The sequence below is a fragment of the Harpia harpyja genome, chromosome Z (genome assembly GCF_026419915.1).
Source record: "Harpia harpyja isolate bHarHar1 chromosome Z, bHarHar1 primary haplotype, whole genome shotgun sequence".
Classification (NCBI taxonomy): Eukaryota; Metazoa; Chordata; class Aves; order Accipitriformes; family Accipitridae; genus Harpia; species Harpia harpyja.
Window position 1 is genome coordinate 56,700,672 of NC_068969.1, and position 144,179 is coordinate 56,844,850.

At 39.9% G+C, this 144,179-nt stretch overlaps 2 protein-coding genes across 9 annotated transcripts; one reads left to right on the plus strand and one right to left on the minus strand.

Moving 5' to 3' along the window:
• Nucleotides 1–21,986: 21,986 nt before the first annotated feature.
• On the plus strand, nucleotides 21,987–78,134 carry CHD1 (chromodomain helicase DNA binding protein 1). 4 transcript variants are annotated; one of them, XM_052778751.1, is made up of 37 exons: nucleotides 21,987–22,364; nucleotides 24,292–24,496; nucleotides 41,948–42,152; nucleotides 43,184–43,288; nucleotides 44,547–44,614; nucleotides 46,717–46,866; nucleotides 47,158–47,435; nucleotides 48,921–49,146; nucleotides 49,964–50,064; nucleotides 50,316–50,494; nucleotides 51,538–51,665; nucleotides 52,241–52,457; nucleotides 53,058–53,147; nucleotides 54,022–54,212; nucleotides 55,339–55,527; nucleotides 55,844–56,006; nucleotides 58,654–58,806; nucleotides 59,299–59,370; nucleotides 60,196–60,345; nucleotides 60,944–61,092; nucleotides 61,377–61,473; nucleotides 61,559–61,654; nucleotides 62,603–62,779; nucleotides 62,976–63,136; nucleotides 64,492–64,533; nucleotides 65,260–65,390; nucleotides 65,830–65,968; nucleotides 66,717–66,867; nucleotides 67,792–67,914; nucleotides 68,232–68,369; nucleotides 70,276–70,539; nucleotides 70,968–71,108; nucleotides 73,276–73,454; nucleotides 75,271–75,367; nucleotides 75,578–75,635; nucleotides 76,562–76,772; nucleotides 76,977–78,134. In XM_052778751.1, exons 2-37 carry the CDS (start codon nucleotides 24,444–24,446, stop codon nucleotides 77,338–77,340), a joined length of 5,436 nt encoding a protein of 1,811 aa, XP_052634711.1. In that variant the 5' UTR covers nucleotides 21,987–22,364; nucleotides 24,292–24,443; the 3' UTR covers nucleotides 77,341–78,134. The 4 variants fall into 4 exon arrangements, with proteins under 4 accessions (XP_052634711.1, XP_052634714.1, XP_052634712.1 ...); XM_052778754.1 differs by lacking the exon at nucleotides 21,987–22,364 and adding an exon at nucleotides 22,491–22,506; XM_052778752.1 differs by lacking the exon at nucleotides 21,987–22,364 and adding an exon at nucleotides 23,354–23,369.
• A 7,323-nt stretch (nucleotides 78,135–85,457) lies between these two features.
• Nucleotides 85,458–124,173, minus strand: RGMB (repulsive guidance molecule BMP co-receptor b). Of its 5 annotated transcripts, none has more exons than XM_052778757.1 (5): nucleotides 123,962–124,173; nucleotides 120,886–121,397; nucleotides 102,095–102,689; nucleotides 96,261–96,329; nucleotides 85,458–87,309 (listed from the first exon to the last, which is right to left on the minus strand). In XM_052778757.1, exons 1-5 carry the CDS (start codon nucleotides 124,080–124,082, stop codon nucleotides 87,302–87,304), a joined length of 1,305 nt encoding a protein of 434 aa, XP_052634717.1. In that variant the 5' UTR covers nucleotides 124,083–124,173; the 3' UTR covers nucleotides 85,458–87,301. The 5 variants fall into 5 exon arrangements, with proteins under 5 accessions (XP_052634717.1, XP_052634718.1, XP_052634715.1 ...); XM_052778758.1 differs by having other exon boundaries at nucleotides 86,822–86,906; XM_052778755.1 differs by lacking the exon at nucleotides 85,458–87,309 and adding an exon at nucleotides 88,776–89,869.
• Between the last annotated feature and the right edge of the window lie 20,006 nt (nucleotides 124,174–144,179).

A 144,179-nucleotide genomic window follows, 5' to 3' on the forward strand; every position in this document is an offset into this window, starting at 1 on the left:
CCCATTCTCTAATTTTTGCAATGTTTAAGATGATTTTTCTCTACATAACCACAACCTAAGAAAACCAAAACAGGAATTCCCTTATGACTACAACTACTGTGATAGGGTCAAATGGGTTGGAAAACTTGGGAGTGACATGAGATTACCACAGCATGTGAAACGAACATTTGTTCTCCTGTTTGTAGATTGTTACTGTCATAAATCAGACCAAATATATTCTTACACTGATGAAATAATAATAAAATAAAAAATATGAATAGCAAGTAATAGAGAAACACTTACACAGGTATGGTGTTTTCACCTCCAAACTAACTCCAGAGCACTTGGTAATAAATAATAAAAACCAATTTATATTATATTTATATTACCATAAATAGCATCTCTAACTGTGGGAACAGACTCAGGTGCTTCTGTACACACTCCCTGCTCCATCCAAGCACCACTATACAGAAGAAAACAGTCAGAAGAATTAATTATGTGATCTTCAAAATGGATGACAGCAATCAGCTCATCATGACAAGCAAGGGAAGGCAAACTATACGTAGCCACTGGAGGAAATCCCTTTTTGAGCAATAATGAAGCAGAAAGAGCAAAGGAGAAAATAGTGAAATGAGTTAAATTCTCCTTTAGAGTCAAACTTTGGCACCCATAAATAATAAGCCATACAGAAACCCACCTACCTTGAAGGTGATAAAATACTGAAACACAAATATTTAAGATCAATAAGGAACCATTTTGAGAATCTAGTCTGAAATTTTATGCCATACAGACCAAAACTCTGTAACCAACAGTTTCTGCATCAAGTTTGTCATGTGTCTGAACCTAGGACATTTGCAAGTAAGGCACCTCGCACATATATAGGTACTTCTGCATCAGGATCCTTTATACTATGATCCCTTTATACTATGTTCCAATTGCTGTCAAAAAGCTACCCTATTTCTAGTTTGAGCATCTAATTTCAGCCCCCCAAAAATGGTTTTCAAAATGCCTTTTTACCTCCAAGTGAATCTAAAGCTGGCTATTATCAGAAATCCTTTCCTTAAGTATATATAGACCATAATTAAGTTGCTTCTTAACCTTTTCTTTGAAGAAAATATACAGGTGGCTATTCCTAAACATTCCTTCTAAATCCAGCTATCAAACTTCCAGTCCTTGTAACTTCATTTTGAATCCTCACCTTGTATCATTCTCTTGCTAGGACACAAGCAGGGAAGGTTCACCTCAAAAAACACTCTCCTGGATGACAGCTGAAGAGAGTGCTGCTTTCCTGCCTGCCAAAAACCTTTCTGGCTGTTGCAGAGGTCACTGGGCACACGTACACTATGAGAGGACTGATGTAAATGCACTGACTCAGGAAAGTCAATCCCACTCTGACACTGGCAAGAAATGAGTCAACACTGGCACACTTCAACCTTTGACCCTCTATCTGTTGGCCACCTAATAAAATGTCTACCTTCAAAGTATCTTTTAGCAAGACAAGCTGTCATAGCTAAAAACCCATCCAAACCACAATTAATGTCATATTTAGTACTCCTCCACTTAAAAGGATATATATTAAGAACTATTTATTAAAGACAATCTCCCTGAAGGTTTGAATCACTTTCTCCCTTTCTAACAGATCAACATTATACAGCAATATTGTATATGTTAGTGAAAATACCAATACATGACATTTAGAAGGATATTAGCAAATAACTTAGGCACAGCAAGATTTTTCATTATCCTGGACACATCATATGAATGCATCAGAAACAATCCCCTGTTCCCTTTCAGACATGGAACTACACTCCACGTGAAATTCTGTGACCTGTCATAACACCCTAACTCATTGATTGCCTTTATTAAAACTTCAGGAAGAATGTACCTCAATATTTATAATTTGGCCTTAAGTAGCTCCTTTTGCTTAAAGCGTGAAATGGGACAATTGTTTCAATTATTAAATTAAAATTGTTTCAATTATTAAATTAACAGTTAGAGACTGCTGATCACTTCTAGGTTTTCAATCAATTCATAAGTGTCTCCTTAAAAAAAAATTTCCTTTGATCATATATTTAAAGAAAGTTGTCTTTAACAACTTAGCTTTCACTTAAATTAAGCAAAATTGAAGTGCAACATTATAAACTTACTGAAAAATATTACAACTGTGTTATTTCTAACAGCTGTATAAAATAACAGGCCATTTTGATAAATCCATATTTTGAACCTCATTCATAGCTCATCATGTATTCCCATGTACAAAGAACTACAAACTTTGGCATAAGACTTGAAGTAAAAAAAAAAAAGAAGTGTTGAATTTCTTATACAATTCTTAGAATTGTATCTAGAATTGCATCTTAGAAAGTCTAAGACTTTGCAAGTATGACGTAAAGTAATAAGGAGTAAGGAAACAAAGGTCCTCTACCACATTAGTAACTATGTACTTTCATTCAGCAGTAAACTTTGCCCATAAATAATTTTAATAAAGGTAAAGCACTTGTTCATGTCTATTACCTTGCATCTGGGAAGATATCTCTTCCCTGAACCTGTAGTAAGTATTCACAGGTCAGAACCATGCACTCTGCCAAGTAAATTTATGTGTAGGAAATTACTCAAAGATCATGCAAGAGTCTGTTTGATGTAGTTCACACAAGCCTACTGAAGACAGTTAAATTTCTACCTTGGCATAAACAGTACATGCAATGATGCTAAAACATTCACCAAGGCTTATGCCTGCCCTGTACCTTGCACCTGCTACACACAGTAAATACTGGGCTACCTGATTAAAAATTGCCTTTAAAAAGGTACATAGGGAAGTTGCTGATGACATACAATAAAGAAGTTGTAAGACAATTGAGCTGGTTTTGCGTAATAGAAGGCTGCATTATCTCAAAACTAAATCTATTCTGAAGGTCACATTATTCCCATACTAAACTGTAAAGAGATATTTGCAAGCTTTTATATTTTTATAGCATCATTTTGATTTGCAATTAAAATGACACCAGTTTCTGCACAGCTGATATTTAATACAAGGTTTCTAATATGGTGAAAACCAGCTGCTCTCATTAAAATGTCTTAGTAGAAAAGCTTTTTTACTCAAATTTGCTTTCATTCCTCCTAACTTGGGGCAGAGGGGGGAGAGAGAGAGAGTTTACTAAGGCAATGGAATCATATCAACTCAAGTGGCAGGGACTACAGAATTACATGCTCAGGAAGTAAAAATTTATTATTGTACCAGGGGGTGTAGGATGGTGTATTTATTTTTTAGATTAAATTAATATGAAACCTCTTCACGCTTTCTTGGAAGAAATAAATTAATTATTCAGAAAAGTATTTTTCCCATCTTTTACTCTATTAAAAAAGATTGTTAACTAACAAATTCAGTATGGGTAAGCCAGCAGCAATTTTATAGGTGTTAGTAGCCAGTAAATATGAAAATTCTTGTTGAGCCTGACCTTGTTTTCCAATATTTCTTAGAACTGCACCTGTTTTAATCTAGGATTTTAAATGTTACAAAATTATTTTGTTTCCTCGGGTAGATACAGAAAAGTTCAGATTTGCAAGGTGTTTCAACAATTTTTGATAGCTCTGCTGAATTTATACATACCAAGTTGCTTATCCTCCAGAACCACATTTACTACTTCACCTGTACTCATAGTTTATTATTACAGAAGTGTGCTTTATAAAAGCCTTTATACTTCAGTTACAGCAGCAAAAGAAGAATTTTAAGCTGAACTTTTTACTGAAATTTGGTTTATTTTACAGATTTTAGGCAATATCCTTGCTCTAAGATTTTCTCACCTGACCTACCAGTGTTGGATCCTATGTTTCACCATAAGTAAGGCCTTTCACTATCACTGGTTTTAAATTTATAATGGAAAAAAACAGTGAGGTATTTTACATGCTGGTAGAATGATTGATGACTACTTCTACCAAAATCCTTAAACCTTTGTTTTGGCATGGGTTTATGTAACAAATGATGTTCAAAACATTACAATGAAACTCCTCCCTCTACTGCAGAACTTATAAAGAACATAAAACATACTGATATTCTCCATAGATAACTAATGATTATTTAATTTATAGTCTTAATGCCACCTGCATTTTAACATATGATGTTCTTTTCTATCATCAGTTCACCTGCTGAAGCAGTAATTGTCCAGAGCTCTACATTCATTCAAGAAAGAGCATGATGACACTCTGAAGGAGACAGTGTTACTAAAACACTTATGCCAAAATAAATCTACCATGAATCCTCAATGATTAGGTGAGCATTTGCATTTTTTTAAATAAAATTATTTTTTCCAGTTAGTGATCAATCTACCCATTTCTCTGTCCCTTTCTAGCATCTGCTTTATTGTAATAAGTATCAGAAAGATCAACAATGAAAGATATAAGGTGATGGTCTTGATTTTTAGTTTAGTTATTATGCTTTAATGACAATATTTCTCAATTATCTGGAGAGTTCATCCTTCTGGAAGAGAATAAGACCTTCCAGTTTTTGAGTTAATGTAATAGTTAACCGAAACAATCTAGGAAAAAAACCCCAAGCCAACTGAAACCAAAAAACTAAAACGCAAGTCATTAGCAGTGGTTTAGAATTAGTGGACCCACATACCGGTTTAATATAGCAAGTACCCTCTATAGAATAGCAACTGTGGGTTCTTACAAGCCCATTATGACTACTTCAGGACTATAAAGATTAAAGAACTATAAAGACACGTAAAACTAACTTTTACACTTTAAAAGAACACTGAGGATTCAATTAAATAATTGTATTGAGTCTAGTTGGGATTGTCACTGGTGCTCTATCTACTGCACACTGATGAATCGGACAAAAATCAAGTTTCGGAATACAAACATAAGAACATGTTAGAACATTATTTTCTCCAATTACTACATTTAGTTTGAATAAAGGTTCAAGTACCAATAGTGTCTTACCTTGTAACTTATCAATGTTGAAAACACCAGGTGTAAAAATTATTACAAAAAAATATTCCCGTTCTGTGAAAGTAATGGTTTGATGACAACATGCCACTTTTCAATTCTTCTGTTCAGAAAGATGTTATTTGGTCCCTGAGCATTAACTGTTCCAACAATGTTATAAATTTAGTTTTATTTTAATATGGGTGATAATTTGATGTGTCAGATATTATTAAACCCCTCACACATGTTTAATAGGTCAAACCCATATTCTTAGCATGAAATTTTTAAGTTGTTCCAACACAGTAAGAACAGTGCATAGCTCAGAGGAAAGAATGCAGATGAAAAGTGAGGCTCAAAGAAAAAAGTATATTATATACACTAAAGAGGACCACCATCACAGTACTATAGTTATAAACTATTAGCTATTATCAAATAAAATAGTGCACTTTGCTATTGTAAACTGTTCCAAGTTTACAGAACTATATCAATTTAATAGTTAATAAAAGTTACACTGTCACTGCAGAACATCCATGGTTATAGTTTTGACAAATACTGATTGTTCCACCTATGGTTTTCTAGAGTTTGTTTCATAACAGTTGTAAATTACATGATTTTTTTCCCCAAATTTTACTAGTTTTTCATAACACATACTATTTCAGAAAAAATTAAACCTTTATACTACTTTACAAATCAAAACTCAGTAGTTACATACTTGAAAAAGTTTTAAAACATGGAGAAGCTGCCTACATGGAATTAGTTTCCAAGTAGAATTTCCAAGAAGTGAGAAGGAAAGCTACTAATTAAATAAAACTTTGTGTATTAAAGCAGTTTTGAGTTTTCATTTCAAATATTACTTATTACTAATATTTACTAATGCAATGAATTCACACTTTCACATTTTATAGATTAACAACTGCATCTCATATTGCACGCACACAGAAGTACTAGAATGCACTGAATACAGACTTTTGCACATCAAGAATCCCTAAGTAAAGAAGTATTATTTTTAATTTACTGACCGCTTTCCAGAGTGGAACTGCTGCACAATGGATTTATTTTTTTTAATGTTGGGTAATGTTAGCCACTATAATAGTCCTATTTTCTTCTTAAGAATGACCAGCAGGATAGTACAAACCAAAGAACTCAGTATTATAGTACAAAGAGAGACACAATACAGCCACTAATCCACCTTGTTGGAGGCAATTTAAATTGGAAATAAAAATTTGGGAAGTCATGATAGCATGCTTACTTAGAGCTCCCATATAAGCATGAAATAGACAATTCCCTATGATTTTAAATGATAGCACCGCTTTTATTAACATGTCAGAGAACAACTATTCAATTATTTAAAGTGATCCTTAAAGCCATGGAAATGATCATCTTTGTTTCTTATACAAAAATTCACTCCAGCTGAGAGTTGAAGTCTCACAAGTTTCAGTTTGCCCATTTTTTTATACCATCCTTCCTCAAATCTTTAACCATTCTTGGAAGGCTGCAGTGTTCACTAGCTAGAAAATACAACCCTGCTATTTTTCATGTCTCATTTTCTCTCATGTGCTGATTCTGACTCATTGGAAAAGAATTTTCTTGGAAAAAAATAACCTTTTAGGATTTCCTTCTTTACCCCAAAATGAAGTTAAAATCTGAGTTCATAATGAAAAGGTTAAATCTTACAAGAAAAGTTTATCAGAACTTAGATTTAACAGTTTAATATCTAGGTTCCCACACAAGAAAAATGCATGTGCAAATCCTACTTCTTAATTAGAGACCAAAGATATCAACTGATCAACTGATATTTTAAGTGTCAATCAAGGACCCAAACAATGGGTTTACTACCTTTTCTGATTACTCTTACTTCTCTTTTCCTTATCCAAACTTTTTTTGCCCCTCCTCCAGCTGACTTCCTAAAGTGCATTCTTCCAAAAGAAAGAAACTATAGCATATTCTGGTTCATTTCTGGTGGAGATATGCTTTGTAAATACAAAGGAGAACCAGTGTTAATATCATCCTTTGCAAGCAACTTTCCACAATACTCCCTTTTGCATTGCACAGTTACTTCAGAATCCTAGATCCTTTAAAGATGTGAAAGAAGTAATGTATATTGAAGGAAGCAACATGTATCCATATTATAATCCAGGCTTCTCTAACAAAGGTAGAGACATACATACAGTTACTCTCATTTACAAGCTGTACATGGGCCCCTAAGCTTTTTTTGAATTGCTGATTGTCAAAAAAATTTTAAAAATCCAAATAAACAAACAAGCAAACAAAACCCCCCAAATCACAGCACTACAACAGCAAATAATTCTTACCTAGTGGAATAATTACTTTAAGACATATTTAATTATTTATACATAACGATTTATGACAAGCTGGTTCAATTCATTGGCTTGCTTGTTATAAAACAGTATCTTCATTTTCCAACAGGAGAATTCATGTTTTGGAATCATCAGTCATAAGAAGCTTTTTTCAGGTTTGACTTATATCTCAGCTGACTGTGATATAGCAAGTAAAAAAAAGTTTTAAAATAGACATTATTTTAAAAATTGGTATGAGAAATCCTCAATTACATCATTTTGAAGGTAAATCACTGGTGTCCACCATAGGATATCTCATCAAGCATAATACATCTCTATCCTGTATCCAAGAAAATTTTGCTTAATTGCCAGATCTGTCTCACACACAGCTGTGTGATCTCAAGCAATTCACAATCACTGTTTATCTTCCCACTTTCATAAATACAAGTCTGGAATTTTTTCATAGCAACAGAGTGTACCAAAGCAAGCCACATGCACATACTTCTCTTTATATCTTGAGGTACTCTGTCTTCCTCACTAGTCTTAACATTTATCTCATTTATGGAGCTCAGGAATAAAATTTAGTAATATACAGAATAAGTAAATAGTTTTATCCCTTTGAATATGTATGCATGTGCTTCCTTAATGTCAGCATGTATTTTAAGTTATTTATCAAACTGCTTAGTATACCATATGAAATTAAAATAAACTGAAGGTAGCACTCAGTCCTATTCTACACAACTATGATATTTAATATTGGGAAAATATTTTGCTGTCTGGTATTTATAGCCAACGTCAAAGTTGAATGTTAAGAGCGCTAGTGGACTTACATTTCCTGGACTTTTAAAACAGAAATTGCCATTTTATCCTGATCTAAGACTTTCTTTTTCTTCAGTTAAAATTCAGTACTTTGTCTATTCCAAATTCAATAATCCCATTTATTTTTTTAAACAAACTTTTGATGTCTATAAGATGGACAGAGGGGAGAGCAAAGTCCCTGTATGTGAAGTCTGTGTGTATAGAAAGATGTGGTAGAATTTCCTGTGTATGAAAGTATTTTCAATCGCAAAAAAAAACTTCAAAGCAGCATTTTGCATGAACAGCTAAACTAAGATGTGTCATTTAATGTGAACATTTTTTTTTTATATTGTAATAATAGTGAGAATCATCATGATACCATATACTGCAGCTAAAGATCAGGTGAATTAACTAATTGAGCACTAATGGTTTATTTTAAATGAAGACACCTGGTATAATTCACTAATTTGGTCATATTATTTTATTCCCCATGTCTTCAATGAAAAAAAAAAAAAAAGAAATACAGTTACTTCAATAGCAAAGTTTTGAGGTCGGGGTTTTTTTTCTTTTTAAAATGGATATTCCAAAAATTGTAGATGTATTTTTGCAGTAGGATTTCTAATTCATGTATTTGTATATGTATTTCCCACCTAAAAGATTGGATTAAAGCTGTCCATGCATACTTGATCTGACACTTTCTAAATTGTAAGTTGTCAGTTTCTTTAAATGATTAAGGGCCTCTTAAAGACAGTCACACATTGAAATTATGCAACACTGCTGCTTTACCCAGTATGCAGAGGAATGTTTGGTATCCATATCACTGAATGCTCTCCATTGAAAAACACGGAATGGCCAAATGCACTCCTGCCATGAACATAAAGGTATTAATTTCCCCTAAGCCCTTTCTTTAACAAACAGTATTATTGCATCTTCTTGTTTCACAGCAATTTACTAAGCTTGATGAAATCTCTCTGAGGTACAGCAATGCTTTTACTTCCATTCCGCACCTGGAGAGCCATACTGCAGAAACTTAGACAAGATGTCCAGTAATTTTGCATGTCTAGTTTGAAAAATCCAGGATCTGATCTGCCACCATCCCAAAACATAAGTTTACTCATGTTGGTGTCTTGAACATCATGCTAAAGACAAGCACATGCCCAACCTTACAAACATATATATAAAACAATACATGGTTCCTGGTTCCTTCCTTGCCACCCCTTTTGGGACACAGTTTTAAGTTTCAAACACTGAATCTTATTCACGTTTGAAACAGGTTGAAACATTGTGCCAGTTCCCCCCAGATCTTGTATGCCTTAAAGAAGGATGGGAAGTTCCGTTAATTGTGGAGGGGGCAGTTGTTCCCAGCCTCCTCTGATGGAAAGACAGGCAGGGCACATCTTGCATTCACAGCCAGCTCCATACCTCCTGTTTTCTGCTGCTATACACAGCTTTTTACATTTTACACATGTAAATGCAAGGACATAAGTGCACAGCTTCCTGCAATACAATACAGTGTTCTTATTTCCAGTCATCAGATCCCTCAAAGTCTTGCCACACAGTTAGCAATTTAGTAGGACTTCCTCAGGAAATGGAGGAGCATCTCAGCAAATTACTTTGTTAGGGCCATCAAAAGGAAGAGATAATTGCTAAATATCTGTTGCATAATCCACATATTGCTGCACACATAATTCATGGCCCTCCACGGGACAAAAATCAGTCCTGAGTTGTGTCTCCTGAGCTGTGCTTGGAAGGACTATCCAGTCCTAGAACAAATACTACACACTCCCTTCGAGGGTCAGGAGTGCTGCTATTACCTGGATGTGTATCCAGCTACTGTCAGCCACCAGAAAAAACTTCTTACTCTCAGAATTTTGAAGTACCAGCTCTCAAGCAGCCTAAGCAGCTCAAGTAGGGGTACAATATGAAACCTTTTGGAGGTACTGGAGTTCTGGTTTCTGTGAAAGTGACCCAATATCTTAGTGTATTGGGTCTACAAGGCAACATTCTGGTAGCTGGGCTGGACTACAAGGGTGGCCTCCGTGAGGAGAGGCTGGGGTTGCCCTGTGCCAGACACAGACAGTCCCAGAGGGCTCTAGTGGACCCACCACAGAGCACAGCTGAGCTCCTCAGCCAAGGTGGTGCTGCCTCTAGGAAAATTTATTTAAGAAATGGTAAAAACCCCTGCAGAACAGTTGAGAGAGAGGAGTGAGAAATATGTCAAACAGCCCTGCAGACACCAGGGTCAGTGAAGGAGGGGAGGAGGTGCTCCAAGCACTGGAGCAGAGATTCCCCTGTACCCTGTGGGAGAGATCTCAGTGGAAGTGTTATTCCCCTGCAGCCGATGGACAGGCCATGCTGGAGCAAGTTTATCATGAAGGAACCATGGCCCATGAACAACCCATTTTAGAGCAGTTTATGATGGACTGTATCCCATGGGGGGGACCCAGGGGGGGACCCACCCTGGCTTAGGGGAAGAGTGTGAGTAGGAAGGAGTGGCAGAGAGGAACTGTTATGTACTGATCCCAGCTCCTATTCCCCATACCCCTCCACCACTCAGGTGGAAGATGTAGAGGAGCCAGGAATCAAGGAGTCAAGTTGAGCCTGTGAAAAAGCAGGAGAGTGAAGGGAAGGTGGTTTAGGTATTTTGTCTTTGTTTCTCACCATCCAACTCTATTTTAATTGGCAATAAATTGAATTAATTTTTCCCAAGTCTAGTCTGTTTCCCCTGTGATGGTAATTAGTAAGTGATCTCTCTGTCTTTATCTTGACTCATGAACTTTTCATCTTATTTTCTTCCCATCCTGCTGACAAGGGGGAGTGAGAGAGTGGCTCCATGGGCATCTGGCAGCCAGCTAAGGTCAACCTACCACATGCAGTGGACAAATTCCATGAAGAAACAGAAAAGTCAGTTAAAAGGATTCAGTTTTATTGACAGACAGGTCATAAGGACAAAATAACTGGTTTACTTAAAATTGCAGATTGTAGCAGAAACAAACAAACAAAAAAGAAAATGTTAAAATTCACATCACAATTTCTCCTTAGCTACATCACCTTCTAAGCAAGTCCATGAGACTTTCTAATTTGCCTCTGCAGTTCACACAACTTTATCTTTTCTGCTCCTGCTCTCACATACAGCTTGATATTTTCTAGCACATGATGTAAACCCTCTCTCCCTATTTCTTTGCCTCTTGTAACTGGACAGTGGAGTCTTAAATGATAGCCTGACAGGAAAGTTATTTCTCTTACCTTTCTTTGGGTTATAGGGTTGACTTAGCCCTCTTCTACCTCGGTTAACAGATTCCTGGCTCTAAGGTGTTTCTTCCTGCTAGAGTGAGTTCTCACCTTTACAGTCATTAACTTCTATAATCTTTTGGTAGAAGAATTAAAACTTGGTATCGGTAACTTCAGAAAGAACTTTTATCCCAGCTTGTAGGTAAAACCCTAAGACGGAGATCTACATTTCAGTATGTTAATGAACTGTCTCAGACAAGGCCTCAAAAATTTGAGAAGGTCCCATTGCCCTTTTTTTATTTACATTAGCAGTAAATGAATTATGTAATTAGTGTCTTGAGAAAATACATGCAGTCAGAGACACTGTTGTCTTTAGTGTCTTGCTGTAAAGTCCATGATGATTAGCCTTCTGTAGACTTTTTTCTTCTGCTGCTATTGTATCATTTTAATTCTCATTTATTGTGCAAGTTCTTTTAGTCTTCAGTTTCTTACTATAACCTGGGGTAATACTGCCTCACAGGAATATTTTGAGGATCAAACTCTTAATGACAGTAAAAATGTTTTGAAGGAATGAATATATTTCACATTTGTTGTGGCTCTTCTCAGCTTCAAAATCATTGCTTTTCACCACTCTCTACATCAAAGGGCAAGTTATGGCTCTAACCCCAATTGTTACTATTGTATACAGCAACATAGTGCAGGCCTTTTCAATAGACCTCTGAACGTTTTGTATGTTACATGGTTAAGTACAGAAGGATGATTCCTCTTTCAGACAGAGCTCCTATTTACCCTCCCTTTAATAACTTGAAGAAACAGTTCACATATGATTCCTTTGATTTCTTTGGTCTATTTTCCCATCAGCAGTAGGGTTAGTAACAAACCTTAGCTTTGAGCTGAACTTCTGCATGTTCAAATTATAGTCAGTGTCCACTCTTCTCAGAGCTAGTCTAAACTGAAGACTCAAACACTGAAAACAGTTACTTTTTATGAACTTATTTACACCTAAAAGTACTGAATTACTAAAAGACTACTTGTTAGTATAACTGCTAGCATGACCTACCTACCCATTATACTGTTACAATTGAAAGGGCAAAAAACACTGTCTTATACAACTTGGACCAAGTCTGAGGCAATGCATGATTTCAGTTACTCCGGTGAGAAAATTGCATTACTCCAGTATGCAAGAGGCACAGTGTTCAAGCTTTTGGCCAAGTATAATAGTTATACTAGTGTAACAAATTGGGTTGTTAAAATTAATGGGTAAGACTAGACTTCTTGTAGCTGAGAGGAAGCTCCAAACAACTGCATTTGTAAATGTTTGTAGTGTGAACTATGTCAGATTGGGATATGACTAGGGTAGGCTTGTGACAGAAATAGCAGTGCAGACAAAAGCTCCAGGTGTAGATATAGTGTTAGATGTAGTGGCACATAGTTATGCCACTTTATCACTCTTAACTTCCAATGAATTATAAAATCTAAGGCTACAGTGACATGTTACAAAGAATGGGCATTTTATGCATAAGGTCACATAACAATAACGCTTATCAAATGAAAGGCAGGTTCCCAGTAATACATGGTCACAGAGGAGGGCCTACAGCATGGAAAATGCCTTATGATTGGGAGTGATTAAGCAAAGGTGCATATTCCCTGACGGCTGCCCAGTACCATGCCTTTTGCTGTGGCACTCCACCTGCCATGTGTACCTGGCCAACACTCTACCAACCAGGCCAGCTGGCCAGCCAGCTGAATTTGGGAGGACTGGTCAGGAAGGAGACTACTGGAAGTTCATGGTACATCAGCATGCAAACAGGAAAAGCAAGAAAGGGGCCAGGTGAACAAGACCTGTATGATATTACTGTTGCAAACCCTGAAAAAGGCAATCTACCCTAGAAACAGTGTAACAGCTCTCTAAAACAGACTTATGATAGCTTAAGTCTACATGTAGGAGCTGATATTTTTTGATTATTCAAGAGGTGTTTTAGGTAACTTTAAACTTAGATTTTTAGAGATGTTTTGCAAGTGGACAGTAGAGAGAGTCTTTGAAAGACTGGCTAGTTTCTTTCCCACACATTATCGTCACTCTTCTACTAGTAGAACTTCCTAATTAAAAAACCATATGGTTGCATTGACTCTATTTACTTTTTCATTCCCTATCATCTTCTGCAATAACTTTTGAAATCAGATAGCAAGTTCAACCAAGTCTATCAAAAGTGCTGGGGCTCTGAAAATACAGTCTGTGGTTGTAAGCAGAGTTCTAAATGAATGCCTCTGGTCTCTGATATCAGCTGGTATCTGACAAAGCCAAATCAGCCTCCTCCTGCCTTCCCTCTCCCTCCCCCTGCAGCACAGCACAGTTAGTGGACATGAAAAAGAACTTGAGGTGTTGAAGAGTGGGAAAGGTCAGGGAACATAACAAAGATTCAGGTGGTGGTATATAGGATACAAGTTTGCAGAAATAAAGATCTTAGTTAGCTGTTCCCAGAATACTTATTTGTTTTTCTTCTTTCAAGGACTTGGAGACTGCCAGGTACAGCGTGAACCTGCAACAAAGGTAACTAGTCTCACTCTGTAAACAAAAAGGTATCTACTAGCTGGTGTACTTATGGCTGGGTCTGCTCATGTCATCATCTTTTCTTTTCTAAAAATAGCCAGCTCCCTTTTTACATTCAAAGCCTGAGTGATTTTAAAACCAAAGTGCTCTTTCAAATTAAGATACTGATTTTCAAAGCTATAGGTGAGAATCAAAATAAACTGTATCCTTTCTTGGATGCTGCTACTGAACCCATATACTTTTCCAGGCAATTGAAGCATTCAAGAAACATTGCAGGAAAGCAGAACGTGTCCTAAAGGAAAAATGGTGGCAAGTGGAAACATAGTTCGAAGATGCTGCTATTGCTCAACAATGACTTGCCACGCACATTGGAACTGGTCTGTTGTACAGAACCAGAAAACACAATCACAGCATCAACCATTTGTACAGCTACAGATGAGGTATTACTAGACTGCTTACAGTAATGATTATCACATTATCACATTGAAACAGAGTAGCCTCAGTAAGGCTTGGAGATTACAATATTCTGAAATGAGTTTTATTTATTTAGTTGCTCCCCACCTTTCTTCAGCTTCTCTTGATCCTTTTGATCTTGGCCAAAACTTAGATATGCCAATGGCTTGTTTTTTAATTTATGAGCTAATTTTCAACTAAAATTGGAACTAGAAAGCAAATTTAGAACACTTAACAAAATCAGGTGATTATGAATATAATCACTTCAAAAAGTGAGACCATTTGAAAACAAATAATATCAGAGCCTCAAAGTGAGAGTTAATATACTAGAAAGATATTGATCTATTTATAAAAGCTTCTCTAATTCTACCTGCCTATCTAGAATCAGGCTTTACTGTATTTAGCACCAGCCCCAAGCAGTGCACCGAAAAGCCTGCTAGTTGAAATATAGGCTATTATTTCAAACATACAACTTTACAGGGACTTGTTAATTTCACTTGGGCATTTACAGTATTAATTGTGGCTTTAAAAAGTTTTCTTTAAGGTACCTTTTAGACTAATTGAATGCACATGTATGATACACAGCTAGAAACCAGTGCTTAGTAGAGGTCATTGTTAGTACAGTTACCACTTCTTACCATCAGCAACAAAGAAGGCTTTACTAGATTCCCAAATTAAAATAGCAAGAACTCTGTCTTTGGTACGTCTAGTCTCCTGGCTTTTGTACATACTAAGTGTGTTCCATCCCCCCCCCCCCCCCAAAAAAAAAGAACAAAACCCCACAAAAACAAACAATCCACAGACCTAAAACTATCAGGTTCCTAATGTGGACATAGGCTAAGGCTACAACTTTTAATAATTACTGTAACAGCTGTAATTGCACCTTCATGAGCAGAACAATCAGAGGCTGGACACACCAAAACTGTAGGAAACTAAAGACTTGCAATATCATCACAGAATGAAGATATCAAAGGCATTTAAGAGAAAACAGTCTTCTTTCCTGATCAGATTCCAAATCACAACTAAACAAATGAAAAATCTGTAACTGACTGAATGACAAGCTCCTCTTCTTCTCAACAGAAAAGTTCCTTATTTATTTTAAAAATCCTCTGAAAGAGTTACTATTTATATGATCTTTCTGACTTGAAAGAAAAAAGGCTATAGAAACGGTATGCTAACAAGAAAATAGCCATGTTTAAAACTATCATCTGACAACTCTTTATACAAAGACTACTTGTGGCTTGAAGGATCATTACTGTAAGTTTCTTCTTTAACTCTGGATGCTACATTTATTATTTTTATCGGCAAACACATAAGTGCTTACCGTGATTAAGTCTCCAGGAATTAACTTCTTTCTCCTACTCCGGAACATAGTCTAAAGCAGTCTACTGTTATCTATGCAAGAAATAGTCACAGGTTTGTCTTTATCTTGAAAATACCAAGGGTTATTGCCTAAGAGGGAGAAATAAGAAAAAGTTCACTTTAACCTCAGTTTATACTTTCTCTAGCTAAACATTCACAAGATAACACTAACAGACACCATGCTTGTAAGGCAGGCAAGGTCTACACCCTGCAGCTGCTTTTGGAAAGAATTAATGCCTCCAACAAATCAATGGTAATTTAGACAGACAAAACAAAACAGTAGTCTAAAGAAACGTGTCAACATTTCTCAGCCCTCCTGTTGGACTCTAATTTTAAAGCCTCATTATAACCATTCAAATGCCAGTGTTTTAATTACTTCTTTGATCTTTTCAGCAAAACATTCAGCCAATGCACTGATCCAATGTTTCTGTTCAGATGTTCCAATCACATACAGACACTCTGTCCAGACAAGGCAGAAATTTGTAAAAAGTTTATTTAATTGTACTCTATAGGAGGCATAAGTAAAGCCTTGAATCATACTTGCCCAATTATCAGTTTGTTGTTCAATTCAATTAAACTTATATAGTTATGAAAATTTATGTATACACTTGTACCAGTTGAAGTTATTATATTTTGTTTTAACTTGAAAATCGTTTACTTGAAGCTGATATACTTACATATTTTTAAGGGATTGCATAAATGATTTAAGAACTTTATAAATAAGTTATTAAAAAACCCTATGCTTAGTTGGTCAAATTTACCCAATTTATTTGACTAGCCACTAGGGTTTTTTTTTTTCTTCCAGAATTCTAGTTTCCATGCACTCCAGTTAACAAATCTACCTGCATTTTAAGTATCTACAGATTGATGACATTTAAAGTTAATAAAACTTTGTAACTTACTATAATGTAAGTATCTACACTCAAAATTGTTTTGAAAGAACTACTTCTGGCCAGGCGTACGTGAAGACAAGACCTAAGCAAGTAGTAGATTTAAACTAAACTGATTTCTAATAGGAGTACTCTGAAAGTGGCCCACAGGTTAACCAGATAAAAAATTTAGACTAGCTTTTTCCTCCTAGAACTGAAGCTTTTTCTTTTATTTTTCTTCTAGCAATTTCTATAAAAGAAGTGATTTTTTGTCACCTTTGTTTTCTTCTAAATCTTAATCTCCCCAATCTTTAGCATTGTGCAGCTGGCTGTTTGATGAGGCCCAAGTGAAGGGGGGAGGTAAATGAGAAGGGATTTTGGGGTGTGCTAAATAAAAGAGCCAGGAGGAGTGAAGAAGGCGGCAAGAAAGATGTCGTATTTAAGTGATAGGGTAATGATTGGTTTACCTCCAGGAATTGTTATTGATGTTTTCTTAGTAGGAGGGAGAATGCAAAATGAAACTGAATAAGAGTAGGGGTACAAAATGAATGAAAAACAGGCAAACTAGGCTATGCCTGCTGCATGTAACATCAGCTGAGGAGAAAGAAAATTTTTGATGTTGTATTATAACTAGTATTGTGGTCTGTGAGCTCTTCAGGACATGTTTAGAATTAATTGAAGAATAGGAGAAAAATCAAAGTAGTAAGTATGGTGGGGAGTAGGAAGAGCATAAGAAAAAGGGAAGAAACCAGTACATAACTTAGTGCGTCATTAAACATTATTTCTTGTGTCTATCTTGGCTCACTAAAGACTGCTAGATCCTGTATTTAAGGCTTCACTAGTTTAAAAAGGAAAAACTTCTTTGTCCGGAAAAGCTTCTAAATGTTAAGAATAGAGCAGTGATAAATCTTTTCTTTAACGTAAGATACTGTGATAAACATGAACCACTACCACTATTAAAGATACGTTAAGGTAAATAACCTGAAAACATAGACGTTGAAATGGATTGTGCTAATTGCATAACTGCACCTAACTCTGATTGTGTATTGATTATGTTTTGTCTACAAGCACAAATCCAACCCAAGAACAGCCAGGGTGATAGGAGTGGGGTAAATCAGTGACACCTTAGGCACAATAAATATTCTCACCCACATCCTGGAGGCACGCTGAGATGCCAGGAACCTGTAATACAGTTTCAGAAAGACAGCTTATTCCCGTGGGTGATAGCTTTTCTGTAATAACAAAAATCTTTGTCCAGCTATCCTTAAAATGTTGTGCTTTACATTCATTTGTCTCTTGATACAGACTAAAATCGATGTGTAACAGAAGTCAGTATTACTTATGTTGTGAAATGCTGCTAAGATAGGAATGTCATGCATACTTTGCTATGCCATCTGAGAAGGAAGGAATTGATTAAAGATGCAATACAAACAAGTTCCGATGTGGAAGAAAAATCCTTCTCTCACAAGGATGTGGAGAAAGATCTCCAGATACTGTTGAGGCAATTTCTACCACTCCAAGTAACAATTGCTGCTACTATATTACTGCATAAGGATCACTGCATGTGCAGCTGTGTGGTGACCTAGTTCAGAAAGTTGAAGTGGCCAAAAAGCAATCATTTTTGAGTGGGGCTACTTTTTGGCTGGTACGGCAAACAACAGGATGGGATCACAGCAGCTGTAACTCCAGTTAATTTAAACCATCGTGAAACCATACCTTCAAAGGGGATTTCCAAGACAGCTGGGAAACTCTACCAAAAAAAAAAAAAAAATCTAGGTGAAGGAAACTGAAGAAGGCAAGAAGGCTATTAAGTAAAATATAACTGAAAATGTAGACTTCTTCCAAGTTTTGTAATTAGGAGTTCAATTCGTATCCTGCTGAAACAGAAATTTATTCTGCTTGAATCTTAAGCCTGTGTCGTATTGCAGTGACTCCAAGTACGGTGACCAAATGTGAGGCATCTTCATTTCTCAAACAAAAAAGAAAGGGTGTGTGCAGGTACATCCTGGGGAACAGCACTTTGGGACATACTTAGAAGACTTAGGGAATGGAGGTTATTTCCTGGGTTGCAAAGTGCAGGCTAGTATTTTTGACTGCTGTGTTCAGGAAACAATTCATATTAGTGAGCACACAGGCTAGCATGTCTGCTACAGACAGGAAGCAGAAAGATACCTCACACCTCTAACTAAATCATGCAGCTGTAAAAAAAGCTAAGGATTGATCCTCATTGGAAAGGAGGTAGGTTTAACGTTATTAATTTGGATATGAAAACTACTTGTGTTGAAGTCCTGGGGAAAAAAACCCAACAAAACCCAACCCTGTTTAGAGCAGACTACCCAATAGTAGCAAATTATGGTAAAGTTTACACATAAATGCCTTGCCGGCAAGAGGGCACTCATAGCAGGTGCAAGTATATGTGTATCAATTAATCTAAAACAGCATTGCCCACACCAGAACCTTCTAGCAATCACAATGCAGCTCTCCAAGGACATCTGACATGCTTGGCTGCATGTAACTGTGAAGAGGATAGAAGTGCTGTGCATCTGCAAATGGAACCATATGTGACAAAAATTTTTTAATCTTGATAGTCCTGTTGGTAAAATTCTCTAGCACTGACTCTGATTATTAATTTATGCTAATGTTCATTCTGTCGCATGTTCACAGTTAGTGACTTTTGATAGCTAAAATAAGCTATTACAAATATACTTACTATAAGTACGATCATACCTTCCTACCATGCAGACAATCTCACAGAATATAACCATCTTCTTATTGAAGCAGAGGCCCTAAACACTCAGAGAAATGCCAGGAAATTGTGCTCATATTTAAAATGTTTGAAGATTTGGGGGCCTTAACCTGAAAAAACCCTCTGTATGTGCAGTGTGATCAATATTTAAATGTAGAAACGCTCATAACAGTAACTTTAACCATGCAAAAGACAAAGTAGCAGTTGCCCTGTGAAATGGAAAACCTGGACTTTCTCACTGAATTCTTTTCCTGTAAGAACAGGTAGTTTTTGTTAATTCCTGTACTAGTGGCTAAACCAACTTATTATGGGAATACTACTTTACTTTCATTTGTTAATAGAAGTTGATTACTATTGTTGAAGTTACTATGGATTAAAAATCAACATGTAGCAAAATGAAATTATGCACATGACTCGAAGCAGCAGCCTGGAAAGATATTTTCTAGCAGAATAAAACTATTTTCTCTACATGATTTCTTACAGAGGGGTGGGAAGGAGGAGAAACAAAGAAAAGAGAAGGATGAAAGTAATTTTATCTCTGTGAATAATTAGGAGCTTGAAGAGAGGAAGTTGGATAGCAAAAATAGAGGAATTTGACTAACACCTGCCCTCTTTATAGTCGTTTAGCTTTTTGGATGGTTAACAAAAATTGAGTGCATTCTGCAGCTAAGCAACTGGAATTGCTGGAATTTATTTAGTTTTCTCTCTTTTCTTTTTTTTGTTTTGTTCCCTGACTCCTTTCTTCTCTGAGCATTTTTCATGTATCTCCAAATAGATGAAGTGTAGCAGTTTGCAAGAGGGATTCTGTAAACAGAAAAGGATGCTAAATTCATGTATTTCCTTTTATTTGTACTTAGGTGTGGTTGCATTATTAAAGGTTTTACTGATTCTGTGGATCATATTTATATTAAATGTATCTACATATCTATATTGACCTATGGGTGTTGTGCAATCAGCTCTAAATCCCAGTGAAAACTGCTTTGTTATTTATCTATGTAACTCTAAGTATTCATGTATGTAAGTCACATCATTTGTACACCTAAGACCTAGCATGTATCAGAATTCTTATCAACTTGGTCTTATCTCCTGGTTGCTACAGGTAACTGCTTTAGTCCACAATTTCTGCATAAGGCCTGTCCCTTCCGGTTGAACAAGGCAGTGGCTTTCTACTGTTTCTTTCCTTAAAATTAACAAATCCCTAACAGTAATAAAAATCCTTCCATTAGGGTCTAACCTATCCTTGGTAAAGTGTTGTGTTATTAATTACCTTAATTTAAAACCGTTACTTTCATTTTGACACTCTTGAATTTAAACTTCAGTCCATTGATCTTGCAGCACTCTTGTCTATCACAAGAAAATATTCTCCCATAAACTGACTTTGGCAAACTTAAGTGTCTCAATAAGGAGCATAGTGCAATATAGCCTTCTTGCAAACTTTGAAGCTGTTTTCTTGTCTGAGCAATTCCTGGTGGTTTTTAACTTGGGGGGGGAATTATTCTCTGCCATCAACCACTGAGATTTTGGGGTACTTTCCTACATGGTGCTTGAGAGCTGGGCTAGTATATATGCCTCATCTAGCCTCTTGGGGCTCCTCAGACAGCGAGCTGCTGTGCCTGGCAGCCAATCCTACAACCTGCTTGGGGGCTGAAGGCACAGCTCCAGGAAACCTCAGCAACCTAGCTGAAGCATGGTAGGTACATTGGCTGCCCACCCCCCACTGAGCGCTGAGGCAACCAGCTTTGCTTACGCTGGAAGAGCAACCACGAGGTAAGCTATAGGCCTGAGAAGTCTCCAGCTGACTGACCGTGGCTCAGACCTTGGCTCCTGGCCAAAAAAACTCTCAAGCTTGAATTGATTTGACAGCTACTGTAACCACCTTCCTCTAGTATACCCACACAGTGACTCCCTTCCTTCAAGCTTCGCTTTGTTGATGAGCAAACCGTGTTTTCTTGACCTCTTTCACTGTTGCGGGGTGCTAAACAAATAAATGTCCAAAGGCCTGGTGCCAGCTGTCAGTCAGCAATGACCCCACAATCCTCCTTTAGAGTGACAGAGTGTAACTGCGTACATGTGCTTCCGAAGGGGAGGAGGCAGGTAAGTTGATTCCTCTTTCCAACACAGTTTGGCTGCAGCGTTGTGTTGTTTACAGCACTCTTTCACTCAACTATCACTACTTTCCTTTGCCACTCTGGGCAAAACTTACATGACTTTTTTCTTGTGTGTTTGATTTTGGGTTTTTGGTGGGGTTTTTTTCCGATAACGAATGTGAGGCACGTCGAACAAATGGCTCACGTCAACCGCTTTGAAAAGAACGGGCGTTAGGTTCTGGAATGGAAGGAGGAAGACCAGCCCCCCTCAGCCAGGGGCTAGACCCTCACAGAGGCAAGCGTCCTCTCACCAGCAGCACGCCAAGCCTTCCTGAATATGCCCCGGTACCACTTGTAACTGCATAGACTAAGACATGCGGTCGTGTTTGTCGCCGGGCTGTGATTTTACACCGAAAACCCCAAAGCAAACACAAAAACCACGCTAGGCAGCACGCTAACGGGTGGCCCGTGCCGGACTTGCGGCCGCGCCGCTCGGGTCATGGCGCCCCTCCGGGCCGGGCCGGGCCGGGCCGCGCCCTGCGCCTTCACACGGGGACGGGAGCAGGCAGAGAGGGCGGGCACTGCCGCCGGCGCCCGGCGCGGCGAGCGACCCATCCCGCCTCCGTCGCCCGCCTCTGAGCGGCCCGGCAGCGCTGCCCCTCGCCTCCGGCCGTGGCTCCTCCTCCTCCTGCCGGTCGGTCCCAGGGCTGACATCACGCCCGGGGTTTCCATCCGACCGAGGGAGGGGGAGCTTGAGCGGAGCGGCAGCGTGATGGCGGCGGTCGGGAGGACTTGAAAAGCGGTGGCGGAGCAGAGCGGCGCAGCGCCTATTCTGGTTTTCCCTGCGCTCCTGCCTGCCCAGTTCGGGGCCCCATTGTTCGAGCCGCAGAGGGAGGCCACCGCACGGGGCTGCGAGGAGCCGGTGGGCAGCGGGAGGAGCGGCGGCCCAGGCCCCGCCGCGGGAGTAGCCCCCGACCCTGGGCTGCGGCACGAACCTCCCCGTGGGGCGTAGGGCAGTCTCGGGCCGGGGCGGCCCTGGGAAGGCCTGGCCGGGCCGGGCGCACGCAGGTAGGCAGAGGCCCGCCATGGCTCCTCTCTCTTTCGCCGGCCGGGAGTTGTGCGGCTTCCGACGATGGAGGCGGGAGGGACGGGCGGTGCTGAGGAGACGGGGCCTGGGGCCCGCTGTCGGCCGGGAGGGGCTGGATGCCCGGTGAGGGGCTGGGTTCTTGGGCCCGCTCGTTGTTTTCCGCGGAGGGGGGGAGCTGCGAGGGCCGAGGCGGGCAGCCGGGATCGAGCCGCTCTCGCTGGCTCCTGCGGGGGGAGCCAGTGTCGAGCCGCCCGGGAGGCAGGAGAGCGGCCGTGGCTCTCCTCTGGCCATGGGGGGCGCCGGGAGAAGCGAGCATGGAGGGCGGCAGCGGTCTTGGAGTCGCTGCCAGGGAGCCTTGGCCGGGAGCGGCGCCTGTGCAGGCCGCGCCGCTAGCGGAGAGGCGTCTCCGGGGGCGGGAGGCAGCCCTGGCCTGGGCTCCTGCGGGAGCGCCCTGGGGGCGAGCAGAGGGACAGTGGCCGTGGGAGGCCGCGGGAGAGCGGTGCGGGCGGCTGGGGCTCGGGGGAAGACAGCCGCGGAGCAGGAAGCAGGCGGCAGGGACAAAGTTTCGCCGCTGCTCACGGTGTTTCCCCGGGGTCCAGCGGGTGCCGGGCCCGGAGGCGAGGGGGTTTTGTTCACGCGGGAGGGCAGGCTGCGGGGAGCCTGCTGCCGGGCGGCGCAGAGCGCGGCCGGGCCGCGGGGAGCCGCCCGGCTCGCCTCCGCCGCCACCGGGTCCCCGACCTTTTTTCGAGGCCTCTCCGACGTTGCAGGGCTCCTTTCTATCACTTTCTCCTCCTTCATCGCCTTTGTTTGCTGGACGCAGTGGCCCGGGTGTCTGTTACGGTGCCTGAGCGCAGGACATTTCCCGCCCCGGGGGGAGGCTTCCCCAGCACCACCCGATGAGCTCTGGATGTTGGGTATTATAGGAGAGCACCTCGGGGCAGGCAGCCAGGAGGCGAGCCCCTAATTGCTTTCACACCACTAAATCTGTAAGAGGCACTGCTCTTTATCTGATTATCTGTGAGTTTATACTTACAGTCCGTTTACCATGAACCTAAACTTTTTCTAGCTGCATTGGATGCTGCAGTGAACTGATTTAAGATGCTCTTGTATGTGAAATATTGATCTGTGGGATCTTGCTGGTTTGATTTAGTGGAGACACTTGTTTTAAACAGGACAACTGCAGCTGGATGTAAGCAATATGTGTGTATCTGGAAATGTTTCCACTATGTTTTGTGCATGAAATACACTAAGCAGATCTTAGCAGAACATTAATATCAATGGTTTTCACCTGTGTGTTCAGGTAGGCAGTTTTTCTTTAAAATTTAGATCTACTTTGTCCTGAAGTCAGTACTATGGCACAGATTAAGCCACAAGGTATAGTGCAGACATGCAGTAAACTGTTCTTCTCGCCCTGTGATGCTAAAGAGAATGTAATTTCTGTAACATTTCCTATTCTGCAGCTAGTTGTTCAGCAGAAATTGCCACCTTTATAGCACCATCAGTGAAAAGTTACATAAAGAAGCGTAATGGCCTGTATGCTGGCACCCAACTGCAGTCGAACAAAAAGCTAGACAGGTCTTTCCTTTCATGTGCTTTGTGTATTTCATTTAGTTCTTTCAATTTTTTTTAAGTGTAACTAATAAAAAGACCACTTATTCTCTTGAGAAGAATGTTTTCTGGCTTTCACAAACATCAGGAAAGATTTAATATTTTTTTTCAGACAAGAAAACAGTGATAAAATGATCAACCATGAACAGGTAACACACAAAAAGTTATTTTTCGGTTAAAAACATGACATCAAACATGATGCCCCCTTTCAGTGTTAGTGAAGGACCAAGTTATTTTTGCTATCTTTTTAGTTGCAAACATGTTATCAAATTGTGTCAACGTTTTCCTTTACTATTTTAGGTATTTGGGGAGAAATCTTGAATATCTGCAGGGAACACTAGAGCAACCACATCAGCTGGAAAACATACAGAGTACCAAGAAGTGGATTCTTGATATCCACCTTGTAATCTGAGTGGACTTCTATTTATCTTTTCAACTTCTTAATATTTACAATGAATGGGCACAGTGATGAAGACAGCATAAGAAACAGCAGTGGAGAGTCAAGGTAAGCACTTGCTCATTTCAGTTATCCTTGGCTATGTATTCTCCTACATTTTGTTTACTAAAACTGATTTATATTTGAACTTGGTGCCAAAGCTTCCTAGTTAGCAAGCAGACCATAGTTAGGAGGACTGGGTGTGCTTTCTTAGAGGTGCTTTATCTCTTTATGTTCACATTGCTTCAGCTGAGAATTATAATGGTCTTGTATATACCTTACATAATAAAGCTTAAATTGTATTAAAACTGCGTCAGCATCCAACCGGATAGCATTACTCTTTTGAGGAAGAAAAATTCCTGAAGTGTCAAAAGCTGAAACATTGGATTAGAATGTTAAGATAAAGCTACTGTCTATAAAGTGCAAGGCACACATGCATAGTATGTATTGTATAAAACCCTAACTAGACTATCTCTAAAAATGGAGCAATGGGCTGTTCATTTTAGTTTTTGATACAGAGTACTTCATGATTCTTCCTTCTTTAGAGCTGTTAGAGCAGTATAACTGAAAGTGTTAACTTTGTTTGCTGAAGTTAAAGTACAATTTTCTGGTTGTTTTTTAATTAAAAAAAAAAAAATCAGTCCTCTAATGCTAAATGCTAGTCTTCTGGCATATGTAGAGTGTTCTTGTGTTTGGAAGACCCTGATTAGAACTTCCCTGCATCCATGCAGGATGACAACCAGTTTGTAGGGGTGGAATTAAGTTCTCTTTCTACAACAGTGCTAAGTTCGAAAAGTCCCTCCTGCGCTAGAAAGTTTGGATTTCTAAAACTGGAAGTTTGAAGAATGCTGAAGGTTTAAGAAGTCAAAGTACACTTGCAAATAAAAAGTGGTTTTAGACTTCTCTTCTAAGAGGTGGTTGTGACCGTGCTGTTAGTCCACCCATCTGTCTTTCTACCACTCTTTCTGATCACAGCCTGTTGAATCAGTTAGCTGATTCTGTCGGTCAGAGAGTCATAAAGAAAACCATGTTCTGCAGATTTCATGGAAACTTCCAGTTGGGTCAAGAGAGATCTAAACTATTGCCTCAAGTGAAGAAATGCTGGAAGAACATAGCTGCCAGCTGATCATTCAGTATGAGCTGGCCATTAAGCTTGCATGTAGCACAGTGTATGATGGAGTGGGAGGAGGGGGAAGAGAGAAGTGTTTAGGTGACTTTAGGTGCAAATCACAAGGAAATCTATGAACAGTAAAACTAAAGCAACTTTAATAACTGTGGTTTTATGTCAAGCTTCCTGTTATACAAGGGAGTGTCCTGGAAAGACAGTAAACTTTCAATCTTGTGAATAATTTGTAAGCTCTAATACGTAATAATTTTTGAAGATTTCTGCTTCCAGTAAGTTTGATACTGTTCTGGTTAGCAAACAAATTCGGATTTTCTTCTAGTGAGGGGCAAAATATTGCTGGTTACTTAAAAAAACCCCCAAAACAAAACCACAAACCAGTGACTAGTCTATTTGGTGTGTGAATTTTCTTACCACTTGAAACAAGCCACCTTGCTAAAGGTATGTGGGAAAACTACTTTGTATCAAACTGTGACTGCCCCAAAATACCAGTATATCAAAGTTATTTAAAAGCTGTATCAATTCATAAGACTAAACCAGCTAAATGTCATAAACCTCCCAGAAACTTCATTAAAAGTACATACCAGGAGGATGCTTAGTACTCAAAACTTGATACTTGCCTGTGAAGTGAAACTTTGTTCTTCATCTTAAATGTCCTGCTGAGCACATCTTAAAGCTTTAACAAATTTTAAAATGCTAAAACCTTTTTTCCCAGGCTTGTATCAGTCGTTAACCCCATAGCCTAATTCACAGGCAGGTCTTGGAAAGCTTATTTTCATGTTTGCCATCTATTATCAGGAAACTGGTTTTGTAAATTAAAGGTGAAAGCTTTCTATTTTAAATGATGGAACTCTCTTCCTGTCAAGCCTAGTTCAATTATTAAAATAATTATTTCAAAAGGAGTGTGAAAATTATGGAATATCTTTATAACTCTAGATGGTTTTTACTTGGAGGGGAGTTGCCTTAGCAAGCTGCAACTGCAGACAGGTAGCTAACTGTAACTTGGGAAGCGTTGCTGTACAGAATTCCACAGAATGGAAATGGAGATCAGTAGCAAAATACGAGTGGTCCCATTCTATTCAGAATGCTAGGGAGGGAAGTGGAACAAGTGAGGAAAGCAATTGAGAATTGCTGCTGGGAGTAAATTGGAAAGAAGATCAAACTCTACAGAACTGGTAGAAAAGAAGAAGAGATTAAGATTAATGTAGTGATAATCTAAACAGCGACATTGATGATAACTACAAGAGATCTTTGAAAATTTGTGTCACTTTACAAGTGCAGTAAAGCCATTCACTTCCCTTTGATGTCTGGTGTAATCTTCCGTGGCTGTCATTCTGGAGTGACAGTCCTGATAACAATTAAATATAGGCTGAAGTAGGGGTGCTGCCATCATTACTTTAAAAAGTTAAGAGAAGCAGTGGATCAGGACTGGATTTACAAAAATACACAGGCCTCATGGATACTGCATTGTATTGTTTTATGGAAACACCATGACTTGCAAAAGTTGTGGAAAGCCTGTACTATTCTCAGCAGTAGGAGGGCTGGAGAAGGGATTGATCATAAACCTTTGATTTTACACACTGGTCAGCATTGTGGTAAGGAATTGTAGCTGTCCTTACTCCTGTGACTATCTGCGAAGGTGAATTATTTCTGAAGCGTGTGAAAGGAATGGCCAATTTGCCATGCTCCCACACTCCTTTCCAGTGTTGCATCTATTCATCTGTCTGGTAGATGAGCAGAAAACTTTCCTGTGCTGCAGGTGTTGAGCCTGAAGTTCTGTTTTGCTACAGGTGGAAAAGTGAGTCTCTTGTATTTTCACGGTTGAATAACTGGCTGCATTGTTTGGACTTTCCTTGCCTATTTCAGCAACCTCTGAAGCTATAAATCAGTACTAGAACCACGCATGATGGAAATTGTAGACTGGCATAAACATTATTATCTAATCTTTTTGCTTGATATTCTGATTTCTGTGTAATAATTACAGTAGAGTCTACTCTCCAGCTTCTTGTTTACTTGAAATCACTACTCTGGAATATTTTTAAGTAGCTTAAGGTAAAATACTACAGATACTGTTCACCTGGACAGCAAGTGAGTGTAGACACAACTTTATAACTACTCTAAGAAGCTGACTCTTAAGTCAAGCAAAGCATCTTTGTGTAGTGTTCTTGAAATTGAAAGCATTCTGTTGCAAACTTGAATATGAACAAATACATTCTAGTTAGATAGTAATAAGAAAGCTTAATCAGCAAGAGCAGTTTTACCTGAACTGCAAGATGAGCTCCAGGTAAAACAGGGACTGCAGAAGTGAAACATTGGTGCTAATTGAATAACAATCTGATTTCCCATCTCTTTGCTCTTCTGATGTTTCCTGCAGAGCAAGGTGTGGAGGGCTTGAGCTAACCTTCCTTCTCTGTAGGTAAAAAGGGATGTGCTGAGTGCAGCTTAACTGGAAAGTAGCTGGCTGGAATGTATTGTACTCCTGTTTTTGCAGGAAGCAGAAAGCAGCTGCTTACACCAAAGACTTTCACTGTTCTTCACACACTTGAAAGCTGATGTTAACAGAAGATAGTAATTTTAGTGGGTTTTATTTGCTTTGTGGAGTGAATAGTCTGTGGACCACAAAAGATAGTTAAGTAAAGACTAAAGACTTTGTCAGCAGGCTTCAATTTACTATATAAATTCATACCTTCCGTAGGAGGTAAAAAAGGTGAATTGAAAGCCATGACTTTAGGTTCTTGCCTTCAAGAAATCTAAGTGGGAATTAAAACAGATTCCCCAAACATATTAGCAGAATTACTCCCATGCACTGGCTTCTTTTTGGTAAAAGTTTAATTTAATTTAATTTTGGTAGATAATATTAATAAAAATGTGTGTATATAGCAAGAGAGAGCATATACATAAAACTACACATATGTAGATACATACTTTTAGTGCACAGGAATTCTCAGATCAACAAAAGTACTTGAATGGTAAAGGAAACTGTTGGTAGAGCTTACTGTGGATAAAGCAAGCTCTTCAATTCTGTTAGCAGTAATCTTCTCTTTGGTTAGTAAGTTGCTATTTTATCAGGAATGATGTCTTAACAGAATTAAGCATACTAAAGCATGAGAAGGTATCCTGATCCAACTTAAAAGCATCCTTTCACTTCTTTTTGGAAGAGTTCAGATTGAATATGTATCAAAACATAAGTGTTCTTTGTATAGAAACCTTTCCAACTAAAAGAAGAAATAAATTCATGATACCGCTGTCGTTGTGCGGTCTCTAGTTTAGCTTTGGGACTCCTGCTGAGTTCATCCAGGTCCTAGTCTTTGTGTAACCTAACTGGCTGGCAGATACCTGTTCCATGTGTTTTAGATTCAATTCCACCATTCTGAGAGTTTCAAAATTTTAGTTGATGTGAGCTTTTCTCATTCCTCAAGACAGAGTGAAGTTTTGTGATACAGGCAGTGTATACACCAGACCTATCCAGATATGGCTCCTTGTGGGGTTTTTTGATTAAATTCCATTTAATACTTTTTTGCTGGTGATCTACAAGGAGCTTCTGGTAGAGACATCATCGTGTTGCCCCTGGAACTGCATGTGGAAGGATGGTCACATTGCACAACAGAGGAGTTAACCCTTGGGGAACCACTGATACTTCCTGCCTGTGAACAATTCCTGGACCTTTTTTGTGCTCTTAAGATGTGTGACTTGTGGCTCTCAAATAAAGACTTGCAGTGTGGTTCATAGGGTCATGAAATTTTGTTGATGATCAGTGTAGTTTTGATACCTTTGCTTTGGGGAAAGTTTATAGAAGTGGCAGCAAATCATAGTCTGCAGGAGTGGAAATATAATGCATCTCTGAGTTGTTAGCCCATATCAGGAAAACTCAATTGAGTTCATGTGCAATAGCTGAGGACAGGAAATAACACTTGGTAGCCTGAACTTCATACTCTTTGTTCCTTCTGCTTTCTACTGGCAGTGATAATGAAGATAAATCTTCCTTATGCATCTAAATCAAATTAAATAGTTAAGATTTCTTTAAAAATAAAACTGAAAAACACTTATATAGCATTTGCCTAAGAAGCTTATTTGTGAACTTGCAGTTTTAAGAGTTGGGCAGTTAGTGTCTCTTACTTCTGCACATTTTGAATGGGCTCTTCGTATTCAAATGCTTGTCTTCCTTCAACTTCTGGTTTATTTTGAAAACAAACAAACAAAATCCCAAACCAAACAATCCACTGTTATCTCAGAGACTTTTCAAAGACCCTGCATAAAGTAATTTTTTTTTTTTGTAGCGTGTTGAACTTTATTTTGCTCAAATTGGTACTCTCTTTCCTGCTGTTCTTAAAACCAAAGATTTTTAAGGTAGCTTAACCTAAGAATGCGCTTGAAATCAGTGGTGATAAATTATCTGCTCTTGGATCCATTGTTAACCTAGACCTTACACAGGAGTCTAAATGCTCAGTCAGTTCTTTTACAATGTGACTTGTGTAGCTTTCCATCTTAGGATTTGTCTTCCTAGTGCCTTGTGTAAATGAGCAGACTTTGTTCCTCATTGCGTGATCCTGTCAGGGGCACCTTGTTTTAAGGGGTAAGCTAGTGAAGCAAAACTTAAGACTATTGAAAAGAACTAATGGCTCTGTAACAGGATACTTGCTTTTTTAATCTGTTTCAGTGATCTGTCTTTTTAAGCCTGTCATCTCCCCAAAGCATTCTCCAGTTTGATTGCATAGGTATTTATTAATTATTATTATTAATAGGTAGTTATTGGGGGGTTGGAAAAAAAAGGTAAAAACATGAAAAATTATCTCCTTGAGTACTTTCATTAAGCTATATTGCTTTAGTGGCAAAGTAGTTTGTAAATAAATATTGCATTCGGGCATAAATTCGTCTTGAATATGTAGGAAGTATCCAGATACAGTGTTTATAAAAAAGAACAGACAAATTACTTCAGTGCATCAGACTTCCTTACCAGATCAGTTTTGACATGTGCTGCTGTACAAATGCAACTACTTGACTCAAGGGCTAGGGCTGAGAGAGGTTTCTTGACTACATATCCTGGAAGGTGCTCTTTATAGACTTCACACCTCAGCTTGTCAACTTGCATGAAACTATACTTTTTCATGTAGAAATCCCATCCTGAGAACATGCTACTCATTTTTAGTATATACTGTGGCTTGCCTGCTACTGCAGGTTATTATTGACAACTAACTTTATCATCATTGCTGTGGATTGTTTGCATGACAGAGAAATAGTCTCACTCCAACAGTACTAAAGAGATGATCATTATTGCTTTATCCATCATGTTTGTTTCTGTTTCCATAGCCTTATGATGCCCCACTGTTTTGTACAGTCTTGGGTATTGCTGTCCTTGTTTAGTTTTGGGGTTTGGTTGGGGTGGTTTTTTTTTTTTGTTCATTTGTTTTTTGGGTTGTTTTTTTTCAGTTGAACAAAGTACAGTGAATGTTATGTAAGGTTTCCTATTCAGGAACACCTCTAAACAGATAATTCTATTTTGATTTTACTGGGGGTTTTTGGTTGGGTTTTTTTCTGTTTTTGAGTAAGTAGTATATATAATTTGCTTGGAGCCAGGGGAGGGAAGAAGGCTTATGTGACACATTCTTAGAAGAGGGACTTAAAAAGCAGGAATTCCATTATGAGTAATGGAGTTAAGTGCCTAAAAGAGCACAAGTGGTCTTCAACAGTTAATGTTAGCAAATATTGTATTTCTGTATACATTATACTAACAACACCTCTATTCTGTAGCTTAACTTGCTTTGCCCTGTTGTTTCCGTCTACATTTCCTTATCTAGTCGTGGTGGTGTTTATAATTTCTGTTGGCATTTTGTTCCTTGGAAGCCCATTCATCAGTGAAAAACGTAGGGGAAAAAACAAGTTAGGCCACAAAATAGAGTTGGTAAGCAGAGGTCAGCGGTACAAGTCTAGAGAAAAGGGAAGACATAATGTGGCATGGTGGAATAGGGTAAATTTGACAAACACAGGTGACTGAGAATGAAGTGTTGGATGCTGACTGTTTCTCTGATTATGTTTAAGCTATGTATGACTTTTCTACCGGAAGAGTTGAACAAAGAAAGTAGGCTCCAGCTCTGGATTGTCCTGCAGAGAGACTGTCTTGACTATATTTGGAAAGGGTAAGGGAGAAACAGGAGGATCCTAATTTATGCTAGCTGCCTGAAAATATTGGAGATTTTCTCTTACTTTTCAGTATTAATCAGGCTTTTTTGGAAGAAGGAGAAAAGAGGATACAGATGCACAGGCAAAAGTCTGGTTAAGTTGTACCTAAACCATCTCTCTCACTCTACCCCAGGTGTCCACAGCATGGTGGGTATGGTGTCCACTTTTGCCTTTTGTTAAACTGTTTCCAGTAAAAGCATCTTAAGCAAAGGCAATGACTCTGGCCTGTACAGGAAGAGAAAGTGGCAAGAAATAATGCACTTTGCCATACGTTTTCTGTAAGGGGAATTCTGAAGAGCAAGGGACCAGAGTTGCTGTTCCTGAGATAATACTCATGTAACAGCATTAGACAGCAGGTGACAGGTAATTGTGACAGTATTCCAATCCTTGGTTGAGGAAGTATTTAATGTTCCTTGCATCCTACCCCTAGAGATATGATACCAGAATCTTGGTAATTAGTAGTGCCAGTTCAGGTGATTAATTTTGTGGAGGTCAGTGGTGCTACTTTGCATTAATGGGCATTACTCATTGCAAGAAAAGTTAGTCAAATTATGGACTGTAGCTAGACTACATCAGATAATACTTAAAGCTCTTGAGCTAGAGAAGGAATTGCTTAGAGACTATGCCTCAAAAAATGAGGGGAAAATTGAAGAACTCCATAGGCAAAGGTCAAAAAGAAAGTGACCAAGGGCCTTATGATTACTTCACAACTATTATCTCCCTGAAGTTATGTTTTAACATATTTATTACAGAACTTAGGTTCTGTTTCTTTAATGCGGATTAACTGTCTTGCTATCAAACAGGGGGTTTTGTCTTTAATGCAGCAACTGTTTTAAAAGTCAAATTTTAATACAGTGAGAAATGCTCTCACTTACCATTTGGTTTGCAATGGTAGCTTCCATTGATTATTTATAGAAAATATACATGTTTTCTTCTTGGATTCTATCTCCTTTTCTGCTTCAAGGAATATTAAACCGTTTCTGGAATTCTGCTGATACAATTTGTTAAAATAAGAGATTGCTTGTCTTCAAGCTCTGAAAAACTTGTAGACCTCTCAAGCTGATTGTGATTGGTTTTGCCTTCTTATAGCTGGCTATTAGGGTATCCATTTCAGCAGATCAAGAAAATGTCATCTGAGCTACTAGAAATCTGTATGAAACTTCTGTATCCTGTATGTCTTTTCCTATGAACTTCAAAAACTCAACCAGTTACATTTTAAAAACTCTGGCAAACAAGCTGTCTAAATTTCCAGTGGTGCAGGTAGACACCATCGTGTAATAAGAGTTCTGCATGCTGTTGGCCTTTTTCTTAGTCACATCAGCAATCCCATACTCCATGGGAAAGGGGAGAAGGTATTACACCATGTAGCAGTTTAAGCACTTGGAAAAAAGACTTGCAGTATGTCATGATGCAGTGTGGAATGTTTGTGTCCTAAAATTGAAAACTACCAAAAAATCCTTTTTCATTTCAAATCTATTTTTTTTCCCTAAATTCTGTATTGATTTCCACTATTTTATACTTCAGTTTCAGGACAGCAGTCTTAAGAAATACTGCCTGTTCACTCCTGCTTGTTTGTTCCACTTCTTCATCAGCCCTTTAGAATGTTTGTGAAAACAGAGGCTGTTAAAAAGCTGAATCTGTTCCCTCTATGGGTAGTACTGACACCACAGGGGGGATTGAAGAGGGCAGCAATAACAATGTCAGAAAAAGTTATTCTTGTAGAACCCTCACCAGCAGGTGAATGTACTGGTGAGGACTGAAAAGTGTTTTGAAAGTGCAGTAACTCATACTACTACTCGTACCATTATTCGAATTGTGTGAAAATTGCTGGAACTCAGAGCAAAGGTAGGAGCAGTTAAAGGGAAACTTCTAAGTTCCTTGTTCCTGAGTTCCCCCTTGAGATGGCAGATGTAAGTTTTCCCGAGTGCATGTGCGTGTGTAAATGTGTGTACCTTTTCTTAAATAATTCCATCTTTACTCTTAGGGTTAGCATCTAGTATATTAGGATTTAATCTGAATTACTGCTCATGTGGAAGAGGGTCATAGGTAGTCCCATGAAAAGGATTACAGATTTATGTTCATTTTTAATAGCCAAGGCTTGCTTAATGTGTCTGGGTTAGAGAGAAGGGAAGCCTTCTCTCCATTATGTTTTTTTTTTTTTATCCCTAGTGTAGTGGTCTCCAAAATTTTTGTTTGTACACTCTTACCAATAAAAAATATTTGAGCATGCAGCTCCAATGTATGTGTATGTCACTTATAAATTATATACGTGTACTGCTGTACTCATAGCTACATTATAAAACATGCACAAAAAAGAAATTTTCAAAGGACATAAAGATTAAATATTTGAAAATATTTTACTTTGTTAATGGCAAAACGCCCCTTCTCACTCACTAAAATTATGAATATTTTTATTTATTAAAATCTTGGTTCAACGCTTTGTGATATAGTAGTTCGAAGGTATGGTTCTAAGTTCAGTTAATTTTGGTTCTTGTTTTTAATGGCTGGCATAGCTGAAAAACATAACTTGCAAAGATACACAGAACCAAATGGAAGTGCATCGTTAACTGTGCTTACTAAATCATGATACTAATTTTTTCAATCCCATCAACTAATTATGCAAAGGTTTTTCTTAAAATTTGGCTTAAAAGTTGGTAAATTTCCATCTGCCCTAGTGTCAATCATTTCTTGCAAATTAATCAGAAGGGGTTGCAGTTTCATGTTTTCAGCAAATGGGTTCAAAACCCACTGAAGCTTTTTGGAAGGTTTTTTAAACAGGTTAGGAATTTCTATCTCCAACTTTTTAAGTGTACAGATATAAAAGCTTTTACAGGTGACACGCATTGTTTTGGGCAATAAAATCACATAATGATTGAAACCTTTCCAAACATCTGTTTTCAAAATGCTCTCTCCATAGTGTACGTTTCTTTTGGAAAGCAGTTGCTTTCTCATTGTTAAAATGTCACCTTCACCTGGAAAGGCTACACTAAGTGTGCTTGGTTCTTTTGGTGGCTTTTTTTTGTTGTTGGTTTTGGGGGTTTTTTTGTTGTTGTTTTTTGTGGGTTTTTTTTATTTGGTTTGGTTTTGGGGGTTTTTTTGTTTGTTTGGGGGGGGGTGTTTTTCAAAAATACCTGTAAGGTAGCATACTGCTGGTGACCAGTAGTTTTCACAGAAAAGGTCAGCAAATTTGGAACACTTGTCTTGTTTGTTTGGGTTTTTTTAAAAAAAAAAAAAAGCCCCCCAGACCCCACCAAAAACTAATCTTCAAAGTCAACAATGCTTTTAAGCAGTGAACCTCTCTTGGTACAAAAGATTTTTATGGTCATTCCCCATCTCATTACAAAGTAATGTAAAAATTTTTCTATTTAATGGTCTTGTTTTCACAAAATCAACCACACTGGTGACATCGTTTCACACTTTGTACAATTCTGGCTCCAGATTCTTTTCTGCAATAGCTTGCTTATGGTTGATGTAGTGGATTAATTTCATGTGTGGTGTTATCTCTATCACCCTTACTAGAATCTGGTTTTTATTCCAGTCAAAGCAGCCACTCTGTCAGTGCTTACACTTGCACAGTTTTGCCATAAAACTATTTTTTTTAATTAAAGTAGTCATTTACCATTAAGAACATAGCTTCTCTAGTACATCTTTCCTTTAGTGGCTCATGAAGGAGTAGTTCTTTGTGCATTTCATCGTTGAAACAGAACCTAGCAAATACTGTAAATTGGGACATGTTAGAAGCATCTGTACTTTGATCAAACCATAGAGCAAACCTCCTACATTGCATGAGTTGTTCTAATACTTGTTTCTTCAAATCTTCACCAATGTTTTCTATATGTCTTTCAACAGTGTTTGCTGACAAAGAAAGGCACTTCAGTTTGTCACTATTGTTTTCTATGAATTATTTTAGCCATTTTTACAGCAGCAAGAAGTAAGTTCTCAAATGGCATGTGGCGTTTTTGACCCTTACTCTTAGGAAAAAGAACCTCGAAAGAGCCTTCTGAACGTTTATCATTAAATCTAGTAAAATTTTGTGAAGTACAGGATGAGTATTGCATGACGCATGACTTGAAACCCTGCTGGAAAAAACAGGTTTGTCTTTGTGTTCTGGATGGTTAGTTTTCACATGTCTTGCTGATTGTGATGGCTTCATACTATTGTTAATATCTCAAGGCACAATATACACTCAGTACAAGGTTAATTGTTAACAATAGTGGATGTAGAGTAGGTATTTCATATTGTCATGATAATTCTGATTTTTTTTTTTTTGGTCCAACCTCTTGTCAGATGCAATCAGATTGTCATTGGTTTTTTACCTTGCAATGTGGCTGATGAAGAGCTTGCACAGGAGTGGAGGTGTCAGCTCTGCCATTTTCTGGTTGCTTGTGCTCACAGCATTAGTGTTATCTTCAGTCCACCCTTTCTTTGCAGGAATCTTTTTAAACCACTGTGCCATTTTGTGAGGGTTAGTTTGGTTAAAACTAAGTGATATAATCCATAAATTCACTTAACCAGGCAGAAGCAAACTGCGGTATGTCACAGTGCACAGAAAGGGAATGAAGGAGTTACTGCGCCACTGTCACCCCTCTGCATTGTGGAGCCGTATTTCCTCCAGGACACCTCACCTACCATATGTGGTGCACAACCCTCAGACATAGAGACTGAGTGAGATTGCCAGTGTCAATCCATATATTAAACGTTTGTAAAGCTGAATTTGTGGTTTAGTTTAGTTGTGTTTTTCTGTGTTGTTGGTTTGTTGTGGTTTTGGTTTTGGGTTTTTTTTTTTGTTGTTGTTGTTTGGTTGGTTTGGGGTGTTTTTGTTTTGGGGGGGGTTGATTAAAAATAAATCTAAATAGAAGTTCCAATATTTTCTTCATATACCCCCATGGGTTGACTTGCACAACTCCTTGGTGCGTGCACCCCTCTTTGGAGACCACTGTCTTCCTGTGCCAGTAGTTTTGTCTTGGCAATGGAAGTGTGGTGAGGCTGGCCGGGGAAGGGGGGGACCGTTTCTCTTTCATGAACACCTTAGGGCAAATACTGCAGCTAAAAGATCTGGCTCCTTAGAGGATGGTAAAGCCTTTAGTTAATCCTGGCACTCACATCAGTTAGCAGAAGTATGGGTTGTCTTTCTCATCAGGGAGGCTGGCTTTCAGAGGTACATTTCTCAGTTAAGTCCTGAGGCAGGGCGACGCTGGGTCCTGCTCATGTGATAATGAGAAGCAATGACTCATTGTTAAATTTTGTCTAGGTCAGCACTACATGTGAAACAAAAGCAAAAAGCCAAGTACAGGTAATATCCCAGTGATTTTATACCTGCAGAGGTAAAGTGCTAGAAAAGGTTGGTCTCTGGATGTTTAATTGATACTGTGTAGCAGACTGCTGAATAGAAGTTGAGACTGAAAACTACTGCTACAGCAGTTTTTTAGTAAGACTTCATTTTCAGTACCCCATTTTTTCATTATGGACACTGCTGAAGAGACATGGCTAGAAAATGCCATAGAAACATTTTACTTTTCCTTTTCTTGTGAGCACAAAGGTAGTTCTTTGTTATTCTCTTTATGTAACACTTCTTCCTTTGTTCCAAGCAAGACTGCATATTTTGGTGGCTTTCTTGATTTTTAGAAAAAACTGGATAGGTCTATGTTTTTACTTTATTGCTGCTGCTTTCTTACAAATATTATTTAAAAAACAAATAAGGTGCTCCTTTATACCAGAAGCTGATCGGTAGTCTGGCAAGTTGGTAGTCTGGTCTGATGCTGGTCTAAAACTATTTCCTGTAAGACATGAATAAAACCAAGAAAAAAAACAGTTAGTAATCAAGTCTATTCTTTCTTTCTGTCTGCCTTGTAGATACTTACATTTAGAGACAATTAAGAAGTAAGTCTTAGGCTGAAAATTTCCATTCAATTTCTGTTTGAATAGGTGGCTAGTCCTGTTAGGCAATAGAGGGTTTTTTTTGTGGTGTTGATATAAAAAGGTTTTAACTGCTGGCATTTCTAAATAGCTTGGTTAGGGAATGAGGTTGGGGTTTTTTTGTTTGTTTGGGTTTTTGTTTTGGTTTGGTTTTTTCTTTCCTACTTTAAGAGAAAATTTCTGTGAGAGCAGAGGCAGTGACTTTGATAGAGGGAATGGCTGAACTAAGTTCCTTTTTCTTCAGCCTTTTCATGATGACTTCCGTGTTAGTGTAAAATCATTTGGAATTAGGTAGTAGTAAGATTTTCTTTTAAAAAATAAGAATAAAAAATCAGTATCATAGTTTGAAATGATGATATGTTAGTGTTAAGAGTTGGGAAAGAAGATACCATTAGAAATGCTAGAGCAAACTTTTTTTTTTTAAGTACAGGAAAAGCAAGGACACAGTCTGCACCCAGAAGTGTGTGATATTTTGATCTTGGCATAAGTATGTTCTCTTTTGGTCTTTGAGTTCAGTGACTTAAGTGATAAAAAGAAAAATACCAATTTTCTCTCTAATTTTGAAAATACTTTTTTTTGTGCTCAAAACAGAGCATTTAACCTGTAGCTCTTAGTGTATGGTGTGTGTCTTGCCTCAGGTTCCCCATCACTGTTACTGTTGGTTCAAATCCTTTAAACTTCTCAGAGGAAAGTAAGTCCTTTCATGTATGGACTGTTGCAGCTGTTGGGGATTTATAGGTACTACATGTCACTCAGTGCTGCTCAGTACTGTCTCAATAATCTGCAGTGTGTCTTTATTGCATATGTTTATGCAGAACTTACTCAGGTATTATCCCATTTCCTACCTCCTTTGCAGACAAGAGCTTTAGGTTTCTGGGTTATAGTACTGTGTTTGTAGAGGTTGTGCTTTCAAGTCAACGTTCTGCTGAAGCTCAGGCTGAAACATCATATGAAAGGACACAATGAAATAAACATGCATTCATCGGCTCTGAGGACTAGCAGTTACTTGTCCTGTGAACAGGAGATCTTCACAGTTCAGTAGACATGCAGTCGTATCTGTTAATCTTGCCTGTTTTTTTGTATGTGCTGTAGTTGCATCAAGACCTTTGGGAGTATGTGGTGCACATGAGGAAGTAATACAAGCAGAAACTCAAGTGTAGTTTCACACATCTGTATTAATTTGGATGATTAGAGTTGAAGTAAGCTCTGCCTAACATGGACTAGTCTTGTGTGCTCGAACTCCTATAGTGCCTTTTGCCTGTTAATTTCGAACTCCTTTTAAGCATGTATGAGTACTGCCATAGCATCTTAAGATTTCATAAATGTTTTAGCAAGTCCTTGCTCTTTCCCTAGTTTTAAATTACTTGCTGCTACTCAGTTTGTCTTTTCCCATTTCCTTGTGCTGATGTAACACTGGGATAAGAAAGCTTAGGAAGACATTATTGATGCTATGGCCTTTAAATTTTATTTTTCTGTTTTTCTCTGTTCTATGTACCAATTAGCTGCTAGTCTACAGTTAATTTCTTTTCTTTCTCTCCCTATCACTTTTACTTCTACCTGCAGGCTTGTTTTGTAGTCTTGCATTTATTAGTAATGTGGTTGAATATTGACTTTAAGATTTTTACTCCTGTCAGATGTTACTGTTAGTTGATAAACAATTGGGTTGCATTAGTGTGCTCTTGTCCAAATCAGGCCAATTTATTGTGAGAAGGAGGGTTTATGAAATAGCCCTTACTTTGCTGGTCCTGCTCATAAGCCTAATGGGAATTAATTCCCAGGCTCACTCCCAGCTTTGTGGAGAGTTAGCTGGCACGCTAAGGAGTCTGTGTTGTCTGAATATTGAATATTGTATGATCCACATCTGTTGACAAGTACTCAACGGAGACCTTAGATGATAGATAACTCATCGCTTCATTAAAAAAAACATTTGGAATTAGTTGGGTTTTTTACATCCAACTCCAGAGCAACTAGCATTGTCTACTATACTTTTTTTTCTTATCTCAGTCTGTTTTTGAACTTACCACTTAATTCCCGTGTTGAAGAACATTAAACAAATTAAAATTTCCCATCAACTGTGAATCTAACTGATGTGATTTTTGCTTACTTATCTAAGTAAACTGGAATTATCCCCCCCCCCCCCCCCCCCCCCCCCCGGTCTCTCCACCATTCTCTCCTGTAGCTGGTTTACGTGTTTCTCATAATGTTTGCAAGTTGCTTGACCAAGATGGCTTATTCCAGTGTCAGTTTCCCCTATGCTACCTTAGAAAAGAGGTACTTTGTTTTGGTTGCCTCTGGCTCCATGTGCAACTGAACCTATGGCTAGCACTATATTAGTGTGTATGAAATATTTTACTGCAGAAATATTTAAGCTAACTTAACTACCATCCTTTTGGCTTAGTGTTTTTCATCTTTTTTAGGTTTGGTAAACCGTGTTATTATTGCCCTCTATGAGTATGCCTTGTCCTGCATAGAAATATTTGATTCCCTTCCCCTCCTCCAAGGTTATGTAGGATTTACACGGTTTTGGTTGCTTTTTGTCACTGGGACCTGGCTGGCTGGTATTTACTTGTGCCTCAAGGTTTCTCCATGCTGAATTTTCTTCTGTTTCTCTTCATTTATAGTTAGTGCTGACTTCCACAGTCCCCCAACATTTACTTACGGCACTTCTCTGTGCTGAGAAATGCTGTTGTTTTCTAATGGTCTGATTTACCCAGCATTAAAGGTAAGGTAACATTTGTGTACAAGAACACTATTGCGATTCTAATCTCTTCGGAAGATCATCATGGAGTGGCATTAATTTCTGGTAAACAGTTTAAACTCCGGTCATATTCTGTAGCGGGTGCCCTGCTTTCTTCGGCAAACGAGATTAGTGTTATAGCACCATGCCTGAAGTAAGCCTTTGATGACAGAAATAGGAAGTTTGGGAGCAGTCTTGTTGCTTCCCATTTTTCCTCTCAGCAGGTGCAAGGAAACCCAGCAGCAGTGTGTTTCTCCATGTCTCCCCCTTCAGAACAAGGAAGCTTCACCATGGTCTTGTTTTTTTTCTTTGTTTTTTTCAAAGCTGACAGTTGCAGATGGCTGAGTGAGGTGCAGTCTACAGGAGTCTGTTTATAAATAGCTTCATTTCTTCTTTACTGATACAGTTTTGTTGGTGTTAGGAAAAGCAGAAAGAGGAGCAATTTTGCTTTGGTTTGTGGTTTTAAAATGTTGTCAATTAAGTATGTTTTAGGGCAGAGGATGATTAATCTGCCCTCTCCGCCCCCACCCCACCTCCGGCTCACTGTCAGCCGGATGAATTGTGCTGGTAGAGATTGGCTAGGTTTTGATATCAGCTTTTGTTTTTATCATTTTTGGTTCTGGCTGCATGCTTACTCTGATTTTTTTAAGTGTTTGCAGTCAATGTGTACATAATTTGAAATTATTTTGCTCTGTGGTGGTGTGATTCTGATGTTTTTTCTCATATCTTTGAAATACGGTAGTATTAACCTAATGAGGAATCTTATGAAAATTTTAACTCGGCTACTTCGTGAAGTTGTAGAAAATCAAATGTTTCCAAATTTTTTGAATGGTCATAAAATAAATACTTATCTTCAATTATTGTGCTTTCTAAGTATGTTAAATGTGGTGTAAAATGAACATACAGGTGAAATAATCTGGCAGCTCAAGTGTATGCCAAGGAAAGCACCTTAGCACAAGTCATAGCATCAGTGACAAATTCAGAGTTGTCTGCATGGGGAATTTTGCTGCTGTTTTTTTGACAGAAAACCAGGGTCTGCATAGCTTTTTTTGTTAGAGACATATGTGCTTCTAAATTCTTTTTTTTTTTTTTTTTTTTTTTAAGGAGTACTGCTGATCTATAAAGATTGAAAACTTTTATATTTTAGTTGGACAGGTCTTTGTGGAGTAGACTTAACTGTTAAGAGGTGTGTATGTATATGTGGGGTTTGATGGAGCTAAACAAGGATTTTGGAGGGGCTGGGGGTGGAAAGTTTGTGTGGGTAAGAAACATTTCTACCACTTTTATTTCCCTTGCTTGACTCCTCCATATTAATTTGACTGTTCTTGCTTTATCTTGCTTTTTTTAGGCTTCACAAAGAGTATCTGATGACACTCTTAATTCTCATTTCTTGTTTATTTTTAACTTTATTCATCTCAACTTATTTAATTGACTGCATCCATCTATGTGCTACCCATTGGTGTGGTCTAACTTAACAGTTGATTTATAGGTGAAGCTAAGGCGACTTTTTTCTTTTAATCCTGTTACCTTGGCAATTGTATAATATCCTACTAACTTCTCATTGCAGCCGATCAGATGACGATTCTGGGTCAGCATCAGGTTCTGGATCTGGTTCAAGCTCTGGAAGCAGTAGTGATGGAAGCAGCAGCCAGTCAGGCAGCAGTGACTCTGACTCTGGTTCAGAGTCAGGCACTCAGTCAGAATCAGAGTCTGACACATCTAGAGAGAAGAAACAAATTCAAGCTAAACCACCAAAAGTTGATGGGTCTGAGGTAAACAAAACACATATATGAATCCTTTGTGGGGGAGAAAAATTACTAAAAAAAAAAAAAAATCTTTCTGTGCAGTTAGTTTCAAGAGCAGTTTTAATTAAAAAAAAAACCAAAAAGAGGTAATGTGGTTTTAATTTTAACGTGGTTGGTTAGTGAATGCATGTGCTTAGCTGTCTTAAACATCGGGCTAAGCTTCTCATGGATAAGTACTATAATTGATGCTTTCAAAATTCTCACATTTGTAAGTATTTTGAGTTAAATGCTTACTTAAATTTCATCATGCAGAAGCATTCACTAATTTACTGGAATTTATGGAAGACAAAGGCACACATAATGTTATTTCTGAAATTCTATTTTTTACATTGTTTCTCTAATGCTTAGTTTACTTGTATCAGTGAATGACTGTAATGAAAATTTCAAGCATATGTACAGTTGGCTTTCTTCATTAGTAAGTTGGCTAAATTCAGGAAAAAGTGGTGTTTAGAAATCTCTTAAATCCAGTGGGCCAAAATTACCTGCACTCTCCTGTCTTACATGGACTTAACTGGGGTGGTAGATCATATTTATGAAAGGTAGTCATATATTAGTTACCACCAGAATTGAAGACTGTTAAGGATTCTGTTATATTTTTGGTCATGTACTTCAGTATTACTGTATGAAGCAAAAACGTATCAGCTGAGTGGTCTGAAAGGATTAAAAATTTACTTTATAAATTTTTAAAAATTTTCTTTATAAAAGTTTAAAAACTTACTTTATAAATGTTGTACTTTAACCACACCTACACAACTATTGTTAAAGGTGCTGTAGAAATTGTCCTGGCAATTATTATATAACATTCTGTTCTGCAGAAATCTTACTACTTTAAAAAGCTGTCTGATATTATTAGTGCATGGAGTATTTTGTAGTGAATTTTTTTAATTGATAAAATCAAGATCAGTTTTAATAGGGATGCTACTCAGGAAAAGTAATATGTGGTAAACTGGAGACTATCAGTATGTTTAACTGACTGTTGCATCTCCATTCCTGTTCAGTTTTGGAAGTCTAGTCCAAGTATACTTGCTGTGCAAAGATCAGCAGTGCTCAAGAAGCAACAGCAACAACAAAAGGCAGCCTCATCAGACAGTGGCTCAGAAGAGGTGAATAACATAATTTAGATTTTTAAAACGTAAACATGCCCATCTCATTGTCTCGTATGTTAGAATAAAATTATGTAGAGCCAAGTTATATTTTCTAAGTGTGTGTGAAAATCTGGTTTTAGTCAATAAAAGTAACATTCAAATAACTAACATTTTTATAAGGAAAAGTAAACTTATCCCTCGTTACTTGTTTTCAAGTGAGTTGTGCCAAAATTATAGCAGCCTTGATTATGTGATATTTTTAGGTAAATACTCTGTGATGTATAGGCAGTTAATACTGTCCAAATACAATACTTGCATTGTATTTTTGGTTTCTTGAGTTTTGCAAAGACAGTTTAAAATGCTAAAAGATTCTTTCAAATTTTTTCTATATAAAGGTAGCTGCTGTGGTTTTCAAAAATTCCGTATGGAGTAGAAAACTACATTTTTGCAAATTTTGTAACAGTTACTACAAGAGAATTCTTGTATTTTAAGAATTCTGGGTACTATAAAACCTAAACCACAGGCTAAAGAAATGTTGACTTTGTGCAGTAAGAACATCTTTTAAGGACACTAGTGACTATGAAATGGAACTTATAAAGCAGACTTTTTCTCCTTCATTACAAGAACTATGCAGTGCAGTCACACTCATTTGGTTGGATTTTTGTTTTTGTCTGCTTTGGCAGCTCATCATTAAAAACTAAACACGTTAATTTACAGCTGTTGTTAAGTATTATCTTTCAGAGAGATGTTTTTCAGGATAAAACTTAATCTAAATCTAAACTTAATCCTGATGAGATTGGTTTTAGGAAAATCTAAGAGGGTTCTTGTTTTTTCTTTGAGCATAGAGAAAGAAGAAACATGTCATTCTCAAAATTTTGTTAAACTGGTGTTTAAATGTGAAAGAATGTGGAAGGTGAGAAAGCTCCTGAGTGTAGGAGATTTTCTTAGGGTTTTGATAGAACCATCATCTTGATTAACTTGGGGCAGCTTAAACCACAACTTTTTTATGTAGGCACAATGGTTATTTTTTAAGATGGGTTTTTTGTGATGTTCTCTAGAGCTGTGCTGGCACAATGTATTCATACATGGATAAATACAATAGCAGTCTTTATCTCATTCTCTCATTCTGCATTAACAGCTACACTGTGGGGGATGAAAAGGGTAAAACATGAATAATATGGCTCCAACTTGAAAGTAGGAGTGGATTTATCTTTTAAATGTTAAAAGTACTTAATTCTTTTTGTAATAATGAATTGGGTTTTTTCTTCACCTGCAGGACTCATCAAGTAGTGAAGATTCTGCAGATGACTCATCTAGTGAAACCAAGAAGAAAAAACATAAAGAGTAAGATATTTTCATAAGTAATACCACAATTTTTTTTGTCATAGTGACATATGCTTATAATTTGTGCTTCATTTCTCTGCACTTGAAATGCTTAAGTTCCCTTTTTAATTCATCTTGATATTGCATTTCCAATTTTGATAAAAATTTTGGAATTTTAAAATAACCTCTCAAAGGAACATCTATATCACATTAATTCCTGAGCAAAAGAGTCTGCAGCATTGTTCAAAAACATTTATCAGTGCTTTTATTTTTAAAATACTTTATTGCAGTTTATTTTTGAGCTGAAGGCCCTCCCTGAAAATTCTCGTAGAAATGGGAAACTACTTAAGTAGGTTGTCTCACAACAAATTTGATTTAGAATCCCTTAGTTAATGCCAAATTATTTTTATTGGTTTTCTGGGTTTTTTGTTGTTATTTTTTTTCCTCCAGGCATGTTTAAAAGTTATTATAGTTCTAATAGTAATTAACTTTACTGACTAGCAAAGAATTTTAAATGAAAATAAGCTCGTTCTAAATGATAGATCAAAGAGTTTGTGAAAAGGATTATATGTTGTTATTGTAGCAGTGGGAGGCAGTGACCTCTATTTTTTTATGAATGGTGTGTAGAAATTGAACTGTTCTATCATTCCTCTTCTTCCAATTCATGATTCACCTCAATGTTCAGGGTTACCAGTATAACATCTTAAAAAATGGTAGTTAAAAAAAAAGGGGGGGGCCACAAAAAAAAGCACTAACTATGCAAAATGGTACTTTCCTAGCAGTGAGCTGTTATTTAGTCTTTTGTTAGTTAAGAATTTGATTGCATCTAATAGCATACTCTGTTACAGGAAAAATTTAAGTTTAGGAACCCGTAACCAAATCACTTCATATATCCAGTGGTTTTGTCCTATGGCTCTTCTGAATAAGTATGTCTGCAGTTGTTATCTGATGTGCAGATGGGAGATATCTCAATACAACTTGGTACATGATCAAACCTTAGAAGACGGTGCTTTATATCTGTTTTTTATATTTCCAGATAAATACAGGTCATGGATTTATGTTGTTACTTTTTCTGCAAATAGTTAAATAATAAAATATTTTAATAAGACATTCTGAACAATGGGAATGTAATTTCCTCCAGGGCCCAATGTCCTGGAAGACAGGAAAGAAGAGAGGGATCAAAGCACTGATTCCTAAGCTTCCTGACTGGAAATTTAAGGAAGAGATTTCTTGGTAATATTCCAGCTTTGATGAACATTACTGCTGCTCTGGCACCTTGGTCAAGTAGGCCTAAACCTGATGTTAGTATAAAGATTTAGCAACATTTCAATAAGGTATACCACCTCTCTTTCATGAAGCTGTTAAGATTAAATTTGCCTGTATAAAGTCAGAGTTTGAAGCAAGATACTGTTCATCAGTGGCTAGATCTTTCCTGTTGCAAAGTAGAAGATCTCAGTTAAGCAGGAGCAAGGAGGTCCTGCTGCTCAGTCACAAGTGTCTTACTCATAGCATCTTGCCTGGTTGTGAAGCACTGATTTAGGAGCTCAGTGGGAGCTTTTGGGAGTCAGTGCCACTCACAGGTTACTGCAGTCCAAGTTTTTCTGGGTGTTTCTCAGATCTGCCTCTGTTTTTTGATTCCTGTGCCAAAGTTGCTGGTTCTTCACATGGGCCACAGGGACCATAGGCATTAGACAATACGGGACTCTTCAGAGTATAACATGACAGGGCTTTATGATTTGATCACGTGTAAGTTCTGATAAATATGTATCTTTCCAGTTAGACTTGTTAAGTGCTTTGTTTTCTTGATGTCATGTTGACTTACTTCTTCATGCTGAAATTTATATAGAAATCCAGATTTTTGTTTTATTTTGGATTTTAAATCTACCTCTTGGTAACAGAAAACTTAATCCAACTCCCTTTGAAGCTATTGGGCATTTTTACTTTTCTATTATTCATTGATGACAATTTTCTGTCTCATCAGCTGCAATAACTGTTATGAGATTTTTATTTCTCTGAAGAATGTTGACATTACAGCAGATACCCTGTGGATGAATACCTGATTTAAAAAAAAACAAAACAAAAACAACAATGTAAATTACTCTTTTGTCATTCAATATGTACAGTGAAGACTGGCAAATGTCGGGATCAGGGTCAGTATCAGGAACTGGTTCCGATTCTGAATCAGAGGAAGATAGGGAGAAAAGCAGTTGTGAAGAGAGTGAATCTGACTATGACCCAAAAAACAAGGTCAAAAGCCGGAAACCTCCAAGCAGGTAAGTAGTCACGCATTTGGATACTCTGGTACTATTTCTAATAAGCAGCTGAGTATTTACTACCATTGTACATGCAAATGAGAACGTTAATGTTTATTAAAGAAAAATGAAGTTTATTTAAAGCTACATGAGATGTTAATATACTAATGCTTTCTAGTGAATACCTTTTCCTATCTGCTGTAACTGAAAGTGGAGTAACTGAGCATTGATGAAATACATGTATTCAGAAAGCAGTACAGAAGATTTATAGTTGTTCCTGTTGAAACATCATTGTTGTGTCATGTCTTCAAGAATTAAGCCAAAAAGTGGGAAAAAGAGTGCAGGACTGAAAAAGAGGCAACTTGATTCATCAGATGATGATGAAGAGGAAGAGGAGGATGATGATGATTATGATAAGAGAGGATCTCGTCGCCAGGCAACAGTCAACATTAGTTACAAAGAAGCTGAAGAAACCAAGACGGATTCTGATGATTTGCTGGAAGTTTGTGGAGAAGATGTCCCACAAACTGAAGAAGATGAATTTGAAACTATAGAGAAGTTCATGGATAGTCGAGTTGGCCGAAAAGGAGGTATGTCTGGGGTTTTGTTTTTTTTTTCTATCCCATGTTCTTAAGATCCTGGAGTGCATTGTGGTGCAACTTCAGCAAATGTTCTCAGCTGTAGGTCACCTGTGAGGTTTATAAACAGCAATAATTTTAAAGTTACCAAAAAGTCATCCTCTTCTGTCTTTCATAAGGATGTTCCTTTTTAAAATCCCTTCTAAGTGTTGCACAGTAAAATGTAGAAGAATTGCATACCTAAGTAGAACATAAAAATTAAGTGGAAGATAGCTCCATATTGCATAAATGCATACCATAGTGTTACATCACTGTTTGTACAGTTTAGTGATATTTGATCAGTATAAATTATATTCGGTGGAGTGGAGAAAGTGGACTAGATAGGAGAACTGAGTAGTAAGATGAACCCTGAAAGATGGTGTTTGCAAGGCTGAACCACTGAGGTTATGATTTCAGTTATTGCTGTACAAATTGTCTCAATACAGTGCAGTGTGTGGAATGACCACAAAATGCATCTAAAATTCAGTGGTGCACTTGCATGTGAACTCTTAAAAGTATTTTGTGAATAGTGGTAGGCATGCCATATTTCTAGCTATAATGGGATGCGTTGTCTAGCAGTTCTGCTTATGTGTTTTGAGTTCGCAAATTAGGATTCTAATTATAAAAACAAACACACACCAAAAAAACCCCCAAACCCTGGGCCCCTCGCACTTCAGAGTTACCTACCTTTCTCCATTAGTCATACCCAATCTCTGAAGTTTCTGACCCATGTGAGAACTTTGATTCATTCTTCCTCTCAACTTTCTTCTCCCATGCTGTCCCAAATTCTTGCATATCCTGCTCCAAGGCATAGTGTTAACTTCTGTGGTCAAAGCTTCTTACATTCTTCCTGCCCAGATGATGTTGTTGCTTGTGCTGTCTTTTGCTGTTGCCACTGTCTGTGGCTTTATGTGGCCCCTGCAGCTTGCTCATTTCCTTACATGTCTGTCCTCACTGAAAGAGTCTGTTTCGTGCTGTATTGTGCTTCAGCTGTGATACAGACTGTATTTAATTAAAAATTTTCCCAGAAAAAGTAGTAAAACACGTTTAGGAAGAAATAGATTTATAGTATCCTTAGTAGGTCATTGGTGTCTCAAGGCTGACCAAGCATAATGTCAGATGTCTTTTGTACACTCAGGGATGAGAGTAATATAATAGAAGACAAGAAGCAGCATTAGTGGAGCATTCCCTGGTGATCACTTTAAAAACTAGGAATGCAAAGAAAATTCTCATGGGAAAGATAAGCTATTGTAGGTTAGGTACAGAAGTTTTGTTGCTTTTTTGATTCTTTTGACTACTTGTGCATGTGTGAACATATCTATGCTGTAATTGTTCAAATAAGAGTAAAGATATGAGAGCTGTAGATACTAGTCAAATATAGGCACATCTAAAAGCATTACTGGTTAACTTACAATCATGCATACTTAATTAAGGCTTATGATGCGGTTTCTTTCACAGCCACAGGTGCTGCAACCACCATCTATGCAGTTGAGGCAGATGGTGACCCAAACGCTGGGTTTGAAAAGTCAAAGGAGGCAGGAGAAATACAGTATCTTATTAAATGGAAAGGTTGGTCACACATCCATAACACTTGGGAAACTGAGGAAACACTGAAGCAACAAAATGTTAAAGGAATGAAGAAACTGGACAACTATAAGAAAAAGGATCAGGAAACAAAACGATGGTGAATATTTTTATGTAGCCTTCCACAATACTTGTTACAAAATAAGGTAGATGTTCTATTGTGTTTGAGACCTGTTACCTCTTCTTGAGGGCATAATTTCAAGTGTCTATGCAACAAGGAAGACAAAAGCCTTAGAAGTTGAAGCCTTCTTAACATGTTGCTGTGACATGATCTTCTGAACCTGGTTTTAGTGTGCGTGTGTGTTAAATTGTACCTTTTACTAATTTTGTTGTTACACTTTGATCAGAGTTCTTCCAGAATCGCTTCAGAGATTAATGTTTTCTTCGTGTATTAGCCATTTCAGATTACTTTGAAGAATTCAGTTTTCTTGGCTCAAACCTCAGGTTCAAGCCTGAGAACAAAAACCTGAAGAAATCCATACATTTTGAAGTCACCTTTTTGGTGTTCAGTTTTATTAGTATGTTTAATATAATCAATGAATACTAGTGGGATTATTAGCAACTTAATCATAAGATGGATTCTTACAGAGTGAGCCACCCTGAATACTGTTCCGTGAAAATACCCTGTGAAGTACACTATTTATTGTTGAGAATAGGTATTCTGAATTAACTGCATGACTAGTACCACCTGGAGCTGTAGTAGTTGTGTCTTTTGGTAAGCATTCTCAGTTATTAATCATGAGCCACCTAGGCCAGATGCAACAATTTTGTAGTAGGAATTTCTAAGTTGTCCTTTCAAAGAAGCTCTCTAAGCAACATTCCTGTGATGCTTACATTCAGAGCTTTAGAGTTGCCAAATTTTCTTAGTTTTAGAACTGTATAGTGTAACAAGTGTTGTAAATTAATTCCCATTACAGGCTGAAAAATGCTTCTCCAGAAGATGTGGAATATTACAACTGCCAGCAGGAGCTTACAGATGATCTACATAAACAATATCAGATAGTGGAAAGAATAATTGGTATGTTACAAACTTGCGGACAGAAAACAGTGTGGAGAATTCTGTATGTTCACTGCTTATATGTTGCATTTGTAGCTAAGAAATTTAGAATATCAGTATCACTAACTTTTTAGTCCAAAACTTCAGGTAAAGAAAAAAGTTGTCATACTGTCTGTGCTATGAAGCTAGCTTATGTTTTCTTATTACCTAAAATTAATGTGTTCATAAGATAAGTAAAATGCTGATTAGGTATCTCTGGTGCATTTCTTCAGCTCATTCAAATCAGAAATCAGCGGCTGGTTATCCAGACTATTATTGTAAATGGCAGGGTCTGCCTTATTCAGAATGTAGCTGGGAAGATGGTGCTCTCATTGCCAAGAAGTTTCAGGCACGCATTGATGAGTACTTTAGCAGAAATCAATCCAAGACCACTCCGTTTAAGGACTGCAAGGTGAGTATGTAATTTGCAATGGATTTATAATCTGTTGTACTGGGTCTGACTGGGATGGAGTTAATTTTCTTCATAGCAGCCTGTATGACTGGTGTTTTAGATTTGTGACCTAAATAGTGTTTATAAGACATCAGTGTTTTGGCTGTTGTTGAATGGTGCTTGCACAGTGTCAAGGCCTTCTCTGTTTCTTGCTGTGCACTCCCCACCATGAGCAGGCTGTGGATGGGCAAGGGCCTGGGAGGGAGCATAGCCAGTACAGCTGACCCCAACTGACAAAAGAGGTATTCCATGCCATTTAATGTCATGCTGAGCAATAAAACTGGGTGGGATGAGCAGGGCATTTGAAGGTGACTGTTGCTTGGAGACTTGCTGGTCATCAGTCTGCTGGTGAGTTAATGTGCGACTCCCTTTGTCACTTGTGGGGTTTTTTTTTGGTTGTGGGTTTTTGGTTTGGTTGGTTGGGTTTTATTCCTTCACCCAGTAAACTCTTTATTTTGACCTACATGTTTTTCTCACTTTTGCCCTTTCAATTAACTCCTTTGTCCTGCTGGGGTGGGGAGTGAGTAAGCAACTGGGTGGCAACTTAGCTGCCAGCCTGGTTCAAGCCACCACATCAGTTGTGACTGTAAAAATGTGAAAATCTTCTATGAATCCAGAGATAAGATATACATATTATGAAATATTTTTTGAAGGTTGTTCAGAACATTATATATATATATATATATACATATATAATGATATATAGTAATACATGTGGAAAATAACACTACTAATAGTAGCTTTGGGGGCTTGTTTAGTTTTGAAGTTTATTTTAAAAGTAAACATTGGGTGAGTTAATGTCACTCCCATTTTGAAATTTAGATTAGCAATCAAAACAATTTCAACTTGCAAAATGCTTGGTGTTTTTATATAGCCTAGTTTTTGTCAATGGATGAAAATTAGACTTAGTGATGTAGTAGATCCCTACTGCTATCTTTTCTATAGGAAGACATTTTGGTAACTTCAGTTGGTAGTAGAACTTATGATCAATTTGCTTTTGACAGGTTCTGAAACAGAGGCCAAGGTTTGTTGCACTAAAGAAGCAACCATCTTACATTGGAGGACATGAAAGTTTAGAGTTAAGAGATTATCAGTTAAATGGATTGAATTGGCTTGCTCACTCATGGTGCAAGTAAGTATAGTCTGAAATGAGCATTTCTGTTTGTAAACTGTAAGCATTTGTAAAACTTTGAAATCAATTTTTCTGTATTTTTTTTGAAGGTGGAGGGTTTCATACAGTAAGCTCAAAGTAGAAGTCTGAGGGGAGTCGTTTTATTCTAAGTAGTACCAAAACTTATTCCACGTCTGTTCTCAAAAACAGCTAAGCTCTGTTGTTGCTTTACTTTTAATTTCCTGGGGGGGTAAGTCATATTTTTAAAAAGCAAACAAACCTAAAACAGTAAAATCAGAAAACCCAAAGCAAACTCTTCTGAAATGTCAACATTAGTGTTATACTTTGAAAATTAGACCTATGAGGAATATTTGCAAAATTTTTTGTTAACTTTATTAATTTAATTAAAGTATTAAGTGGTGGGGAGGAGTTGGAAATTCCTTTTATGGAAAAAGGAAATAAACTTCTTCAAGATGTATAGTTGCAAAATCTTAAACTTGTATGAATGGTTTTTATGCTCAAAAGATAATAATTTCTTCTTGTCTAATCCCTCCCCTTCTCTATACCACCCCTAATTGTTTGTTTTTTTTTTTTAGAGGGAATAGCTGTATTCTGGCAGATGAAATGGGTCTGGGTAAAACAATACAAACAATTTCTTTTCTGAACTACCTGTTTCATGAACATCAATTGTATGGGCCTTTCTTGCTGGTTGTGCCACTTTCTACCTTGACTTCTTGGCAAAGAGAGATTCAAACTTGGGCTCCTCAGATGAATGCTGTAGTTTACTTAGGAGATATAACTAGCAGAAATATGGTGAGTATTTCTCTTTATCATTGGAAAGGCTTGTAGATAAATAAGACTCAATTCATATTCTTATCCTCTGCTAATCTCCTATATTTTGGTTAGGACTGAGCAAATACTAAACCACTATGTGTTTAAGATGCAAATTGAAAGCTTAGGTTTTGATCTGATATAAATGTGTGGGAAAGATTTCCTTCCTGCTTAATAGTGAATAGGATTAAAAATTTATTTTTGCATTTGAGAACAAATTATCATCTGCAATATGATTATTTAGGTGGATACAGCGAAAATAAATATGTAGGCAAGCCAGTCATGATTTTAATTTATTTCCTGAAATGTTATTGGTTTGTCTTATTAATGTGTTTTCTGAATGTTAGTAATCGTATCCATTAAAGTAAAAAATGTGTTGTAGAAATTCTTTGCTGTCTCTTTAGACTTTAAACAAAATATTTTTGGAGTGCTTAGGTTTGAAGTTGAGTCTTGTGTATGTTAATATGTTTTGCTTCTGGTTTGTGATCATATTATTGTATGTCATTTAAACATTTACATTGCTGCAGTACTTAAATTTACCCCAGTCAACAAGACCTTTTTTTCTCTTGATTCTTTTTGTAGATAAGAACTCATGAATGGATGCATCCACAGACCAAACGATTAAAATTTAACATACTTCTAACAACATACGAAATTTTGCTGAAGGATAAGGTAATCACACTTCAGGGAGATAAAAATAATTTTTCCGGTGTAGAACTCTCTTTAGACTTGCATGTATTTGGGTTTTGGCCCATTAAATTTATGGAGAGTGTGATAGCTTTTGTTTTGGAAGTATGACAGTGCGTGGTTTGGGTTTTGGGGGTTCATGTGTGTGTGTGTTGGTTTGGGTTTTTGTTTTTTAAGCACTTCTAGATTTTCTGTATGTGTGGTGAGGCTTTCAGCCTTTTTGCATTTCGTTAAGTGGGTAACACTTCTTTTTATCCAGTTTGCTTGGGATTCTCATTACTGTAATAGTCTCTTTGCATCTTAAAAGAGTTCTACTTGTTTGCAAACTACCATCAAGGAACTGAAAAAGAACCCAACCCCTAGCCCCAAATGTGATACGGAACTCTGAAATCCCATGTAGTTTTTCTTTGTTATTGTGTATATAGTAGTATGTGTACATGTATTAATACTGTATTCATAGTGGTAGCACACTGAGTTACTGTTAATTCTTCTAACAGTATATGGAAATTTATAGATAGTCAAGAAGCAGAACATTTTTACTTTGTGTGTTTATACATGCTGGGAAGAAGAGGTCAATAGTGATTTTTTTTTTTTTGTCATGTAAAAATTAATGTAGGTCAGACTTTCGGCCTTTTTTTTTTTCCTTTTAAACTTAATTTATACTTTCTTGGGATGCTTGCACAGCCTTTCATTGAATCTGGCAAATGTAAAAGCCATAATGAGTACTAAAAACATATAGCTGTCCATATTTCATTGAAATAAACCAAGAAGTGATGGTGTTTATTGCTTGATTATACAATGTGCAAAATTACGCAACGTGTTTATTTGTATAATATTCCCCCCCCTCCATTTCTTTAAGTCGTTCCTTGGTGGTCTGAATTGGGCATTCATAGGAGTTGACGAAGCTCATCGTTTAAAAAATGACGACTCTCTTCTGTACAAGACTTTAATAGACTTTAAGTCTAACCATCGTCTTCTTATCACTGGAACCCCTCTGCAAAACTCCCTCAAAGAGCTTTGGTCTTTGTTGCACTTCATCATGCCAGAAAAGTAAGGAAGTGTTTTATGTGATTCTTCTTAACATTTTTTTTGTCAAATTTGTTACTGTGAAGTAGTGTAGTGATTTGAGAATCAATAGAAGTAGAGAATCGTACTGAAAGATCATTTAAATATTCTGTATAAAGTAGATGCGTATATTTTTTTCATGCTGCTCCTGATAAGTAATACTGGTAGCAGTTGTCACCTTTTTCCATTTTAGCAGTCCACAAAAATGACGGATTGATGTATGGGTCAGAACCTGGAAAAAAGGCTTCTTAGGCTAAGAAGAAAACTGTATAGATTTACTCTAGGGAAATAGAATGGAATCTTTTCTGTGTTATTTCTATGAATGAAAATAAATTTGTACCAAGATGCCCAATATCCTGTAGTTCAGTCAGATACCTGGTTTTCCCATACGGTTTGCATACAGTAAGCTTAGCGTATTGACCTTATTTTGTACTGACCTCTGCTTTATACCTAAGACAAGTTAGAGCTCATGTGTGAGACCATATGTTGTTGTCAGACATCTTGTAAATGCCAGGCACCATAGTTCCATTTAGTTTGAGCTATGGATTGTCATGACTTCTTCAGAACCTTACAAGAAAGCCACTATGGTGTAGTACCCATGCTTCATTTGATCATAAAGTGTGTTCTCCTAGTCTGTTAGCACAGAGGATAGTTACGCTTCAGCTATACAAGCTATACAAGCTGCAAAACGTACTTTAGGTAGCCTCTTGTTCTTTTGCACACCCTCCAGCCATGCAGCTGTTTTTTCATGCTGCTTTTGATAAATGTAATAACGGAATTTCTGGAACCATCTCGGTGAGTATCCTTGCAGAAAAAGAAAAATGTTGGGTCTCCACTGGAGAAGTTAAAATTCAGTAGTTTCCATTCTGTAAATGTGTTTGGAAAAATTCCGTTCTTCTATTTACAGGCAAAGTATTTGGAATTTCATGTGAGATGAAAATTCAGAAATTGGATAAGTTAAACAGAAGGGAGTGGGGAAGAAATTGAAATGTGTGTGTGCTCTTGTGGTATATTTATACATGTTCTATGTTTGTGTTCTCTTCTTGAATTTTGCATCTTCAGTCATTCACAGTATGTCATTATTTTGCGTTTATTCTTTATTATGTTGAAGGTTTTCCTCCTGGGAGGATTTTGAAGAGGAACATGGCAAAGGGAGAGAGTATGGTTATGCAAGTCTTCACAAAGAACTTGAACCATTTCTGCTGAGAAGAGTTAAAAAAGATGTAGAAAAGTCTTTACCTGCTAAAGTTGAACAAATTCTGAGGATGGAAATGAGTGCATTGCAGAAGCAATATTACAAGTAAATAACAACACTTTTTAAATTGTGCTGGTTTAGTGATATGTCCACATGAAATTTACTGCAGTATAATAGATTTTTATAATGCAATTTGAACTTGAGGTTTCTAGGGTTTCACAACAGTAAAATTCTAGCAAGCAAGGGCTCAAGAATTACACTGGTCTAATGTCTATTCATGTAGCTTCTTTTATTTGGCGTGTTTGTACATTCTTTTGGGAGCTGCTTTTTTTCTTTAGCTTGTTTATATTTTGCGAGCTTACATCTGTCTTGCTTCCACATACGGTTAGAAATTACTTACATTGTACATCTTATGTTATAGGTGGATTTTAACCAGGAATTACAAAGCCCTCAGTAAAGGTTCAAAAGGCAGTACCTCAGGCTTTTTGAACATCATGATGGAACTCAAGAAGTGTTGTAACCATTGCTACCTCATTAAACCACCAGATGATAATGAATTCTATAATAAGCAGGAGGCCTTACAGGTAATGTCACTTTTTAATTAAGGGGAAAAAAAAAAAGTTCTATTTTACATCTGTAATATTCACACAATTTTGTAGTCCTCTGACAGCTTATTGAAGTATATTAAGAAAAAACAAGTTCTCTGGAAAATGTGCATCCTGGGTTTTACAAGTCAGTGAATTGTTTTTTGTTTCTTAAGTGGGACTGAATAATTGACAGATAAGTGACTAAATAAAATATTCCCAATTTTAATTACAATCAAAGTAAAAAGGAAATGGTTTGAAACAGGCTGTGTATTTTCACACAAAATAAACTTGAGATCTGTTTTAAACCCAAATAAAATAAAGCAGCTAAGCAGGTAAATGTAATGTGAGTGTGTGGTGGGTTGACCCTGGCTGGATGCCAGGTGCCCACCAAAGCCGCTCTATCACTCCCCCTCCTCAGCTGGGCAGGGGAGAGAGAATATAACAAAAGGCTCATGGGTCCAGATAAGGACAGGGAGAGATCACTCAGCAGTTACCATCATGGGCAAAACAGACTTGACTTACGGAAAATTTAACTTGATTTATTGACAAACAAACCAGAGTAGGGTAATGAGAAATAAACCCAAATCTTAAAACGCCTTCCCCCACCGCTCCCTTCTTCCCGGGCACAGCTTACTCCCAATTTCTCTACCTCCTGCCCCACAGCGGCACAAAGGGGATGGGGAATCGGGGTTGCGGTCAGTTCATCACACATTGTCTCTGCTGCTCCTTCCTCCTCAGGGGGAAGGACTCCTCACTTTTCCCCTCCTCCAGTGTGGGGTCCCTCCCATGGGAGACAGTTCTCCAGGAACTTCGCCAATGTGAGTCCTTCCCATGGGCTGCAGTTCTTCACAAACTGCTCCAGCCTGGGTCCCTCGCAGGGTCACAGGTCCTGCCAGCAAACCTGCCCCAGCGTGGGCGCCTCTCTTTCCATAGGCCACAGGTCCTGCCAAGGAGCCTGCTCCAGTGTGGGCTTCCCACGGGGTCACAGCCTCCTTCGGGCATCCACCTGCTCTGGATATCTGCTCCACCGTGGACCTCCATGGGCTGCAGGGGGACAGCCTGCCTTGCCATGGCCTTCCCCATGGGCTGCAGGGGAATCTCTGCTCCGGCACCTGGAGCACCTCCTCCCCCTCCCCCTTCACTGACCTTGGTGTCTGCAGAGTTGTTTCTCTCACATGTTCTCACTCCTCTCTCCAGCTGCCATTTCTGTTCCACAGCAACTTTGCGTTGCTGACAGGCTCGGCCTTGGCCAGTGGTGGGTCTGTCTTGTAGCCAGATGGCATTGGGTCTGTCAGACATAGAGGAAGCTTCCAGCAGCTTCTCACAGAAGCCACTCCTGTAGCCCCCCCCACTACCAAAACCTTGCCATGCAAACTCAATACAGAGTGGAAAAGCATGTGACTGGCAGTGGTACACCAGCAATCTATGTGATAGGAGAAAGTGATCTGCAGAATGTTTTTAAGCCTTTTTTTATAATCAGATACTGTTCTCTGTATGCCTGCAAACAACCAAAGTGAAAGGAAATGAAAGTAACACGCATCCAAAGCTGAAAACAATTATCACTACTAAAGATGGTCTGTTGGTTTTTTTTTTTTTTTTTTTTAAGGTCAACTAATATTTGTACCAAAACTGCTGAGAAGCACAGCAACAGATAAGATGACTGTTGGTGGTGGTGCAGTTTATACCAACATAAATGTTTCTAAAGATGATTTTTTCCTGTAAGCTTTCAAGTTGATAATTTAAATACCTTTCCAAAGCTACTAGTTTGTGCAGTGAAAAATATTCTCCTCCTTTCTGGCTTAAAGAATAAAAGCACCTAACTGAAAACTTAGCACTCCCCAAAATTCTATCCCAAGTATCTTCACCTAAAGAGGCCTAACATTTTCAACATTAAGTTTCACATTTGCAGGAGTTTCTCTTCTAGTTAGTCCCAAGGGAGCTGAGAAGGTTTAACAGGCTTTAGGTGGGTTACAATGTTAGGCACCACAAATGAGATTCCTTTCACTTTATCTTGCCTGAGAAACTTGATTGATGGGCTTTGTTTAAAAATACTTAAAAGGATTAAGCAGCATCTTTTCAAAAGATGGGAAGTGAAGAGAGAGTAGTACCAAGATAGTTTTTTCTCAGTCTTATATTTTATTGGTTACCAAATTTTATTTTTTATTTGGCAGAAAAGAATTTGTGCTTACATCATAACTGCTTAAATTTTTAAGCCCATATATTTACTTCATGTTTTGATGAGATGTTAAGATGTGATTTGAAGAGAGGGAACTGAACAATGCATTTCTTTTAAAAATATGTGAGTTAGTAATGCTGTTGATTTCAGTTAGAATCAGCTAAACACAGAGTAAACTTTCATGTTCAGTTAATGCTGCATGCTAGTAAATTTATATAGCAATGTTGTCTTATGGTCACATGAATTTGGTGGGGTTTTGGGGTTTTTTTTAGGTCTAGGAGACTATACATTGTATGCACATTTTAAACTATAAAATTCTGAAGGAATGTCAGAATTTACCTTTTTTTCCTTTTTCCTTCCACAGCAATAGAGAGAAAAACAAACCTCAAATGAATGTCTAACCAACTGCAGTGTGTATTAGTGTTGAGATGAATTTATTTTGTAATGTGTGTTTCTTGGTTTTTGTAGCATTTAATACGTAGCAGCGGGAAACTAATCCTTCTTGACAAGCTACTGATTCGTCTGCGAGAACGTGGCAACAGAGTTCTGATTTTCTCACAGATGGTGAGGATGCTGGACATCCTAGCAGAATATCTGAAGTATCGTCAGTTTCCCTTTCAGGTGAGAAGCTTGGTAGTAGCCAAGAAGCTTTGATCTTGAATGTAAAAAAAAAAAAAAAATCTCTTCTTTACTCTGAGGGTGACGGAGCCAAGTTGTCCAGAGGTTATGGAATCTCCATCCTCTGTGACATTCAAAAGCCACCTGGGCATGACCTTGGGCAACCTGTTTTAGCTGTCGCTGCCTGAGTAGCGGGGTTAGACAAGACGATAGCCGGAGGTCCCTTCCAATATCAGCTGGTTTGTGATTATGTGATCTGCACCACTTTGCTTAAGAAAAGATACAAGAAAATGTGTTCTTTTTCTAGAAAGACTGGCAATTGCTATATGCTAACCAGTATTTTGAAATGAAACAGATGAATTAAAAAATTATGTGAAGTGTTGCATTACTTTTTTTTCCTTCACATAACAGTTTTGGCAGTTGAGAATTCAAGTTGCTCTGATTTTGAATATAGTATAAGAATTATTTTTTAACTACAGTATTCAATCTCTTTAGAGACTTGATGGATCCATAAAAGGGGAATTGAGGAAACAAGCACTGGATCATTTTAATGCAGAAGGATCAGAGGTATGGTATCTTTTTCCTAAGGAATCTGTTTTATTTGTTCCCAAGAAATATAAAAAAACATTGCACAAAAAATGAAGGCTGAAAAGTGAGTTTTATTTTTTATTTCTTTCGCAAAAATTCAGAATGTTCTGTATGGTTTTTTGGCCATTACTGAGCTAAGGGCTACATGGAAATTCTCAGGATTCATTCCTGAGTGTAATGGTTTGCTATTTCCTGTAACTGTACTGAAAATTGGGATTTTTTTTTTTTTTTAACCTGTTTTACTTTATCTTGTATTTCATATGTTGTTTTATTGCATATCGCAAGCTCCTTCTGCAGTCCTTCATGGTTGTCTCTGAATGAATAATTCTTTATCTTCTACTGGCTTTTTCACCTTGTTGCTTATCATGTTTTCATATTGTTCATGAATATGTTTAACAGCATTGAACCTGTAGGCTCAAGTGTCTTCCCTGCTCTGGCATGGCTGCTTTGTTTTCCAGGGTTTGGGGTAGGGAGTGTGGGAGAGGGCCTTTGTAACATACAAGGCTTTAACAGTAGGGGTTTTGTACTTTTTGGCCAGTCTTTGGTTGGGATTTTTTGATTGTTGATCATCTTTTAGGATGCTGCTTCCTTTAAACTGTTGAGAAGTCAGTAACTATTTATAAAAATACTGGTATCAGTGTTTGCTTTATACTTAAAGAAGCTTTAACTATAGAACAGTTATGGAATTGGTAATATATGCTTTTGTAGTCTGCACCATAGACTGCATAAACAAGTGTCATCTTGATTCCTTTAAGAATATTACAGCTGTTGTATATAAAACTATTTCTTATTTTATGATTTCAGGACTTCTGCTTTTTACTGTCTACTAGAGCTGGAGGATTAGGTATCAACTTGGCATCTGCTGACACTGTAGTTATATTTGATTCTGACTGGAATCCACAGAATGATCTGCAAGCACAGGCTAGAGCGCATAGGATTGGACAGAAGAAACAGGTATGCACATTCAGCTTTAAGCTCGAAACGTGAAGGAGGGTTCCATGCAGTAGCTTGTCCACTCTCTGTCTGCACCATTCAGTCTTCATGTATTTTTGAGAATAACTAATATTTGCTGTGTATGTCTAAAAATGTTAGTAATGCTTATTTAACTGTCTTTTTTTAAAATCTCCCTATATGGAAGGATAATATGGCAGCTGTGGTATATGGATGGGAGAGGGAGAAGAGTTGTGGGCTTGCCTGTCCCCACATTGTTTGGCATCATGTCATTCTAGAAAATAACTGCTACATCAGGCACATTCCCCTTGCTTATGTATTTCTTAGTTCTCTTCAGGTTTCTTTCTTGCAGAAGACATACAGTAATAATTGGACATAGGATAGTTTTGCCTGTGGCAACGCTTGTGCCAAATCACTGAAGTTCAAAAAAGACAGTTCTAAGAGTTTATTTCTCTGGTTTCTTAAAACACTTATGTAAAGACTGTGGAAATATGATTGAACTAGTATTTCATATTTGAAAACAGTCAATAAATTCAGAACATATGTAGTGAAGACTGAGATTTCTCCTTGTTGTTGCTTACTTTTTTAAAAATATTCATAGGTTAATATCTATCGGCTAGTCACAAAAGGATCAGTAGAAGAAGATATTCTTGAAAGAGCCAAGAAAAAGATGGTGTTAGATCATTTGGTAATTCAGAGAATGGACACTACAGGGAAAACCGTACTACATACAGGCTCTACTCCTTCAAGGTATATTTGTGTTTATTTCCATACCAGTTTACCCTTGAGTATATTTGACAGGTAAAAATGTAAGTTATCTCACTTGGTTAATGAAAGGCAAAATAAGATTAAGTAAGTAAAGATGCAAAGTATATTGTCTTTGTAGATTTTTATTTGCATATGAAATATGTATTTTTTTTTTTTTAAATACAGGTTTTTATTTAACAGTAAAAACCTTAATTGACTCATGATCATAGAGAACTTTTTCAAGTTACTAACCTAAAATGTTTTTCCTGAAACATCCTTTATTTCAGCTCAACACCTTTTAATAAGGAGGAGTTATCAGCAATTTTGAAGTTTGGTGCTGAGGAACTTTTTAAAGAACCTGAAGGGGAAGAACAGGAGCCCCAGGTAAGTAGTGTTACTGAGCTAGATAGGTAAAACAACTGAAAATATGTGTGAATTATTTCGTTGTAAAGAGAAACTTCTTTTTTAGGAAATGGATATAGATGAAATCTTGAAGAGGGCTGAAACTCGGGAAAATGAGCCAGGTCCACTAACTGTGGGAGATGAGTTGCTTTCACAGTTCAAGGTATTGCTCTGTTCCTTCTCTCCTGCCATAATTACACTTTCCATTATAAATGGTACTGTTTTTCTTCTGTGTAGCTATCTGCCTCTTCCTTCTTATGAAATAGATGCCTCAGTAAGTGAATTCTGTATCTCTTTCTAATAAAATGTCTTTTCACATGTACAGAATATCTACCGTCAGTAAAAACATTTAAAAATACATGATGTATTTTGCTAATAAAATAAGAGATATTTATGAATGTATTAATGATTAGAATTCTCGGTAGTTTTGTGTTTTATTTATTGCCTTTGTTAAACAGCTGTGTATTGTTGAATGCAAAATACGAAGTTTTCATTTTTTAGTTAATCACTTCTAGAAACAGCTTTAACCCTGAAGTAAAGTTGAATTCCAGGTATTTTAAGTGTTATCAGTTAAACATATTATAATCTGGGTGCAAAAAAAAATGCAGAGCATGATGTATTTGTTTAGACCAGCATATTATTAAATAGGTCTCCTGCTGATCGTTCATTTGCAACATTGATTTCTACAGTGTATTAAAGTTTGGTGAGTTTTATATTACTATAGGTTCACATTAACTCAGGTATTCAAATGTTGTTAGCCCTATTTTGAAGGAAGTGAAACAACAATCATACAGCTATCAGGAAGGTGTTTCATTATGTAACTGTATTAGTCAGCTTTTTCTTTTAAAAGATTCTCATCTTTTCTCATCTTAGCCCATGCTGCATGGAGTCTGTCTGTTTCATAAATTAATAAAAATACTTTCATTAGGGACAGTCTTCCATGAAGCATTTTGTATGTATAAATTTTATATATATTCTAAAAGAATAGCATATATAAAAATACATAAAATATGTACTTTAGAACTTTGTTTTCCTAAAATATTAGTTGCTCAGTCTTTTTCAAAAAGTCGTGTATTGATTTGATGAAAATATGTATATTCTGATATACAAGGTGGCCAACTTTTCCAATATGGATGAAGATGATATTGAGTTGGAACCAGAAAGAAATTCAAGAAATTGGGAAGAAATCATTCCAGAAGTCCAGCGGCGAAGAATAGAAGAGGAGGAAAGACAAAAAGAACTTGAAGAAATATACATGCTTCCAAGGATGAGAAACTGTGCAAAACAGGTGTCTCTTGGTTCTGACTGACTTGTACTTTTATATTGCTGTTGGTTTAGTTCCTTTGTTGGGGGTTGTTGTTGGGTTTTGGTTTTTAAGTTTGTTTTTTTTTCCTTTTCTGAATACATATTTTTGACAGGCTAGGTAAAACTATATTTATGGTTGTTAATCACGTAGCTTTGAACTACCTATTCTGAAATTCCAGATCAGCTTTAATGGAAGTGAAGGGAGACGCAGTAGGAGCAGAAGATACTCTGGATCCGATAGTGACTCCATCTCAGAAAGAAAACGGCCTAAAAAACGTGGAAGACCACGAACTATTCCTCGAGAAAATATTAAAGGATTTAGTGATGCAGAGATCAGGCGGTAAGATATGGGGGGACATGCATATTTAAAGGGACAAGAAAATTATTATTATTATTATTATTATTATTATTATTATTATTATTAAAGAGCTTGAAAGTATAGAAGGCAGTCTGTTTTTCCTGAATTTCTTTGAAAATTCTTTTGTTCTAGGCATTTAATATTTTACCTTGTGTACTTTGTTGTGCTGACATAATGAACTGTCATGGCAAGAATTTGAACTCATTTTAATGAGGGATAAAGTTAGGTTTGAAAAATACTCTTGATTGTTTTAAATTTGTCAATTCCTGCAACCCATGAAGACACTAATTTTAAAAACCAGTTGTTACTATGGGTGAGCTTTTCTTTTAATTTACAAGTGAAATAATCTGCTTCTCATCATTTATCTAAGAACTACGGTGCTGAAAGAATATGTAAATCCTTTTGGTGACAGCTACAAAAATTTGAGTGGATTTTGTTTTCTTTTTAAACTTCTTGACACTGTAATTCAATTAATGTTGTATCATGCTTTTTTAAACTAAAAAAATATGAAATCCTATTTGAATCTTGTACAGCAGGTCCCTTCAATATTTGGTGCTAAAATATTTTTTTGGTTAGAAGGAGGAGGAATTGTTGCGGTTTACCTTTTTGGGTTTGTGAAATACTACTTTTGCTTCTGAAATTGAAGTATGCATGTTTCTCTGAGACGTTGTAAAGCTTTCAAAATATTTTTGGTTAGAGAAATAACTTTAAAGATCCTTTTTGCCTTTCCATTTCATCTAACAACACAGTGAATTGGTTCTTTTTTCAAGGCAATTCTTGTGCTTGCACTAGCAATTTGAGGCCTTGATTGTTGAGGAAATTTTCTTTCTTTTTTCTTAGAATTATTTTTATTTATTTTATTTTTATTTCATTTCCTTCCTATCTTGGGTAACTCCAGTTTCTTTCCATCACTTACACATTCCTACAGAGAGTATCTTTCATGTCATATTTTCCAAAATCTCAAATCAGCTGCTGCAGATTGCTCCTTTTACTATATAAGGCATAACTTAATGCCTGAAATCTCTATTTACTGTAAATCCACATTAAACTTTTATGATTAGACACATCCAGCTGCTAAATCTTCTGTCTTGTGAAATTAATAAAGCAATTTCTAAAATAAATTGTACCTTCTATTGTTTTCTTTACATCAGTTCTTAAACCAATAAAACTCTGTGTTATCTGGATATACTAAGCTGCCCTACTCTCTCAACTTTTTTTTTTTTCCCCATTGTCCATATAGCATTATACTAAGATTAATTATTGTAGTAATACAATTTTAAAACCAATTTAGTTAGTTAAGCATACGTTTAAATGGCAAAATTATTTTCTGTTACTAGGTTTATCAAGAGTTACAAGAAATTTGGTGGCCCTCTTGAAAGGTAAACTTGTTTGATTATTATTTGTGTAGCAACTTAACCTTGTTTTTGTAAAAATTAGAACAATATAACAAGAAACCTTAGGCTGAAGAGAAAATGCAGTGTCTAGTCTTTTGCCTTGAATATAACATGACTTTAGCATAATATCTTACCCTTCTTCATGTGTGGTATGTGCATGAACACCCACACAACATACCTCAGTTTGCAGCACTGCTTACTCTCCTTATACTTTACCTGCTGTCTTGTTTAATCTTCATTGGTAATAATCATTCAGTTGTCTTGTTTGATAGCCTGTTGAAAGCCTATCAGTTTATCCACTTTGACTGTCAAAGTTAGTTTTGCCTTTTCCGTATTGTCAGTTCTTATTTTTAAGCTTTCTTTATTATTCCGTATTTTAAGAAAAACTTTCCATCCTTATTTTCCTTAAAAAAATCTTTATATTTTTATATATATGTATGAACATATATATAAAATTATTCCTTTTTCTTTTTTTTAAAGAAATGTACAGTAATTAACACTGTAGGGTTAGGGTCCTTTACAGTTCTTGTATTGTCCTCTGATATCTGAATCACTTCCCCCCCCTCCCCTTGGATCAAAATTGCACACAGCATAGCAAATGCAGGTAACTGATAACTTACATGATCATTTCTCCAGCTTCAAAGTTTGAAGGAGTCATTCACAATCAGTAAAGTTTCAGAGCTATACAAATGTGTATTTGTTTTATTACAGGTTAGATGCTGTAGCTAGAGATGCTGAGCTAGTTGATAAATCAGAGACAGATCTTAGACGTTTGGGAGAGCTTGTACATAATGGATGCATTAAAGCTTTAAAGGACAATTCATCTGGACAAGAAAGAGCAGGTACAGTGTGTTCAGAGGGCTTGGGGAGCAATAAAAAAATGTCAAGAAGTCTGAATTACTCTTGCGCTGTGATCATAACAGAAAACAGTTTTGTCAGTTTTGTTGGGGGAAAATATAAACACTTTTATGTTGGCATGCTGGTTGATTTTAAAAAAGGGATATAGTAAGATGACTTCTTTTTTTTTTTCCTTTTCTGTGTATGAATTGTCATTGGAGAATGCAGTATGTTTTTGCTTGACTGTGGAATTTAAAAGTAATGTGTTATTATCTGGAATACCTTTTGTTCTGGAGCTTAATTCAAGCATCTGGTTAAGAAAAGGTCATTTGGTATAATTGAAAATTTGCTCCTATAGCGTCAGTCTTACTTCTTGTCTTTACATTTTTCTGTATGATAATCATAAAGGCAAATATTTTAACAGCTTTGTCACGTATTTTTAAGGAGGTAGACTTGGGAAAGTTAAAGGCCCAACATTCCGAATCTCAGGAGTGCAGGTGAATGCAAAGCTAGTCATCTCTCATGAAGAAGAGTTGGCACCATTGCACAAATCCATTCCTTCAGATCCAGAAGAAAGAAAAAGGTATTGGGTTTTGGGTTTGTGTGTTTTTTTTGTTTTGGGGGGGGTGGTTTAAGGTGGTAGTATTAATGGAGATAATTTTTCAAGTTTTATTACTTTTTTTCAGACAACTTTGACTCAAAGCACACTGTGACAGCATTGTCCTTCTATTCCTGTAAGCAGTAACCTGCTCCACATCTGTTCTTCATTCTCTCTTCCCTTGCCATAGAAGCCAGTACCATCTTTGGCTTCTCAATTATATTCACTGGGGACTGTGTTCAGTTACTAATAATAATCAGGGCTAGAATTGAGGCTTGCTGAGGAGCTGCTGTATGTTATCACTGTGTGAGGGGAAGGCAGTGTCTGTGAAAGCGCAACAGCAGTTGTTTCTACCCTCTGAACTTTTTCCCTTGCCACCCTGTGTATCACAATCCCTAAACCATCCACTTAGTTAGCAGTTACACTTGGATGATGACTTATGCTTTTATTCATGGTTAGCCAACTCTGTGATGCAGCTCATGGCCACAGACAGATATCTGTTCCTCATATTTTAGTCTTGATCAGCTTTAAAACACGTTTCAGTGCTAATACCAATAAATATTTTATGGAAATGTTATGAAAATATAAAGATAAACATTTGGATTAATTTTCTAAATATACCAGCATCTCAGCAGAGAAAATAAATCTAGATACATCACTTTTAATATGTTCCCTTCCCCCTTGCTTCAGAAGTAAAAATCCCTTATTTGTCTTTCTAATTTCTTTCTGCTAGATATGTCATCCCATGCCACACCAAGGCTGCTCATTTTGATATAGATTGGGGTAAGGAAGATGACTCCAATTTGTTAATAGGCATCTATGAATATGGTTATGGCAGCTGGGAAATGATAAAAATGGATCCTGATCTCAGTTTGACACAGAAGGTATGTCATCTACAACATTTCATCAAGGACTCTTCTTGTTTAGGTAATAATGCAACTAAGAACAGTTACTGAGAGAGCTTATTTTATGATGACTGAAATTTTAAGGTCTGTATTCGGCTGAAGTATGCCTTCTTGCAGTCAATTATGTTGCCATATTTCCATGTAATTGGACCTCTGTAATTTGAATTTTTCCTCTCTACTCTACGTGTTCTGGTTTTGTCCGTTTTGTGTTCTTGATCTTTTGGAAGGGAGGTTTTTCTAGAGATTTGATTTGGTTTCCCCATACCCACTTAATCACCAGGTTCTTCACCTGAAGCTGTCTTGTACTCACAACACGAGAATAGCTGTACTCGAATTAGTGCAATAGCTCCTTAGCAATAGTGAGCAACAGGTATTGTGGGAAAGACTGGAGTGAAGTAAACTTTGTGATAGTACCAACAACCTATAGGTTTGGGATTTGAGGAGCCAGGGTTGTGTCCAGATTAGTTTAGTAATGATTCCTACTCCTGCTGTCCATTATTTTGCCTGGTTTTTTATATTTTTGGCATCTGCAATACCCTGTTCTGCATTTAGAAGGTGAGTGAGGCAGAGACAGCAGTTCTGAGGATGACTGCTACAGGAGCTCAGAATTTCTTAGATAAACTATCAGAGTGGAAATGGAAATCTGTGGCTGATTTCTTGAATTTGTTTTAAATTTTGAGGTAATTGCCAAGACTCTGCATTGGCTGCGTGATTGGAGAGAAATGAAGACATTTAAGAAATTCTCCATTGCTTCAAGCATGCTGGCGTATTTGCTATGTATAGTTGAAGTGGATTGTTTTCTACCTTTTATGCAGCTTTTTCTGTTCTGTGTGCTCCAGGCTAGCATCTTTCAAACTTGATAATATGTACTCATAGCTGTGATACTACCATTACTCTCCTCAGATTTTGCCTGATGATCCAGATAAGAAACCCCAGGCAAAGCAGTTACAGACCCGTGCAGACTACCTCATTAAATTACTGAATAAAGACCTTGCAAGGAAGGAAGCACAAAGGCTTGCTGGTGCAGTAAGTAAAATTTGGCATTCATTAGTGAGATAAAACAATACACTTATGGGCATGTCAGCTGATCCTTTTCTTTTTCTTATTTAGTTCTGTTCTTTTTCTTTGTGTAGTATTACTCTGTATTGCTATTCATATTACATGAGCCTAACTACTGTTGCACTGTGCTCTGCCTCCAGTTCTGAGAAAAGTGGTGGTCATTAGTGGCAATAAATAAAATAAAATGAACCCTCTATTTGATGTAAAAACAAATCTTTTTTTTTGCAACTGTGGTGCAAAGATGCTTGTCAGTTGACATATTAAAGAGGCCAATTTGCCTTCAGGGCAATTCAAAGAGGAGGAAAACAAGAACTAAGAAGAATAAGGTGATAAAGGCTGCAAAAATAAAAGAAGAAATAAAAAGTGATTCTTCACCACAACCCTCAGAAAAATCTGATGAAGATGATGATGAGGATAGCAAGGTAAATATCTTTCATATGGTAAAGATGGCTATTCAGTTCTTCCTGTTAATATCAGTTTTTATTTTGTCTTCTGCTTGACTTAATAAAATCAAAGCACCTGAATGTCATCCTTTTCTTGTGGCCACTACAGTTGATGCGTACATCAGGACAAGCACATGGAAGACTGTATGTATTTAATGATAAGCCAGTAACTGAGGAATTATGAGTAGTTTTCCAAATGAAATCACAAAAAAATGTTGTGGTCTAATTACAAGTGGCATTGCTCAGTTTCAGCATTCTTTAAAGACATTAGCATTGTATCTGCTAGAAATGCAAGCCTAACGTAACACACAATTATAAACTAAAGTTTCTGTCTAATGTGTTCTAACTACTGATAGTGATTTCTCACGTGAAGTTTTTTATCCAGGCTCAGGAAGAAAACATCAAGCTCAGTTAGAATGATCAGCATGAATAAATGGTATTTCAAGACTTGCATGTGAAAGCTCCTGTATATGTCATAGCTTTCATTATCCAAAAAGACTATTTAACTGACTATTTAACCTTGTTGTGTTTTCTTACTTCTGATGTGTTCCTTTAGGCCTCTACTTTTGTTGGGTCTCTTTATTTCGAACATTTATCACACAGCAGAAACGACTAGAGATAAAAATTTAGGTGAAGTTCAGGGTCATGTCACAGCTGATTTTATGACTTTGAAAGTAGTTGAAATAAATCAGTGCAAATCTGTATGTATCATTAAAATACTTCCTACTTGGTTTAAAATAAACTAAATTGAAGTGTCTTGCATAGCCATTTTAAACTATTACAAACCATTGTAATTGTCAACTCACTCTAGAGGAAAAAATACTTATGCGAATACATAGTTAAAACTGAGTCAGCCTTAGAAGAACTGCGATAGATCTATAAAAACCAGTTATTTTTAACTAAAGCATTCCTGTATGTATTCAAATGGTACTATGAGGAATAAAATGTAAAGACAGAAAAAAAAAAAATTGAATGTAGACTGGCTTATGTTTATAGATCCAGTAATTTGTCTGGAATGTAAGACTAAGAACTGTAAGTGTTGTCACAGCTCCCAGTAAATTAACATGGGCAACTGAATCCTAAAATTAAGCAAATTAAGTGTTCAGACTACTTAAAAAATGAGTGTTAGACTTCATCTTACTCAAAACAGAAAACACTGCCAGTCAGTTGATTGACTTGTTATGTTTTGGGAAAGTGCCTAGAATGCTGTCCCCTTTTGTCCCCTATCATCTTGCACCTGTACATAATACTTTTGTTACTTATTATAGTATTTTTCTGTGTCTGGAAGGATTTGAGTTTCCATCTCAAACCTTGTAAGTGAATATTATAAAGACGAGTGGTATTGTGTTCACCCTCAAATAATTACATGGGCTCCCATCAGACAATCCATAGCTAAGACTTTTTTTTAAGCCTAGCAAAAAACACCTCTGGAAAAGAGAAAGTTGGGACTCTGTTACCTTCTCCTGTGAGTGTTTAATATGGGATTGGTAAAAAGTTACAGACAGAGGTCTTCGAACATTCCCATCACTTGAGTGTCCTGACCAATCAGCTCAATTTTGCGAGACCTACGTCCTTATAGTTTTTAGCTCTTCAGAACCTAACTACCTTTTAGAGGGACAGAATTCTAAGTTAATTCTAAGTTAAATGGACATAATTTCTCACCTCCACTATCACTGCTAAATCAGTGCTTGCTTTGTCACATCAAGGAGGTGAGTGAGTAGTTCTCATCTTTCTTTACAACTGCATTCAGTTTCATTTGATACATATTAAATCTATGTCCAAAAGGAAGAAAATGCACAGATAAAGTATGTTTTAATCAGATAGTTATGAAACTTGTATAGATAGGAACACAGTTTGATGTGACATATATGCTTGCATATTGCAGGATGAGATTGTTTCAATGAAACAGCCACATAAAAAAATTAAAGCAGAAAAAGAAAATGAAGAAAAGCCTGAGCCAGATATTGGTATAAAGAAGGAAGCTGAAGAAAAAAGAGAGATAAAAGAAAAGGAAAATAAGAGGGATTTGAAAAGAGAGAAAAAAGAAAAAGAGGATAAGAAAGAATTAAAAGAAAAAGATACTAAAGAAAAGAGAGAAAACAAAGTGAAAGAATCCACACAGAAAGAAAAAGAAGTAAAGGAAGAGAAGGTAACTAGGTTTATTTATCTTATGTAGCACTAGAAAAGGGCACTAGGTATACGTGAATGATTTTGAGATGAAAAGGTATTTTGGATCTGATCAGTTGTCATTTCCTTGAAGTCTTTTACAACATTTAAGTTTTATTTTTACTACCTGAAACCATGAGGACAGGCATTTGAAATGGGAAATAACGTCTTCAATGATACATATCTTAGTTGGACTGAAAGTACAAGTGTGTGCAAGAAATTCTTTTATTCCTTTTCCATTTTCCTTTTCCATCCTACAGAGAAAGTAAATGGTACTGTCGCTGATATTCAGCATAGTTTTTATTCTTATTATTGAAGAGAATGCAGTAGTTAGGAGGATTGTCATATATTATAGAATAATTCCAGAGCCAAAATAATGTTTACTTGAAAGTATTTATATCTTGTTCTTAGATAAATGAAATCAAATCTGAGAATAAAGAAAAAACTAAAAAAATTCCATTGCTGGATACTCCAGTTCATATTACTGCAACTAGTGAACCAGTTCCTATATCAGAAGAATCTGAAGAACTGGATCAGAAGACTTTTAGTGTGGTAAGTCCCTTTTTGTAAGTTAGTGTCTATGCTTGATAGTCTAAATGAGGGCAATATCTGATGTTCTTGATTGTGTTACTGGGCACAGTAACGCAAGTGGTCTTTTGCTAGTGAAGTCTCAAATCAATGAGTGTTATTGACACTGTACTAAAGTAATTTTTGTCTTCATTCTAGCAGTTTTATTTTGTCTTTACTGTATTTATGCAAGATAGTAGGAAAACTTACCCAGTGGTCTGTGTGGTGAATAGATTTAGAATACAGACTGTAAAGATATATCCTCAAGAATAACTTGTGTATTCTGCTTTTTAAAGAGCAGATATGAATGAACTTCAATGCAGTTGTTGGAGTCTCTGGCTTCTTCTTACCTTATATGTCTTTCTTCTTTGTAAGATAGCATGAGAAACTTAAGTTTCAGCACTTCCCTCCTGAAGTATTGCAGACTCTATAAATTAGTAGACACAGGAAGGAACAAATGCTAAAGCCCTTAGAAATACCTTGCTGGAGTAGTGTCTCTGATACCAAAAGAATTTTGTTTAATCACTACTTCTGACTAAGAACAGAATCAATATTAGAGGAAAAAAGGTACATACACACAATTTCTGTAAAGTTTTGTAGGTTGGCTGGGGCCTCTGGAAAGGTAACAGTGAGTTACTTTGAGCAGCTCCTCTCTGCGGGTGTTTCATCATTCAGATTTCGACAGTTATTTGTTTCTGCCAGCCAGGTTTATTGGGGCTGTTGTGGGTGCTGGCTGTGACATGCAAGTAAGATTCTCTTGAGTATGGCAGTGACTGGTCTATGTATGGTTTCATTCTAAACATCAAGTAACTCACCTGTGATTTCCAGGATGACCCTTGAGTGATTCAGGTGGATATGTTTGTGTGGCTAAGTGACAGAAAATCACTTAATATCCATGTACAGTTATGTTTTTCTGATCACTTCTGTATTTAAGCAGTACACTATGTAAGCTGTCTTTTAAAGGCTACTTTAAGTTGTGGCTAGTGCTATATGTAATGCAGCTCCTTAATTACTTAGTGGCATGATCTGGCAATGGAACAGTTTCCTTGACCTAGATGCTTACATGGTAATGGTGATAATCCATTTCATACGATTCCAAACATTTGTTTGGTTTTAAAAAACAAACAAACAATTTTTTTTAAAAATTTTTTTTTTTTATTTACAGACTTCCTTTTGTTCTTACCGGGAGTAAATCTAGGTTGGGTCTGTGTATAGAAAAACTTTTTTTTTTTGTCCAGGCTTTTTGTTCTGGAATGTACTTTCTATCATTATGACATGATCAGATGCTGTCTAATTAGAATATTTAACTACACTTTCAAATGGAAATCACTACTGTGGGTTGCTCAGGCTTAACAAATTTGGCTCTTTGTGACAAGGAGAATATGCATTTCATCTGTTTACCCTGCCATTGTGGTTGGATGGTGTTCCTAAGCAAGTGTCTGTAATTTAAATCATGCTAACTAGTTTTATCTGGACTTATTATTAAAACATGTGATTCAGCGTGTGAAAATTCAAGAATGCACATATGACACATATCTGTGTTGCCATCACTGTCGTTACTAATACAGGTATACCCAGGCTAGCTTTACTGTAGATAGCGCACATCCTGCTAGTATCTCCATAGGAATGAGGTTTAAAAACTGCTAAGAGAAGCAACGTTGATCTTCTGCTGAATGCCAGGCTTAACTGTTGCAGAAAGTATCTCAAATGTACTGAACCCTCTCATATTTAATTTTGACATTGAGTTTATATAGCTTTCAAGGTGCTAAAAAGTCTAAGTCTTGTCCTATATGCTTGTGCTGAAAGTTTATGATTGTAAAACCCGGTTGTAATGAATCCTTTTCCTCAGAAAATCCCTTATATTAAATTAGTGCTTCCTTATATCCTTGATACCTGTTATTTTATACAATTCAATGCTTTCATAGAGCAGTAAATTTCCAGCTGGGTTTAAAATACAACTTTTTCTAAAGGAAGCCTGTGAAACATTTTTAAGAGATGTGAGCAAAACTTGTTTCATTTGGCTTGTAACAATACTGTCTTTGCCTCTCCCCCCATCGCGCCCCCTCCCTCCCTCTTGCCCCCCCCATCCCCCCCCCCGTTCTAGAATTCTTTTTTTCCTTTAATTAATACATTCCTTTTTTCCATTTTACAGTGCAAAGAAAGAATGAGGCCTGTCAAAGCAGCATTAAAACAGCTGGATCGACCAGAGAAGGGCCTTTCTGAAAGAGAGCAGCTGGAACATACTAGACAGTGTCTAATCAAAATTGGGGATCACATTACTGAATGTCTAAAGGAGTACACAAATCCTGAACAAATTAAACAGTGGAGAAAGTAAGTTATTCTCCACATTTTTTCTTGAAAAAGGACAATCTGTAATCGCTTCTATTAAGCAGAATAGTTTTAAATTCTCTTGTTTCTTATTCTCCCTTTCTTATATCTTTTGCTGTTTTAAATAGGAATTTATAAAAAGATGATTATAGATGGTTCTGACTTCTGATGGATTGACTTTTTCGTACTATATAGCAATGCATTTTCTCCAGTAGGTGGTGTCATCTCACTTCTTACAACTGAAAGCGAACACTAGATAACTTTTTACTTAGACTGTGTTTAGTGGAAAGGAATTCTTACCTTTAAGGATCTGTTTTTTTCAACTTTGAGGGTTGTTTTGTTTTGTTTTTTTTAATTCCTGCTAAAAATAGGCAATTCTAAATTTCTGTTGAACTTTGTATGATTTTGAGTTGCAGAATTCTTTATTCTTTTTAAAATATACTCTGAAATTATATTACATATTACATAGTAATTATGACTTGATAAAAGTATTTATCATAACTTAGATGTATTTAAAAAATGAAAGAAGAGCTTGCATTTTTGAGGTGACAATTTTAAGAAATTAAGAAAAAATGTTGGTTTGTAAACTTATATTTAATTGTGAAGTTCTTAATGCAATTTGAGTTACTCTTATCAGAGTGCGTACTTTAATCTTTTATGGTTGAAAATACATCCTGCACTTCCACATACAAAAGTTTGTGTTTCATTTTCTTGAAGACGTATGTTAGTGTAGAATGCTTCTGCTGTTTTTACTTGCTGTACCTCAAAATATTAAGGTGATCTGAGAAACAAAAACAAGATCCATGTTTAATATTTTGGTAAATGTTATATTTCTTTAAGCAGAAACTCATAATAGAACTACTATTCATAATAATGCTACAATATTATATGTATTTCACCTATCTTTGATAAGAAGTGTAGTTAAGCTACTTCTATAAAGTTATACAGGTGTCATTAGGCACACCATTGACTAGTTGTCTACTTTTGCAAACCTCTAGACCTAAATAACAATGTTTAAATAATCCCATTGAAGGAGCAGACTGTTGCTTCCTGAGCCTGCACACTTCAGATACTTCTGAACACTAGTATTCTGTACTCTTTCAAGCATTCCACCTGTAAATTTGACTAAAAGAATTCTAGACTTTAGATTGCTTACCTGTGATCATAGAAGCAAATGTTTTCTTAGTGGTTTTGGCATCTTGACAGCAAAAGACTTGATTTGTTCTTCTTTCATTCCTTCGAGCGCAGATTAGGCACAAATTTATTGCCACGCCACTTCCATCCTCTTTCACAGTTCTCATTTGGCTTCAAAGGCTTTGATCAGGCTTTGGAATTCAGTGGAAAAACTCTTACTAATGTTTTCATGAAACAAGGCTTGTGGGTCAAATGTCTTACACTGTAAGAGATTTCAAGTATGGAAGAATTTTTACTTACTTAAATTTTTATTTACTGAGTGGTAAATACTCAAAATTCAAACAAACTTTCAGAAGACATACATAAACTGATGGCTATGTTTTTAAGCAGTTTCACCAATCATTCTGTTAACACAATTGTTATTAGTACTTAAAGTACGCACTTTGCACTCTGGAGTATGTAAAAATATTACAAAGTGACAAATTGTTAAAGGAATTAATGTTTCAAATGTTTGAAATACAGCTAGGTAATGTTTGCTGTGCAGCTAGGCAATAGTGTGTAAATTTTAGTGTTTCTGGTTTACTGAAGTACTGTTCAAAGAATTAGTTAAATCTATGTTCTGTTGTATAATACAAGAAAAACAAATGTATAGAAGAATTATAACTCCTCTTTTTTTCTTCCTCAGAAATTTGTGGATTTTTGTCTCTAAGTTTACAGAATTTGATGCCAGAAAACTGCACAAACTGTATAAACATGCAATTAAAAAACGCCAGGAATCTCAGGTAGTATTTTCAGACCCTTTCTAAATACACAAATATATATTTAGTATTAAGTCTTCTGTTAGATTTAAAGGATTATAAAGAACACAGAAATACCCTTCAAGTAGTATTTCTGTTTGTATAGTCCCTTTGGTTAGGATATTTTTCTAACGAATTCAGGGGAACTTTGGGATTTGGGATTTAGTAATGAGTTTTTGTACTTGTCTGTTTTAGCAACACAATGACCAGAATATTAGCAGCAATGTGAATACACATGTAATTAGAAATCCAGGTAAGAAACCTTAAGTATATCTTCTGTTAGATATTTCAGTTTTCATGTTTATTTCATTTCACATGTTTCCTAGATCTGTCTCCCTAGATCTGTCAGCCTAGAGATAGGCTGATTAGCGAAACTTCACTAGTTTGCTGATGAAATCCAGCTAAGTGCAGACTGAAGCTGGTAATTACTGGTTTTAGCAAGTTATTTGACCATCCTTTAAAAAAAAACTTTGGAAACATTTTTTGTGTTTAATTTTGGGGAGGGAGAGAGGTCTACTCAAAACCTGTAAATTTCTTGGAAATTCTGTGCCTATTTGTAGCTGTTGTAATGTCACTACTGTGTAAGAAAGCAAGCTATTTCTTGAAGTTACAGTTTATTAGTTGTGGGCTGTCTTTTATTGTTGACAATAACACTGATTTTTCTATGCTCCCACACCTGTCTTCTTGTAATATTTGCTTTTATCTTGTGTTATGTAACACTTGGAGTATATTTTCATGGACTTAAAATCAATATAATGTGTTTTAGGAATACCACTGAAAGTCTTTCATTAACAAGGTGTACCTTTAAGATTTTTACTTATGCCAAAGCCATCCCTTCTTAGAGAGGAAGATGCTACCTTTCTGTCTAAAATTGCTCTACTAAAGGCACCTCTACTCACTGCTCATTTGGGCCACATTTAGCTTCATAGACTGAATGAAGAGGTTGAAAGGTTTGGTTTCCAAGTCCTACACATGTACATTCTAGCTTGCTTCCCCCTTCTGAGGTTTCCTCCAGTTCACTCACATTAGTGCATTTGTCTTTCAACTATTTAGATCTTGTTTCTGTCAAATTATAATGTCACTTTCAAACTGCTTTACATTTGACCAGTAGAAGGGCTGTTTGAATTAGGTGAACAAAAGACTTCGAGACTTCCTTTTAACCTCTGCTTTATTAAACAGATGTGGAAAGACTGAAGGAGAATACAAACCATGATGACAGTAGCAGGGACAGTTACTCTTCTGATAGACATTTGTCACAATACCACGATCATCATAAAGACAGGCACCAGGGAGATACTTACAAGAAAAGTGACTCTAGGAAAAGGCCCTATTCAGCCTTCAGCAATGGAAAAGATCACAGAGACTGGGATCACTACAAACAAGACAGCAGGTGAGTTTCTTCAGCAATTTTAAAATCTGTTCAGAATTCCCTTCCTGGTTTTGTGGTGTGCTTGTAGCAAGCACCAAAACATCTTTTTGAGTAATGCAAAATTGCAAAGATGATATCTCTCTAATGCAGTTATGTTGATTTGACGTAATTGTAGCTCTTAATGTGTGCTTAGTAACACTAATACAAAAAATTTCTATTTTTCAGATACTACAGTGATAGTAAACATAGAAAGTTAGATGACTACAGGAGCAGAGACCACAGGTCAAACCTGGAAGCAAGTTTAAAAGACAGCCGGGCTCATTCAGATCACCGTTCCCATTCAGACCACAGGGTACATTCAGATCACCGCTCCACTTCAGAGTACAGCCATCATAAATCTTCTAGAGATTATAGGTACCACTCAGACTGGCAAATGGACCACAGAGCTTCGGGTAGTGGCCCAAGGTCACCATTAGATCAGAGGTCTCCTTATGGTTCAAGATCTCCCCTAGGACACAGATCTCCATTTGAGCACTCATCAGATCACAAAAGTACACCTGAACATACATGGAGTAGCCGGAAAACATAACAAAGACTGACATTTTCTGGACCTTCTTTTAGCCATATACAGTAAACTAACACAGTAATTGCCTTACATGACTTGAAAGATATGGACTGGATATTCTATCAGTAGCAGTATTGTTACTTCTTTCCAGGATGCAAGGTCTATTATCCCAACAGAAGAAAAATATTTTTGTATTTAAAGTTTATGCTGCACTGTGCTGCAAATGCTGTGGCACTCTTTTTTAAGAAATGGAAGATGTTTACTTTTACAGGGACCTCAACACTGCCCCTTTCAGACTGGATCTTACTATAAAACTCTTCATGTCAAAGTGGTTTTAGGCTGAACATGTTTTAAATTATGTTTGTAAATGAACTTTTAAACACTGACCTGTGCTCATATTTCAGGAAGGAATGAGGAATTTATTTTCTTTTGTTTCTTAGTAAATAAAGAACTCTCAAGGACTTTGTTCACTTTCCAAAGCTACTTGTTTACATTGTACACTGCGACCACCTTGCCGCTTTTCATCACAAGCTTGAATATTTAAATTCTGTACCTATAACTGTAAAATAGCCAGGATTTCTCCTGTTTGTGATCAGTTCTAATGCCTTTTTACAAAACAAACAAACAAAAAAATAATAGTAATAAAAAAGAAGAACACAAACAAATGGCTGTAAATTATTGTAAATTAATTAAATGAGCTTTTTTCCCTCTCAGGCTTTTTTTGGCTGTTCCTTTTCCCACCAACTCAGGCCTTCTTGTCACAAGTATGGAAACAAAATCAGTGTACTTAAATGTTTTAATAAAATACCTTGATGAAATCACCGTTCAGAATGTAAAAATGGGGAAAGGGAACATTTTATTCCATTTAGTGCTCCTTTTTTATTGGCTACTTTAGATACATGTTTGGGGGTTTTTTTGGTTTTTTGTTTGTGGTTGTTTTGTGGTTGGTGGGTTTTTTTGTTTGTTTTGGGGGTGTTGGGGGGTTGTTTTTTTTTTTGCTACTAAACTGTCAGTGTTGTGATTGTAATGAAATGGCAAGAAATATCCAGTTAAACTGTGCTCTGGAAAGCTTTTCAGGTGCATTGGTTTTAAAGAAAGAGTTTAAATAACTAAACACTTCAGAATCCAAATCAGCCAAAATTTATTGTAAATCCATTTGTTTTCCCTCTTCAACATGGGCAATAATGTCAAATGTGCTATGCAGCAGGTTAATATTTTAGAAGATTTGAATGACTTTATTGACAGAATTGTTACAATGCACACTGATTGTACATAGATAACTTCTATCTGACAAATTAAATTTAAACTAAAAGGTTATGTGGGCTCATGTAGTTTTCTGCTGTGTTTTTTCTCTAGAGTGTCACTTTTTCCCAGGTTTACCCATAAAAACATTAAACTCTTACGTACTAAATTTTAGTACGCTATGTGACGGTTAGGGAAGCTATTTAGCCTGGTATTATGTGGTTGGAGCTGTATCTGATGCTTTAGTTTTTCTCTGCTCTTGCAATGTTGAGCATTTTTTCCACTTAAACAGGTTTATATGAAAGCATTAATACAGAACCAAAATCTGTCCACAGAGTATTTGTTAGGATCTCACTGTATGTACAGTTGCTGCACATTTAAGTTTTGAGCTTATTTAATGTAGGCTGGGACTCAGTTAATGCTGCTTAATTTCTTAACTCTTCATCTTCCCAGGATCTGGAGGGTTTTGAGTTGTTCTGCTTTTGAGCTTAATTGCTGAAGCAGTGTTTAGGCAGTGGAGTGGCATCTGACAAGGCTGTGCATGTGTGCTATGCATCTTACACTTCCAGTGGTGAAACTAGAAGCTGGAGCACCTCCAACCACTGATCGACTGTTACTGCTTGAGTAGTGCACAGATCCATCAACAGAGAATAGATAGAGCAGTCCCACTAAGCCTGCTTCACCATCAGTGTCACTATATTATGGCATTGTGGCTGAGAATGTCTAATTTGACATGATTAGTCTGCATCCGGTTTTGTTAAAGGTATCTCAGGTCTCTCTGAAATAAGCAAGACAAAATACTTACTTGGTGGCTTTGATTAGCATCTTTGGCAATTAGTCTACTTAGGCTGTGTAAACTTTTATTCAATGGTGTTTATAGACCTACAAATCACATTTGCAACAGTTAGTCTGTTTTTCACCTCTGGTTTCATTTAAGTCCTAAGTATAAAGTTTGATGGTGGAGATAGCTTCCACTGCTTATGAAGCTGACTGTTATGGTGTATCTTACTATATAGGAGAATCCCATATCCTCTGCAAATAAGCCATTTATAATTAGTTTTCCATAAACACAGATTTGATCCTTCTTTTGTTCATTTGTAATGAAGAGTCTTCAAGGAGTGTGTCCAGCTCTGAAGCATCCATCAGATGCTAATGTTGCCTGTCTGTAAGAGGTTTTGGGAAGTAAGAATTCTGGTGGCTGGAAGAGAAGTCTTTGTACGGCTGTTGATAAAGATTCAGGTGTTTCATCTACCATGCATGGAAGTCTAAGATTTCCATCTTAATCCTGTTACTTATTTCTAGTCTACCATTCCCAGTACTACCTGAAAAGAGTAGATTGTTGGTCAGTCTGAAAAAGCACATTAAAAACTGTATTGCTGCTAGTAGTTTTAAGGGCAGAGAAATGCATGCTCTGATTGGTTGCCATTAGTTCATCAGCTGCTGTGTTGGCATTGTCATTTACCTGCTCACACTCACTCTGTTTTCCCCATTTTGACCTTCAGTGCAGATGTCCTGGTGACCGAGTGGCACTCAAGCAGCTTGTGGTTTCTGAGAACCTTTCACTACTATCAAGAACAGGACTTGCAAAGGATTCAAGCACCAGCCAAAAAAGGATGGCACTTCCTGCAGAAACATGACACTCCTACAATAGGGGTGCGTCCCGACATGGACAGCACAGCAACCTAGAGCACTGACTCCCTAGGCTGAATACCTTTGATGCCCGTCTTTGTTCTTTTCAGAGCTCGATTGGCTTGTTTTGTCCCTGTATGATGTTCTGTCATCTGCAAATGGATCTTTTCACCTCCATAGCCCTTACTGTTTAGCTGTAGGGTTCCCACTTAAAGTGTAAAATCCCAGTGGGGTACTCTTGTAGCAATGTATTTTAAGGAGCTGTTTCAATCTCCAGTGTTATGCTTAGTGTTGTGTTGAGTGACATCAGCTTTTCTTGGCAGGATGTTACATGACTATTACTTAGGAAGATGGGTAAGGCTGAAGACACTAAAGGAGATCATCCTGATACAGCTTTTCTTCCTGATGAGACATTTTATTGAAAGTTGTTCCATGATCAAGTTTTATTTGAACAGCAAATTAATTAAATCCTAGCTTCTTTTTGTGTACTATGGCTGAAATGAGGTCTTCATTTTTACCTTTACAGAAGTAAATGTAGACAATCTCTTGCTTCTAACAGAGTAGTAAAGACTGTTAGAATAGGTAACACCTGGTATGAGTCATCCACTTGTACTGATCAAGGTTTATTTTCCTGAATGATGTTGGGACAGATATCTAGCGCTGTCGCTTGTATCTCTTCATTCTTCCAACAAGCTAGTATGGTTCCACCTGAAATTTAAGCTTTGTTCTTAAAACTTTATGCTGAAGCTTTTATTTGTGAAATGCTCCAGAAGCAGTAGCTAAGAAATGTGTGACACACTGCTAGGAGAAAGAAGAGGAGGTTAGTGGAATTTGTTATTTGTTTCTTATCCTTTTCATTTTTCTCTGAAGTCTAATTATTCTTCTTAAGATAAAAGTTGAGAACAACTGAGTAATGGGGAGCACATTCTGGTCCACCCATCCTTACATTCTCGCACTGTATGGGGTTAGTGAAAGATCTTCCTTTGGATATGGCCAATACTAAAACAAAGAATGTTTCTAGCATGTATTTTCCAATCCCCTAGCCCTACCAATTTATTGGTAATTATCTTATTTTTTTATTTTCAAAATTTTTAACAAGTGAAAAACTGCTTTTGGATAAATAATGACAATTAATGCTGGTTGTTAATTAGCATAAGGAAGTAAGAATTGCCATTGTCCTGTTGAAGAGAAAAATAAGTATTTCTAGACCTAACATACAAAGAAAATAATTCTGCTTTTTTAATTATTTGTAGCATCTTCATAAACCTATTAATGTAAGTTACTTACTTTGTTTTACACTCTAAAGCCCAGCACTAGGCTTTCAATTTATATTATAATCAATATAATTCCCACTTAAAATATGGCAGCAGAATATTTTTTTAAAATCAGATATTTGTTCATATTCTGTATGATATATATGGTAGAAAAAATTGGAGGGGGGGTGTTTTACAGAAAATGGGCAAGTCCTGGTCAAGTGCCTAATTTTCAGTTTACTCCAAAACTTCACTATTTACATAAAATAAATACAGAAAATTTGCATGCATTTATTGTGGATTATCAAGAATATTTCAAATTTGTTTTCTTCCATTGAAGAAAATATGACATACCATCATGAATCTTAATTGCTCACAGGAAGTAAAACTGAGCAACAGTCCTTTGAGATACATAAGTGTTATGTGGATTTTATGAAGAAACTTCAAAGCAATTAATTATAATTCTATGTTTAGTCAACACCTGAGATCTAACTGTAACCCCAAACAACTTAGTCCAAGCTTGATTCATGACAGTACTTCTATTATTCTAGCTATAAGGAAAAATATAGCCATGTAATGGTCTACAATAATATATAAGAATTGCATGTGAGGTAGCTGCTCTCTGAACCTGGGTTAACCTTTCTGTAACAAGCAACCCACAACCTTTGGCCACAGCAAGTAACATGGCCTCATATGGAAGTTCCTGTGCACCTGGACCTCCCTTCCATTACAGAACCTGCATAGAAGATATCTCTTGTGCATATCATGGACATATCAATAGTCAGGCAGTAATGGTCTATTTCACCTAACCCTCATGAAGTGTTTTCCTTGGCAGCGTATGTTATCTGTTACATGACTGAATATAAATAAGATACCGATCACTTTGCCTCCCACTGCATGGCCACAAAGGACCCTGCAGCACTTAAGAGAAAAGGGCAGCAGGACACAGACTGCCAGAACAATTCATATATTGCACAGGTCAATCTTGGGCCACATTTGAAGGGCCTCTGGTAAAGAAGTCTGCAAGGGATGGACCATAGGCCAGATCTGGTTGGCAAAGCACAGCATCGGCACATTCTTACTGAGAAAGTTAATCCAGCTGTACCAGCTGTGTTCTGGAATTGATTTGCAAACTTTTACTACAACATAGTGCCTTTTTCTGTGAAGATTGTAAATGAAAGCCAGTGAAAATATGCACTGCTGACTAAAGCCATATGAAATATTTTTCTCTTTAGGATTTCCTGCCAAAAATATTAATCTTAAACCTGAGCAAATTGGTGTAACTAATTGTGACAGCTGGGCATTACCACCATTGATCCCATATAGTTAGAGGTACCATGTTTGCACCAACAAAAAGGAGGGCATTGCTGGAAGGATGAAAGTTGTAACAGCTGTGTATGGAGTGCCTGGCTACACTTTGTGGGGAAAAGGAGTCATGAGTTTGTATTTCTTGTGTGCCAGCCAAGTTATCACTGGGGAGATGGTGTCCCAGGGTACTGCTAGTCCCTCTGACCCCTACTATTCAAACCTGAAGTATCCAAGCCCAGCCTGGTACTGAATGCCCCTGATGCTCCCAGCCCAAATTCCCATCCCACAGCTTCACCCTCAGTGTGTGTTTTTTGTCAGCCTACCCCAGAGGCAAGGAAGGAAAGCCTTTCTCTCAGCCTTCCTCTCCCTCTCGCCATTGCTCTGCTTCTGAATCCATCTTCCCAACCCTATTCCAGCTTTCCATCAATGCCCTTAACTACATCCTCCAATCAATTTGTTTTCTCCAGGGCTTCTAACTCAGTGCACTCATGCACGTAGCCTGCAGCCTCTCTACAGCTGAATTTTTTTGAAATGTGCTGTTTCTTTTGCTAGCCAACGCCCACCTTTACTCTTGGCTGGCTGTCACAGCTAGCGAAGCTTGTGCATCCCTGTAAAATCAAACCTTGAATTGTCATTTTGGTGTGGATTTTGGAAACCTGGGCAGATTGCTCTTCCTCCAAATCAACCAAGGCAATCTTCAGAGAATAGAAAAGGAAGACATCCCAGGGGAAAAGTTACTCATGTAACATATCTAGGATTCTGTGAAGCATATTGTGTTCTTGGGAAATGCTTAATGAAGAGTTTATATCTTATATACATTCATACAGCTGAGTTCATACAGCTAAGATGGGTCTTACTGTAATTAAACTGCTAGGCTAAAAATCATGTAGAAAAATGAAGGTGAGAAAGAGAAGGTGAGATATGCTGCAAGTCTGTTCTTAAGCTGTTAACAAGGAACTGGCAAAACTGCTAGAACTGGTAAAATCAGAGTACTCCAGAGCATGAAGGTTTAATACAGATGCTGCTTAATGTTGCAACAGCCCTGTTTTTGACAGTTCTGCAGACCATCAGAGTAGTTTAATGGTGGATGAAATACTACAATCAAAAAATTGTCATCCTAAGAGCAGCTACTGTCAAAGTACGTTTCATGAGCTTTACTGAAAGTGAGCTGAAAAATCCATAATTAATGAAGACTTATGGAAATCGCTGATGCAAGACTTTAGGAGGTTTTAAAATATAAACTTTTGGTTCTGTTAGGCAGCTTAAATTTAGATCTAGATTGAGTTCATGCACTAAGGCTGAAGCCCAAAGAAAATACTTGGACATTATTTATTTGCTAAAAGTAATTATTATATTTGTCATAGGTTTTTCAGCAAGCTCAGTTTTAAGTCTGTCTTCTCTCAAAATAAACATCCGGAACTCATGTCAGAAAATCATATACTACTGATCACATGTAAGAAATTAATTAGCTTTTATTTCTGCAGTACTCTAAGACCTCAGCTGAGTTTTAATTGCAACAGAGTTAGTATTTGCTGAAGTCATTGGAGCATTTGGAAAATAATCTTCTCACTCATCACTTAAATTAGCTACTGGTTTTGGTCTGCAGTAATCCTAGCATTGATAAGTCACTACCTGTAGCATATAGACGAATTAAAATTAACAAATGTTTCTTTAACATTCCTTTTAATCACAAAGGAGCAAAGAGAACTTCAAAGCTCTGATTTTTGTGAGCGTATCAAGTCATCATTCTTTTAAGTGAAGCTCAATTTAATCTTACATTAGAAGTTTCTGAGATACTTAAGAATATATTCTGTGAAACTATCTATGTCTATCCGTATCATAATTACGTGCTATGTCTTGTGAATCTTGGAATTGTGAAATGTGGTTGATGACTGAGCAACATGCACAACTACCATGGCACTGAGCATCCGTAATAAAACTCTCAGAAGGCCACAGTCTCAAAAGCCTTTCAGTTCTTTTGTCTGCAACCACCTGTTCCATCTCTTTTTGGTACTGTTTGCAAAGAATTTGTTAATCTGAGAGATAGCTTTCTATTTTAAATTTTTAACTAAATTAGATTGGTGGGGGGTGATTATATTCTTCCTGTAATGAAATCTGCAGATAGATTCTCTATCTAGAACAGAATAGGCAGATCAGTTTTAAAAGATCTCAAACAGAAAATTGTAATTCTACCTCACTGAAGTCTACCAAAACTATCAAATCTAGAAGGGTAAGGTCTAATCCAGTCTTTTTCCTAGCATGAAAGTAAACAGGGCTGGAAAATTGCCTTTACCTTCACAAGATCTTAAGGGTTCACTAAGACACATCAAATTCCAAATAAGTACATCTGAAGAGTTAGGATTCAGATACTCATTAACCTTAATGCTAGAGGGAAGCACGCGCAGGAAAGAGATACTCCGTGAGCTTTAATGAAAAAGAAAATGCACATGAAGCACTGCATTCTCTAGTTTGGTGCTTTAAAACTGTATTCTTCCCTTCAAATGTGTTGTATTGGGACAGTGTCTAGCTAGTGACTGAAGAGAGATGTTTGGAGTATATGTCCATGAGCTAACAGAACAGATCACCCTGTAGGTCCTCCATATTCCAGCACATTCTGGTCAAGTTTTTAAAGTATGAACTCCCATTCTATCTGGTATGTTATCTTTGATAGTGCAGCCTTCCCCACTCTGTTTTAATTAAGTGAATTCATTATAAGATGAATAATATTTATTTTCAGACAAGAATACAGCCAGAATACTAGAACAAATGAATATGAAATTATCTGAAAGGCAAAGTAGGCCCAATTATTACAGTCTGCAAGTATGTGTATCTCTTGAAATAGTTACCTTTGCAAAGTTCAAGGATGTAGCCTCAGACAATCATAGATGAATGCCCTTCTGCAGTTTTAAAATTCTGGAGAAACTCCATAATCATGACTGCAAGCAGGAGAAAACCCAACCCTAGTTGTACTGTCATAGAAATACAATGGGAGAATATGTGAAGTTTAAACAGGTTCTATTATTTCAAGTTGCAGTACTGAAAACAAGGAAGTATGATGTAAGTTATAGCATCAATTTACTTGTAAATTATCCAATTTGCTTTTAAATTTTTGAATATTCCATCTGTACTTAAGGATGACTCTTGTAATTTGGTGGAAAATTATTCTTGATAAGGAGGACAATGTTATTTAAGCATAAAACTCAAAACAGACCTTATTATTAGAACTACAACCTATGCTTCCATAAATACAAAGAAGACATTGTCATTATTAACTTGAAATTTGCTTACATTAACTGTGAGTCAAGTTATTCTTCCATTCATAACCCAAAGGCTTAATAAATGGGTTTGTAATATAATAACATACAGAATAAACAGATGGACTACCAGCCTACCATTTCTTTACAAAATAAATGTTTTCAATAAATACACTGTAAACTTTCAAAACTGAGGCACCATATTTTTAGATGACAGTATTTTAATTTTTTTTTCCATAAACGTAAGAATGACTTGACATTTGCATAATTGCAAAACAAATCACTTAAAAGTTAGGAGATTCCAGAACTAAGTTTGCTTGCAGAATCTTAATTCAGACCTCTCTATGCAATTCTCATGATGCAACTTTAATGACAGAGCCCCAAACTACTACTTCTGGGGAAGCCCACTTCATCCACTGCAGACAGTGCATGAAGTAAATTCAGTATTTCTTTTATCATTATTCAGTGTATGATCACAGAATAAAAAACTCATCATTTCTTCTCAGGTGCAGTGATACAGTCAATTTAGTACTGCAAACACTTTAAAATATATGTTTTATGAGATGAATTGGTGTTATCCCAGCATAACAAGGGGGATATGAGACATACATCTGTTAGTAATAATGTCTTTTGAACACCAAAATACTTTAATGTGAGTATTTTATTTCATCCTTACTTGGTGGTTCCAAATACTACAATTTATTCAGTGTTTCTTTATCCCTTAATATCTTCTTTCAGCCATCAGGATTGACTCAGATCTCTTCGCCTAGGATATCTTCTCCTAGCTTGTTCCTGAGTCCTCCATGAAGGATCTCTGATTGATTGCAGCAGGAAGGCAAGCATGGCCAGTGCCAGATGTTCCTGTTGGGGCAAGCTGGGAGATGAGACAAGCTCATTCACTTGTCTGAAAAATAGCATGTGGGAATTCTGGTTACTAAACCAAGTCTTTTCATTGGCTCTTGGCTTAAAAGTAAAATACTTAGCAGATATGAGAAACAAAATGAGGAAGCTGAAAGCAGGCGTATTGTGGGAGATCTGTTCCAAGTTACATGTCACTTTGCAAATGTTGGAAATGAACTGGGTACAGATGTGGTCCTGCTTCTCTAGAGTAGGAATGCATGTGTAATGATCTTCCTCTTTTTTTCACACTTGGAAACTTGAGTGCTAAGTTGAATGAAAATTTTAAAGTTCAGCTTCAGAGGTCCAGTGCACCAATGTTGTTCTGACAAAATAGCTTCTTCTGGAATTTTTTTCAACAGAAGTGCCCATCAGGTTCATGAGTGAGACTCAGACTCCTGCCTATATCTCTGTGAGGGAGAAAATACAGAACAGCTGCAACTTTACCTTGGTTCTCTCTTCCCACCTGTTGTAAAGATGGCAAGTGGTTGAATGTAATCTTAAAACTGAAAACATTAGACATCTGGCCAAACATCATTGGTCTTGTTGGTGTCCCACATATAAATACCTTGGTATTCCCAAATGCCAAAATTACACAGAGTGACAGAATAAGCAACCTTTGGGCTATGTAATTGGCATCATCTGTGGAAAGCATTTTCTCAAAGTAGTTAGTTGTCTCACCAAACACTGTGGATGACTACTCCAGTATATCTTCCATCTGCTTTAGGAGTGTGACAGCAAAGTAAGTATGCAAGGCATCAAATCTTTTGATGTTTGCCAAACACTGAACCTAGCTGCAACACAGATATCAATCAGGTTTGGAAGACTGGCCCTGAAATAACTGTTACCACAGAGACAGTGAAAAAATCTGAATTTCAGCCAGCTGTGAAAGAAGTTGCTCCGTGGTCATTCACGGGAATGCTAGAACAGAGCTGCAGATGAAAGAACACGTGTGCTCTGTGGCAGTCAACAGCACCTGGCTCTCATGGCCTGCCCCTCCATTCATGCTTCTTGGGAGCATGGGAGAAACAGGCAATTTAGACAGAGTTGTGTGGTTACAGCTATTTAAAGAAAACACAAAACATCCTCTGCCAACGTCCTCTCCTTGCCACCCAAACAGAGACTGATGGATGCTACAGGAAGTTATTCACTCTGTCATAACTGATTCTTCAACTGCAACATCTTGAAGAATAATTACTGCGGGGCGGTATAAATAGCTATAGCACCCACAACTCAGTAATTATAATTTTTTATTTTATAACCATCTGACCACCTAAATTTGGAGGCTTCAGATTCTACAGAATTGAGATTTTTTGGATAACAGCATATCCATTTAGTCATATCTAAAAGGAAATTCTGTCTTATTAGTGGAAATATTATTTTGGGGAGCCTAGTAAGGAAGACATTTTTTTCAGATCCTCTTGTCCCAAAATATATGTTGTCACTTCTGGCTTATTACTTTCAATAACTCAGAACTTTTATATCACTGACTTAAAAGGTTTGAGTTCCTCATTGTTCTCAGATTCTTTTGAGCCAGGTGCCTGATGTTATCATTGTGGATGTACAGAAGTTTCCAGAAAATGTGAAATACTTGGCAAACACCCTATGCATCTACAATAGGATTTTAGATTGAGTAAGGAGTAGATTTTTGAAGTGCATTTCCTGATCCCTTCCACTCTCTGCACTTTGATTTGCACTGTTGAGCACCCTCTCTCTGCACAAGCCTGGTTATCATCAGATGAAGCCAAAGGGGAAGACACTCTCCCAAGCACCCAGGCCACAGGAGCAGACTAAAGCTCAACTGATGCAACTCCATTCTCCCCAAAGGTGTGTGGTATGGATGCTGGGTCATCAACTCTTTTTTTTTTTTTTTTTTTTACTCTGCAAACCCACTCCTACTGCACTGCATGACTTACTAATGTAGACATAGCTTTCCTTCCCCCTAAGGAAAGCAGTGAAAGAGCGCAGAAAAACTGAAAAACTTTTGCACACACCCCACCCTGGGGAGATCTTTTCAGATCGGTGGTTCCCAGCAAATGCAGAGATGTCACATCTGTCCTTTTCCTGACAATTCCAGCGCTTTCATGTTTACTCCAGGACTCTCACACAGGTGTACAAATTAGCAAAGATCTGCCACAGTACCAGCTGTTTTAGGCATTGTTAGCTTTTAACTTATCAATTAAGAATTTTAATGAGATAGTGATGTACTCTCCATTTGCACCAAATATTTTGTATTATACTAAAAATAAGTGCTTTGTTCTGTCACTTCAGTAAAAATGATCAGACAGAACAATTTGCTGTACTTATTGAATGCAGTTGATTAAGTAGAACATGCCTGAAAAGACAAGTTCTGATGAAGTATCCTCATTTCTTCCTCATGATTACTTCTTCCCTTCATATATGTCACCAAGAAACAGCCCTATGGCAGCTACTGTAAATGCTTGCTTGTACATTTCAAATCTCTCAAGTGCTTTATTATTTTTATGACTAATTTTTTAGATACAAAGTGCTCTTGTTTTTTTCCCTTTAACATGATTTTAGAAAGTGAAAATATGGAGCGATTTTTAGAAGTGAGCAGAAAGTATTGCTCTATTTGCTAATCAGAAAGTACTGCTTGAAGTGCAAGATGTTTATTTACTAAGCCCAGCTTCATTTTGTTCTGTAAATTCACTTTAAATGATGTCTTTGTAACAGGATATACTTTCTTTTCTGCTTTATGCTGCTATTCAGTCTTCTCATATGATAGAGATGATACATTTTTATAATTCGGGTTCCATGTTTCATCTTGAGTAGAAGATGGGGTGGGAATGTTTCTTCTCTTGCCAGATACGCAGAGCAGCAGTTGGAGCCACTGGAGGGAGCTGCACTTCCAGCTACCTTGCACAGCACGGGAGCTGCTGAAATGCTTCCCATGGAAAATTCAGAGCACGGTTTCCACTTTAAGACTGCATGCCTGCGAAAGCTTAATACCTAAATGATTAAAAGAAATCTGTTTACAAACGTTTGCACGAGCAGTCATACGTAAATAGTAAATACTGATTTCTCTAAATTTACTAGCAATGGTCACTAATTTCAAAGAATACAGTACCCTGAATGCTTCTAACATGAATGATTTATTTTCCTGAAGCATTGGGAATGTTAGATTGTTAATTAGATGTTATATATTTGAGGAATAACCATAAGATTATTTGTATTTATTTTCAGCTTTTTGAGTAGTTCAATGTGACAGGTGAAATTTTCATGCTTCCTGTGGTCTGTGTATTTCTCTCAAACCTAATTTGTATGTAAATTATGTTAGCTGTACTTTTGAGTTCCAAAATGGAGCAATCTTCTTGTCATGAATTCCAAAACAGAAAATTTGAGAACTAGACAGTTTGTACAATTAATTTCACATCCTTCTGGACTGTGAAGTGAGCCCTGTTTTATTTTCCCACTGAAAGAAAAATCAGATTCTAAAAACGACCACTATGGCACAAATATGAGGAGGTCATCGTGGCTATTTCTGATGTACTTTATTGCTTGAAATGAGTATTTCTAGGAAAGCTTACAGCATCAGAAAGAGGGATGAGAATAGAGGAGCAAAGTGGCATAGAATCCAAGAGAAGACGTTTATATCAATGTCTCAGCTGATGGATAAAGTGAAACTTTCATCATGGATTTGGATAATACCATGATAACACTGTGCAACCCTTAGGGTTCCTGAAAAAGAGCAAAGCAGACAAAGAGCAAAGGAGAGTTTTCCCAGCAATCCACTAACATTAATTAAAGTCTAGGGCAGTGCTTCTCAGCCTTATTAACTTGTGCTTGACCTCGCTTAATCATGTCTTCTGATAGCAATAAGGGATGTGTCAGCTTCTCAGAGATGCTGTGGCTTCAAAAGCCTGAACCCCTGCTGTACCTGAGGAAGCAGGCAGAGTCTGTGCATACAGGTGCAGGAAATGAAGACTCTCAGGAGGGCAAAGGCTGGAAACTGGTGGCTTTCAGTCCCAGGAGGGTATTCTGTCCCACCTGCAGGTCTTCACCTACAGAAAAGATTCAGTGTCCTGGTAGCAGATGAGGGGTTGGGAGCTGCATCTGATGAAGCACCCCACCTGGCTGCACCTGAGCCCCATGGCAGCTGGGGAAAGCAGCAAGTGATAGCAGTGCGGAACTGCCTGCTGTGGGGCAGAGGTCTCCATCTGCTGACCTGACCTAGAAGGTCTGCTGCTTGCCAGGGATTCAGGTCCAGGACAATGTGGGGAGACTGCCAAGGATTCTCTGGCTCTTGGCCTATTCCCTGCTGCTGCTCTTCCACATGAGCACCAGCAGCGCAGCCAGGGCAGACCAGGAGCATAGCAAGAATGACTATGTGGCTCTGGAGGCGAGGGCCAAGGGTACCAGGGCACACATAAAAGGAGGAGCTTGAGGAGGAGTAGATAGATCCTGCAGGTCCACAACCACTTTTGCAGCTGGTATCAATTATAGGGTTTCAGCTTTTATGACTGCCAGGCCATTCTGAGGACCAAGGACTGCTAATTGGTCCCACCTGACTGAGTATGACAAAACATCTTGATCCCTTTGTCAAGTCTCACCAACCTGGTGAGAAGAGCTTTAAACTAGGAACAGCAAGGGAGGGAGACGATGATCCACAATCAAGAGAGGAAGTTGTAGCCTGGATTGACAAGCAAAGGGCACAGGGTGATGTAGACAGGAGGGACCCTGCAGCTAGCAAAATAGGGTGGAAGGGGACCCGCCCCAAGAGTAGGCACACAAATAAGGATGTGCAGAGAGGACTGCATGATGGCAAAAGCTCTCACACCCCTTCTGGAAAATCATTGTGACTGGGTGCCTCTCTACATGCATGTAGCATGCAGTCACTAGGGACTTCACCTGACTGCTATGACTTTTCAAACACAACAGAGAGCAGCTTAGCGACTACATCTGCCAGATCCGTCAGGATCTTGGGATGCATCTCGTCAGATCCCAAGACTTGTGGATGTTCAAAATCTAGGCTCATCTGCAAAAATAGAAGTTTGTAACCTTACACGGATTACAGCCTTTAATCACTGAAGAATTTAGACACCTGGATTCAATATTGCAGTCCTCAGAGGCTGCACACAGCTGTTGCCTAATCCAGTAGTACCTGAAGGGCCTCATATATTAAAATTTACTGCCTTTCTGTATTTCTGCTTCTGATCACACACCTACACTACCCCCTGGCTTCAGAGGTCTGAGCAGCTCAGTGCTATCTCCTGCCTACATCCAAGAGGATACATTTCTATGCTGGTCTTCCTTCAGGGTTCAATCTTGTAGGCATTATCAGTTGCACCTTCATTGCCAGATGCCAACGTTGATGTTTTTATTTCCCCTTGTGGCTTTGGCAAGACTTCTGTTGACATAACACCAGAAATGGGTTAGGTATTATCCACATGTAGAGGGCTATGTTGTGAATTTCTTCAGTCTACGTAGAAAATCTCCAAGCGTAGGAAAGTGAGAACACAAAGCTCTGTTAACTTCACAATGAAATACTGTATTTTTCTTGTGGGCTTGCCTGAATTAGATTTGTGGGTGTCAGAGTGGGAAGGCATTGCTGAAAACCTAGAGATGAAATGGTAACTTCAGCTCCACTGCTTCCTTGACAGCACAAGGCACTCAGTGTAAGGAAGTTATGAGAAGCGTTTTGATCCTTTATAGAAAAATGCAGTTATTGGTCACTGCTATGAGCTTGAAACAAAGCTTTGGAGGGCACAGGCAGGGGAATGAGCTTTCCCGAGATTCAGGGATGCAGTCCTCCAGCCAAAGCTGACACATGATACTCTAATCCCTATATTCAAAGTTATGTGTAAGGGTGAAATAAATGAAGAATGGAAGAATTCTATTGCCCCTTTATGAGTAGGATAGACTGAATGCTTACTTTATGGGTAAGGAACAGAGCTGAAAAGGATTGGCAGTGGATATGCTCTTTATTCAAGACGGAGAAATGCCTAATTGTCTTAGAGGTTCTAAACCACCACATAAAGTCACTTTGGCACATCAGAAAATGATATCCTTAGACTAAAAATCAAGCAGGGTCTCTACGTACATACTGATTCATGTGCACACTTAGTCTCCAAGATCCCTGCTGAGGGGAGCAGAAAAAAAACCCACCTAAATTGTTATCTATCATCTGGGGAATTTTCATTAATGACTGTCAGATAACTTTTATTGTCCACAATTAAACTGCAGTTAGCACCTGTATATTTAAGGCAAGTACTCCACCAGAGACCACTATTGACTATATTGTCATTTAAATACTGGCCATTTAAATATCCAGTAAAAATATCCTCTGAGCAAAGCTGAATTTGGGAAGATTTTTACTTCTTGTCATTAGACTAACTCGTTCACTTATAAATGAACTGCTTTTAGATTGCAGGGTTGCAGGTTTTGGCTGTTGGTTTTTACCCAGAGAGATATTACATAGCATGTTGATTTTAAGGATTTGCATTGTAATTGTCAGCACTACCGGGCAAGTGATCTTTTCTTAATATTGAAAGACCTGATAAGATTTCCCTTTTGATGTGAACCTCCTTATTTCCCCCTCCTTCTTACCATGCTTTGGTTCACATCTCTGACTAGATGAAATGGATCTTTTCCGGTGAAACTAAATGGGAAAAAGTGTTCCAGAAGATCATGTAATGCACTCCAGATGCTGACAGCTGTTTGCTCTGTTCAAGCCAGTGTAGAACTAAGCCAAAGCAAAATCCTCTGAAATGTGCAGAACAAGATTTCACTATACACTTCTGCTCCCATCAGACAATGTAGGAGCAATATCCTAACACTTTTTTGAACAAAGTTCTACTTGGCTTGTTTTTTGTAATTGTGTATTCAGACATTTTACCAGAGTCTAAACCCAGAAGTAGAAAGTTTTTCCATTTGTAAGGGTCCTCTATTTCAGTCAGTGAAACAGCCACATCAGGATTCCCAGGTTTTCTGAACAGGTCAACAATAAAAAAATAATGCATGTAGAGAAAGCTAAAAGTAGTCCACAATCTTACAAGGGTTAGCTGAAGCTCTGCTGACAAAGAAAAATCTCTTAGCATTTCTGTCAATGGACATGCATGTTTACTTGTAGAAAACTTTCAAGGACTCAAACGCAAATGGTCATTACCGAAGGACTTGGTATTTTTTGACTGAGGAGCCTTAACTCATTGTGGGGAGAGCGGAAGACTGTGATTGCCATAGACGTAGGTGCATCTGAAATTATTTTTCACTAAATATTCTTATTATAGAGGAATATCTATATCTGATTTCCCAATGGGACTACGTATTGATCTCTTTAGCATACATAAAGGCCATCTCATTTGCAAGAAGAGGTGAGACTTGTGACTTTTTTATATGCACATTAAAAAAAAAATATATATATATATATATTTTCTGAAATGGTGGCATTCCAAAGAATCACAAACTCTACTTGTGCAAGCCACAGTTTAATTATTAGGGCCTTTTTACAGAATCATAGAATCATAGAATCATTTCGGTTGGAAAAGACCTTCGAGATCATCGAGTCCAACCATTAACCATGCCCCCTAAACCATGCCCTGGAGTACCCCGTCCACTCGCTTTTTGAATACCTCCAGGGATGGTGACTCAACCACTAAGGTTTTACAGGATTTATAATTGCTAAAGTATTGTAAAATAACTAAATGAAAAAAGCGCCAAATGTTATTTTTTCAAAAAGTCTATTCTGGTGTCACCTACCTCTCACAGTTTAGTATCAACTTACTTATTTTACAGGGAATTAGTTAATCATGTTTTAAGGAAGCTGGGGAGAGATGACTGGCAGCACCTGAAGAAGCAAAGAGTAGATGAAGGCAGGTCATGCCAAACCACTGGCACTGCATCAAGGTCAGGACAAAGACATTAGAGATGGCACCACAGACAATGAGGTACATTACTCTTCCACTTGCCCTAGCCACCAGGAGGGTTTGCCACTGTTGGACTATCTCTACAGAGAGACTGGGTTAGAGAGAGAGTTATTCCTCTGACATGAGATGCTACTCCAATTATACAAAGTGGGAGTGATGTGTTTCAATCCTAACACAGTCTTTAAAGGCAGGTCTCATGTGCTTCTAAGCAGACTGGTATGAAAAAGCTGAGCATTTGTTCTGAGAAAGGACAGCTGCTGGATCAGGCCTTTGGCGTTCTTATAAAAGGGGGGCCAAGTTAAAGGATTTAATCAGATACAGGTAGGTACTGAGCTATTTGTATTGAGGATGTTACAGACATCTGCAATGATTTCAGGGGTCAGCTAGCTTTTAAAATTACTTAAGTCATATACTGGACCTACTCTTCAGCCACTGCAGTGCTAGGAAGCATAACATGCAGACATTTGGGTTGCACTGCTATCTAGTTAGACATTTTGGGAGTGAGACACCTTGAAGCAAGTAAGGATCCAAAGCAAGGGTTTGTAGCTTTTAGCTATCCAGTAGGAAATACTGGGGTAAAATTCTCATAGGACTTCACAACTCCAGCTCAGAGGTAGTGCTCTTCTCGTCTGCCAGAGTTCCCAGCTAAGGAGGCAGCTTGCACTTTCATTTATCACTGCCAGATAAAAGCTGATAAACCCAGTAGGATAATGATTATTACAGTGTGCTGGTTTTGGCTGGGATAGAGTTAATTTTCTTCATAGTAGCTAGTATGGGGCTATGTTTTGGATTTGTGCTGAAAACAGTGTTGATAGTACAGGGATGTTGTAGTTACTGCTGAGCAGTGTTCACACAGAACCAAGGACTTTTCTGCTTCTCACCCCACCACACCAGCAAGAAGGCTGGAGAGGCACAAGAAGTTGGGAGGGGACACAGACAGGATGGCTGACCCTGACTGACCAAAGGGATGTTCCAGACCATATGATGTCATGCTCAGCATATAAAGCTGGGGGAAGAAGAAGGAAGGGGCGGAGGGAGGACGTTAGGAGTTATGGTGTTTATCTTCCCAAGTAACCGTTACATGGGATGGAGCCCTGCTTTCCTGGAGGTGACTGGACATCTGCTTGCCAATGGGAAGTGGTGAATGAATTCCTTTTTTTGCTTTGCTTGCATGCACGGCTTTTGCTTTACCTATTAAACTGTCTTTATCTCAGCCCACGAGTTTTCTCACTTTTGCTCTTCTGATTCTCTCCCCCATCCCACTGTGAGGGAGGCGAGTGAGCCAGCTGCGTGGTGCTTGGTTGCTGGCTGGGGTTAAACCACAACATACAGTCAACAAAGCAAGCAGGAAACATTTGTTTAAATATCTCCTTTACATAATTTAGAGCGGAGATTCCAACAAACACAGATCTCTTGCTTTCTAGTCAAACACATTAATAATTTGGCTGCAGGGTATTTAAGGGTTTTGGCAATCTCACCTGTTGAAACTTCTGCTTTCTGTAAAACACTTGTATGGTAATGGCAGCAAGGGACACACCAAGGACAGCCTAAAAGGTAAAACACACTAATTAGAAAACACAGCCCTTGCTCCTATGCAGATGTATGTTATGTACTTTCTGTCATTCATTGGAAAATGTAAACAGTCTGAGAATTAAATGCCAAAATTAAGATTAGAAGCCTTACCCACTATGATCCCACTGAATCTCTTCTTTCCTCTTGTCCCCTGGCTCCCGCCTCTTTTTTCTCTTCTCCCCCCAACCCCACATAGACCTGCTTTGAGAGGGGAGAAGGGCCCAGTACAGAAAGGATGGGGTGGCCTTGTTGCCTTCTTCAGGTATGGTTTCAAGAAAAATCAAATATTGAAAGCTTCAGTGTGCAGGCCAGGCCAAGAAGGTCAGGTGTGAGGCTTTCAGAGGCCAAGGTGTATCTATCAGTCAGGCTTGGGAGACGGATGTGGTGCTGTGCAGGAAATGCTGGGTCAGCTGGCTTGTCTCTACTAAGTCATCCCTGAATAGGAACCTAGGCTGGAATTTAAGATGTACCCATCAGGGCTGGACTAATTTATCTGACTTCAGCTATTTAAAAATTAGCTGCCTGGGTCTCTCCTCTACTGAAGGATATCAGTAGGCACCTCCAGAAGACAATTCAACCCAACCTACAATATTGCCATTTACTCCACTCACTACAGAGAAGGCCTGCATGTTTAGTTTACTGAATTTAGGTGAAATAACTCTCAAGCATAAAGTATGCCGCCAATCTCCTTCAAGGCACTCATGACCTTGTTTGGATAAAGCTATCACTTTATAACAACATGGAATGGCATTTATTTGATAATAGCTCCCGACTGTTAGGGCACTGGCACTCTCGCAAGATTTGAAAGATAGAGGCAGAAGAGGAATTTTAACTTGCCTCTCCCAATCGCTGGCAGACTGCTCACCACCACTACACTGTAACAACTCTTACCATCATCTGCCAAACACGGACTGAGCAGGTCAGGTACCTGCCAAAAAAGTCCTGCAGGTAAATCAGGCAGATGAACAACACATGAATCTGGCTAGGGTGCAGGTAAAACACTCAAGACTGCATTTGTTTTCTCTGCTCAGCAGCAACAATACAGGTTCTTTGAGGGACTTTGCTGGATTAAGATGAGAGAAGTAGAGATCCTAAAGAAATGTCTTGGTTCAAGCTGAGAAGGCTTCACTGTGTATCTCAATTTTGGATTTAAACACTTCACACACCAACTAGACATATAAAATCTTTTGTAGGCGCAGCCCTCAGCACATACTGGAATCAATGACATGTATGCATTTCATTTATATAATGGATTATTCTTCTACTCTTATGGTGTAGAAAAAAAGGAAATTAAGCTTCAAAACTGTAATAATAATGAAAATAATTCCTATAAATAAGTTATTGGCACTCCATATACGTCACATTAAGTCCTTTTTATATCTAGTTATCTATTCTGATACATATCCCTGCATGTATCCAAAGTCTGTAATAAATCTTACTGTTCACAGTTGATTTACTACCAGCAGCTTTTAATTTCAATGAAGTGTAATTTACAAACATAGATTAAAAGAATTCTAAATCAGATCAGATGCAATTGTTTTACATCAGCATCACAAAAATTTACCTGCATACTTGTACTTGATCTGTGGCTACGTTGCTCTCTAAAACAAGCTAATTAGTAACAATGATAAAATCTAATGAACAACATTGACCCACACAATCCTTATTTGTTTTGAATATAGATGGAGAGAACTAGCAGCACAACACAGAGAATACTTATCTTGTAAAAAACAACAAAGAATACCTTCTAAAAAAAGGGAATTATTACTAGTCATGTCTATGCATTGTATAGATGGTAGTCTTTAATAGCTGGAATAGGGAAAGACAGAAAGAAATACAGTTTATATCAGTCAAGATACAGATGGGAATTAAAATAACCCAAAGCATGAAAATGTCAGTGTAAAACACTGCAGCTGTACTTACATGAAGAAAATGAATGCAAGATTTGAAACTGTGCTATGAGTCTGTCAAAAGAGAAGAAAGCCACAAGCCACTTGGGCTTTTTTTCAGAACACGTCCATTAATGAAACCGTCATTAGGCAGTGCAAAGCTTCTAAGATTGCTTGCTTCACTTCAGGGTGTATGTAAGCAAATAGCCACCTGCACATCCTCAAAACCCATAAATTGCATGGTATCCATAATGCTAAGGTAAGAGAACATAAATAGTTGGTGATCTATTTTCAGGCAGTACAGCAGCAGTTTGAAAGGAAATGCACTACTGAAGGGCCCTAACTTGACCATAAGAACAAACAGGTGGTCTATGCAGTTTATACTTCCAGACAGGTTTTCCAGGAAGAGAGAAAAAGAGAATTTTTGGTTTGACAGTCAGTTGAGCATATTCCCTTTTATAATACCTTTGTTTAGGAGCTGTATGTACATACAAAATGTGGATTAAGCACCCAGTTCTCTGCTTGGTTCTGTGACACGCTTCCTAGGGAAGTTGTCAAGACTCCACAACTACAGGAAACTATCCTCCCCTGCTGCTAAGAGCTCTGTTAGCACAGGATTACTTAAAATAACCTTTTGAATAAGCCACTAATATCCAAGGAGCAAGCTAAGCTTAAGACAAAGGCCAACAACAGATAGTGTCAGTAATAGCTTACTACTTGTTGCATTAAAATACTAATGATCATGCTATAATGCCTTCTGCAGAGCTTGTGGTGGTAAATCAACACCTTTGAAAGTAAGCTCTTACAGATTCAATGGCCTCCTTCTGTATACACTAAACATACATATATTTAAAGCTCCCTTTGCTTTCTACAGTGGTTTCCACAAAGCATTTCAATGATGTATCTACCATGTAAGATTGTTACACACACCTCTCAAATTCTAGCTGTAACACAAGCTTAGCAAAACAACATTCAAAGTTGTGTTTCTTGGTATGTATCTGACATAACTTGTTTCAAGTTTTGGCACTTTCAGTTTGCCTGCATACTGTGTGATTAGCCCTGCAGCTGAAATGTTACAGGCTCCCATGTATACTTAGCAGATCATCTTGTTATATGAAGTTCTGTAATCTTATGGACTCCTATATCATTTATTCTTTCAATGCCTCAATCTCTTTTTCAGTTTTACAGCAAGTAATTTTCTCTTCCAGGGTTTTCTGGTCTGAGACTTCTCCAGTAACTTTAAAAGAGGATTTTCGTATTGCCTCTCAAGATGGATGCAGCAATATGAGATAACTGTGTTAAAGCTCTTCTAAGTACCTCCACAAATACTGCAAAGGAACTGTGCAAGTGGGATCCTGAGGGGATGGTTCCTGCTGTTAAGTTTCCCACACACTGCCTCTTCAATAAACTGGCCTGGTTTGCAGCTGCTGGTCATAAATTTCACTACACAGCTTATTTAGCAGAGGGGAAACAAGCATCTGCAAAGAAGTATAACGATTGTACTCAGCACAATCCTATCCAACAAGTGATGGCTAGGAGACAAATTGGGGCTTTATTTATAGATTGCCTGCCCAGTACGTGGCCCACATCCCCAATTTCTATGCACCCCATCAGGGGTCACTAACACATTACAGAGGTTCCTCAGCAGGGTAGGCAACTTTATTCTTCTATCGTAATAATTTAAAGTATTTACAGACGGCACAGCCACTCTTTTCCACAAACATATACTTACTGGTATATTCATGAACCACATCTAAAAGGTTTTGCAAAGACTGACACATTGTTGGGTTTCCAAGCATGAAAAAAAAATATCTGTAGCCTTCAAAAAGACAGCCATTTTGAGGGAATGTGAAAAAAAGCATTCCCTCTAAGCTTAAGTTTTCTCCAGAGACCATTCACTAGCTTCAAAATATCCGTGTCTGGTATTAACTAAAGCTCTCTTGGCCATGGCAGAATTCAAGAATGTACACTTGCAAATAACATTTTCTCAAGAAATCCCACAACAGGAGCAAGAAAATGGGAAACTCTTTAGGGGAATTACTACATTTCTGAAATACTATTTATCTGAGAGGCTCACAACTCAATGTTAGTATACATATATACAGCATATATATGCACATACATATATATGATCCAGGGACAGAGAAAATTAACTAGTATACGGTGCCTGCCCAATAAGTATGTGCACCACTGCAAGCAACACTAGGTTCATCCTTCAGCCTTCAGCCATGAGAACTTTAAATTCAGAACATTGATGAGGAAGCTGAGCCACACAAAATAGGGAGAAGCCTGTCACCATCACGTGAAACCACATGAGCCACTTTATCAGACATACCATAAGTCCACAAGTCTAACTCATCTGAAACAGCATCATCAGACAGCACAGACAAAAGAAGCTACCAATAGACTAGTCTAAAATAAAGTTTCACCTTCAGCCTTAACTCAGTTCTGACTACTTTAATCTCAAGTATTCCCAGAATAACATCTGTATGCAGTCATCCATCCACACAGGGAATTAATTAGTTTATTTGAGAAGACTGCTACTGTCCTTACCAGTCAACAGTCCCTAACCCAGCCAAGAGTCTTCATAAAACCTAGGAACTTTTGTTCCACGAATGAACTCCATCTCCCTCCACCAAGGACTAGCTCGTTTGCTTAACAAAGGTAAGTGCTACTTGAGTCTTACTCAGGTAGCAGTTCTAACATGTCAGTCCAGTCTCAGATGAACAGTTTTGAGAGTGAAATAAGCCCATCTTGGAGCTGGGTTTATTACAACATGTATTAAAGCTTCCATTTCTTGCAGCAGATTAAGGCACTAAGTAAAACCAACCTTCAGGCCACCAAATCATTCTTCTCCTAGCTCCTCAGTAACATTAGTCAGAGCCTGTGGCCTCACTCCTCTCCTCCTTCTGAATGTATAGACTGAATTAGCACCTAAGCAAGGGACAGAATTCACACTTGTGATTTCTCCAGTCCATCTTGGAGAATGACTTAACCCTACAGGTTTGAGGCAGCTGCAATAGTTACATTACATGCTTACACAACTAGACCACTAATATCTTTTAAAATCATCATCTTCTCCACTGGTTCTAATAAGCTTTGTAAGTCTCACTCCAACACATTCCCTTTTCTTCTTTTGAAACTCATGCCATGAAACTAGGAAATGTCAAAATTACAAAGAAGGTTCTGTAATTCATGTTATCCAAGACGGTCATGTGAGCTAATGTGAAGCACTTCATTCTCTCCCTCCAAAGAAAGGATGGCCATTAGTTTGAGGGACAGAAGACAATCCCATTCTTAATGATTTTAACTAGTAAACCCAGCAAATCACCAACATAATTACAGGACAAGAGACTCTAGAGTAAGACTCTAGAGTAAAAGAAATGATAGAAAAAAAACACAAATTGATCCAGTTAAAAAAAAATGTGTTAAACCAAGTAGTACTTACAGGGAGCACTGAGTCCTGTTATGTACAAGTTTATATGAATAATACATAGTTACTCAGATACACACATAAATATTTAATATATAAAAAATAAAGTGCTTTCTATCAGGTCCCCTTGCAGGGACATTATAAAACATTTCACCAACTGCAAAACAAATAGATACAAAGAATACTACATCAAACATACATGAAAACAGTTAACACAGTATGTACAATCTGTTGGGTGTCCCAAGACAAAACATCCCTTCATATACGTGGTATATACATATACACTCATCTTTACTCAATATATTATGACAATATATATTTCAAAACTTTGTTATAGACAAAAAAACCTACAAAAACGCAATAAGGATCAAGCACACAAGTCCAAGACTGACAAATAATTTGCCACCCTTGCCCACACCTCCACTGCTGGGAAAGATATGCCAGTGCTCTTTTCTGGGGTGCAGTGCCTCCACATCCTGCAAGGCACTGTGAGCAGCAGTCGTGAAGTTAGCGTCACCAGTGGTGAGTAGGTCAAATACACATGAGTAAAAATAGATGTCCTTCACCAGCATCTTCTCATAGCATTTCGTGGTGGCACTTTCCAGTGTGTACACTGACCAGGGATGAACAGCACCGCCCTGAGGGACCAACTGCCCCATCACAGGCAATGGTAAGTGGCCACTATCATCATCAATACGTTCACTTGAAGGGCAACCGTTCACACAGAGCTGCAGATCCTGGCTCTCCTCATAGGCCATGACCAACTCTTGAGGCATGCGAATGGCCAATGTTAAGTAGTGCCCAAGCTGGCGTATGTACATGGTGGTCCCAATGTACCTGGCATGCATTTCGACGTATTTGCCACTGACTTTCTCCACAATTTGCAAGCTCTTGGTGTTCCCATCACCTCCACTTGTTGTACCATCAACAAAAGCTGCAGGCAAGTCATCAGTCACTGCTTGATATACTTTCTGATCTGTACAGTCTTGGTATGATTTAAAGATAACAGTTATCTGGGGGGGGGGGGGGAGGGGAAAAAAAAAAAAAGCAAAGTTAGTGGAAAAAAATCATTTCAGTCCTTTCCATTTTGCAGCTGAACATATCTGGGACTGCGCACTACCTCAGAGCTTGGTAGTTGTCCCCAACTCACGCCTAATGGAAAACAGTCTGTACACATGCTTAAAGCAATATTTTACCAGATGGCAATTACTAAATTTGTTCTTACATTGGCCTAGAAGCAAGACTATGAGTATGTGGCAACAGCCACAAGGTCAAGAAAGGAAAAGGCTTTATATTTAATTAAGCATCACAAGTCCCTCCTGCCTGATGGTTTCTTAACACTTTGGAGTGCATCCTGTAGTCACAGAGAAGTCTAAGTGCCAAGTAATTCCCACAATGCTAGTCACTATGGGAAAACCAGAATAAGACTGTGCAAAATCACAGAAAGGTACAAGAGAACTCAGCTTCCCCCACTCACAATATTCTCATCACTCCTTTTACAGTGACTCTACGACCATTGTTGGGGTACTGTACACTTGTTGGATGTGTTGCGAGGATTAGTTGTGTGAGACTACTTTAAAAGCACTGATGTATTTAGCGCTTTATCAGCCACCAACACAACAGGCGGTGAGATGACAGATGCATGACCAGGAAGAACAACTAGTCAAATAACTGCTTAGGGCTCCTGGACCCATTAGTCCTCAGAACTGGGAGATTTGACACTTCCAGTCCACTGTTGCTAGAAAATGTGCCCATGGAGAAACAAAGCAAGACTGAACAATACTCAAAGACATGCCTTTGAAGAGTGACTTCCAACACAGAAACCAGGAGCATAAAGCAATTACTCATTCTTTTAAGATTACAACTGGCCTTTTAAGCCTTTACATTTATTTGAATAAGCAACAACAGAAAGAGTAGGTCCTCCAGTCTTACTTGAAGGGAATAATTAGGCTATTTGGCAGACCAAGTTTGGAGTGTCTAGTGGTTTTTCCTATAACAGAAAGTATAATGAGGAATCACATAGAAATATTAGAAACAGATATGCTACTTCCTTTACAGTTTCAGAGGGGAGTGACTTCTTGAAAAGGTCAAAGGCAATTCTACACCACAAATAGGTATTTTAATCATTATTTTGACCATTGACTGATTACATCAAAATTACTTACAGTCTTATTTAAGCAGTCTGCTACAAGATTCAGAGTACTCCAAAACATATTAGAAAGCATTTTCAATCCAACATTACACTTCTTCCTTAAAATCTACTCCATAGCAACCTTACATTTTAAATTCTGTTAACCAGCACACTTCTGCACAACAGTTTCCTGCCCCTCTACTTTGAGGTAACAGCTAGAGGTTAAATAAACAGATGATTACAGACAATCCAAATGAAACCTCTACCCTCATTAGCCTCACCTCTCCATACCATACCAGTTGTATAAGACAGAAGTCTTCCCTTCTCCCCCCTCCCACTGCAACAATTTCTCCTTTGGAGTATGCAGACATACCCTAAACAGTATTTCACTGGTTTTCAATGTTTGGTTTGTCCCAGTTGGTTGACGTTGTCAGTCTGTGTCTCATACACACAAACAATACTTGCTATTTTGATTTCCTATGTTCCCACTGGTGCTTTCTGACTGGAATTTTCCACTGCTTTTTCTTTGCAATAAGCAGTTATACAGCTAGCTTGAGACCATCTGTAGTCAAGCAATTTGGTAAACTGATGTCTGTGGACCACAGCTAAGCTTGAATGCCTATGCCCCAAACCCAGAAAATCCAGTAGTGCCCTTGCTGCTGTAAAGACCACCTCACAACTCTATGATTAGTGAAGTAAGCTCAGCAACTCAAAGAAGAGAAACCTGAGATCTGTCAAGTGATTAGTATTTCTGCATATAATCCAGAGCCTCATGCATTAAATCAGGTCTTATATAACACAGTTTTGATGAAACAGGCTTCTATCTCAGCCTGCGCAGACAAAGAAGCATTCCTACTTCCCCAAGCACATTTGCATTGCTCTGCAAGGAAAGAATGATTTACATTTCAACAGAAGTAAAGCTCTAAGTTTGCTCAGTACCTGAACTGTCTGGAGTCAAAAAGAGTTAATGGTTTTAATGAGACACAGAACTGGCTACTTAAAACACTTAAGCAAGGCACCTGGCAAAATTTATCAGGAAGCAGCCACCAAACTGCTACCCCCTCTGCAAGAATGAAATGCACACAATTTCAGAGACAGAGAGGGAGAACAGAAGCTTCCACCCTAAGGCAAGATTAGCAATAACACTGCACACTGAATGAGGGCTGAACGACTATTAAGTGAATGAAGGCCTCCACATACACCTTGCAAAGATGCTCCAAACAGAGAATCAACAGAGACCATTAAGACTTTCCAAGGACACACTCACAGGGATATTGTGTTTTCTGTTGTGTGACATCCATCTAATCCATAGGCCAGATCGGTAAAACCAGAGTTCTGTAAGGTCCTTTCCTTATCACCCACTCCTACCTCAATCTCACGCCCTGGAACTGAGGGATACTAAAGAGCTTGTTGTGAAGGGAGATGAAGGAAATTCCACTGCAAAGCTTCCTCTGTTTAAGTTCTTAAGGTAACAGAATGCATTAAATAGTGAAAAAGGTTATTTCAAACAAATTTAATGTGTTATATGTGTACAGGTTCATATAGTACTTTCTACACTCTGGCTGGGTTATAAGAACGCCCCCACAAAGCTGCTCATGTGTCATTGTTTACAGACTAGAAACTAGCTGCCCTTTCTAAACCTAGGACAGAAAAATCCAAATGCCAGAATATTCAGATGAAGAAAGTTTTTTTGAAACTTGGTATCTCAGCCTTGTTCTCTGGGCACATAGAGAGCTCTTAAGCTACTGCAGGGAGGAACCTAGAAGACAAAAATAAGATTATTCCAGACTTACCTGAAGATACAATATACAACCGTCAGCTATACTAAGAGTACTAAAAGCAATAAAAAAACCCCACACATTCAATCTGCATTTGAAATATTTCATTTGGACTTCCATCATCCCACTCCTACCGACGCCAGTAACATCATCCTCGCTGAGTGTACTGATCACAAAGATTACTTAAATCCCAATGCAAATGCAAAGCCTTTCAAGGATGGTGTTACTGAGTGGCCAAAGTGAAGTTTCTGGAAGACCTTCACATATTTGTAAAGGTGCCTGGTTTGTATGCCTTAAACAAAAGCAACACTTTCAACTCTGAGTTCTTGTACTAGTCTTCACTAGTGCCATAACACAATTACAGTGCTGTAGGTCTGACTATATGTTGCTATTTTTCCATGCATTTCATAGAATCATAGAATGATTTAGGTTGGAAAAGACCCTTAAAATCAAGTCCAGCCATAAACCTAACACCACCAAGTCCCACTAAACCATGTCCCTAAGTGCCACATGTACATGTCTTTTAAACACCTCCAGGGATGGCGACTCAAACACTTCATTGGGCAGCCTGTTCTAATGCTTGATAACCCTCTGGGTGAAGAAATTTATCCTAATATCCAGTCTAAACCTCCCCTGGCGCAACTTGAGGTCATTTCCTCTCGTCCTGTCAGTTGTTACTTGGGAGAAGAGACTGACACCCACCTCACTACAACCTCCTTTCAGTTAGTTGTAGAGCGCAAAAAGGTCTCCCCTCAGCCTCCTTTTCACCAGGCTAAACAACCCCGGTTCCCCCAGTTGCTCCTCGTAAGACTTGTTCTCCAGAGCCTTCAGCAGCTTCCCTGCTCTTCTTTGGACACACTCCAGCACCTGAGTATCTGTCTTGTAGTGAGGAGCCCAAAACTGAACACAGTATTCAAGGTGCAGTCTCACCAGTGCCGAGGACAAAGGGACAATCATTTCCCTAGTCCTGCTGGCCACACTATTTCTGATACAAGGCAGGATGCTGTTGGCCTTCTGGGCCACCTGGGCACACTGCTGGCTTGTATTCACGCAGCTGTCAACCAACACCCCCAGGTCCTTTTCTGCCAGGCAGCTTTCCAGCCACTCTTCCCCAAGCCTGTAGTGTTGTATGATGTTGTTACGACCCAAGTGAAGGATGCAGTACTTAGCCTTTTTGAATCTCATACAATTGGCTTCGGCCCATTGATTCAGCCTGTCCAGATCCCTCTGTAGAGCCTTTGTACCCTCAAGCAGATCAACACCTGCACCCAGCTTGGCATTGTCTGCAAACTGACTGAGGATGCACTCAGTCCCCTCATCCAGATCATTGATGAAGGTATTAATCAGAACTGGCCACAATACCGAGCCCTCCAGAACACCACTTGTGATCAGCCACCAACTGGATTTAACTTCATTCACCACAACTCTTTGTGCCTGACAATCCAGAAAGTTTTTTACCCAGTAAACAGTACATTCATCAAAGCCATGAGCAGCCAGTTTCTCCAGGAGAATGCTGTGGGAAACGGTGTCAAAGGCTTTACTTAATTCCAGGTAAGCAACATCCACAGCCTTTCCCTCACCCACTGAGCAGGTCATCTTGTCATAGAAGGAGATCAGGTTAGTCAAGCAGGACCTGCCTTTCATAAACCTATGCTGACTGGACTTGATCTCTTGGTTGTCCTGTACGTGCTGTGTGATGGCACTCAAGACGATCTGCTCCACAACCCTCCCCCTCCCCAGCACCAAGGTCAGGCTGACAGGCCTGTAGCTCCCCAGATCCTCTTCCTGGCCCTTCTTGTAGATGGGCATAACATTTGCTAACCTCCAGTCAACTGGGACCTCCCCGGTTAGCCAGGACTGCTGATAACTGATTGAAAGTGGCTTGGTGAGCGCTTCTGTCAGCTGCCTCTGTACATTGGTGTCCTGCTTCCAGCTGGGATAGAGTTGATTGTCTTCCTAGTAGCTGGTACAGTGCTATGTTTTGAGTTCAGTATGAGAAGAATGTTGGTAACACTGATGTTTTCAGTTGTTGCTAAGTAATGTTTAGTCTGAAGTCAAGGATTTTTCAGCTTCTTATGCCCAGCCAGCAAGAAAGCTGGAGGGGCACAAGAAGTTGGCACAGGGACACAGCCAGGGCAGCTGACCCAAACTGGCCAATGGGGTATTCCATGCCATGTGATGCCACATCTAGTATATAAACTGGGGGGAGTGGGGGCAGGGGAATCGCTGCTTGGGGACCAACTGGGTGTCGATTGGCAGGTGGTGAGCAATTGCACTGTGCATCATTTGTACGTTCCAATCCTTTTATTATTACTGTTATCATTCTCTTAGTGTTATCATTATTAGTTTCTTCTTTTCTGTTCTATTAAACCGTTCTTATCTCAACCCACAAGTTTTACTTCTTTTCCCGATTTTCTCCCCCATACCACTGGGGGTAGGGGGTGTAAGTGAGTGGCTGCATGGTGCTTAGTTGCTGGCTGGGGTCAAACCACGACAGTCCTTTTTGGTGCCCAACGTGGGGCTTGAAAGGTTGAGATAATGACAAACCTGACCAGAGCTTGTTAAAACAAATTTGTTACAAGCATTCATTATATTGGTCTAATAGTTGCTGGTTACTATGTTGTTTTATGTGTTCTTAGAGTTGTTGCTCTGGTTTTTAAAGTTCTGTTATGTATCACCTCGTTTGCTATATGTAGTTCCTGTTCTGCTGCTTGTCATCCGTGGGAGGTGGATTAAGGTTTTCGCTTTGATGTATTGTGTAACACTGGTTTATGGTATGATAAAGTTATCAGTTGTGGGATTAATCCAGTATTTGCACTCAGCATTTTCACCTCTATACTTCGGGAGCCATCTGTGGGAAACTATTAATAATTACACCATTTACCTTTCCTCCTCGGAAAGCCAATCTATGGATGGGGTCCGTTTCTTCCCCTTTTCCTTCTCCTTCAGTCCAGTTACAATAGCATTTGGGAACTTTGAAAAATTTCAATACCCTTGGGATGTTGAGACCAGCACGGTCCTAGCCCTACTGCTAGGAATTAGCATGCTCCTGAATGTGGTTCAGCTCTTGTTTAAGGTTAAACAACTATTTAAGATCACCCAGAGATCTGCCCCACCCAGAGGCTGGATAATTATGAGTGGCACGGTGTGTGGAGTAGTATGGGCAAGTATTTAGAACAGTGGACACCTTCAATGTTTTGGAAATTCACCTCTGAACAAGTGCAGAATCTGGAAGAACTAGTAAAATATTTGGAAAAGGTGTGCTGTCGCCCTGGCAACTCGAGAGAGATATAAATTACTGTAAGGTGCTGGGGCCTGGCTCACACCTACAAAGCCCTGTTCAACACCACTCAGTACCCTCAAGGGGAAGAGAAGGTCTCTGGATCTGACAACAAGACGACAGGCATTGCGGCTACCCAAACCTTGGCGATGGGCACTGCGGTCCCTCCAGCCCCAGCGACGAGCACGGCAGCTACCCAAACCTCGGTAATGGGTACTGTGGTCCCTCCAGCCCCAGCGATGAGCACTGCGGCTACCCAAACCTTGGCAACAGGCACTGCGGTTCCTCCAGCCCCAGCGATGAGCACTGCGGCTACCCAAACCTCGGCAACGGGCACTGCGGTTCCTCCAGCCCTGGTGACGAGCACTGCAGCTACCTAAACCTTGGCAAGCGATACTGCAACTGAACCAGTGGACCAACCTGGACCAGTATCAGTTGCCCCCATACAGAAGAAGAAATATACAAAAAAATCAGTTCACTTAGCAAAGGATGAAGATGAGCCAGGGTCATCACGGGAACAGGAGGAAGAGGCAGAACCAGAGGTAATCACCCAATCCCTATCCTTGAGTGAGCTGCGGGATATGCAAAAAGATTTCGGCCGCCGTATAGGTGAGCATATTATCACCTGACTCCTCCGATGCTGGGACAATGGGGCTAATAGCTTGGAATCAGAAGGTAGGGAAGCCAAGCAGCTGGGATTGCTTGCCAGGGAAGGTGGCATTGACAAGGCAGCTGGAAAAGGGACACAAGCCATCAGCTTGTGCCTCTGGAGGTGGCTCCTGTCAAGCGTGAAGGAAAGATACCCCTTCAAGGAGTATGTTATATGTCAGTCAAGCAAGTGGACCACCATGGAGAGAGGTACCCAATATCTGAGAGAATTAGCCGTGCTAGAGATGATTCATTATGACCCGGACAACCCACAATTACCCAAAGATCCAGACGAAGTCCCATGCACACGACCCATGTGCCAGAAGTTTATTTGGAGCGCGCCATCATCCTATGCCAATTCACTGGCGATAATGACCTGGAAAGACGAAGAGGCACCAACAGTGGATGAATTGGCTTGCCAACTCCGGCAATATGAAGAAAATCTCTCTTCCTCCCTACAAGCTTGCATTTCAGCTGTGGAGAGGCTGTCCCGGGATGTCCAACAAATCAAAGAGGATATGTCCTACTCCCCACTTGTAAGGACCAATGTCTCAGCTATTAGGAGTGAGCGTTCTTCTGCCTGAGAGACAGAGTATAGAAGGTACACACCACGAGGTGCCGTGTGGTTTTACCTGTGTGATCATGGAGAGGACATGAGGAAATGGGATGGAAAACCTACCTCGGTCCTAAATGCAAGGGTACGTGAGTTGTGAGGAAAAAACACTACAAAAGGGGATTCTACCAGGAAAAATGCTGCTCCAGTTTCCAAACAGAGTAGAAGGGCTGATCTTATTTCTGATCCTCTTGAAGGGACTTCTGAGCCAATTTTACGACAAGTGAGTACTGGATACTCTGACCAGAATTAGAGGGGTCCTGCCTCCAGCCAGGTGGAGGAAAGGGAGAACCAGGTCTACTGGACAGTGTGGATTCGATGGCCTGGCATGTTAAACCCACAGGAGTACAAGACTCTACTAGACACTGGCACACAGCGCACTCTAATGCCATCAAGTTATAAAGGGACAAAACCCATCTGTATTTCTGGTGTGACAGGGGGATCCCAAGAGTTAACTCTATTGGAAGCTGAAGTAAGCCTAACTGGGAATGAATGGCAGAAACACCCCATTGTGACTGGTCCAGAGGCTCCATGCGTCCTTGGCATAGACTATCTCAGGAGAGGGTATTTTAAGGACCCAAAGGGGTATTGATGGGCTTTCAATATAGCTGCCTTGGAGACAGAGGGAATTGAACAGCTGTCTACCCTGCCAGGTCTCTCTGAAGACCCTTTGTGGGGTTGCTGAGGGTTGAAGAACAATGAGTTATTCTGGGGGAGTGGGGGCAGGGGAATCACTGCTCGGGGACCAACTGGGTGTCGATTGGCAGGTGGTGAGCAATTGCACTGTGCATCATTTGTACGTTCCAATCCTTTTATTATTACTGTTATCATTTTACTAGTGTTATCATTATCACGATTAGTTTCTTCTTTTCTGTTCTATTAAACTGTTCTTATCTCAACCCACACGTTTTAATTCTTTTCCCGATTTTCTCCCCCATCCCACTGGGGGGTGGGAGGGGAGTGAGTGAGCAGTTGCATGGTGCTTAGTTGCTGGCTGGGGTTAAACCACGACAACTGGGGTGGATCCCACCTGGCCCCAGAGACTTTTGTGTGTTTGAGTGGTGTAGCAGGTCAGTAACCATTTCCCCTTAGATTATGGGGGCTTCAGTCTGCTCCCTGTCCCTGTCTTCCAGCTCAGCGGGCTGGGTACCCTGAGGACAACTGGTCTTACTATTAAAAGACCAAGGCAAAGGAGGCGTTAAGTACCTCAGGCTTTTCCTCATCCTTTGTCACTATGTATCCCCACGCGTTCAATAAGGGATGGAGATTCTCCTTAGCCCTCCTTTTGTTGTGAACGCATTTATAGAAACATTTTCTACTGTCTTTTACTGCAGTAGACAGTAATTAAGTTCTAGTTGGGCTTTGGCCCTTCTAATTTTCTCCCTGTGTAACGTCATGACATCCTTGTAGTCCTCCTGACTTGCCTGCCCCTTCTTCCAAAAGTCATAAACTCTTTTTTTACCCCGAGTTCCAGCCAAAGCTCTCTGTTCAGCCAAGCCGGTCTTCTTCCCTGATGGCTCATCTTCTGGCACATGGGGACAGCCTGCTCCTGCACTTTTAAGATTTCCTTCTTGAAGAATGTCCAGCCTTCCTGGACTCCTTCAGGACTGCCTCCCAAGGGACTCTGTCAACCAGGCTCTTAAACAGGCCAAAGTCTGCCCTCTGGACGTCCAAGGTAGCAGTTCTGCTAACCACATTGCTTAGATCTCCAAGAATCAATATGCCCAAGACAGTCTCCAACCATCACATCACCCACAAGTCCTTCTCTGTTTGCAAGCAACAGGTCCAAGTGGGGCACCTTCCCTAGTTGGCTCACTCATCAGCTGTGTCAGGAAGTTATATCTTCCATACACTCCAGGAATCTCCTAGACTGCTTCCTCTCCGCTGTATTGTATTTCCAGCAGACAACTGCTAAGTTGAAATCCCCCGTGAGAACAAGGGCTAGCGATTGTGAGACTTTTCCTAGATGCTTATAGACTATTTCACCTGTCTCTTCATCCTGGCTGGGTGGTTTATAACAGACTTCCACCATGATATCTGTCTTATTGGCCTTTCCCCTGTTTGTTACCCATAAACACTTGACCCCTTCATCACCATCATCAAGCTCTAGACAGTCAAAATACTCCCTAACATACATACAGGGCTACCCTACCGCCTCTCCTTCCTTGCCTGTCCCTTCTGAAGAACTTACAGCCATCCATTGCAGTACTCCAGTTGTGTAAGGCATCCCACCATGTTTCCGTGATTGCAATTATATCATAGTCTTCCAGCTGCACAGTGGCTTCCCGCTCCTCTTGTTTGTTGCCTATGCTGCATGCATCAGTATAGATACATTTCAGTTGGGCTATTGATCCTGCCACCTTTTTTGGGGGAGAAGCCTTAATTCCTATGTGACTGTTCTCAGGTGCTTCTGTTGTTTCCAACACATCAACAACCCTTGTGTCTTTGCTGCCGTGTGGATCTCCATCCCCTACCCCCACTGAGATGGCTAAGCTGCTGCGTGCATTAGTATAGAGACATTTCAAATGTGCTACAGTGTACTCAGCACATCATCAAGCAGACTGAAGGACCTCACTAGCACACCATCCTTCAAACACTGGTGTGCTGCCCCATGGCTTATCTCTAGGGAGCCTGGTTTTACCCCTTTCCCCCGGTCAAATGCAGTTCAAAGTTCTTTCAATGGTCCCTGCTAACTCTTTGGCAAAGATCCTTTCCCCACTTTCAGAAAGGTGTACCCCATCTGTTGCCAGCAGGCCTGGTGTCGTGTAGACCAACCCATGATCAAAAAAACCTACAATCCTGCTGATGACACCAGTCATGGAGCCAGATATTGATCAGCTGGGTCTTCCCGTTTCTTCCAGCATCATTCCTTGCAACTGGAAGGATAGAGGAAAAAACTGCTTGTGCTCCTGGTCCCTTAACCAGTCATCCCAAGGCCCTGAAGTCTCTTTTGAACACCCTTGGACTTACTGCAACTTTGTCACTGCCTACATGATAAAGCAACAATGGATAACAATCCGAGGGCTGTACCAGGGTAGGAAGTTTTCTCATAACATCTTTAACCCCATCTAGCCCTTCCACAACAAGACACAAATCCAACTCCTGTACCTAGAAAGGCATTCAAGTCTTCTATGCCTACTACAGGCAAAATTCCTGAGGAAAGAATTCAGACAGAACCTGCCTAAGAATTAGACTTCATCCAGATGTTAAAAAACACAGATATGAGGTACCACATGCAAGAAGGTGACACTACCAACTGAACAGGCAGCGACTCTGGACAAATCTGAAGGTTGTTGGTTGTTCTTTTGTTTTGGTTGTGGTTGTTTTTTGTTGGTTTTGTTTGGGTTTTTTTTTAACATAGGACAGAAGGTTCCTGTTGTTCTATGGACATATTTTGATCTTGGCTAGTTTTACTCGTAATTTTACTGCAATAGTCCCCAAGTCCATTTTCCTCCCCAGATGTTTGTCATGACTGGGTTGTACTTTCAGGCAAGAGCTTATATCACCATGCAATCATGCAGAACCTACCTCAACACTGCTGAAGCTGCTATTAAAATTCACAGACCCACCCCGTTCTCCCCAATTACTACTCCAAGCAAAGATGGCCACAATACATGGAAAGGTTACAGTCAGCATTCAGGTACATAACAAGGAAAGCTAGTCAGAGAGGCAGGGAACATTGATTACAAGCATGTTTGGCAAGTATTTAACAACTGAATACCCCACCAGTGGAATATGCACATTGAAAGAGTGTCTCCACAATGCTTCTTATGACATTAGATTTTGCTACTGAGCATTTCTTCTCCTAACAGAGAGCAGCAAGGAAGCAGATGAGATTCCACAGTAAGCCTATCCAGTGACATGTCTGTAAGTCTGCATAAAGCACAGTAGGTCAGGCAGACTACTGAGATGGCACTCTGATGCAGCTAAAGAAACACCTTGCTATTCATGCTTCCCAGCTTTATCTTCAGCATAGGTCTGCATACCCTACCTCATGCCTAGCATCATGAGAAAACATTCAGATGCTCTCCTTATGCACCATTTCAGTCTATGGGAAAAGACAGGGAAAAATGTTTAGAGAACACAGCCCTGATGATTTCATCAAGCCCTGGAGAATAGGTAGGAGATGTTTCAGCAGGAGGTTTTATGATACTAGACCAGCGGTCTACCAAATATCCATGGGAAGTCTGCAAAGGACTTAACAAGTGATCTGTGAAAGGCAGCTACTAGAAGTTCATAGGCAGATAACTGCATAGCATACATGACATTTCTAAAGGGGTCTTGCAAAAGCTTTTAGAGTCCATACATACATATGAGAAAATTTAAACTTGAATGCATTGAATAATCTTCCAATCACCAACTGAAAATGTCACACCTTCCCTTTCCAGAGGTCTGCAACAAGTGTGAAGTGTGTGAGTTTATCTGGGAAACCAAGCATCACTCATCACCTATTGAAAAATGGCCTATGCCAAAAGGTGGAAGTAGAGAGATTTAATAAGGGAAAATAGTAAGGACTCATTGTAAAATGTTGATTCAGTAGACTCATTTCAAGTTACATCACAGGCTAGTTCCTTTTTATATGCATAGCAGGTCTTTTGGGATGAAATGAAACTGAAGGGTGTGTTACAAACGCTAACGACTGCTCAGTCCATCAGACAGCACCAGGCATCACCCAGAGCAAGATTTCTTCACATTTTTCTCCATATACCCATGCTTTTGCAGTGCACTATTTGCTGAAGTCAGCATAGCTCAAGGACACCAGCAAGAGGTGTATGTGCAAAAGAGACTTCGCTTCTTCCATGCATATTGGGGGTGGGGAGGGCATGGTGAGGGCAAACTGTCTGGGAAAGATTTAGGGACTGCCTCAGTGATGCTGCTGGGGCTAACTTCTCAGAAGCAAGAACTGCTGGGAGTGTTACAAAACTAAATACAGTAATCTCTCTTCAGCCTGCTTCTATGGTACAGAAGCACCACAAGACATTTTACCATGACACATTCCTATTTCATGTCAGAGGAGAAAATAGGAAGGGAAGGCGTGTGGATTCCATGCACCACAGAGATATAAAGAGGAAGTCAACCTGAAAACAAGACAGTTCAGCATTAGATGATTTCCAAAAGGAAAGCCAAGATCACTCAGGAGAGCGTTTCTTGAACGTGGTTAAGCAAGAAGGTCACTGTTCATAAATCAGTCTAGAAATTAATCTACTATTGATTAATTTCAAAACTGCCTAGAACTTGACCATAGTTAAGTATCCTTAATCAATGGGAACCGTAGCTAAAACATTCCACCTCCTTTTCTCAGGTGGACAACCCAAGACGACAGGTTCTCCCCAGCCCCCGCAGTGGGACTATAAAGCTTATATGGCAACAAACAGGAAGGTAAAGCCTGTTTAAGTTCACATTAACATTTAACTGCCATCACGATGTCTGAGAAAAAAACTGCCACTTACAATCGTTAACTTACTCTCTGTCCTACTACCCCAAAGAGACTCCCAGAGGCTTTAAAGACATTCAGATAGATGTTGCTGAGTGAGTATGTATGCATCTCTCCTTTCCTCTCCACCTCTCAAAGGCATGCATTGAAGGCACTGAAATATCTGTAACAACTGTCCAGGAGTCCCACAAACATCACAGGCAAGAGAACAGTTTAATGCCTGTCAAACTGCCATAGCTTGTCCTACTAAGACCAGGCTGTCCTGAACACCAGGAAACAGCATTGTTTATCTTTACACCAGTAAAGCTGAGACAGTTTGCGGATAACACCAAGCTGGGTGCAGGTGTTGATCTGCTTGAGGGTACAAAGGCTCTACAGAGGGATCTGGACAGGCTGAATCAATGGGCCGAAGCCAATTGTATGAGATTCAAAAAGGCTAAGTACTGCATCCTTCACTTGGGTCGTAACAACATCATACAACACTACAGGCTTGGGGAAGAGTGGCTGGAAAGCTGCCTGGCAGAAAAGGACCTGGGGTGTTGGTTGACAGCTGCCTGAATACAAGCCAGCAGTGTGCCCAGGTGGCCCAGAAGGCCAACAGCATCCTGCCTTGTATCAGAAATAGTGTGGCTAGCAGGACTAGGGAAATGATTGTCCCTTTGTCCTCGGCACTGGTGAGACTGCACTTTAAATACCGTGTTCAGTTTTGGGCTCCTCACTATAAGAAAGACACTCAGGTGCTGGAGTGTGTCCAAAGAAGAGCAGGGAAGCTGCTGAAGGCTCTGGAGAACAAGTCTTATGAGGAGCAACTGAGGGAACCGGGGTTGTTTAGCCTGGTGAAAAGGAGGCTGAGGGGAGACCTTATTGCGCTCTACAACTAACTGAAAGGAGGTTGTAGTGAGGTGGGTGTCAGTCTCTTCTCCCAAGTAACAACTGACAGGACGAGAGGAAATGACCTCAAGTTGCGCCAGGGGAGGTTTAGACTGGATATTAGGATAAATTTCTTCACCCAGAGGGTTATCAAGCATTAGAACAGGCTGCCCAATGAAGTGTTTGAGTCGCCATCCCTGGAGGTGTTTAAAAGACATGTACATGTGGCACTTAGGGACATGGTTTAGTGGGACTTGGTGGTGTTAGGTTTACAGTTGGACTCGATGATTTTAAGGGTCTTTTCCAACCTAAATCATTCTTTGATGACCTCCAACAAAACTGTAGTATGTACTACTTCTGAGAAATAAAGACAAATTCATCTCTACCTTTGGCAGGGTGTCCACAAAGACAAAAAAACTAATCATATGTGATCAGGTATCTGATGCTCCTACTTAGAAGAACAACTGAACGGTAACTGGAAGACAAACGTTTTAATATTACTTAAAGGAGACTAAGTACGCTGTGTTCAGTGTCCAACAATTTCCTGCAAAAATAGAAACCATGCTACAAGAGAGATATTTAATTGTTTTGACTCTGGGAAAAAAGAACATTTTTACCCAATGTTTCCCCATCCTGGTAATACCAACAATTCCTAGGTTCAAAGCTTTATGCCCAGTAAATCCACTACAGTAAAAGCTCTGCGGTTTTTTCATTCTCTGTCCTTCCATTCACTCTCTCACTTTCAACCTATCCACTACAAAACACCTGGATAGGAAAAACTCCATTTCTAATTACTGCAAACAACAAGGATAGTTTTTCATAGGCAGGCCCGAGCATCTCTGCCTCATTAGCTATTCAGGGACACCTATGCTAGCGATATCCAGAACACCTGTCACAATGATTAAAGCCAATAAAGGCTTTGTACCCCTCCAAATAAAGCACACAACAAATAAAAAAAAACCCCAACCTTTCTCTTTAATGCATTCTACAATATCCTTCCTACCTGCTCCCTCTAGAGCCCCTTGTAACAGCCATTTATCCTCAGGAAATCCCAAAACAGGTCCCAAGACAGGGGAGCTCTTTGACTATAGCTGAAGAAATCAGACATAAAGATGCCAGTGACATACCCAAAACTCATACAGGAAGTCCATCAGAAAGAAAAAGAAAGGAGAGATTGAACTCAGTTTCCCAGCTAGTTCCCCAGTCTCCATCTGACAAGCCCTAGGATCCCATGCCAAGGGGCATAAGCACAGCAGAAAAGCTCAAAAAAAATAGACTTTGATGTTTCAGCTAGACTACAGAACATACAGTAGCCTTTGTTCACTGTGAAGAAACAGATGTTGTTACTATGGCATCACAAATATGCGTAACACCTACGAACAAATTGCCAAGAGCATTTTGTGAATAAATACACAACTCCCACATAGAATGTACCCTTCCAATCAAGGAATTAAAGGAAGAGTTTTCCTGCTTTTCATACTTTCCTGCCAGATGCAGGGTGGGAGGTGGGGGCAGAACAACACACTTTTATTCTTCAGATTCTTTCTTAAAGTCTCCTCCTGGCATTCTCTTGTTCTTTATGAACATACTGGATAGCCCTCAGACTGTTGAGGTTACTCAAATCTCATCGATTTTGGAGTGAGGAAACAACTTACTTTACACATAATGTTCGCTTCATTGCTGATTCCCTTAAAGCTTGGTCCACCAGAAAACTATGATAAATTTGAAGGTAGTAACTACCTACAACGGCAAGCGATGGTATGCCCCTTTCAAAAGCACACTGCATATGGGGTGAAGATTAAGTATTCTGTTTCTACAGCTTCTTAAATCACTTCCCTAAAAAAAAAGCATTCAGGAGAAAATAAACTTTCTACTCTTTTTGTCTTTGCTTTTGTTAGGTCTGCTTTAGAGTGCATTAAGTAGGCTAGTTAGCAATTTAATATTTGCTTTGGCTTCTGCACAATTTAAGTTCAGGATAAACCTTTGTTATTATTTCCCATTAAACACCTATCTCAAATACCTGCAATGAAAAAGCAGCGAGACTAACAATGTATAATGTTCTGGAAACTTTCCTCATGAAGAAGGTAGAAGACCTATTTGCACACTCTCAGCTAGGGAAAAAACACTACGTAGATAAAAGTCACTGAACTTCTCTTGGTAGCTCTTTATAAAGGTGCCTTAAGCTACCCTGTGGCCAAAATTAGGAAAGTACACCCAGCAGCAGATAGTCCAGAACCACAACCAAAATGGAATACTTGCAGAGAAAAATGTAACAGGAATGAAACTAGCAGTGGCAGTGCAGTTTAACAAGCCTTTTCTGTATCTTTTACAGCAGCCTGCTCCATAAAGAAATAAAGGAGTCAACAGGATACATTCGAGATATGAAAACTTATCTTGCTAAGTTACTTGTACATTCAAACAACCTTCATTTCCTGCAAACAGGTGTGCTGATAAGTTTGATTACCTGCCAAAGAAAGAAAAAACTCAAGCACTGTACAACATGTGACAGATACTAGCATTAGACACATTTCTAATATCCTAAACCACACATTTAATTTAATTGCTTCTGCGCACTTAGCTGTACTTGTGCAATAGCAGGGATGATAAACCACTATTATAAAAGAGGAAAATGTATTACCACTTTTTCCCAGAATGACGAGTCAAATTAAAACACAAAAACATTGAGAATAAAGACAGACAGAAGGTACACCCTTTAAAACATGTACTTTCCCCCAGTACTTTATCTCCTGAAGTTCTCCTCTTGGTTATCTGTTTGAGAAGACATATACCAGCATAACATGCTACCCTAGTCAATCATTTTCAGAATGTGGCTAAAGGGTAAGATAAGATCACCTATCTACTACCATCACACCCTAGTCACCCACACAATTTGTACACAAGAATACTCAACTTCGTCCTCCAGCACTACCGGGAACAAGGAATTAAAGAACATTCTGCAAGACTTTAGCAAAACTGAGGATAAAAGCTTACTTAACTGTCTTTAAAAAAAGCCACTGGAGCAGATTTCAAGGGACCTGAGTCTCTTTTGCAAAGCTTACTCAGGTTAGCCTCATTCCCTCATTTTATACTCCTTCAGAACGCATTCATGATGCAGACTGTTCTTGCAACAGGCACAAATTAAGAAAAGGTGATTCTGAATTTCAGTGATGTATCAGTCCAGCCTCTGGCTTCTCACAAATGCAAAAATTTGCCTCACTCATACAGGCATTGACATTAGTCAGTACCTCAGAATCCAGCATGAATGCAACAACAAAACTGATTTTCACGTACTAATATTACCGCACAAACATCTCCATGGAAGATGTGCAGGCTCTAACCTACTGTGACCGGCACACCCTGCTCCTGACTGCAGTAATTAAAAACATACTTCCGAACTTAACAAAACAGTGAAAATTCTCCAATATTGATGGTCTTGAGACTGTCATAGGCACACATAGCCTGATGTACCTTGACAATACAAGAGCTACACTACCACAGTTAAAAAAGGCCACGTCACTCCAAAAAGGGAACAAGATATGTGACAGCATCAGCTTCAAACATGTGTTCAACTAATTTCTTTTATTGACAGAGCGATGCGTCCAACAGTTCAGAGCATCTTTCACCCCTGGCTCTGGAGGTAAATCAAAGGATGTTTTAGCCAGGCTCATGCTTTATGCCTCCTTGTTTTCTTCCTACAGACAGACTTGCTATCTGCCTTCAGCAGAAAGAGGGAAGTACTTTTCTTAAGGTAGAGAAATGGCATAAGCTATCAATACTAGTGCATGTATTCCTTCTCTAGCCACCTCAAGTGGCTGAGAGAAGAGCAATCTTAAGTCTTGCCTGTCTGAACAAGGACTTAGACTCTCAGCAGAATTTTCAGGCTGCTGCTTCTTTAGTAAAGCCAGGGTACTAAGACCTTCTGACAACCACTTGGCATCAATGTCATTTTTTTGCTACATTCTTTCAATTCTCTGCAGTTCCTCTTCTTGTTTCTGCTCTGAACCCTCAGTGTCTTGGTAACTCATTTGTTGTGCCACTCTGTCAGTATTTTTTGTTATCTACTGTCATGGCTATACATCTTAGAGAACTGATGAAAAGCAGAGACTTAACGCTCTTTCCTCACTCCTTGCCTAGAATTCCTACTTGGTGCAGAGGCAGTCACAGATGCTGCAATCTGATAACTGTTTTAAAGCATTACATTTAGTATCCTTAAAGGCTTACGTGGTGATATGTACAGGGTTTTCTTGTGGTAGGGAGGAACAAAAGGAAGAAAAGGACCTGGTTTAAGTTTTGTTTGATTCTCAGAAAAGAGGGTAACAGTTTTACTTTCTTAGACTACTGCACAGAAGATTCTCAAGCTGCTACACTTCTTAACTGTTAAGGGCTAAGTGACTTACTCTACTGTCTTGGCCTTTTACTTTGGTACACAAGCCAGTGCTTAAGAACAATCCATACCTTATTTGTAGCAGTAGCACTGGATCCTGGGACCACAGGCACGTTGGTCACTTGCACTGATAAGTAGTTATTGTCTATGAGGGGCCAAGCACCTTCCACTTTGCATGTCTGGAAGTGATCCTTAAAAGTCCTCAGATGAGGATCACCAAACAAGCCACAAAATAGGTAAGTAGTAGTATGAGTCTTCTCCCCTCCCTGATGTTCTCTGGCTTCTGTGTGGCTACTGTAATTGCAGGGATCATGGGTCACTTCAGGGTTAGTGGAGGATGTGGGTCCATCTTTGGAACAGTTTCTCTGGCTCATGAGGTCGCTGATCCCAAGCACTGCAGAATGGTAGACTAGATTTCCACGGCATACTTTGGAATTGCGATAGGTACAGGCAGAGTATGCTCGCAGGGCCTTGCAGAACTCCAAGTCAAAGCCCTCAAGACCCGAGTTTAGATGTGAAGTTAAGGATACGAAATCGGTGGTGCACTTCTGGATTCGACAAGGTGTTTGCAGCTGGCAGTCACCTAAGCACAAAACAGATGGCAGAGAGAAATCAAGTAAACCTCTTGGATTGCAATACCCTATTCCACACTCACAGGTGCTGCAGAAAACAACCCGAAGACAACTTACAGCGCTCACCCATTAGGGAAACACTATATAATAGAGAAAAAAGGGTTGGGAGGCAGAAAAATAGCAATACAGACCACTTCAAAGGCTGAGATGATCCATGCATGACTTAATGCATTACTTGATATTGTCTAAATGGAAATTAAGAGCACTAACCCCTGCCAAGTATGAGCCCAGCATTTCTTTCCAGATATCAAGGTGATGATGCAATTCTGTGCTTAAGTTAATCACTTAGTCAATAAGCAAGTCTCCATTTAGTCTTTCAGAGCTTTACACAAGTTAGTGAACTTTTAAACAGAATCCTGCCCCTCAGAAGTACGTGGTAAAGGTGGCAAGTGATACATGTTTAGACAAAAACTGAATGAAGCAGAAATCAAAGTTTCTCTTCTAGCAAGCAGGGTGGGGAGACGGAGGATAAGGAAGTGGGCAGGCCATAAATTCAGTTTGCTTTATTTCCCTGGCACTGCCATAACTAAAGTTCTACCGCTCGCTTTCTGGGACAAATGAGCGAGAAAACCCACAGCTGTCTGAAGTGCAAGTTGCCAGCTAAGGAATCCATATACTGCAATAGCTGTACCTCTTTCAGTGTAATTTAACAATAAGACAAGGGGCTAAGAAACCTCTCCCCATTAAAACCTGAAGTACTTATCAGATGTACGCAACAGGTACACAGTTCAGTTTACATGAACAAACCAGTTAGATCTTATCTGGTCACCTGATTTCCGCAAAGAAAGCATAATTACCAATCCAGCAAGCAAACTGGAGTTTTACAGCCCCTCTCCTCCACAGCTTTCACTGTCATGATCTGAAATCCTTCCAGATTCTCATGGCAGTTAACAACGGTCTTCTGCAGGTAACTTTTACACAAGAACTCATGAGAAGCAGAAACAGAACCACAACTTCCATAGGGGTTAAAACTAGCAGGACCCCAGTCAAAGGAGAGATCAGGTTCCCTCCCACCCAAAGAGCTGAAAACAGCCATAACATAAAATGGACCTTCATAAAGAATATGTGCAAGACTTCATGCAACAGCTGTCCAAGCACCCAAAACTATCTACAAAAAACATGCTGTGCTTATTTGTTCATTTTATGACCTATAACATTCAGCTGTGTGTATACTCTAATTTCAAACTGTCATAAAGCAGATTCTGAACACCACAAAAAAGCTTACAAAGATACATGAAGTGTGAAAAAAAGGGAAAATACAATATACCTACCAGATACTCTTTTCCCTCCCCTCAAACCCCTCTTTACAACATTTCCCACTCATTTTGTAGGTTCTCAAAGTAAAAAAAGGCATGGGTCCACTCTGATTTTACAGCCTAATTAAAATGTTCCTAAACTCCTGAGACACAATGGGTGGGAAATGGACTGAATAGTAATGTAGCACTTTTTGTTTTTAAACACAGTTGTTTTCTGCAGTTCACACAGTGATGAGAGAATATCCAAACCATGAATTTATAAGGGCAACATGTTTTGCCAGTGATGGGTAGCTAACGCAAATCTCGTCAAAATCCCAAGACAACACAGAGTAGGAGGAAGTCTCTAACCTACAGCCAAGCATGACCATAAACTGTATGAGTAAACAGTAAGTTTCTCACTTGACCTTTGTGCAAGTGAGATGTAGCTTTGCAAAAAAACAGAAAAAAACCCCAATCAAATTCTGTGTTTTCAGATACACAAACAAAAAAGACCTATGCCAAGTAAAATGACACAGGCAACATTGGTTCAGAGCCTGACTTTCAAAGCATCAAAACTTTTCCTGTATTTCCCTTCAGTTTGATTTGTGATAATATTTTAATCACATATAAATTAGGCTAGCTGAACAAGTCAGTCAAGCTATCAAATAGTCTAATAAATCCATCCCTCCACACTCCTTGCAACTTTAGGAAATTTGCTTGCTGCTTTCAGTGGATTCTTGGTACAGAGAGGGGTGAACGAACTGCAATTTGACTAAAATCGGATGAGCCCCGCCTACAATTTATTTCACTAAAACTATAAATATATAAAAGTGCTAAAGCTAGAGAGAAATATTTTCACAGAACTACAACTGCTCAGATCACTTCCGAGTTGAAAACACAGTCCACTTTAGTAGGCATCTGCCGTGTGCGGGGTACCTTCCACCGTCTCCCCAGTTTCCAATCCGCCAAGCAAGCGCTGGCTCTGCCTGAAGCAAAAAGACACAGCAGATCCTCGCGTCTTCAGGCAGGCCGCCGCACAGCCCGACGCTGCCCGGCTTCACTCCCACCACTTGCAGCGCTGCATCAGCCTTCCCACCCGCAGGATCCCGCCCCGCCCCGGGCGCGACGCGCACGCTGCCCGCGCGGGGGGAAGGGCACGCCCAACCAGGCAGCGCTCGCAGCCCCGCACCGGCCCGCGCCGCCCGAGCCCCTAACACTCTCCCCCGGCCCCGGTGCCCGCCGCGCCCTGGCCCCCCTCGGGCCCCGGCCCGCTCTGGTACCTGAGCCAAGCAGCAGCCCCAGGGCGGCGAGGAGGCCGAGGGCAGTGAACGACGGGCGACGCGGCCCGCAGCAGCGCGGCGCCTCAGCCCCGGCGGCGCAGGAAGGCACAGCTCTCCCCATGCCCGTCCATGCAGGTGCCCGGGCTGGCGGCGGGACGGGGCCGCGACATGAGGCGGCGGCGGGCGGGCAACCTCCTCCTCGCTGCGTTTTCCTCCTCTCCTCCTCCTTCTCCTTCCTTCAGCGGCGCGACGACGAGCGGAGGCCGCCGGGCCACAGCGGGGCAGGCGGAGGGCGGCGCGGCATGGCGGCAGGAGGAGACGAACACAAAGGGAAGGAGCCGGTGAGAGGGCGAAGCAGGAAGAGAATGAGAGCGGGCGCTGGAAACCCGCAGACCCGAGCCGCCCGTAGGCCCCACGCCGCCGAACGCACTGCGCCCGCCCCCGGCCACACCCGCCGCGCGCGGCCCTGGCCGCCCCGTCGCCTCCCATTGGCTGTTCGGCCTGTCCGACAAGCCTCGCGACGTGCCGTCGGCGCGGCCCCGCCCCCCGGGCCGGCGCTGATTCGAGCCCCCCTGCCCCCTCGCGCGTTGCGGCCTGCCCGCTGGGCGCTGCGCAAAAAGCCCCTCCGTCCCGCCGGACGGCGGTCCCCCCTGCCTGCCGTCGGCCCCATTGTCACCTCACTCGGCCACGCGCGGCCAATGGCGGCGGCGCCCGCGGGTGGACCCCAGCGCTCCCCGCGGCGGTGATTGGCTGTGCCGGCACACACGCGGCGGGAGGGTCCGCAGTTCCACGCGCCGCCGCCAGGGGTCACGCGCCGCCCGTGCGCGTCCGGTCCGGCCCGGCCCGGCCCGGCCCGGCCGGGGGCGGGGGCGGAGGCGCCGCCGGCGCGGGGCGGGTGGTACGGCAGCCAGAGCGGCGGAGGGGTTTCCGCCAGGCAAGGGTGAAACCTCCTGTAGACGGGCCCGGCCGGGCGTAAGCCATATCTGCAGCTTTTTCGTGGCAGCCAGGGGGACCGCACCGCCCGCTCGTCCTCGGACAGGGCTCCAAGAACACCGGCGGCAGAAGCGGGAAAAATAGCGAAATTAAACGGATGTGTCAGTGCAAGAAGCACTACTGGATTTTGACCTAGCCGTGGTTTATTTTCTGGAAGGCAGGTGTGATGCCTAAGCCGCTCCCCCGTGGGCAGCATCTCCAGCCCCAAGAGGCAGCACCGCGAGCAGCTCTCCCCGGGCCATTCTGGGTGCCACAGGGCGCACCGTGTTCCTCTGTGTCTGCCCATGGGGAAGGCAGAAGTGCTAGCACTACAACCCTGGTAACTTGCCCATGCCACACCAGGTACTTACATGGTGTTTGACTAATGCGCTGCATTGCTCACTGGGGTCAAGGCTGCACCGTGCTCTCCCACCGGAAGGTATGGGATGCTTTGCAGATCAAAACCTGCATATCAAATAGGTGACAACATGGACATAGTGAGTGGCCCTGCTGTGGGGGCAAGAACAGGGCCTGCACAGAGGTGGCTCTGTGTCCACATTGTGGAGTGTGTTGCTGCAGGCACGCCAGCCAGTGCAAGACACATTTGGGGCCTTCCTGCCAGTGCTGAAGAGGTAGTTAGGATGTTTCTTACCAATTTCTCTAGGGAAACTCGCACCACCTTCCTACCCAACAACATTAATGTCAGGCAAAAACTGCAAAAACTTGAAAGCACAACAACCTCACAGATGCACTGGTATTTTTGTTTCTTGCTTCCTTCCAGCTGAGCAAAGGCAGTCATTGCCATGTGTCATACTTAGGGTCTCTTAGGCCCTAGTACTGGTCCTGGGGCCTGCCAGTTCTACCCAGCATGGGCCCAGAGGGCCACACCATGCTGCCCACCTTTTGGAGATACCTGCAGAAAATGCATGCTGCTGGCACTGACTCCACCAGGGCTGCCTTTTCAGCAGCACCCAGTGGGGGCCACCTTCTCACCCACCTCTACTTCAAGAAGGGAACATGTTTTAAGCACAGAGCAGGGAAAAACCGGTGGTACCCCTGAAGGTGACATTCGCGGAAAGCACTCCATATCAGCAGCTGTTTGCTTTATAGGATGCAACCTGCAGTTTGCAAACTCGCAAGAGAATCCAGATGTGTGCCTGGACAGCTCGGCAATACTTCCCTTCCCTCTCCAGTCCCCAACCCCCAAGATCTCGGCATTTCTGAGCACTGGCTGAGACTGCTTAAAGGCAGGTGGAAGAAACTCAACACAACGAACAGGCAAAGGCGCTATCTGAAACACACCCCTCACCGCAACCCCAGCTCGAACAAAGGCACACGACAAACGACTCACCCCGAGCACTCTCATTGCCTGCTTGCATCACCGGCGGCGGGGTCCGGGCACAGTGGGGCCGGCGGGCAGCTCCCGAGGCCACGGGGCGGGTGGGTGGGCAGCTGCTGGGCTGGCGGGCAAGCAGCTGCCGGGACCTGCCGGCGCGGTCGGTGGGTCAGCGCCCGGGCGGGGCGGGCGGGAAGCTGCCCCCGCCGGGCACGGTGCCACCCATAGCGGCAGCGAAAGCAGTGTCCGGCGTCGCGGCAGCGGCGGCAGCAGCAGCGAGTGGCCCGCCCCGGCGTGCCTGCCGCCCGCCCCTCTCTCCCCGGCACGGGGACAAAGAGAGGAGAAGTGCTTTTAACGACAGCATGATCCTTCTGCCACCGATAGAAAAACTAATGGACAGGTGGCGGGGAGAAAGCTAGGAGAACGGGCAACTCCCCCGGGAGCGCAGGGATGCTCCTCCGCCTGCCTTTCCACTCCCCTCCCGTCCAGGCTCTGCCCCACCGCACCCGCGGCCAGCACCCACCTGCCCGTACCCTCACCGGCGGCCCGACCCCGGCCCCTGGTCCCTTGCCCCCAACAGCCGGCCTGAACCCCGCCCCGCCGAGGCAGCCCCAAGCAGCCTCCTGGCTCATCCGTGGCTCAGTGCGCATCCTCCCCACACCTCCCGGCTCCCAGTCGCCTCAGCCGCCAAGAGCTTCATACGTATCCGAGTGCTGGGAGCGCACTTGACAAGCTGCACACACAGCACAGCCCCCCACTTTGGGTTTCGCCCCTGTGAGGCTGCCCGCCGCCTCTTTGCACCTGCTAGTGGGCTTCTTTTTATTTTGGGCACCCACTGCAGGGGCTACCCACCCCTGTAGGAATAAGAATGACAGATCAATATACAACATCTGTCTGGAAATCTGACCTCACAGATGCAGAGTCAGAATATAAAGCTGGACAGAAGGGTGAACAAAGAGGGGGAAAAGACTTCCAAACTTGGCCTTGTGCTGGAAAAGTCTTGGTTGGGTTATTAGAAATACTATGGATCCAACATGATGTTCTTTCTCTGGCTCATTACATTTTCACCCCTGAATTTGCCACACAGTGTTTGGGGGGGGCAGATGTGCCTCTGGTGTTTTGGGGGGCTAGGGGCTGTGTTGTGCACTGGGTAGGTACATCTTAAAATGACCAGCCCTTTGCCTCCCCTGCTGCATGTGTCACTGGTTTCTCTGTTTCTCAGTCCAGCGGTAGATGGATCTGAAGAAAGCCTGTTGAAAATTTCTTAAGGGCTTCAAGGTGCTTTGGGTGAGAAGCACCCCCAGAAGGGAGGGAGACCTCAGTCTGTTCACAAGTCTGCACCCATAGCCTGTGGTGGTCTATCAGTCACAGATCACTGTGTGGGGCAATGGGAGCCCAGAGCTCCTCAAACTTCCTTCCCCTTCTTGACAGTGGAAGCAGGGTCTTCTTTTTAAGAGCGCTTCGAAGAGCTCCATTCATAGCCCACAGAAACATGGGATTTTAATTTACACAATTGCTTTGGAGCTTGAAAATCCACTGTTGCAATCAGGAAAGTTGCGGCTTTGATTAAAAATCCTAAAGGCAAGAGTCATGTTGTTTCTTACGCTCCTTATATAAGCACAAAGGAGACTGGGTGCATAAAATAATGACGAGTGAGAGTTCAAAGCAATCCCAGAAAGCTGGCCTTAGAGGTTGTTTTCTAATGCGATTCCAGCTCTTTACCATTCTTCTTTTTTGAGTAAGCGCCAACACAACGAACATAATTTAGCAAGGCAAAACCCTTTTCTTTCCAAAAACATTAGTCAATGTGTCTTAGAAGTTAGCTTGTGCAATCATAAAGAAATGCAGTAATTAAATAAACACTATGAATAGGGTCTGCTACAGACCTTTCCTCTGTTATGAAGGCAAGGGGCCTGGTAAAGGAAATGTCTGCCCATCTCACGCTTTTGTTAGATTTCTGAGCTGTTTGACACCTAGAAGCATTATTATTTCTAAAGCAGTTTTTTCAACTGCTGAATAATCAAGAGGGGGCGGGGGGTGGAACAAAAAAAAAAAAAGCAAAAAATAGACAGCTCTTCTCTTTCATTACCTTTCAGAGATGAGCTGTCTTGTATCGTTTGCCTAGCAATCTGGTATCTCTGTAGTTTTGTAGTGATGCTCATTATTAGCAGCTTGAGAAATACCTCTGATTGTCACTCTGATTTTAGCAGAAGTGATGTTTCACATCTGTATCACAGATATTTAAAGTGCTTTCCAAGCAGCAATTGATATTTGGAATATCCCCCTGAGACATGGGCCCTACACATTTTATCTGTACAGAAGCACTGTCATGCCAACACCATCCCAACATATAGAAGATTATATTTTTCCTTTTTTTAAAAAGGCAAAAATGGAGAAGGAAGGCAAAAGAGAGAGGTCAAGTACTAGAGAGAGAACAAAAGAACTGTAAAGATTCTGTCAAGTCTGTCAAAAAGTTAAAACTTGTATGTTGAAACTTTATATTTTAATGTAAAAAGGCTATATGCCATCTTAAAAAATTCAGATTTAACATCCCAACTAGCTTCTGCTCTGACAGTCATTTCTTTACTGTGACAGAAACCCTACATACAGAAGACCCAGGTCCATCTAAGGATTCTCTGCAGAAAAAAACCAACTTAACGAGTTTTTCTGCTTTTTTTTGGCACTTAGAAAATTATTGTAATCCAGTAAGTTCCTCTTCATTTTGCAGAGGAGGACTTAAGAGGAAGGGGTTTTGCCAATAACATAGCTGCCATCTCTTTCAAACAGCCTCATTCCTCTCAGCCCGGTATCTCTAAGCAAGTATCAATTGGGATAGCAAGACTGAAACCTTAGCATCCTGTGACATACATTCTCCCAGTAAAGGGGATAGGAAAGGGAGGCACAACACACTTCAAAACAATAAAAAATTTATAAAAAAGATTTTGGTAGAATGCCATTTTATGCATTCCTAAATGCCACTGAAAGACAAAAAGAAAGGAAGAAATGACAGGAAATAAAAAAGAAAGGGTGACATTCTCATAGTCAAAGATAGAAGGTGAGCATCCTTCATTCCTACTTTACTAGTACAGCCACTGTCCTAAGTAATGTTGCTGTTTTACCCACGGTACTCTTTACAGAAATCCCACTGCTCAGTGTCTATAATGGCAGCTGCTAAGGGCTCAGTGCTTTTACAATTTAGGACAATATTATTGCACATAGACCTAGGCAACACACATTTTTCCTTGAAGAGTTTGATTTCCTCAGTTACATTAATCAGTTACACTGATACACTTGCATTAGAGCTACTCCCAATGTCCTCTGGTAATAAACAAAAGGAGAAAGGTTAAAGGAAGGCTTGAAACTAAGGAGTTTCTTTACATTAGATGGAAGCCTCTGAAACAATTGATCTAGCTATAAGTCTGGCAGCTGTTGTATGTGAAGCCAGGCAGTTTGGTGATTGGAGTCTTCTGAGGCCAGGCACGAACCCGAAGGTCACAAGCTAGTGGGAGGTAGGCCAGCTTGACAATCAGAAGCAGAGGAGCCATGTCCTGTGGAGATGAACCCAAGATAATTAGTTCTGACAAGAGTGGTTAATTGTTGTCACTGAAGTGACAGGGTATACCAGAGCTGGTATCTCTGCAGAGACGTATCCTGAGTGTCCTTCTGCTAGCGGATTACAGACATATATGTAATGCTGATCAAGGTTCCCTTGCCACCAGAGAATCCAAGAGCTGACACTGACACCTGAGCACAAGCTATAAAATGGAGGCAGGCAAGGCAAGTCCGAACATCAGCTACTGTCAGATAAGAAAAAAAATTTTCTTTGAGTGCATCTACTTCCATGGTTTATTTTTAGAGACTTTCAGACAACCTTTTAGTGTGAGAAGATGTATGATTGGAGCCCACTTATGGAAACAGCAGCATAATTCTGCCAAAGGAAGTGCCAAATAATGGTCTCCCAACACCTGATACAAAGTGCTTGGCAGCTGTTGGAGAGAAATCTGCTATGGATAGCAGAAGATTGAACCTGCAGGGCAAAGCTAGAAATTTAAAGCGGGAATGCCAACCTCCAGTGAGCTCAGAACGAGCTCCAAAATACCAGTCCCTGTTTGAATAGAATCTGGTTGATTCACTTTTTCAGGAGACACTCCTGGGAAGTGTTTTGGTTTCTTACCATTTAATGTTAAGGTCCTGCAACATCCAAGGCTTGCAATGTTCCTCCATATGAATCTAGGCATGATAAAGGCTTTTGATAGGTGTTTAATTTAGAAGTAAGCTTGCAGCTGCTTCAGCTAGGAGTATGGGGTGTGGCTCAAGAGCTGTTTTTACTGGCTGGAATGTGGCACTTAAAGATGCTGCCATTGGAGGTTGTGGGTATCTGCTGTTGTGGGTATCATCTGTCCTGTTTACTGAGTGGCTGCTATTTTTTATGAAAGCAGAACAGATTTTGCAGATTGCATGTGATTTGAATGGAGGCCCAGTAATGTAGCCAGTAATATTTAGGTCTTGAACTGTACAAGGATTGTTCTTGCAGTGAGGGAAGAAACATGAGAAAAGCTTTTTTAGAATTAGATGACAGTGGGTGGGAAAAGACTAAGTGATTTTCAGTAGGATGATTAGAGGCAGAGAAGGATAACCAGATGGTATTTGGCAGAAAAAAATCCAAAGCCAAGAGGTTTTTTTTAAGATCCAGTGGACCAAAATTATAGATATCTGTGAGACACCAAGGTAGAAATAATGTCCTGACTTTTAAATAGTTTTCTGTCCGCAGTATGTAAATAGTTAGCTTTACCTAATAGAATCCTTTCCAAAATGCAATAAAATTATCTGAATGGCAGAGAAACATTATTTCTGTAGGGCTGAAATAACAGGTATGACAGAAATTGGGTTAAAGTTCTAAGATAATCTCTTTATCTTGGGATACTGAGTCTGGTATCAAAGGAGCAGATCCTGGAATATGAATGTCTGAGAACATCAACTCCAGTGTTAATATGACCAGCTGTCAGAGGCACTTTAGGAGGCAAGTGTAATCATGACTTTGCAGTGTTCTGTGAATCACATTTCTCTGAGGCCTGATGAGAGGTGACTTCTCAGATCATCACCCAGAGTGTTCTTAGACAGTGAGAATGAATTATCGTAAGAGATATACTGAAAGGATAAACTCTGATGGCCTTTTAAAAGCCATCTGGGGTAGGAAGGATGATCACATTCCATGATTCATTATAGTAATTTTGTTGTTCATAAAGCAAAAAACCAGTTCTTGTGTCAATGGTAGGGGTGTGGTGAAACTTTTCCAACCAACACAGGGGTCCTGCAGGCAAATCTGGATACTTTACAGTCTAGGTTCTCTGTTGGTCCTAGTTGCAGAGATTTTGAGTGGGAGGGCTAGGGGGGAAGTGGTTCTTTTCACAGCTGACTAATGTCTTCCCAGCAGTTTAGCAATGAATGAACATCCTGGGGAACCAGCAGAGGCTTGTCTAAACTGTGGCTGCTTTGCACATTTATTTTAGCCAGTGCTGCAAGCAGCGTAAATGCAGTCTAGCAAGCAATGTATATGATATGTCATGGAAGTGCTGGCGGCCATGTGTCTAAGTACACTTAAACAAATCCTACACTACATGTTTGTAGTGTTCAAGCAATGTATGTTTGAAGTAGAGTGATGAGGTTGGGCATAATTTTGAACAAGCGGTGTGGTAACTTGATGAATGTAGATACACCTGAGAAAAGCCTAATCTACAAATTTCAAACTTTCTAGTTTTGCTAATTCTTGCTTTATAAGCACTATAGAACTGCTTGTTATCAACCTAGTAAAAGAAGCCAAAACTACATTAAGAAATTCCTCATTAAAAATATAACTGAAAATAAGAGATGTGTGACAGAAGTATGGAGGAGAAATAGTTGTTGTTATTTGCAAAAAAGTGTAGGAAGCTATTTGAGACTTTGTCATTTGCTTCTCAGCTGTTAGTCCAAGAAAGGGTCTTTGGGGTTGTGAAAGACTGAAAGGGTTAATGTCTCAAACATTGTGGTGGGGCAAGTTCTGCTTAAAGACAAACCCTACACAGCAAGGAACCAAGGTGAAAAGCCCATCAGCTCAGACATCAGCAACAGGAGGGGGAGGGTGTGCTGGAGGGTGTGCAGCTCCCTGTTCTGATAAACTGTTCTGATACAAAGATCAAACAATGGCCATGTCTGCAGGGAAGGAGAAGTTACTCCACAAAGGACCCCCAAGCCCAAAGGCTCACAAACTGCTCATTAACCTGACGAGTTTGAGTGCCCGCCCGAAGGAGGAGCAAGGATGATAAAAGGACACAAACTGAAGCCCACCGGGACTGGACCCCTTGGCTGACTGTACACCTCAGCTGACTGAACCAACGCTGGACCAAGGACCGGTGAAATCTTTCTCTCTTCCTTTCTCTCTCTCTCTGTCTTCTTCTCTCTTTCCTTTTCCTTTTCCACAATCCCTACACTTCATCTGTTTCAAGATATAAACCGTTGACCAAGTCTGAGACTAAGAGTAGATCCAGCCGCCCCTGTGCCCTTCTCTGAGGAGTCTAGAAAGCAAGGGGGTCTGCTCTGAACCTCATGACTTAACGGGAGGGATGTCCTTATTCCCTGAATCAATGTATGGTTACCATGGTTATGGTTACCACAATATGGTTACCACAGATTACCTGGTTTACTGAGGTAGTTTCAAGATATAAACCATTGACCAAGTCTGAGACTAAGAGTGGATCCAGCCACCCCTAGGCCCTTCTCTGAGGAGGAGTCTGGAAAGCAAGGGGGTCTGCTCTGAACCTTGTAACTCAACAGGACGGATCTCCTTATTTCCTGAATTGATGTATATAGTTACACGGTTTACAGAAGTAGTCTTATGTCAGTTCCTGTTGTAAGAAACCCTGCCACCTACTACCATGCCTCCGCAGTTCAGTTTGCTTCTGTCATGAATAAAATCTTTAACTGATCGTTTGGTGTCGTTTCACCTTAATTTAGCCTGAGGGAATTTCGAATTAAACACGACTCCCTGGTCTGTCCAGTCTGGGTCATGACAGGGGTCAAAACCACAACGACATGCCTTTTTAGTTGTACATTATTAATGTATTCTGGCATACAGCTACGCTTTTATATAGTCTTGAAGTATATCTGTTTTTCAAAGAACTGACAGCAAAACCAGAATATAGTAAGAAGGTAATCAGAAGTTATCCCTTGATTTGCCAGATCTTCATTCCCTTAATTTGTTGAAAGTATCTCTAAGGGGATGCTCTGTGAAGTAAATGGTAAGAAAACTTTCCTTAATGACAGGAAAATATGAAAATGCATGTTCTTCTCTTGAGCAATTGCATTCAGGATCCTTCCTGTCCTGAAGTGGACAGGACACAAAGTCTTTCATACTGACTATTAAGGGGGAGCCTGTTGACCTGAGATTATGCTAACAGACTATTTCTGCACCTTAGTATACATAAGTGAAAATAGCACTGGGCCCAGAAGAGTTACATTTCAAGACATGGCAGAGGCTGTGTGATTTTTCTTCTTTTTTTTTTCTCCCTCAGGGTAACTTGCATTTCATGCAGCTGAAGCTACCTTACCCTAATTTTATGCTTGCAGTTAGATGAGAAGCATATACTTGATTCCTGGGTGAGTTCTGGGCCTGATTGGCATGTGGGACAACTGCCATTGAGAATAAATGGAGGAAAACCTAAAAATTACTCTTTGTTTAGCAATAATTGAATCTGTGGAAACTGTGCCCAAAGACTGGACTGGATGCAAGCCCCAGAGCACTGGAGGTAGCATTAGCTGCAGCTGTCTGGCTGTGGGTGGGAGAAGAAGACAGAGCAACAAGAAAACCAGGAGAGCAAGAGAACAAGTGTGGCCCTGACAGAAAGCCAGAAAGAAGTGAGCGCCGTCAGGAGGCCTCTGAATTGGAACAACAGCCTTCAGATTCTCATCTTGTTTGAGCCAACCATGATTACAGAAACAGGCATTGTGTGCATTCTTTGTAAATAAACGAGACTGCATCAAAGAAGTAACTGAGCCCCATCTCCTCTTCAGAGAAACAACCTGTGAGGGCCCAGATATTGACTGACCTTTCAGGTAAAAATGAGCAACATTTTAGATGATTGCCTCAGGGGCAGTAAAGTCTAAGATGGGCCAGAAGGAAACAGAAATCACATAGTTGCATTCAGAACACTTTTGAGTGCTGCTCCTACTGCTGCTGTTTCTTGTCTTTCTGTTCCTGTTTGGCCAAAGGAGGTATTTTCAGTAAAGATTGAAATAATTTTGTACTATAGATGACAGTAGAAAATTACTGTGGTCTTGTGCTGCAATCTACTCTATGACCCATGGCCTTAAAAGATGAATGACATATTGTGCAACCCCGATTTAGAATTTTCCATGTTTAGTTTCTCTCTTCTCCAAATTATGTCGCAACTGCTCTTTCTACTCCAGTCACCTGGACAGATTGATAGTAAACTTCAGAACAGTCTTTCTGTTTGTGAACATCAGTCAAGCAATGAACATTAATGCTTTCTATGCAACAATGTAAGTCATTCATTCTGTTGCAATAGCACATAAAATTCTTGCAGGGAGCAGACCTGGAGTGGTTATCCAGGATTTGTTTAATTGTTCTTAACGCTTTTTTAACTGATGGGTGTCATGTATAACCTTGAATATATGCAGAGACAGCAATCTTGCAGCCTTCATTAGCAACTTATTCCATTGCATAATTCATATTTTCATAGTTTTATCCATATCTAACTTAAATCCCATTACTTATATTCTCGTTGAGAGATGCTGTCCCAGTCCCAGAATCCTTGCTAACATCTTTATATGGCCATAGAAGAGATTCATGTATTTCCATTCTATCTTCTCGGTTTTGGATAACTCGGGTTCTGTTCCCTAGAATAACTTCTCCTTATAATTTTCCAAAGCTTTGGTCCTTTTTGTTATTCTCTAAAATGTCTGCAGTTTGCTGTTGTCTTTAGAAGAAAGCTATAAAAGAAAAAAGAATCAGCTATTGTCTGAACTGAAGGCAGTACCAAAGAAGCACACAAACCACTTGTTAAATAAAATATTGAATTCTGTTGCTTTCTTTCATGACAATTTTCAGTGTTAACTCAAAGTAATTTGATCCCAATATTCAGTTCTTTCTGCCATACTTGGCAGCCCACTTGCTTATCATTTTATCTGTTTCTACCTAGACACTCTGGGTGATAGTATGATGACGGTTCTGCATTCATTTCCAGAACTCCAGGTGAAGTTCCAAGTGACTGCTGGGACTGGGACTCTCCCCTTTATTTTTCAGAAATAAAACATTGCCAAAATCCATGTCCTCATAACATATCTTACTATTAAAATGTAGCATGGACAAGTAATGGATCATACTTAAGCAGAAAACAATAATGGTAGTACAAACAGAGAACCCCTTTCAATTAAACACAAAATAGGTTTCACAAACAGGTTTGAGACAGACCAGGCATTATGGCTGAGATTCTCTTTGCAGTCATGTCAGTTTTATCCTAAAATGGTTGAACTACCTTTGCTAGAGCTACACCCGTTTGAGAAGGGAAGCACAATCTGGATGTGTTTATCATTGCAGTTCACTGGGATTGTTGAAAAAACTATCCTATTACAAGTGTTTCCTGCTTGTACTGCTTTGTCTCCGAAAGTTCCTGTTATGGGCACAGCCCCATTGTGCTCAAAGGCTATTAAAACAAATCAGGAAGAAAGGAGAAAGAGAAGGTAGACTGGACTGGAGAAAGGTGTGAAAGTAGGGGGAAAAAAGAAAGCAAAAGTAGAATATGACTGTCTAGGAAGAAATGGTATGTATGATCTTCAGTAGGTGGGATTTATTGGTTAAGATCTGGTATATGGTAGAACCTTCCATCAGGAAAACCAGTCATGGAAGCCTCCCTTCTTGCTTTGAACTCGGACAACCCACATCCAGGGCAGGGAATTCTGCATCTGACTGTGCTGCTATTCAGCTTCAGGTTTCGCTTCCTGGAGTAAATTCTCTTTTCATTTCATCATAGATTCTTCTCCGTCTTCCTCTCTCTCTTTTTATTGCAATTTTATTGCTAAATCTAGGGAACTGTTACAGGGCAAGTCCAAGTGGGGCTCGAAGGGTTGATATGACAGATCTGGCCAGAGCATTTTAAAGCAAATTTGTTATACGCATTTCTTATGTTAGTTAAATTGTTGCTGGTCACAATGTTGGTTCATTTGTTCACATGGTGGCATTATGTAAGTTCTTATATGCAGTATGTATTCCCTGCAGTGATGTTTATCACTTTGGGGAGAGGCATCAAGATTATCATTTTGATATACTGAGTAATGTCGATTTATGAAATGATTACATCATTGGTCATGATAAGCTGGTATTTGTATGCAGCATTCATGTCATTCCCATATCTCGGGCGCGGTCTATCGGAATGTATTGGTAATCGCACCCAATCTATGGGGAAGTCGAGGCGGAGGGGAGGGGGGTGCTTGCTGCCGTTCGTTCACCTCCCCTTTCTCCTCCAGGCTAATTACAACAGCTTTTGAGAATTTTGAATGCTCTTGGGATGTGGAAGCCGGCATGCTCTTATTGTTATGTCTCCTGAATGTATTTCGGGTCTTGTTTACGGCTACAAAAAAGATTTTTAAGAATACCACCCAGAGATCTGTCCCAAGGCTGGATAGTCATGAGCAGCATGGCATGTGGAAGAATATGGGCAGGAATTTAGAGAACTTCTCACCTCCAATGGTTTGGAACTTCACTCCCGAACAACTACAGGACCCTGATGAAGTGATAGAGTATTTGAAAGAAAAATGCTGTGGCTATCCCAAAGAGGCACAACTTACCGCAATGTGCTGGGCCCTGGCCAGTATATATCAAGCACTACTCGATATTATGCAGCACCCTCAGGGAGCAAGGAGGGAAAACAGACTGACAAGCACTGTGGCTACCCCCAACCCCGGCGACAGGCACTGCAGCTGAACCAGAGAACCAACCTGTGCCAACATCTTTCACCCCTATACAGAAGAAGAAATACACAAAGGAATCAGTTCGCTTAGCCAGGGATGAAGGTGAAACAGGGTCATCACGAGAACAGGAGGAAGAGGCAGAACCCAAAATAATGACCCGATCTCTATCCCTGAGGGCGTCGTGCGATATGCGAAAAGATTTTGGCCGCCATGCAGGGGAGCACATTGTTATCTGACTGCTCCAATGCTGGGATAATGGGGCCAGTAGTTTAGAATTAGAGGGTAGGGAAGCCAAGCAGCTAAGATCCCTGTCTAGGGAAGGGAGCAATGACAAGGTGATTGGGAGAAAGACACAAGTCCTCAGCCTCTGGAGGCGACTTCTGTCGGGTGTAAAGGAAAGATACCCCTTCAAGGAAGATGTTACATGTCACCTAGGCAAGTGGACCACCATAGAGAGAGGTATCCAGTACCTGAGGGAATTAGCCATGCTGGAGGTGATTTATAATGATCCAGAAAATGCGCAGTCACCCACAGATCCAGATGAAGTCTAATGCACACAACCCATGTGGTGGAAGTTTCTACAAAGTGCACCACCAACCTGTGCCAACTCACTGGCAGTAATGACCTGGAAAAAAGGCAATGGACAAATAGTGGATGAAGTGTCTGTACAGCTCCAGCAATGTGAAGGAAGTCTCTCTTCCTTTCTTCCTACAGGCCTGTGTCTTAGCTGTAGAGGAACTGTCCCGGGAGTTCCAGCAATTCAAAGTGGATACATCCTTCTCCCCACCTGTACAGGCCTGCATCACAGCTATTAGGGGTAAGCATTCCTCTGCTCAAGAGAGAGGGTACCCTGTGGTTTTACTTGCATGACCATGGAAAGGACATGAGGAAGTGGGATGGAGAACCTACATCAAACCTAGATGCACAGGTACGTGACTTGCAAGAAAAAGCAATCAGAAAAGAGGATTCCTCCTGGAAAAATGCCGCTCCAGTTTCCAACGAGCAGTTCCCCAGACAGAGTAGAAGGCCTGATCTCACTTCTGACCCTCTTGAAGGGACTCCTGATTCATGTTTGCAAAAAGTGAGTAACGAATACTATGGCCAGGATTAGAGGGGTCCTGCCTCCAGCCAGGTGGAGGAAAGGGAGAACCAGGTCTACTGGACAGTGTGGATTTGATGGCCTGGCACGTCAAACCCACAGGAATGTAAGGCTCTAGTGGACACTGGTGCACAATGTACCCTGGTGCCATCAAGCTATAAAGGGACAGAACCCATCTGTATTTCTGGTGTGACAGGGGGATCCCAAAAACTAACTATATTGGAAGCTGAAGTGAATCTAACTGGGAATGAGTGGCATGAACACCCCATTGCGACTGGCCCAGAGACCCTGTGCATCCTTGGCATAGACTGCTGCAGTAGGACCCAAAGGGGTACCAGTGGGCCTTTGATATAGCTGCATTGGAGATGGAGGAAACTGAACAGCTGTCCACCTTGTCTGGCCTCTCTGAGGACACTACGGTTGTGGGGTTCCTGGGGGTTGAAGAACAACAGGTGCCAATTGCTACCACAATGGTGTACCAGTGCCAATATTGCATCAACTGAGACTCTCTGATTCCCATCCATAAGCTGATTTGTCGACTAGAGAGCCAAGGAGTGATCAGCAAGACTCGCACACCCTTTAATATTCCCATATGGCCCAGGCAGAAATCTAATGGAGAGTGGAGACTAACAGTTGAGTGTCATGGCCTGAATGAAGTCACACCACCGCTGAGTGCTGCTGTGCCAGATATGCTAGAACTTCAGTACGAACTGGGATCAAAGGCAGCCAAGTGGTACACCACAACTGACATTGCTAATGCATTTTTCTCAATCCATTTGGCAGCACAGTGCTGGCCACAGTTTGCTTTCACTTGGAGGGGTGTCCAGTACACCTGGAATCGGCTGCCCCAGGGGTGGAAACACAGCCCCACCGTTTGCCATGGACTAATCCAGACTGCACTGGAGAAGGGTGAAGCTCTGGAACATTTGCAATACATTGATGAATCTTTGTATGGGGAGACACAGCAGAAGAAGCTTTTGAGAAAGTGATGAAAATAATCCAAATCCTTGTGAAAGCAAGTTTTGCCACAAAAGAAAGTAAGGTCAAGGGACCTACACAGGAGATCCAGTTTTTAGGAGTAAAATGGCAAGACAGGCATCATCAGATCCCCATGGATGTGATTAACAAAATAGCAGCTATGTCTCCACTGACTAATAAAAAGGACACACAGGCTTTCTTAGATGTCATGGGTTTTTGGAGAATGCATAGTCCAAATTACAGTCTGATTGTAAGCCCTCTCTATCAAGTGACTCGGAAGAAGAACGATTTTAAATGGGGCCCTGAGCAACAACAAGTCTTTGAACAAATTAAGCAGGAGATTGTTCATGCAGTAGCCCTTGGACCAGTCTGGGTAGGACAAGATGTTAAAAATGTGCTCTATACTGCAGCCAGAGAGAATAGCCCTACCAGGAGCCTCTGGCAGAAAGCACCTGGGGAGACCCAAGGCCGACCCCTGGGGTTTTGGAGTTGGGGATACTGAGGATCTGAGGCTTGCTATACTCCAACCAAAAAATAGGTAATGGCAGTGTATGAAGGAGTTCGAGCTGCCCCAGAAGTGTTTGATACTGAAACACAGCTCCTCTTAGCACCCCGACTGCTGGTTTTGGGCTGGATGTCCAAAGGGAGGGTCTCCTCTACACATCACACAACTGATGCCACATGGACTAAGTGGGTCACACTGATCACACAACGAGCTTGCACGGGAAACCCCAGTCACCCAGGAATTTTGGAAGTGATCATGGAGTGGCTAGAAGGCACGGATTTTGGAATGTCGCCAGAGGAGGAGGTGACGCGTGCTGAAGAGGCCCCACTGTACAATAAACCATCAGAAAATGAGAGGCAATATGCCCTGTTCACTGACGGGTCCTGTTGCATTGTGGGAAAGCATTGGAGGTGGAAGGCCGCTGTATGGAGTCCTATACGACAAGTCGCAGAAACTCATGAAGGAGAAGATGAATCGAGTCAGTTTGCAGAGGTGAGCGCCACCCAGCTAGCGTTAGACATTGCTGAAAGAGAAAAGTGGCCAGTGCTCTATCTCTATACTGACTCATGGATGGTGGCAAATGCCCTATGGGGGTGGTTAAAGCAATGGAAACAGAGCAACTGGCAGCGCAGAGGCAAACCGATTTGGGCTTATGCACTGTGGCAAGATATTGCTGCCCGGCTACAGAATCTGGTTGTAAAAGAACGTCATGTAGATGCTCGTGTACCCAAGTCAGGCCACTGAAAAACATCAAAACAACCAACAGGTGGATCAGGCCACCAAGACTGAAGTGGCTGAGGTGGACCTGGACTGGCAACATAAGGGTGAGCTATTTATGGCTTGGTGGGCCGATGACACCTCAGGCCATCAGGGAAGAGATGCAACATATAGACGGGCTCGTGATCAAGGGGTAGACTTGACCATGGACACTATTGTGCACGTTATCCATGAATGTGAAACATGTGCTGCAGTTAAGCAAGCCAAGCGGTTAAAGCCCCTGTGGTATGGAGGGCGATGGATGAAATATAAATATGGGGAAGCCTGGCAGATTGACTATATCACACTCCCACAAACTCGCCAAGGCAAGTGCCATGTGCTTACTATGGTGGAAGCAACCACCAGGTGGCTGGAAACATATCCCATGCCCCATGCCACTGCCTGGAACACTATCCTGGGCCTTGAAAAGCAAGTCTTATGGTGACACCACAACACAGAAAGAATTGAGTCAGATAATGGGACTCATTTCTGAAACAACCTCATAGACACCTGGGCCAAAGAGCATGGCATTGAGTGGGTGTATCATATCGCCTATCATGCACCAGCCTCTGCGAAAATCAAATGATACAATGGACTGTTAAAGACCACATTGAGAGCAATGGGGGGGTGGGACTTTCAAACATTGGGATACACATTTAGCAGAAGCCACCTGGTTAGTTAATACTAGAGGATCTGCCAGTCGGGGTGGCCCCACCCAGTCAAGACGTCCACATACTGTAGAAGGAGATAAAGTCCCTGTAGTGCACATGAAGAATATGTTAGGGAAGACAGTCTGGGTTAGTCCTGCCTCAGGCAGAGGCAAACCCATCTGCAGGACCGATTTTGCTCAAGGACCTGAGTCCACTTGGTGGGTGATGTGGAAGGATGGGGGATTTCGATGTGTGCCTCAAGGGGATTTGATTTTAGGTGAAAATAGCCGGTGAATTAGACTGTATGATGTTAATTGCTAAATAACCTGCTACTGTATATTATTACATCTATAGTGGCTATATGCCACAACAAGGTTATTACAGTAAGAATTACCCAAATGGCTGAAGGATGGACTTTGAGACTGAGAGAAGTGCAGTGGTGATGGAACTTGAACTGGTGCCCAGCAACTTCCTCAAGATCGACATCTTCAACCCACAGACCATGGGCATGGATTGCTCCAAATACACCAGTCGCAAGCTCCAGAGGCAACATGCAACAATCCAACACCACACACCATCTCTCCCACCCTGAAGGACTGTTATCACAGGTGGAGCCCCAAAGTCATGGATTAAATAAAATCGATCAACACGCTAGACGGATGGCCCATAGACTAAGGGAATTCTATTTGTGTGGGTGGGTGTGTATATATATATATATATCTATATATATCTATATCTATATCTATATCTATATATCAAAGACAGGAGAAGTGGTGGTGATTAATTGGAAAATGTAGGATCTGGGCATGATGCAGTTGATATAGAATAAGGGGTGGATAATGTCCTGGGTTCAGTTGGGATAGAGTTAATTTTCACAGGAAGCTGGGAGGGGGCACAGCCAGGACAGCTGACCTGAACTAGCGAAGGGGCCATTCCATACCGTGTGACGTCATGCTCAGTATATAACTGGGGAGTGGGCTGGGGGGTGCTCTCTCTCTCAGTGTGGGAAGTGGTGGAGCATTGGATTCCGGGTGGTTGAGCGGTTGCACTGTTTATCACTTGTTTTTGCACATTTTTTATTAGTACTATTGTTGTAATTTCTCTCCTTGTGTTGTCCCAGTAAACTCTTCTTAACCACAAGGTTCTATTTTTTTGTTTGTTTCTCCTTTCTGATTCTCCTCCCCATCCCGCCGCAGGGGTGGGGAGGAGTGAGCGAGCGGCAGCGTGGTGCTTTGTTGCCGGCTGGGCTTAAACCACATTTGGCTTCCTGGAGTAAATTCGCTGTTCATTTCATCATAGCTTCCTTTTGGTCTTGCTCTCCCCCTTTTTATTGCAATTTTATTGCTAAATCTAGGGACCTGTTACAGGGCAATTCCAAGTAGAATTACAGGTTCTACTATGCATCACATGTTCTACAGTTACCATGTAATTGTAAATCTGCCACTGCTACTTGTACTTCCCTTAAACCTGTATCCTGACAATTGCTTCCACATTAGCATATCTGCCTAGGCTTCAAAAGGGTTTTACCTAGGCACAGGAGCTTGCCTCAATAGATCAATTTACAGGCTGATTACAAGCTAGAGATAAGCTCAAGGAACAGCATGGAAAGCAAAGCACTGTGGTGAGCAGGAGAGATAGAAATCTTCCCTTTGACACCCCTAAGCCATTACCAAGCCTCCTCCATCCCTTTGCCTGTTAACTTGTCTCATGTGATTTCCTGTAGAAAGTCTTCCTTTCTTGAAGCACAAAAAGAGAATGAGTTCATTAGATCATTTCATCAGAAACAGTGATTTAGCCAAGTTGCAATTCCTAGCCTGCACTCAAACTCGGGTGGAAAGTTAAAAATTATCCTTCCTCCCACTGTCCCATCTACTGAGAAATCATTGATCAGTAAATACGCACATGCTCAAACATTTTATATGTGTGTTCAGCTGCAAAAACAGAGGCTAAGCTTTCAAACTGAATTCCAAACTGGAACATCTGAGGAGTACATAGCCTATAAAAAGGAGTGTCTGGGGGATATTTTTTTGTACCCATTGTTTTGATGGCACTGAACAGTAGTTACTACAATGTTAATTGTTTACCACATTAAAGATTTAAAACTGGTTTACTATTGTATTTCTTTTGGGGAAACTTACTCTATAAACAGACTTAATTTGAGTAAAAGAAAGCTATATTTGTTTCATCGTTTTGATGCATTAATGGATGTGGGTTGGGTCATGGTAATTATATAGGTCTGTTGCCTGTCCTTGCATTTTTTGGGCAGCTTGCAAAACAGTTTTTCACCTGCTATGACATCTGGAAGTCTTACTGTCCCTCATGATCACATCATTGTTGGAGTAGGGAGCTGCTGTTGAGGTGAGATAATGATGCATACCAAACAAATGACTGGTTTACACTGCAAAATATGTCTCTTTACCATTCACCTTTGTCTGCAGTTGCTGGATCCCACTTGATCTGTGCACAGTTGCTAGCATGCCAGGATATTCCCATGTCAGACATAGAGGTTGAGGTACCAGTGCCCTGTCCTACATGCAGATTTTAATTTCGATCTTTTTTTCCTAACATTGGTAAAGGATCTTTCATGTTGTTGGGATTGACCTGTATAGTACTTGCTAACTACACAAGAGTAATCATCCTGCAGAGTCTGACATCTTGATTTCACAGGGAGAGGTGATGCTGGCTGGGTTTCAGGCTGGTAGCCCTCAGTTTCAGCTCCATGCTGGTACATTCTCCCCTTCCTTAAAAACCTCCATTTCTAAGAAAATAGGTCATGCTGGCAAAGCTGAGCTTCAGAAAGGCAGCTTGTAGGGATCATGTGTGTCACGCATCACTGGTGTTACCATTGCCGGTCCCCTAGCATGCATGCATGGACCCCGCTTCTTTCCTCAAGAGACATGGATGGTCAGGATTTCCACAGAGTATTAAGGCCATCCATAAATGACTGCACCGGAACCAGA

Excerpts from the sequence above, each read along its gene's own strand:
- CHD1 (XM_052778751.1), top strand. The coding sequence starts at position 24,444 with ATGAATGGGCACAGTGATGAAGACAGCATAAGAAACAGCAGTGGAGAG. Across the intron at positions 51,666-52,240 it reads CTTGCTCACTCATGGTGCAA|AGGGAATAGCTGTATTCTGG; the intron begins GTAAGTATAGTC and ends TTTTTTTTTTAG. Across the intron at positions 73,455-75,270 it reads CAAATTAAACAGTGGAGAAA|AAATTTGTGGATTTTTGTCT; the intron begins GTAAGTTATTCT and ends TTTCTTCCTCAG.
- RGMB (XM_052778755.1), bottom strand. The coding sequence starts at position 124,082 with ATGGGGAGAGCTGTGCCTTCCTGCGCCGCCGGGGCTGAGGCGCCGCGC. Across the intron at positions 121,398-123,961 it reads GGGGCTGCTGCTTGGCTCAG|GTGACTGCCAGCTGCAAACA; the intron begins GTACCAGAGCGG and ends TTTTGTGCTTAG. Across the intron at positions 96,330-102,094 it reads TATCTTTCCCAGCAGTGGAG|GCTGTCCTTGGTGTGTCCCT; the intron begins GTGTGGGCAAGG and ends TTTACCTTTTAG.